At 39.6% G+C, this 144,179-nt stretch overlaps 5 protein-coding genes across 11 annotated transcripts; 1 reads left to right on the plus strand and 4 right to left on the minus strand.

Moving 5' to 3' along the window:
• Nucleotides 1-3,138: 3,138 nt before the first annotated feature.
• Nucleotides 3,139-20,765, minus strand: nsun3 (NOP2/Sun RNA methyltransferase 3). 2 transcript variants are annotated; one of them, XM_077246696.1, is made up of 7 exons: nucleotides 20,573-20,721; nucleotides 20,266-20,375; nucleotides 18,611-18,670; nucleotides 17,855-18,216; nucleotides 9,808-9,962; nucleotides 6,552-6,673; nucleotides 3,139-3,538 (listed from the first exon to the last, which is right to left on the minus strand). In XM_077246696.1, the coding sequence occupies exons 1-7, from the start codon at nucleotides 20,684-20,686 to the stop codon at nucleotides 3,277-3,279; spliced, it is 1,185 nt and encodes a 394-aa protein (XP_077102811.1). In that variant the 5' UTR covers nucleotides 20,687-20,721; the 3' UTR covers nucleotides 3,139-3,276. The 2 variants fall into 2 exon arrangements, with proteins under 2 accessions (XP_077102811.1, XP_077102812.1); XM_077246697.1 differs by lacking the exon at nucleotides 18,611-18,670 and having other exon boundaries at nucleotides 20,573-20,765.
• A 1,271-nt stretch (nucleotides 20,766-22,036) lies between these two features.
• arl13b (ADP-ribosylation factor-like 13b) lies at nucleotides 22,037-45,093 on the minus strand. 6 transcript variants are annotated; one of them, XM_077246816.1, is made up of 11 exons: nucleotides 44,288-45,088; nucleotides 40,983-41,053; nucleotides 40,650-40,899; nucleotides 38,990-39,095; nucleotides 38,610-38,812; nucleotides 25,896-26,010; nucleotides 25,646-25,808; nucleotides 25,355-25,474; nucleotides 23,777-23,845; nucleotides 23,557-23,634; nucleotides 22,037-23,201 (listed from the first exon to the last, which is right to left on the minus strand). In XM_077246816.1, exons 1-10 carry the CDS (start codon nucleotides 44,344-44,346, stop codon nucleotides 23,561-23,563), a joined length of 1,230 nt encoding a protein of 409 aa, XP_077102931.1. In that variant the 5' UTR covers nucleotides 44,347-45,088; the 3' UTR covers nucleotides 22,037-23,201; nucleotides 23,557-23,560. The 6 variants fall into 6 exon arrangements, with proteins under 6 accessions (XP_077102931.1, XP_077102928.1, XP_077102929.1 ...); XM_077246813.1 differs by lacking the exon at nucleotides 44,288-45,088 and adding an exon at nucleotides 42,249-42,626; XM_077246814.1 differs by lacking the exon at nucleotides 23,557-23,634 and having other exon boundaries at nucleotides 44,288-45,093.
• Nucleotides 45,094-45,364: 271 nt separating this feature from the next.
• znf654 (zinc finger protein 654) lies at nucleotides 45,365-62,539 on the minus strand. Its single transcript, XM_077246736.1, has 9 exons — nucleotides 62,382-62,539; nucleotides 61,398-61,543; nucleotides 57,052-57,133; nucleotides 56,778-56,913; nucleotides 56,463-56,665; nucleotides 51,009-51,145; nucleotides 50,688-50,829; nucleotides 46,630-50,548; nucleotides 45,365-46,551 (listed from the first exon to the last, which is right to left on the minus strand). Exons 1-9 carry the CDS (start codon nucleotides 62,505-62,507, stop codon nucleotides 46,541-46,543), a joined length of 4,902 nt encoding a protein of 1,633 aa, XP_077102851.1. The 5' UTR covers nucleotides 62,508-62,539; the 3' UTR covers nucleotides 45,365-46,540.
• Nucleotides 62,540-63,165: 626 nt separating this feature from the next.
• On the plus strand, nucleotides 63,166-64,615 carry cldng (claudin g). The gene is made up of 2 exons (XM_077246845.1): nucleotides 63,166-63,243; nucleotides 63,853-64,615. Exon 2 carries the CDS (start codon nucleotides 63,855-63,857, stop codon nucleotides 64,482-64,484), a length of 630 nt encoding a protein of 209 aa, XP_077102960.1. The 5' UTR covers nucleotides 63,166-63,243; nucleotides 63,853-63,854; the 3' UTR covers nucleotides 64,485-64,615.
• Nucleotides 64,616-71,745: 7,130 nt separating this feature from the next.
• htr1fb (5-hydroxytryptamine (serotonin) receptor 1Fb) lies at nucleotides 71,746-72,919 on the minus strand. Its single transcript, XM_077246966.1, has one exon. The coding sequence runs from the start codon at nucleotides 72,917-72,919 to the stop codon at nucleotides 71,798-71,800; it is 1,122 nt and encodes a 373-aa protein (XP_077103081.1). The 3' UTR covers nucleotides 71,746-71,797.
• Nucleotides 72,920-144,179: the final 71,260 nt, after the last annotated feature.

Below are 144,179 nucleotides of genomic sequence, written 5' to 3' on the forward strand. Positions count from 1 at the left end.
CTGCATTTTACAACTGAATTCACTCCACAAAGATTCAGGTAGTGACAAGAAAATCATCATTAAACCTGTGTAGTTTGCGCAGTGTTATTACTGTTACCTAAAGTAGACATTCTTCTATCTAAAAGCAAGTTTGCACCCATGTCACAACTAACTCTCATTAGAGTAATAGTAAACTGTGACTGTGTACTGCTTAACATCTGCTAAAACTTATTTTACTAACCCTAACCTAACGGTCTACTAATACTCTAATGAGAGTTAGTTGATATGTAGTTGCAAAGTTACTTAGCCTATATATTTAGGGTGTTTTCAGACATGTAGTTTGCTGTTTGCTTTTTCTCATTGCTTCTGTTCATTTTATTAAGGAAACATTTCAAAAGTTCGACAATAAAAATCCTCCGAGTGAACTTTGCCCTCATTGGTCAGAATATGCCAGGACTTAGCTCATAGCAGCATTTATGCATTTTAAGAAGGATGAACAAAACCTCACCATTCGTTTGAAAGTGAGACCAATTTGGTTGAACCTGAACTCTCATGCATTCAATTTCCTCCATAAAAATCGTAATGAACAGTGGAGAATTTCTCAACTCGTCACAGGTGTGCAAGTTTTTTTCTGTCCTTCTCAGTGGCATTATTAAAACAGCAGACATGGGGAGCTAGTGTAAATGTCAGTGGCTATTTTAAAGTCTTTTCCCAACCAGGGCCCATTTCTCAGACCGGCAATGGACTCTTTACTGAGTATGCTTTAACGTTGCCAGTCTATCGTTCCTCGCTTTCTCCTCTTTTCCTCTCTCCCTCTGAGAGGCAATAATTCATTTCCTGCGCGAATGAGCCGCTCACTGATTTGAAAGGGCAAGCGGAGCCCAATGCAGAAAATGGAAGGGCGAAGACACCTGCCGTCCCGGCTCTAAAAAAACATTTCAATTTGTTTTATTGTACATAAAATAGCAACATTGTGAGAATTCTATTCAATTGTACACTTCTCTACAGAATTCATGAACGCCATGATAATTCCCACCACATCTCAAATTATATCATGTTTAATATAATTTACCTTTATAATATTTTTGGAATAAAATGACTGAAATAAGGCACAATTTGATTACGCACAATAGAAACATTCCATTAAATGTTAGTTAACTTGATTTCTCTATTTTCTTCTCAGATTTTATGAATATTATATTTTACCTTTAAAAAAACATTTTTAAATAAATTGTTTGGTGTGCTGGGATAGAAGCTCTGATTGTGGGACAATAATAATAATAATAATAATAATGATACAATTAACAATATAAAAATGGTTATTTAACTCTGTTTAGAACAGTTTTATTAATTTTATGTTATATTTTTCATATTTAATATATATATTAAATATAAATGAAGGTAGAGAAACGTTTTAAAGACAACTTTAATGTGATTATTATATAACAAAAAAAAGCTGAAATCTTCATCAGAAGCTATGAGCAAAAGAAATGTTTCACATGACGCATAAGGAATAGAACAATTGTGAATCCACGCAGAAATTATCATCCTTAAAAATGCCAGCAGAAGAGGCCTTTCATTACTAAATGCCAAAGTTAGTCCTCCCTAGCAAAGATATGGTGTCCAAGGATACAAAAAGAGCAGAATTCATATCTTACAAGTGAGCGTGGCAAGAAAAATATGATAGGCTCAACATGTGATAGCATTTAATGGGCTCAACAGAAACATGAAATAATGGACCTCCACACTTTTAGGCAAAACCCTAGTAGTACATCACACAAAGAACACAATCCTTAGAGTGAATCATGGGGGTTGCAGCATCAAGTTTTGGGTTGGCTTCTCTGCGGCAAGGATTAGAAAACTCATAAAGTTAGAAGTAAAAATGGATGGAGGCACGTACAGTAGAATCCCTGAGGACAGCGTGCGGCAATCCACAAAAGCACTGAAATTTGGAAGATGATTCATCTTCCAACAGGCCAATGACCTAAAACATACCGCAACAGAGCTTGAGCAATATTGCTCCGAAAGAATGAGCAAAAATTTCATTATCAAGACGTCCATACCGACTTGGAGGCTATGGAGGCTGACAACCGTAATCCTGCCAGAGATGATCCAACCTGGTTCAATCTTCGGGGGAGTGAATACTTGTATATTCAAATGCAGTTATAGTTAAATAAACCATATAAGGTGCAGTTTATGTATAGCTGAAATAGTAACAAGCATTCATGACCTCTTAGGATAATGTTGTTAATGCATAACTCTGTGTACTCTGCTGAAGTTTTTTGTATAAATATAAAGCTTCAATGCTGCAGTTATTGCACTTATAGACTGTTCCTTAAATGTATACACCTTGTCTAAGAGCCGAGGTGCATGCGATCTCATTTTCATATATCATATTAATGGTAAACATTCAAGGTGTGCCCTTCCATGATTCAGGAAAATTCTTAAGTTTTATTAGACGCAATTTGTCATTGAGCTCAAAGGCTGACAACAGCGAAACCTCCTCAAGCAGTTCAGGAGAGACGTTTAAAAACACTTATGCAAAAGAGAAGAGACCTGAGCCCGCATTCATTACTCAAAACCTTGTTCAAGTGTTGCGTTCTGAGATTTCAAAACAGACTTCACTTGCGAGAGATCATCTTAAGCGGTGCTTTAGCTGGAGGGTCGCCAGCGATTAACATTTCTGCCTAACCTGTGCTGTTTTTTGCCTTTGCAATGGCATGAAAAAAATCAAAGTTCAGATGTAAGTTCCATCAGATATACAAGACCTTGCAAAAATATTTTTCTTTTGGAAATAAATTAATACTTTAATTCTGCAAGGATGCATTAAATTGATCAAACGTATCAGCAAAGACTTTTACATTGACGCAAACAATTTCTATTTCTAATAAATGCAGTTCTTTTGAACTTCCTATTCATTAAGGAATCCTGAAAGACAATGTATAATGGCTTCCAAATTAAGCAGCACAACTGTTTCCAACGTTGTAATAATGATGGAATAATGATGCTAAAAATTCAGCTTCCATCACAGAAATAAATTACTTTAAAATATAATAAAATAGAAAAATTACTTTAAATTGTAATAATATTCACATTATTTGTTTTTACTGTACTTTGAAATGTGGATAATAATAATAAAATTAAACTATTCTCCAACAGTATTATTTATTTATTTATTGTTTGTTTAGTGCAGACGGCTAGGATAGACAGTCATGACTCAAACCAATGTGAACACCCCAGCTCTGATGTGTTAAAAGTACACATGATGCGTGCTGCACCATGGCACTATGTACATTTTTAAAATATTCTCCGGAATCGAGACACATACATAGGTCCCCAAGTTTTACCCTTTTGCGGGATCACTAACTGTCCTACTGAAGGATGGCCAAAGTAGAAATGATCAGACAGAGAGTCAATTAACTGTTGCTCCAGGTCCAGAAGCTCCACCCCTTGATAAGACGCAAGGACTGCCTCCACAACTGATTGGTTCTCGGCTCGTGACATGGTGCAAGTGGAGTAGACAACAACTCCTCCAGGACGCACTGCTGCTAGTGCCGAACTGAAAAACAACAAAAACCACAACCAGACAACCATTATTAACATTTAAGTAGGGCACTTTCTAAAAATATGTTAGAAAAAGCAGTGGTGTTATTGTTAAATACAACTTAAACTATTAAAAAACATTTTCATTAATTGAAATAAAGCTGAGATAAAACATAATATAACTATTACATGAAAAACGTAAAGTTTTAAGTCCGCCTATTTTGCTTTTTTGGATATTACCTTTCATGTAGTGAGTGTAGCTGTTTTTGAATTTAAAATGCGAACAACTTCAACTCTGACCCGCACTCAAACACTGTAGTTGTAGCAGAGGCCTGGAAGATTTCGCTTCGTGTTGTCGACATTTATGCGCTGCGAAAGCAAATCCACTTTTCATGCACTTCTAAAGGATGATGACTCAGGCTTGAATTGATTCAGTAAAACCAACGCCTGTTCTAGTCACTGTGTATCGAGTGCTGAGGAAGCCTCCGGAGCTGAAATTCAGATATGGTAATGGTGGTCTCATTTCTAACACACATTGTAAGCGGTAGACCAATCACAACACACTGGGCCATCTGACCAATCGGAGCAGAGTACGCTTTTGGAAAGGATTTTTATCAAACTGTTTAATACACTGTGAGAAAAGAGGTGATTCTGCAATGTATATTATGAAAAAATTAAAGTGTTTTTCGACATTGGATCCATTTAACCTGTTGTAGGAGACCTCCAAAACAAATTAATAACCTTTGAAACAGCATAATAGGGGCACTTCAAGTTCTTTATGTATTCAAATTAAAAATGACAAAAGCACAAAATTACTAAAACTTAAAAAAAAATACTACAATTAAATTACTAATTTAAAATTAAAATGTACAAATAAAAGCTATTTCAAAATATTAATAAAACACTATAATAAACACTATAATAGTATATAAATAATACTAAAATAACACTGAGAAAAAAAGGTTTGAAGCTTTTTCAACATAGTCAGGTGCTTAACCTTCAGTTAACTCCATGAGGTTAGAATTATTATTTAAGCAGTTTTATTTCCATTATATGAGGTCGACAATATTTGCTATTACGTTTTTTTGTCATTTTTTTAGCAATAAACTAAAATATAAAAACTATAGAACTTTATATATTATTTCTCATAATAATATTTTCACAGGGAACTACACTAACCTTTTCCACTGGTGGCACTTGCACTACTAACTTTTTCAGTTACTAGCGCAAAATATGATTTGGTCGCACAAATTATTTATAGTAAGCCGCTCTGGATAATAATGAACAATAATGAAACTGTATTGCATACAGATGTGCTTTTTATTTTACTTGCCATGTTTTAAACCACATGCCGCCTTGTTTTTGTTTTCTTTAACATTGGTTGGGATAGATTTACTGCAATAGAAAATACTGTACACAATAAAGAGCAAAATGGATTTCAACATGCTATGGTTTGCACAGATGGGCAGACTCGTGAACTCGTAAGTAGTGATGCACCGATGTGAAAATTGTGGCCGATACCGATAACCGATATTAATATTGCTGTTATGGTCGATATCTCTGTATAGAAAACAAATTTACTGATAATCAAATAAAGAGATATTTTTAAAAACACTTTTCTTTTCTTTTTTTTACTTTAGAAATGACTGATATTGGGCACCTTTACCTGTGTGCAAAATATGTCACACATAGGACACGCATGCATTATATTGCATTGCATATAATGTGTGCTGGTCAACTTGTCTAAAATTAAGAAACCCCTAGAAAAGAGTAAAAAAAAAAATGCTGAAAAAAAAAGTGTTGTATTTATTATTCCAATATCCAGGGAAAACGGCTTCTATTTGTGACGTGCTGTCTTTGCGTTTGAACATTGCACATTTTAAACAGGACACGCATTAGCTGAATAAATGTTAGCCAATACAAACATATTTATAGAAAACAGTTGACAATGAATAGAAAGAAGTCCAATAATAGCATAACAAATCACTTATTATAAAAATAATATCAAGTATAAGTTAAATGAATCCGACATAGGCCTATAATGAGGGCTGTGTTAGCAGTAAAACGGCCGTCATTTAACGAATTTTAAAAACACGGATGGATAATACAAAATGCTTTCTGACATTTTGACAGAAAAAAAACAAGCAAGAACAAAATTTAAACTATAGCCAATTTTCATTTTACAATTATCTTCTCTCTCTCTGTGTGCGCGCGTCCGTGTTTCTGAGAGAGAGAGCTCGCGCAGCACTGATACAATGGTACGTTTTAATCTAAGTAACGGTCGCGGGGCTGAAGCCAACTTGATGTGTTGAATGCTCAGAGCACGTTATAAAACGTATTCTTAAAATACACATTTCTGTTTTAATAAATGCTCATAGTAAAGCATAGCATATTGCCTAAAAACATAGGTACAAAAATAATCAGTGATACATTTGCGACCCATTAAAAATTAGGGTCGCAATGGCATTTCAAAAGGTCGCATATGCGACCATTTTGGTCGCAGTGTAGTTCCCTGTTTTCAATATTAATATTAGATCATTTATTATTTGCAAAAAGTCAGAAAATGCAATGAGATGCTATAAAAACATTATTCCGGCCATACAGTGGGAAGGATGCAAATGTTATCACTATGACAAAAATTGTCAATTTTTTTTGTAAGATTCAGGAAATAGAAAATTTTGTACATTCAATTTTGAACACATCTAAATATTGTTTTTGGTCATTAAATTTAGTTTACAATTTAAAAAATAGGCTTATTTAAACTGTTCAAGTCAAAATTATGCCTTCATTGTTGTACGATTTTAAATTGTACATAGTATCGAAAAGGTCAAGAACTTTGCTCAAATGAAATAGAAACAAGAACAATAATGAAGCAGCTTTGTTTAGCATTGTCTACTTGCCCACATGAGTGTGTGTGTGTGTGTGTGTGTGTGTGTGTGTGTGTGTGTGTGTGTGTGTGTGTGTGTGTGTGTGTGTGTGTGTGTGTGTGTGTGTGTGTGTGTGTGTGTGTTCCTGTGATAAATATTTACCAGAGCAGCTCCTTCTGTAAGAGTGGTAGTTGAGTTCTCTGCTTCAGCCACATTTCCCCTTGGTGGGTATCAGGGGTATAAAGCCAACTCCGGTCATTAGAGCATGGGGCATCAACAAGCACCTGACACACATGGACGGAGCAACGCACACAGACAAACACACATCAGAGAACAGGTTTTAACTCCGCAGGGAGGAAAAAAAACAGTGTACGAGACTGAAGGGGAATATTTCATGTTCACTTGGGGGATGGCGAACATAACACAAAAAGGAAAGCAGAAGGACAGCAGGGACCAGCCGGTATCGGCCTCATTAGCTCTTTAAAAGAACCAACACACTCACACCGTCCTCTGTGAGACCGGCTGGGCAAATGCAAGAGTGGCTGAGGCAGAGAGAGAGAGAGGCAGAGAGAGAGAGAGAGGCAGAGAGAGAGAGAGAGGCAGAGAGAGAGAGAGAGGCAGAGAGAGAGAGAGGCAGAGAGGCAGAGAGAGAGAGAGAGAGAGAGAGAGAGAGAGAGAGAGAGAGAGAGAGAGGCAGAGAGGCAGAGAGAGAGAGAGAGGCAGAGAGAGAGAGAGAGGCAGAGAGAGAGAGAGAGGCAGAGAGAGAGAGAGAGGCAGAGAGAGAGAGAGGCAGAGAGGCAGAGAGAGAGAGAGAGAGAGAGAGAGAGAGAGAGGTATAGTGGTAACCACACACACCTGGGGCCAATAATCTCAAATCGCACCTGAGCTAGAATCTTCTACAGTGGTTAAACAAATAACTAACGCAAGCGGCAAGAATCTCCCTGAAAGATTCAGATGAGCAATAGACAGGAATGAATGAAAAAAATCTACAAACCTTTCTTTTAGCCCCATACCCCTCGTTCCTTGCTCTAGCTAAGCTCATCTTTCTCTGCTTCCTTTGAGACTACTCTCTCCTCATTAGAACTGGCTGAAACTGCAGTCAAGCTGACAATTGAGCCACACTGTTTTTCTCCCTGCCAGCTTTGTATTAGAGCCTCTTAATTCTCTCTCTTAGCTCTGCTGCCTGTCTGGCTAAGAGAATGCCAGGGGGCACTCTGGAGACCGACGTCACTAAAAGACATGATGGCGTAGAAAGACCCCCGCGGGTCTGACAATGTGATCTAGGAACGACTGCATTTTTAAGAGGAAGAGCCAAACCTGTTACCCTCATCTAAGTGCCAGCACTGATAAAGTGGTTTGATTATGGGTGTCAGAGACATATTCATTTGACATTTCGGGACAGGAGGTTTCATCACCACAGCTTGAACGCGTACCTGTGTCCCCTCCATCGAGGGTCTCGGGGATCTTAAGCATCTGTCCAATGTTGATGGAGGTCAGTGAGAGTAAAAACAAAACAAAAAAACAACACTGCCACCTTCTGGTTGGATCGGTGTATCACAGCCATGTACTTATACAATTCACTGCAGCTGAAATAAAAACTTGTGGCAGTAAAACCCATATAACTTTTATTCCTTTTCACACCAATTATGATTACACCAGCATATTATTGATTATTAAAGACTTACATTCCTGCGCTTCCTTGCACAATACTATGTTATGACCTCAAAATACTTTTAAAGTTTTTGACTGTGCTAAAGCATAAAAAAACATGCTGAGTTCACATACTCGTTTCTCTGAAAAACAATGCTACAGGCCGTTATTTTACTTTGAAATGTGCTGTCCGTGACAGAATGTCTGTTTTTTTGTTTTTTTGGTCAGTGCGATACCGCACGTTGCCAATTTATCCATTTCTATTTCGCCACCACAGGTTGCCAGTAGGCAGAAAATACAGCATATTGTAGCCATGGAAGCCAGCAAACAAACTGGGTCAGAGATCGCAGATTCTACCTGACCTATTACACGGCTCTGTGGAATGCTTGATTCTGATTGGTCAATCGCGTCATCCAGTGGTATGTTATTCCTCGATAAGAACCGCTGAAAACAGATAACACAGGCTCATCCGGGTTACTGAAGTCAGCAGCGCTTTACGCTTGCTAGGAACATTTTTTCTTCGTGGAAGTCTAGCTTTTGGTGAGCTAATAAAATATTAAAACTCAGTCGAATCAATATTTTGCTTACAGTTATTTAATTATGCCATCCAATCTCATGGCATTGCTCTCTCGTTTCATATAAACGCCGCTGCTGCCATATCGTGTAACACGAGACACAATAAAAGAGCTCAAAATCTTGTAGAAGCAAGCTAAAATGACATGGTAGCTTCAGCAAATACATTTATATCTCTAGTTTTCTTTTGTTAACACTATCGGTTAAGTTTAGGGTAGGGTTTAATGTCGGTGGTACGTTATTTTCAAACACAGTAGAGCATTAACCTTTTAGCACAACTCACCGAACATTTAATTTCTGAACTGCAGTGATACGTACAACATCCAACATAATAAAACAATGCCAGATTCACGTTCATCAGTATCCGATAAAGCTGAACATGTTTTTAGCGCCAGCCACTGAACATTTCACTTTGAAAGTGACATGAAACATGCAAGAAGCATTGTAATACCATTTTATAGAAATGTCGCCACAGGGATGTTTTTTCAGTGAGCCTCTGTTGAAAAAAAAGTTTACCTTCTCCTAGCATCGCAGCCACCCTGAGCCTTTTTCATTTAAAACCATCACGACACCTCCTGTCGCATTGTGTATTCGTTTACCTTTCTGCTCAGTGGCCTGACTCTTCTCTCACTGCTAGAAGAGGATAACACTCAGTCAGCAGTATCTGGGAACCTTAAAAGCTCCATATTCAACGCTTGATTGGCATGTTTGGCCTGGAGGGCTGCTAGTGACCTGCCTAGTGTCTCGCCACCCCATGATGAGTGGGAAAAAAATGCGTACATATGCAGCTTTGCCTTCAAATGACTGAGTGTGCAGAAAACCTCTATTCCACCTTGCAGCTTTTTTGGTTGCTTTGAGATGGAAAGTGAGGGCTTGCACTAAGTGTTACGCCAACTGTGATAAATGAGGGAGTTTGGAGGCAGCATCCGTACTCATGTGAGAGTGTCACTCTGACATTCACAAATAAGCAGGGTTTCTTTTTCCCAAACACTTGGATGGGTGACATTCAGGGAAGGTTAATTCAGTGCATTTAGCTTCTGCAGTTAGGTAACAAATGTTAGGTAATGTTCTCTCCTATGGAGAAGTCATTTGATGACACGTTATGGGTAAAAATCAGTACTTAAAATAGCAAAATGATGGCTTAAATGTTGTAGTCTTAATGGCTGTGGCAGATGAGCAGAGGTGAGAGTGGTACCTTGTCGTAAGCCCCTGGCCGCACGCTCCCAATGCTCCGGCCGTCCAGGTGAGTCACTGAAAGCAGATTTCGTAGTGTAGGAGGAAAATATGATTCCAGAGTCTTCAGTAGCCAATCATGTCTGTGCTTATCCAGCTCATTACAGTGCAAGAGACCTGGTAGTTAACAAAAATATAATTGTAGGGTTACAATAAAGTCATTTACATTTAAAGGGGTCATTTAATGAAAAAAATATATTTTAAATTAGAAGTTATATGTACTACATAAATGTGCTGTAAGTTTCAGTTCTGAACAACCAAGTCTAAGAAACATAAAATACACTACTGTTCAAAAGTCTAGAGTCGTATGTAAGTATGAGTATGATTTTTTAAAGTATCTTATGCTAACCATGGCTGCATTTATTTGATCACAAATACAGTAAAAAGTAATCTTCTGAAATTTTATTTCAATTTAAAATATTTTTTTTCTATTTTAATATTTTTTTTTTAAATTATAATGAATAATTTTAAAATCGTCATTTTATCACTGTGATGGCAAAGCTACATGTTTAGCATTGTTACTCCAGTCTTCAATATCACAGTCTTTCAGAAATCATTTTAATATGCTGATTTGGTGCTCAATAAACATTTCTTAGCATAGCTGAAAACAGTTGTGCTGTTCAATATTTTTGTGTAAACTTCTACTGACTATAAGTAATTTTGCAAGTACATGTCAACTTATTCCACCAACCATAACCCTAACCTAATCGTCTCTAATGAGAGTTAGTTGACTAGTAGTTGCAAAGTTACTTCTAGTTAGTAGAATGTCTTAAGTCGACTATCAAAATAAAGTGTAACCTAAAATTGTAATTGTAATAACTTGGAATCTCTTTTTCTCTGCTCAAATCCTCACTTGCCTCTCTCTATTTTCACAGAGATGCTTTAAAACTTTACCCCCACTTTCTTCACTTCTAATTCCTGTCGACATCCTTTACTTCAAGAATAATTCAAAATTAGAATAGGCAACAGACTAGCCCACTTATTTTTCTTATTTTAACATTTTGAATTATGTGTGCTTTTAAAATGTACACTACACTATTCATAAAAATGTGGGGGCCATTACGTTTTTTAAAGAAATTAATATACCTTATATTCAACAAAGATGCATACATTGATACAAAAAAAAAAACAGTAATGATAATTTACAAATATTACAAATAAAGCTGTTCTTTTGTTCTTTGTTAAAAAAAAAGCATCAAGTTCGACAAAAATATTAAGCAGCACAACTGTTTTCAACATTGATAATGATAATAAATGTTTCTCGAGCAGCAAATCAACATACAAGAATGATTTCTGAATGATCATGTGACACTGAAGACTGGAGTAACGATGAAAACTTCGCTTTGCCAACAAAGGAATAAATTACATTTATATACAGCGGATGAAATAAGTATTTTACACGTCACCCTTTTTCTCAGTAAATATATTTCCAAAGGTGCTATTGACATGAAATTTTCACCAGATGTTGGTAACAACCCAAGTAATCCATACATACAAAGAAACCAAAAATTAAGTTGTGTGTATTAATGTGAAATGACACAGGGAAAAAGTATTGTGAACTATTTTCTTCTAAAGTTTAGGAACTCAGAAGCGAAGACCAGGAGACTCGGGGTTGTATCTTTTAAGCAGGATTCTTTATTTGCTGTAGTCTGCTTCGTCCAAAATCTTACCCAAGTCTAACTAAGGGAAACGTTCCCTTGCAATTTATACACATTTAGGGGCAGGGCTTAACATTGTGATGAACAAAGCGTGTAAATGATGTATACCGGTTTAGGAACCTGCCCTATGCATGGAGTGTTACCAATTCCAATCCAATCAGCATAACTATTCAAACAGTGAGACTACCAAAGTTTCAGTAATCTGCTTAGAATAGAGAGAAACAGGAATAGCCGATTAGATAGAGAGCTGTATTCTGCCAGATACAGAAAACAGGATTTGCCAGACTCTCTTGCTGGAAAGTTTCAGTTTATATACTATTGTGTTGGAACCTCAATTAAACATTTAATAAATTTGTAACACTACATTTCCCCCTTTGAGAGTTCTAATAACTCTCACATTATATACAAATTTAAACACTTAAAAGATCATTCTTATAACTTGTGAGCGTTACAGGCACATGCTTCTGTGTTGCTGTTTCTGCAATTGCCTAACAGGTTTCCGAACCATGAAGAATTATCTTCAGTCATCTGGTGTAATTTTGCAGAAAGATCAAGAATGTCTTGTTGGATTTTGTTCAAGTTCTTTGTTGGATTCATTAAAACAGGTGCAGCACTCAGGTCCGATGATGGTGCAGGCTCCTCCTTGCGTTGCTAGAATGTAATCCAAGGCCACTCTGTTCTGTAAGATCATTATCTTGTGCGAAGCGAGAGTGTCCGTCATGTTACTGGTACGACAATCTTGATCATGCTGATGGATGACTGAAGGTTTTGTATGTGAGTCTCTGCGTTGTGTATTATTTTTTATTTTTTTTCGTGATAGTTGGTTTGGCAGTGGATCTAGACGTTTTCTTGAGGTTTTCTTGAGGCTTCATACGCAGATGAGGCGTCAGTGCGTATGGGTCTCGGGACAGCCATCATCAAGTGGTGTCTGCACAGAGTAAGAAAGAAAACAAAAGACAGGAGAGCAGTATTTGTTCAAACACTAGGGTTGTAAACTTTCCCTGAGTCTGCTATTGTTGTTCCCTTACTTCCTATTGTTGTTACCATTTCTTAATTCCTTTGACACCTAAGGAACAGTGAGGTAAGGATGGACTAGTGGATGGGGAAAACCTATGAGGGAGTCTTCACCGCAGAGTTTGACCACCGAAGCCTGTTGCGTTCGGTTCTTCTCTGGGCTCCTCACTTTGTTCCGTGTCCTATCCTATCCCTGTAGACGGAGGAACAACTTTACAGTGTGACACATTAGTCCAGGTTTTCATTCCCTGACACAATACTGCAGCTACTATAATCAACATCACTTAATGTGGCCCATGCCACATAGGCTCTAATGGCTTGTTTCTGAATTACTTTCAATTACTTGAGCTGAACCGTCAACAAATAACTCAAATTCTGAGTTCTCTATGGGAGTTTCTTTTACTTCCCTCGAAGGTGTATATGTAAGTGTAACACAATCATGAGTCATTTCTCCTTCATCCTCTACACAACTTCAGTCATTGCAGACATCATACATGAGGATGGGTTTGTGACAGGTGCACACTGTAAAACAATGTTCGGGGCTGTGGGGGTAGTTAACCAATTTCACCCTTAGGGAGGAGGTGACAGAAGTTTCTTTTTGTTCATTCATCAGTGTGGACACTGCATGAAGGCATTTTACATTTAGTCTGACCTAACACCACTACTGATGGGGCATGTGCAGTTGCATAACATTTAAGGCTGTGAGTCTACTTAACTAGTGTCCCCCAAAGGAAGGGTGAGACCGTCACTTTCCTTTTGTTCTATTAAACAAAAATAACTCTTTCATCTTTGTTGTAAATTACTGGGGAAATTAAGCACTCACAGCCCAAATGGTTAACACATCAACAAGGTGCCCAACGAGTTTAATGACGAGGGGACGGGCTGCTTCAGAGTAGCAAGCAGACTGAGTAGGAGCTGAGTAACATTGTTAACTTTTTTAAAGTTATTTTTGTTTTTCCTAAACTCTTTTCCCCAATGTCCATGTTTACCACAATAATAACAACTATCCTCTCTCTTAGGACATTTACGTTTCTGTTGATTCTCTGTGTTGACCTTAAAGGATGCTGCTGCAATTTGTACGCTTGCCTTGACATCAGAGTCTCTTTCCCATGCAGCTAACCTCTCCAAATTGTTTTGTATGGTTCTAGTGGACCATGTGAAGTCTAAGAAAGGCAATGCGCTCTCTCTCTCTCTGCCTCTCTCTCTCTCTGCCTCTCTCTCTCTCTGCCTCTCTCTCTCTCTGCCTCTCTCTCTCTCTCTCTCTCTCTCTCTCTCTCTCTCTCTCTCTCTCTCTCTCTCTCTCTCTCTCTCTCTCTCTCTCTCTCTCTCTCTCTCTCTCTCTCTCTCTCTCTCTCTCTCTCTCTCTCTCTCTCTCTCTCTCTCTCTCTCTCTCTCTCTCTCTCTCTCTCTGTGTAATTATGAGGACACTTTTATTCTTTATCTGAATGTCATTTCGTTTTTTTTTTGTTTATTGATTTACATATATGTTTCTCTATTTATTTTGTCGCTGACTTATGTCATCAGACTAATGTTTAAATAGCTAATTTGAAAGCCGTAGGGAGGAGGTTGCCATTCTTTTCTTTATTAATTGTTTTCTCTTGTTTATTGGTTAGTTAGGGAGTAAGGGAAGGTTGTTGTATTTTCTTTGGGGATATTTTTCATTTGTTAGGTAAGTTACATTTAATTCCGTTTTAGGTAGAATCTCCTTTGGTTTGTTATTTTGGCTTGAACCCCTCCTGAAGATTCACGCTTTCTGCTTTTCTATTTCTGCGTAAATAAAAAAGCTTTCTTTTTTAAAAATGGATTTCGATTTAATTAAGTTTACGCTTCACCTACGTTAAAAGAATTCAAGCGGTGTAGAAAAATCACTCTAATTCTAATAGCAGAATTTTACAATATAACGGTCCCTAAAGAGGCAAGGAAACAAGTCATTAAAGACGAGCTGTATGGTAGGTTAGTTGAGACTGGTATTTTTCCTGGACTTACTCCTGGGTCAGAGAGTGACGAAGAAACCACATATGATCAAGCAGATTCGGTAAGCGGTAAAAGGGTTGCTGGTTAAGATCCTATGGTAACTGTTAGCTTAAGAGAGTTAGATCTGGAGGTAAAGAAACAGGAGAATGAAATGCAACTACTCCGATTAAAAGAGTTTGAGTTAAAGACCGATCGGGATGTTAAGTTGCGTAGGCTAGAGTTGGAAGCTCCAGTTCCGTCACCGCGGAATATTTCAATTCAGTTGTTTTTGTCATCGGCATTCCTAACCCTAGACGGGGAGGTCGTGACAGTACTGAGGGTAGACTCTGGGATAGTCTCTCCATATCCTTAGGTCTTAGCGCTTTGGCAATAGTTTGGATTTGGACAACAGAAGAGTTGGAAGAGTTCAATTCCCTCAAATCCCTGAGATCTTCTTGCGACACATACCTTGACTGAATTTACAGGCACATCAGCTACTGATTGGATGGCTACATCTGTTTCAAAGAAAGCTTGTAAGTCAGGATAAATCTCATCTGACTGTTGGTCTTCTGAGTCATATTTGGTTGAGGCCTTGTTATGGCCCACCTTTTTCGTGGGAGGAAACTCGAGTGAACAATTGTTTGTTCTGTTCTTTTAACTTAGCAATACACCTAGCTTGTTCTTGTGCAATGGATAAGCTAAATTCTTGGTGGAAGCAGATAATCCCTTTTATGTTTCTCTTCCTGATACATGCACCCAACAGCTTCTTGCATTCTTCAATAGACCATACTTTTTCTGGGTGGATATCAAATTTCTTTCTCAAATCCAATCTGACTGACTCGGTCACTATGGAGTCCACCTGATCCCCTAACAATGACTTGAACTCACTATCTGTCCATAAAGGGGTAGCTAGCCCACCTTTCTCAGTAGTTGGGATTAGTCTAGCACTTTTCCTAAACATTTTGTGGATTTCTTTGTTACCACACAAACAAACACTAAAACGTATCTGATCAAACAGAGGGTACACTTGTTAACTCACATTAACTCTTGTAGACCTTCCAAATTACCACCTAAACATTTTGTGGATTTCTTTGTTACCACACAAACAAACACTAAAACTTATCTGATCAAACAGAGGGTACACTTGTTAACTCACATTAACTCTTGTAGACCTTCCAAATTACCACCTAAACATTTTGTGGATTTCTTTGTTACTACACAAACAAACACTAAAACTTCTCTGACCAAACAGAGGGTACACTCAAAACTGATCAACTATAGTTAACCTTCCTTCGAATTACTAGCCCTTTAAGCTAATCTTTCCTGCTTACAAGAACAGAAGATAAACAATTATTCTCTGCTGAAAACAGAGGATAAACCCATAACTTCTCGGACAAAGCAACGAATAACTAGTTATGAATACTCATCATAATGCATTCAACCTTCCCTGGCAATCAGAGGAGAACTTTCTTCCCTGCCAAAACAGAGGATAAACAATATTAACACGTGATGCTAATCTTTCCTGGTTGAACAGAGGATACTTTCATCTCTAAAAGAAAAACTTTAGAGGATAACCTAGTTAACCAAACTCTACAGCTGCCTGTTAACTCTTCTCTGGTGGCGCAGAAGAATAACAAAGTTGTACTGGTCTTCAGCGGTTCTTTGAATAGAGTGAAACTCCCCAAATCGTTGGTTGTACAGAAAGATTCCGTCTGGAACAAAAACTCTGTCAGAAAGGTTAATTCATTGTTGAGAACTATCAGTAATTAAAAAGCCAACCAGTCCTCTGTCAATGCAAATTAATATCAGCTGGTTCAGTCCCAACTGATGGCCTACAAAAAGGTCTCATTGCCAAGATGTCACACAAGACACATCTCATGATGGGTAAAAGAAAAGAGCTGTCTCAAGACCTTCGCAACATTGTTGCAAAACATAATGATGGCTTTGGTTCTAGGCGCATTTCTAAGCTTCTGGATGTTCCAGTGAGCACTGTTGGGGCAAGACAAGTGGAAAGACAATAATTTCACCATAAAATTGCCTAAACCAGGTGCTCCTCGCAAGATTTTTGACAGAGGAGTGGAAAGAATAATCAGAAGTGCTGACCAAGAGCCAAGGACCACTAGTGGAGAGCTTCAAAAAGACCTACAATTAGCAGGTACTCTAGTCTCAAAGAAAACAGTAAGTAATGCACTCCACCGCCATGGCCTGTATGCACACTCACCACACAAAACTCCGTGGCTGAAAAAAAAGCATGTTGAAGCTCGTTTAAATTTTGCTGCACAACATTTGGAAAAGCCAGTGAAATACTGGGAGAATATAGTGTGGTCAGATAAGAGCAAAATTGAACTGTTTGGATGCCATAATACACACCATGTTTGGCGGAGAAATGGCACTGCACATCACACTAAAAACACCATACCAACAGTGAAGTTTGGGAACAACATGGTGTGGGGCTGTTTTTCAGAAAATGGTACTGGCAAACTTCACATAATTGATGGAAGAATGATTGGGCAAATTTACCAAGACATTCTTGACAAAAATCTGCTGCCATCTACCAGGATGATGAAGATGAAACGAGGGTGGACATTTCAGCAAGACAATGGTCCCAAACACACAGCCAAGGAAACTCTGAATTGGTTTCAAAGAAAGAAAATCAAACTGCTAGAATGGCCCAGCCAATCACCTGACATAAATCCCATTGAAAATCTATGGAAAGAACTGAAGATCAAGATTCATAGAAGAGGCCCACGGAACCTTCAAGATTTGAAGATCGTTTGTGTGGAAGAATGGGCCAAAATCACACCAGAGCAACGCATACGACTAGTTTCTCCTTACAGGAGGCATCTTGAAGCTGCCATTACCAACAAAGGCTTTTGTACAAAGTATTAAATAAATATCAGTAAGCATGTTCAATACTTTTTCCCTGTGTCATTTCACATTATTACACATAACTTAATTTCTGAACTTATGTTTTGATTTCTTTGTATGTATGGATTACTTGGGTTGTTACCAACATAAGGTAAAAATGTCATGTAAATAGCACCTTTGGAAAAATATTTACTGAGAAAAATGGTGAAGTGTTCAATACTTATTTCACCCGCTGTGTGTGTGTGTGTATATATATATATATATATATAAAGAAAATACATTTCAATTGTAATAGTATTTATAATGTTGCTGCTTTTACTGTATATTTAATCAACAAAATCCAGCAGTGGTGACCATAAGGTACTTTTTTTTTTTTTTCCAAAACCTTCCCAATCCCAAACTTTTGAAATTACACTACATATTGTATCATTATGTTCCAGTCAGAGATCATTTCACATATATTAGTCATGGCCCTGGCTATGGCTAACCTGACTCAAGACTAGGTTGGTAACTCACCAGGAGTGGCTGTCTGTAATATGGCCAGACTTTTCCCCCCAGGAGCTGCACAGAGATCAAGCACATTTTCTCCTTCCTTCACATTCAAAGTCAGTACTGGGAGAAGAGAGGCTGCATTCAGGAGATAGTACTGCTTTAACCAGGCTGGGTGGTGGCCTTGGGTGGGAATACGTACTGGATCCCGATGAATAAAACACTGCAGGGGGATTTGTGTCGTATGGGACTGGGATTCAGGATGTGTCGTCTGTGGAAGGAGGTTTGTGTATCCAAGCGCTGTGAGACACTGCTTGAGGTTTGTGAGGTCACTGAAGCGATTAAGCAGGACACCGTATTGCCATGAGAGTGGATTCAGAAGCACATCCCTGAAGACATCAAACATTTATGTGCGCTAAATTCAGAAACTGTTTAATATATTGCACTTCTGTATATCAGGTAAAATCTTACATTTCCAGAAAGCTAATACTTGCAACAACAAAAAAAGTACAGTGTAGTACAGTATCATGGTTTGGTAACACTTTACAATACGGTCTCATTTGGGTCCTGTTTTGTATAATATATATTCCAAAAGTCGCTTTATCTTAAAAAAAAAATCCTAAATTGTGGAAAGAGGTCATAGTAGTCTGCAGGGATGACAAGTTATCCTAAGGCTCTAAATGATTTTAGAACTGTTGCTCTGACATCATTGGTGATTAAATGTTTTGAGAAATTTGTCAGGGATGAATTTGTAGTCTTTTAGTTCTGTTGGAGTTAGCTTACCAGGCCAGAAGGGGAGTTGAGAATGCCTCATCCACCCTGTTAAACATGATTATGAAACATCTGGAGGGAAGTGAAACCCATGTTAGATTGCTCTGTGTAGATTTTTCTTCAGCTTTAAATACTATTCAGCAACATGTGTTAATGAAGAAACTGATTTCAGAGTTTAAATTAGAATTTAAGATAGTGGGGTGGTTATTAGATACTTTAAGAGATAGAATGCAGAATCCTTTTCAGACACCCTTATTACGTCCACAGGTTCTCCTCAAGGATGTGTTCTCACCCTTACTCTACATTTATATACTAATGATATTGTAAGCAAACACACAGATGGCTCATTATAAAATTTGCTGAGGATACTGTTATTGTTAGTTTGCTGACTAAGGATGAGAATTGTCTCCGCTACCCCCAGCGTTCCCAGGCGGAAAACCAACCTTGCAACATGAGGATTAACGTCCCGGTAAGTTGGAAATAGGAAGTCTCGAGCGAGAAACACGAACTGCTTTACCGCAATTCGACATAAACACACACGCCACCCTCAATGTGTATGATGTATTACCCACCTCGGTAGACATAGTCCACACGATAAAGTTGGCTTGCTCCGAAAACAACAAATGCACATGAGCAGCGGCAGAAAGCGAGAGGAGGATGCCGCAAGTGAGTTTTCTTACGACATTGTTGTGAAATATACGCCTCACAGCTGTAGGGGGAGCTCGCTGAGAAAACATGCGACAACAAAAGTGAAAATCAGCGAATAAATAGCTAGAGTTGCCGAATGCCCCTTTAAAACTCATTGGATGGCATCGTCAACCAAGGTAGTAAGATTATTGGTATTTTAGCAGACAAGTTATCAAATAGTTTTGAACTGTTTGTCCTACAGAAAGCTAGTGCTATTCTTGCAGGTTGCACACATCCACTGTTCCATGAGTTTAAAATGCTTCCTTCTGGTATACGTTATAGACCGTATGCACCAGAGAAACGAGGGAGCCACCATCTTTAGAATATTGTCTTTGAACTTTCATTTTCACTTTCGCTCTGTATATTTCTATGGCATCGCTGTCCAGGAGTAATTAGCTGGTGAAGTTGATTTACTTATTGTAGAGTTAACGAAAGTTATAATGAGCATTGTAATGTTTATCATAAGCATTGTAAAGCATATGTCTTAACAAATGGACCTTGGAAATTTTTTAAACGAGCCGTTCATTCATAACTACGCAAGATCGCTGTGAAAATACAGACCGGAAATCAAAAAACAACGAGCTCAGCCCTGAAAAGGGGCGTGAACTTAAAAGCAATCGGTATAACTAAAATAAATTAACAATGAGCAATTTTTTTACAGCATGTTTTACGTTAATAAAAATGTTCATATTCATTGATGTTATGGTCATATAATATTAACAAATTCAACATTTGATTTTAATAATGTAGGCCTATTAGTCAATGTTAGGATTAACATTAACTAAGATTAATAAAATGCTTTAGAAGTTCATTAGTTAACAAATGAAACCTTATTGTGAAGTGTCACCCGTGGTTTTAAATGTAAAACCATAATACCCTTACCATAATAACCTAGAAAGTGAAAGCATGCTAAAAATGAAGAATGAAAACGTTTTTACAGTATTTTAGAAAATGATTATTATGAAAAATCCTATGCCCACCTTGCACTACGCCACTGCTCTCCAAGCTCTTCACTGTACTGTGCATCAAAATGCTTCAGTACAGTCTTACAGACTTGCCTCTGAGGTGCATATTTACACTGTGCTGCAAGCTAATGATGTGAACAATTATTTAAACATATTTAAATAATATATAATAATATAATTTAAATAAGCATGATTATAACTAGATATATTATACTTGATACACACAAAACACATTTATAAAGTGTTGCGTGTTGCCAGCGTTTTTCTGTAGTAATATAAGTTAAACTATAGACATATAATAGCTGGTTTTTAGTCCGCTCACCGTATTAGTGACTGTGCAATGAGACGAGGCGATTAGAATACACTTCAAATACTTCAGAGCGAGAAGAGGACTGCTTGAAAATCCCTTTATACAGCATAATTTCGGAGAAAACATCAATGTTGGTATACCGTATGTCCGTCTTCTGACCGTGTTCCCCCAGAAACGTGGATTATGATATTAGTTCCGTGTTTCTGTGTTCACGTGTCGGCTTTCGTTGCGCGTAAGGTCATTAGCAGCACTGCTAATACTGTTTTTTGGTGCATTGAGAACAGCCCCGACAAAAACCACCACTACGGTGTGCTGGTGAAAGTGTTGTGAAATAAAATCCGTACACTTTATTTGGTTACACTTTATTGTGTGCCTTTGTTATATGTAGTTATACGAATAGGCTACGTGCATTCTAAAAAAAAATGATATTGATATGATTTGATATGATCAATAAGTTATTTGACCACATATAGGCACACACACACACACACACACACACACACACACACACACACACACACATATATATATATTGTAAATCAAAAGCACGTTGCATACATTAGGGGTTTGGTTTAGGGTTATACATAATTTTACTGTTATTATTTATTAAGTAGGACTACATGTAAGATGCGTTTAAAAACACTATATTTAGTGTTAGCTACTTTTTATTTTAAGCTAGCCTAATTGTTAAAGTGTAATTACTCAAATAAGTAGGCTACTTTATTAATATAGGCTACTTACTTTATAGGGTTTGATTTAGGGTTAGTTGCTGCTTGTAATTATGCATGCTTGCATGGACTGGACACCATTAAGTTAAGTGTTACCAAAGTATCTTTCAGGACTTTCACACTCAAAATGAGGAAGCTTTTTTGTTGTATTTTGCTCATTTCAACTTTGCATTTAGAGTTGTTCAAAAGGAGAGATTTCAAAAATACCAGATACTGTGATATGCACGTCTAGAAAATGATGAGCATAAGCACTTTCAGTAATTTTAATAATGTAAGGGGCCAGTTGAACTGTTAGAGTGGTCAGATTTAGACCTTATTGTTGTCATATCATTTTGGGCTTCCATAAATTATGACTTAGTATATCATTATTACTTAAGTCATTATTACGAGAATGTTTCTCATAATTATGACTTATCTCATTACTATGAGAAACTTCCTCAATATAATGAGATACTAAGTCATAATTATGAGAAACTTTCTCAATATAATGAGATACTTAGTCATAATTATGAGAAACTTTCTCATTATTATGACTAAGATAATCTTTTTTTCTCAACTATGGCGGAAACGGGCTTCCATAGAAAGCATCTCCACAGTTCAGCTCTGTAAGTTTTAATGAAGAAACCTTGATGGTGTAGTTACGGCATGTGCCAGCAGAGGGCGCCGCTAACAGTTTTGCAAATGCGTGCATTATCAAACAGTTGTAATGACACGGAGTGTGTTGAGTGAGAGTGAAAAAAGAACAGAATAAACTTTCTCTGTTTTTTTAATTTGACATACATATTAAATGTAAACGGGTTACAAAAGGCGTAGGTATTGAAAGCAGAGAAAAACTGGAGGCTGGACAGAAGTTCTTATCAACTAAATATTAGTGTGTGGGGTAAAATACAAAACAAAACATCCAACAAACAATGTAAATCATAAAAATCGCAATAGCATAAAATAAATAAGAAAGCAGGTTTTTACAGTATATGCCAATACATTAAAATATATATATGGAGGCTGAGCATTGTTACACTTAAAGTAATACACTTTATCTTCTTTCAGATGACAAATGTGTTTTCCTCCCTGATAAAGCACGATGTACCATATAACTCAATAACGAGCTTGTACAAACTTTAAAATGTTTCAAATCACAAGTAAAAGTTTACTTTCTCGAGATCTCTTTATCTGTTGCTGGTGCTATCTGAGTGTATGAATGTCGTTCTCAAAATTAAGACAGCGTAGTGTATAAACGTATAGATGCTGCTGAAAAAAAAATGATATTTTCTGATATTTTAAAGGCAAACTGTGTCAAAATTAACTGCACATTTTAAATGCACAAGAGCTTTAGATATGCACATGAACCATAAGAAGATGTTTGTACAATTTCAAGTACACAAATTTAAACTTTTATATATTTGCATATTTTTCAATTCTCTTAAAAAATAAGTCTGTAACATGTTTTCCACAAAAAAAAAAGAAAAGAAAAAACAACAACTCAATTGAGTTGCAAATGTCTGTTAATACTGATTTTAAGTATTTTGATAAAACTAAACAAACGGCTCTACAGAAATAAAGAACATTATAAGAATATGTCATACAGTGAATGTCCACGTCCCTTCATCTCATAAACACTGGCCAGGAAACAGCTTCTGTTGACTATCAGTCATTGGTTGCTTGAGTTCATGTGATCCATCTGGGTATGCTGATTGGGTATCAATTCCTCGCTTATGGGCAATTACATCTGCATAGATTGCTACACTGCCCGTGCTTGAAGATAAGAACAAAACAATACTTTGATTGGTTGGGACCCTTAAGAATTGTGAACCAGCGAGGGGGGAAGCAGAGGTAGTGTTAGGAAATTATATCATGAGTATCGCTGTTCGGTCTCTGCCTAATTGCTACAGGTGGGAGAGGTTTGCCATAGAAATCTGCCAATAAAAGAGTCATGGAAGAAAAATAAATTAGGTCAGCAATGTCCATTTTAAAAAAAAAAATCAAGGATCAACTTATTTCAACTGACAACAAACTACATAATTAAATTCCTAGATTAAAATGTCACTGCCTGCTCAATAGAGGACATAGAACATTATATGCAGAATTCAAAATGTTTCCTGCAAGCATCAGGAAAATAAATCGTATACATTAGTCACATTAGGAAGCATAGAACATTATATGCAGAATTCAAAATGTTTCCTGCAAGCATCAGGAAAATAAATCGTATACATTAGTCACATTAGGAAGCAAGTTGTTAGGGAGATTATGCAAGTAGCATTTGTTAGGTACAATATTAAAGTGGATGGTTGTGGTATTTCTGTTGGCTGATGACAGATGACTGTACAGGAAGGATGTGGCTGAGGCTTGCTGTGTGGATGGAGAGAAAACAAAGCTTTAAAGACAGAATTATGGGAGACACTTACATGGTTAGGAAACAGAATGAGGGAAAAAAAAAATGTTAGTGATGCGCATGCCGGAGATGGAACTGATGCAATGAACCAACAATTACCAGAATGCCTTGTATCTCCAAGAGGCTCAAGTTTGGGGAGCCTAGAAACTTTGGGAGTAGCCCATCCAACTAAAACCAAGAAAAAATTCAAATGATTAGCTGTTAGGGTCATTAAAATGAAGCAACAAAAGGGAAAAATTGCACACGCATTTGACTATGAAAATGAATGTTTAGCAAATGATAGAAGAGATTTTCTCTGACTTTCCAGAAATCTGTTGTAATCCTAGAAAACATTCACCACTGCAATGTTTTTTTTTTTTTTAGCTCATAGTTTTTAATGAAAATGTCATAACTCGATCTTCCACGACAGATATGCTGGACGTCCAGATTCCATCCGATCAAAGAACGATTAATTGAACCCCAACTCCACATTTTTATCCTATTCAATAATCCATTTACTCTGATGTATGCCACAATACAGAAAAAAAGCTATGTTGCTGTGCTACTTCTTTTTAAACTTTTCTTCTGTTAATAGGCAAGTAAAGGGACTAGTCTGTATTTTCTAGTATGTTATTAAAGGTATTATTTCTATAAAATACAAGTCACATTTTTTTTAATTAACCTAAACATGCTGCGACTTATATAATGCAATTGCCATCAAGTTTACAAAACATGGATTTGTGCTGAATGCAAAACATATGGATTTGTGTTGAATGAGAAAGGTAGGTGAGCTTGAGTTTATTTGTATAGTGCATTTCCCACATACCAGTAGTTTCAGTATAGCTTTAAATAAATCTCTTTAGGCTTGGCATTTATAATAAATGTTGTTCATAATGACTGCCACTTTAATTTATGTTTGTTTTATTCTTATATTTTTCATTCTTGTTCTGTTCTGAATATTGTTACATTTAAAGGATTTGTTGTGGAGTGAAGGGAACTAAATACATGATTATAGCAAATATAATGTTTGTAAATATTTGGTTTTATTTATCAGTGTTTTACAATACTTCTGAACGTAATAAAAAAATGTGACCAATGCATCTTATCTGTATTTATTCTCCCAACAATGTAATTTTGACCTGGTGCGACTTATAGCCAGGTGTGAATTATTCCACTCCCTTCCTGTTACTTGTTTTCTGACCTGCATGTGCACTATATGAAGTGTCTGAAGTATTTTTTTAAAGTTCAATAATCAGATGCTGAAGTATTTTAAAAAGTTATACTGAGACATGCTTGCGGCCAGGACAAGCTGTTTTATCAAGTGGAAATACTTGAATTACAAGAATATAACACTAAAATATAAGGTATGTCTTGGTGAAAACCTCTCAACCACATTGAACAGAACAAGCACTTCATAAAAGCACTTGGCATGGCAACCTGGACACATGAAACTGTATTCTTATGGCATTCTTTGAAGTGTTTAATATAAAGTGCTCCTGTGCTTGTGTTGTACACTTTTTTCCCCGCTGCAGCTCACCCTCTGGTCTCAGTCATTTTAAAAAACACACAAAAAAACAATGGTTTTGTTTGACAAAGTTTCATAGTGCAAAAACCACGGTAAACCATTTTTATCGATTTGATCAATTATTTGTTCGCAGTTCATATCTGAGAAACGACTTGTAAAAGAGGCATTCTTACCTGGTAGTTGAGTAGGCGTGGGGCTTTTGGCTGCTGCTTCTTCCACTCTAAGAGGGTCAACTCTATGCTTGCGTTTCAATCGCAATTTCCTACTTTTCTTTTTAGTCTGGTCCACTGCTCCTGGTTGAAGGTGACAGATACATTGCAGTGATTTCAGGGGCAAATAGGTTTCTCATGCGTCATAATAGTAAAAGCTTGTATTTGAAATGAACGGACAGTACAAAAATAAACCTTTATTAATGTATTACTCTCAGCATAATGGAGACCTTTTGAGGAAATAAGAGGCCCTACCTGATTCGGTACTCTCCGGGGTCTGTCTCTCGCTCTCTTCATCCTCCTCCTCCTCGTCCTCCTCCTCCTCATCTTGAAAGACTGTCTGTTCTTGCACACTGTTCTGCTGGCCCTCTTCTCTCTGTCTTTGCATCTCTTGCGCTTGAATTAATTTGTCTTCAAACTGGGATTTTTATATAAAGTGAGTATTTTTTGCATCTTAATGATTTCATTCAACTTGTGTATTAAAATAAACAATGTGACAACTAACCTCAGAAACAACATTGTTTATTGGCTGGAATGGGTTGGGCATGTTGGCATCATCTAGCTCGTCCTCTTTTAGTGTCCTTCCTTCTTTCCCAGCCTCCTCTCGCTCCTGCCTGTCTCTGTCAGTGCAAAACATCTTAATTAAACTGCTGTTTGCATTTTGAACAGTTTAAAATCATAATAAAACAAGTCGAGACTGATAGATGTACATCTGAGCGTAACAGATTATCGGCTGTAAACATCATCAGTAGCCATTTAAAAATGAGTGTTCTCCAGGGTTCTGTCCTAGGCACTCTTCAATTCTCTCTTTACACACAAAACTCTGCGGCCTTATGCAGTTTGAACTCAACTGTGTTTTTTGCTGTAGACGTAGGGACCTGATCGCTAAGATGGACCTGATCGCTAAGAGCGATGAGACGGAAGAGAATCTGACATGGTGATGTTGGTATAATTGTCTCTTTTCAAATACCAGCAAGAATGTAGGGTGGAGACTTGGTTCTATCAATTGGCTATTGATTGGATTTTGTGTTGCACTCCAATGAATAGCTGCTTTTCCACTGACGGGCCAGTGCGAGCCAAGGCTAACAGCGTGCCGGGCAGGGCCTGTAGCCTTGGACCTCAAGGCCAAAATCAAGCTGCGTTTCCACTGTCAGGCCAGTAGCCCCGCAGTGTTACCCTAAAACCCGCCCTTAACATGCCTCCATAGAACAACGTCACACAACCCCACCGTTTCACCAGCACAGGGAAGCTAGCGGACTGAAAACTAACTAGATCGGGAGTGCATATCAAACATGTTGTTATTTCACATAAAAAGTGAACACACATACTTATTCAGTTGCGCCTGCCTCAATTTATTTGTGATAACAGCAATACACAAAACAACTCCATTAAGTTCAAAGCTGTCACAATATAACAAGGCTGAAGACCAGGATACAATTCACAGAGTTTATTTAAGGCAATTCCACAGACTAATAGAAGTTCAGGAACTTAGGAAAAGTCTTCAGACAGAAATATCACCTTAAACTATAATAGAACGCAGGAAGTCCATTCTTGAAATGTCTCTTAAGGATAACTCACAGAAGATACAAGAGGTCCTCTTTCTCGGACAGACAACAGAACATAACTCACTGAAGATAATTGATTCACAGAAGAAGAGTGAAGTCCTCTCAAACGATCCACTGAATATAACTCACAGAAGTAGAGTGAAGTCCTCTCTCAAACGATCCACTGAATATAACTCACAGAAGAAGAGTGATGTCCTCTCTCGGACGATCCTCATCATATAACTCACAGAAGAAGAGTGAAGTCCTCTCTCGGACGATCCTCATCATAGAACTCACAGAAGAAGAGTGAAGTCCTCTCTCGGACGATCCTCATCATATAACCCACAGAAGAAGAGTGAAGTCCTCTCTCGGACGATCCTCATCATATAACCCACAGAAGAAGAGTGAAGTCCTCTCTCGGACGATACTCATCATATAACTCACAGAAGAAGAGTGAAGTCCTCTCTCAAACGATCCACTGAATATAACTCACAGAAGAAGAGTGATGTCCTCTCTCGGACGATCCTCATCATATAACTCACAGAAGAAGAGTGAAGTCCTCTCTCGGACGATCCTCATCATATAACTCACAGAAGAAGAGTGAAGTCCTCTCTCAAACGATCCACTGAATATAACTCACAGAAGAAGAGTGATGTCCTCTCTCGGACGATCCACTGAATATAACTCACAGAAGAAGAGTGATGTCCTCTCTCGGACGATCCTCATCATATAACTCACAGAAGAAGAGTGAAGTCCTCTCTCGGACGATCCTCATCATATAACTCACAGAAGAAGAGTGAAGTCCTCTCTCGGACGATACTCATCATATAACTCACAGAAGAAGAGTGAAGTCCTCTCTCGGACGATCCTCATAATGTCTTATTGATAACACAAGGATCCACCTCGCTAGCAACACAACAGACACTAGCCCTGCACAAGAACTTTAAAAGACACAAGGGAACAGAATAATGTGTAACATATAATACCCAGCAGTGAGGGAGTGAGAGCAAACAGAATATAAAGGCTGGTGATGAGATGATTATGACGTGATAGAGATCAGGTGTGGTGATGAGGGAATCGAGTGCAGGTGAGGATCCAGGGGAATGCTGGGAAATGTAGTGCGGGACAGGACCAGAAAACCAGAGGAACCGTGACAGAACTCCCCCCTCCCCGGAGGCGCGTCCTCGCGCCTAAACAACAGAAGGGAGGAGAGAGTCAGGGAGAGTCAGGGAGAGGTCATAGTGAAAACTAGGGTGGAACCAGGATGGAGCCGGGGAGAAGCCAGAGAGGAGTAGATTGTGTGGTCGACCAGGGCGGACGTGACTTTCAGGTGACCGGGGTGGAGGCTTTCTCTCGGGTGGAGACCCTATTTCGGAAGGCCAGGGCGGAGAGAGTCGAGTGGTCAGCCATGGTGGAGTAGGCCGAGTGACCACCCACGGAGGAGCAGGTTCTAAATAGGGTTGGTCAGGGTCGATGATTTGCTCCGACTTGGCTGGGCAGAAGATTTGCTCCGACTTGGCTGGGCCGACGAGAGGTAATAGTTTAACTGTGCAGAGGACAGTCTTGAGTTTGATTTCGACTGGACTGACAGTTTGCACGAGTTTGCCTTGGTAGACCGTCGTCACAGACTCGTCTGGGCAACTCTTAGCATTCGGTCGGACTTGACTCGTATTCGACTGGGTAGACAAACGACTCAACTTGACTGGGCAAATTAATTGAACTGGCTCTTCTGTGCAAAAGAATTGAACTGATACGACGGGGCTAATACATTGAGCTGGTTCATCGGAGCAGACGATGACTTTAATGTGGACTAGGCTTGGACCTTGACTGACTGAGCATACGAATAGCTCTGGTTCGAAGACGGGCTCTGGCTCTTGCTCGGAGACGGGCTCTGTACTGGACTGGACCAGCGGCGAAGGCGGCTCAGGACTGGACGAGAGCAGCGGCGAAGAGGGACCTGAGGTGGGCGGAACCAACGGCGAAGAGAGCTCCGAGCTTGGCGGGACCAGCGGCGAAGAGAGTTCCGAGATGGGCGGGACCAGCGGTGAAGAGGGCTCGGCTGGGCTGGACGGAACCAGCGGTGAAGAGGGCTCGGCTGGGCTGGACGGAACCAGCGGTGAACAGGTCTTTGGCTGGACGGTCCCCGGCCGGACGGTCTCTGGCTGGACTTGGCTGACGTGAAGCTCTGGCTGGACGTGGCTGACGTGAAGCTCTGGCTGGACGTGGCTGACGTGAAGCTCTGGCTGGACGTGGCTGACGTGAAGCTCTGGCTGGACGTGGCTGACGTGAAGCTCTGGCTGGACGTGGCTGACGTGAGGCTCTGGCTGGACGTGGCTGACGTGAGGCTCTGGCTGGACGTGGCTGACGTGAAGCTCTGGCTGGACGTGGCTGACGTGAAGCTCTGGCTGGACGTGGCTGACGTGAAGCTCTGGCTGGACATGGCTGACGTGAAGCTCTGGCTGGACGTGGCTGACGTGAAGCTCTGGCTGGACGTGGCTGGCGTGAAGCTCTGGCTGGACGTGGCTGACGTGAAGCTCTGGCTGGACGTGGCTGACGTGGCTGGACGTAACCAGCAGGGCAGGCTCGGCTGGACTGGGCGGAACCAGCATGGAAGTGGGCTTTGAGCTGGGTTCATGGGCTGTATCGGATGTGTGTGCTGCCCATACACACAAAACAGCCATGGACCCCACAATGAGCACAGTATCTTCCAGAGAAGCATGGACGGTCTCTGGCTCTGGACTGGCAAGAAGTGCAGGCCTGAGAGCTCCACGGACGGACATCAAAGCGGGGTCAGATAACTTGGACATCATGTTGGCACTATTTGAAACGAGATTACGTGCTCAGGGCCATGCACTGAGTCCAGGACGAATTAGGGGTTCTTGCTCAAAGGGCTGTGCTTTAAGCGACTGAGCAAACTCGGCATGGAAACTTTTGGTAAAGTAACTCAAATTTTGGAAAATAGAAGCATCTGAAACCAACAGATTTTGTGCCCACCTCTGGGCGTGGCCAGTAAGAAGGGAGAGAATGAAGGCAATCTTACTTGTGTCAGAAGTGAAATGAGTTGAGTTTACCACAAAGTAAAGTTCACAATAGAAGAGGAAGTCCCTGCTATCATCTTCCCCCGAATATGTAGCCGGTAATGCCATGGGACTGATGTAAGCAGAAGGAAGAACACTAGTGACGATGTCTTGCATCAACTGAGGTGCCACGGTGGAAGCAGCAGTATCCATAATTGACTGAAAAGCGTTGGTAGCGCAAGTAGAGGAAGTGGGTGGAGCTTGCCTTGAGGTGGCTGGGTATTCTGTCACAATATAACCAGGCTGAAGACCAGGATACAATTCACAGAGTTTATTTAAGGCAATTCCACAGACTAACAGAAGTTCAGGAACTTAGGAAAAGTCTTCAGACAGAAATATCACCTTAAACTATAATAGAACGCAGGAAGTCCATTCTTGAAATGTCTCTTAAGGATAACTCACAGAAGATACAAGAGGTCCTCTTTCTCGGACAGACAACAGAACATAACTCAATGAAGATAATTGATTCACAGAAGAAGAGTGAAGTCCTCTCAAACGATCCACTTAATATAACTCACAGAAGTAGAGTGAAGTCCTCTCTCAAACGATCCACTGAATATAACTCACAGAAGAAGAGTGATGTCCTCTCTCGGACGATCCTCATCATATAACTCACAGAAGAAGAGTGAAGTCCTCTCTCGGACGATCCTCATCATATAACTCACAGAAGAAGAGTGAAGTCCTCTCTCGGACGATCCTCATCATATAACCCACAGAAGAAGAGTGAAGTCCTCTCTCGGACGATCCTCATCATATAACCCACAGAAGAAGAGTGAAGTCCTCTCTCGGACGATACTCATCATATAACTCACAGAAGAAGAGTGAAGTCCTCTCTCAAACGATCCACTGAATATAACTCACAGAAGAAGAGTGATGTCCTCTCTCGGACGATCCTCATCATATAACTCACAGAAGAAGAGTGAAGTCCTCTCTCGGACGATCCTCATCATATAACTCACAGAAGAAGAGTGAAGTCCTCTCTCGGACGATCCTCATCATATAACTCACAGAAGAAGAGTGAAGTCCTCTCTCAAACGATCCACTGAATATAACTCACAGAAGAAGAGTGATGTCCTCTCTCGGACGATCCACTGAATATAACTCACAGAAGAAGAGTGATGTCCTCTCTCGGACGATCCTCATCATATAACTCACAGAAGAAGAGTGAAGTCCTCTCTCGGACGATCCTCATCATATAACTCACAGAAGAAGAGTGAAGTCCTCTCTCGGACGATACTCATCATATAACTCACAGAAGAAGAGTGAAGTCCTCTCTCGGACGATCCTCATAATGTCTTATTGATAACAAAAGGATCCACCTCGCTAGCAACACAACAGACACTAGCCCTGCACAAGAACTTTAAGGGGGCTTTCACACTGGCAGTTTAGTTCGGAACGGGGCACGGTTCGCATGAAAAATCGCTAATGTGAACCCTGTCATGGGACCCGGGTGCGCACTGGGGTACCGAACCAGAGACTACCTGGAGGAGGTGGTCTGAGTTCGGTTGCTCCCGAACCGTGCTGCGATTCGCGTGTATGTGAAAACTACACGGACTCGGGTGCGCACTTGTTCAGGAAGTAAAGTATCCTGCGCATGCGTTTTAGTCGATTATGATGTATTTAGTTAAATAAAACACACGTAAGGGATGAAGATTTACCCTGGATACGAGCAAGAGTGAGTCTGGCCCAATGACGTGACGTGCAATTTTGATGTCCAAACCCCTTTATGAAGTCAAAATAAGGAAATGTTTAATAAAAAGCACATTTATTGAATCTATTAATCTCTGTTTATCAAATGATATGAACATATAGTGAGGGTATTACAAAGTGTAAGAATTATTAGACATTATAGTCTTATAATGTCATACCGGATAACTGTCCGGACCTTAGAGTGACATTCAAAAAAGCCAAACAAACTGTAAAAAAATTAATAAACCCTAACATCTCTGCCACAGGCATTATTGTATGAGTCTTGACAACAATATATTTAAATATTACAACGAATATGACATCCAGTAGATTGTTATGCTTTGGTGCATTCTGTCCCAAAACTGGCTGCCAGCCAATGTCATACGGGATAACAAGCAAATTGGAGCAATTTTATTGTAAATTTTATTTTGACACGATGTGAGACAGCATGTTACACAATCAGGAAGACCCTGAAGGACCCCCAAACAATGGTGAAAGTCTTTTATGTCTTTCATAAAATGTGTTTAACTTACCCTTTTTCCTCACTAGCACACTATGTAGTAAAATCCTGTGTCATATGGGATAACGCTAAAATAACATATATAATGTGGATTTTATGTCAATATGTTTATTTAGCATGAATTTATATATTTGGAAGTTGAAGGTAAAGGTTGCAGATTTCTATAGGTAGCCAAAAATACTGCCTGATTAAGATTTAATCTGAGTTTTGTCATACCGGATAACAATTTTGTCATACCGGATAACAATTTTGTCATACCGGATAACAATTTTGTCATATAGGATAACAGTTGTTAGCCCATAATGTCATCCGTTATCTTGGATGACGTGTTTGACAATATATTCTTATACAGTTTTCAGCTTTAATTTGCTTAATTTCCATTCAAATGGTGATATTAACATATCATTAACATTGTTTAGTTGAATATTAGCAAATTATATAATTCATAATAATATTCAATTACAGTTACATTACATTTACTATAGACATTGTCTAAAATAACATTGTGTTCATTTAATGTAATTTAGTGATTCAGTGTTTAACCCATTAATAAGCTTTTTCTTTATAAATATGTTGTTCAATTAGATGCTTTTGTAAATTTGTTCAGTGAAATGAGTGAAGGTCGCCTACTTTAACCCTTTACATTATTTATGAATATTGATGTAGATTGACTATGATCAGTAAAATGGTTCAAGGTACTTTTCAGTAATAAATTAAACCTAATGTTGAAAAGTTGTGCTGTTTTGATATTCATAAACATGAAAAAAAATGGTTTAAATGTATTTACTTGCCAAATCTGGGAAGAAACCACACTGAGTTTGTGTGTAACAGTTTACACACTGAAAACCACATCTCTATTTCTTTAAAGTGGAGCCTAATTAATTTCCTTGGAAAAACATTGCATAACATTAATTATTTATGAACATTATTATGTGTAAGTGTTGTAAAAATGACAATTCATGTGTTAACTCATATGGTGTCATACCGGGTAACAATTTAAGTCAGGCGGGATAACGCTGTTTTTTCCCATTGAAATGCATAATTTCACTTCATGGAGTTGAGGAAACAATAATAACATGATATCAAGTCCTGTAAAACTTTTTCAGACATTTTGCATTTTAAATCACATTGCAGTGTTAAAATGTGTGTAAAGAACTTGAATAAGTAGGGTCACGTTTAAAGAAATCACAATATAATGAGAAAAAAATAGTTGTGCAGATTTTTTTTTCTGAGCTTTAAATATTGTTTTACTGCATCACTTTACATATTCATTAAGTATTTTTGATTTGAAAAGTTTTAATATTATAATATTTAGAAAATGCATTAACGTTATCCCGTATGACATTTTGACTGGTGTCGTCACATATTTCTCACTTAAACCGCTTAAAATACATTGTTTAACCCTTGTGCATCAATTAAAAAAAGTTACACATAGGTACATAGAGGACAAAAATGTCCGTATCCAAAAACTGTCATAAAAATATTATAGATTTATATTTTTTTCCACTTTCACTGACATCATTTTTTTAACCAGCATCAGCTTTAATCATAATGACCAAACATTCATTAATTTTCAGAATTTTAACCCTTAAAATGTGGGTTTGTTTACATAATGCCACTGTTGTTTTTTTTATGAAAAAAAGAAAAATAGTAATTATTTTCAATTTACTAAATGCTAAGCAGAAATTTTTTTCTTTGATTATTACAGCCTTGGATATGTCAATCATTAAAAACAACATTAATTTTGATGCATTAATATTTTTTATGCAGTATCAGATTTAAAAAAAAGCTACCACTCAGGCCCATAAAGGACAAAAATGTCCATGTCAAAAAAGTGTCATAAAAATATTATAGATTAATATTTTTTTACACTTTCACTGACTTCGATTTTTTACTAGCATCAGTTCTAATCATAATTACCAAACAGTCATTAATTTTCAGAATTTTAACCCTTTTAACGTCGGTTTCTTTACATAATGCCACTGTTGATGTTTATAAAAATTAGAATAATAATAATAATTTTCTATATACTAAATTCTAAGCAGGATTTTTTTTCTTTAAATATTACAGCCTTGGATATGTCAATAATTAACAACAATATTAATTTTGATGCAATCATATTTTTTATGCAGTATCAGATAAAAAACAAAACTACCACTCAGGCCCATAAAGGACAAAAATGTCCATGTCAAAAAAGTGTCATAAAAATATTATAGATTAATATTTTTTTACACTTTCACTGACTTAGATTTTTTACTAGCATCAGTTCTAATCATAATTACCAAACAGTCATTAATTTTCAGAATTTTAACCCTTTAAACGTCGGCTTCTTTACATAATGCCACTGTTGATGTTTATAAAAATTAGAATAATAATAATAATTTTCTATATACTAAATTCTAAGCAGGATTTTTTTTCTTTAAATATTACAGCCTTGGATATGTCAATAATTAACAACAATATTAATTTTGATGCAATCATATTTTTTATGCAGTATCAGATAAAAAACAAAACTACCACTCAGGCCCATAAAGGACAAAAATGTCCATGTCAAAAAAGTGTCATAAAAATATTATAGATTAATATTTTTTTACACTTTCAGTGGCTTAGATTTTTTACTAGCATCAGTTCTAATCATAATTACCAAACAGTCATTAATTTTCAGAATTTTAACCCCTTAAACGTCGGCTTCTTTACATAATGCCACTGTTGATGTTTATAAAAATTAGAATAATAATAATAATTTTCTATATACTAAATTCTAAGCAGGATTTTTTTTCTTTAAATATTACAGCCTTGGATATGTCAATAATTAACAACAATATTAATTTTGATGCAATCATATTTTTTATGCAGTATCAGATAAAAAACAAAACTACCACTCAGGCCCATAAAGGACAAAAATGTCCATGTCAAAAAAGTGTCATAAAAATATTATAGATTAATATTTTTTTACACTTTCAGTGGCTTAGATTTTTTACTAGCATCAGTTCTAATCATAATTACCAAACAGTCATTAATTTTCAGAATTTTAACCCTTTAAACGTCGGCTTCTTTACATAATGCCACTGTTGATGTTTATAAAAATTAGAATAATAATAATAATTTTCTATATACTAAATTCTAAGCAGGATTTTTTTTCTTTAAATATTACAGCCTTGGATATGTCAATAATTAACAACAATATTAATTTTGATGCAATCATATTTTTTATGCAGTATCAGATAAAAAACAAAACTACCACTCAGGCCCATAAAGGACACAAATGTCCATGTCAAAAAAGTGTCATAAAAATATTATAGATAAATATTTTTTTCCACTTTCACTGACTTAGATTTTTTACTAGCATCAGTTCTAATCATAATGACCAAACAGTCATTAATTTTCAGAATTTTAACCCTTTAAACGCTGGCTTCTTTACATAATGCCACTTGTTTTTTTTATAAAAATTATAATAATAATAAAAATATTCGATATACTAAATGCTAAGCAGATTTTTTTTTCTTTAAATATTACAACCTTGGATATGTTATAGGTTTGGCTGTGAGAGCACTTGTGTCAACGAAAATCTTCCAGACAAAACAATCACCATTTTCTCGAGGTGAAAACAAAAACAATGTGTTGTGGAGCTTCTAAACTTCTACATCAAAGTCAAGCTCACCTTTTATCTTTGTAAAAAAACAATAACAAATGAAAAGGTGCAAGCAAGTAATAAGAAATGTGTTTGAATGAAAAAAATCCTCAAAGCTCAGTAACTTTTTGACCTTTTCAGTTTTCACATGGCAGGATCTGTGACTCTGCCAAGGGTATGACTCATTTACATGTGGTGGGATTTGTGATTTCCAGTACAATATAATTTCTTTCTTTCAAACTGAAAGAAAGAAACCCACACACACACCTAAAACTTTCAGTACACACATACAAACCACACTCTGACATCCATACCAACACACCCACACAATTATAGCTTCATAATTTATCTAATTGGCTCTATAATATGCATAAGCCGAAAACAGCAGAAAACAACAATAAAGTGATCATTTGCTTTATATGCCAAACCTGAAAAAATGGCACAATCTGATAAAAAAATAGTAAAAATGTAAAATTTGAAGCCTTGCCAACAGAATGAAAGCCTGTTAAGAAAGATTGCATCATTTTATAGTTGAATGGCACTGGGATTAAAAATCGCAGTTTTAATGGGTTTCAATGGGGACATTTTTGTCCAAAAGGCGCTGAGTGGGAGTATTTTTTGTACCTAGTGCAAAATAGATTTTTTAAAGGAAATGAAGGTGAAATATTAAAATTCCAATAAAAATACACACCTGTAGCAAATTTCATGCAGTTAGCATTAACACAGACAAAGTTATCAAAAAAACAAAACTGAAAAGGACTAAAATGTCCATAAGGATGCACAAGGGAATTGAGATTTTAGTAATAAGTAAAAAACATCCCCATAAAGATAATAACTACTTTGATGTGCAGTTTTAACCTATTTGAATTTTTAATCAGTTGAAAACCTTATTTGTCACTGGCCCGTCTGCAGCGTATTCGCGCATAGTGCGTGCAATCAGGGCAACAAATTAATGGAAATCCACTGTCTCCTCAAAAGAGTCCATTTGCAAGCAGCGGAAAAACAGCTTATGCGAAACACACACACAGTTAACCTGGGTTGTTTACTCAGCTATGAATAATGGCACCAAATTAATAAAAAACACAATATATTGACCCGCGTCGTGTTTTCTATCATGCGCCGTGCACGTTTGCAATGACGTAAGATGCACGCAAACGCACCAGAGTTCGATAGAATCAAGTTGAGTGTGAAACCAGACCAACGCTGCGGGGGGCGCCGGGAACAAACGCGCTCGGGCTCGGACCGCAGCAAACGAGCCCAGTGGAAAAGCCCCCTTAAAGACACAAGGGAACAGAATAATGTGTAACATATAATACCCAGCAGTGAGGGAGTGAGAGCAAACAGAATATAAAGGCTGGTGATGAGATGATTATGACGTGATAGAGATCAGGTGTGGTGATGAGGGAATCGAGTGCAGGTGAGGATCCAGGGGAATGCTGGGAAATGTAGTGCGGGACAGGACCAGAAAACCAGAGGAACCGTGACAAAAGCCTTACACATTTAGAAAAAAAACTATTACAATATCATATTTTACGTCACAATTTTTTATAAAGAATTTCTATTAATTGTCCACGAAATTATGCCATCTCAAGGATGTTTGAGCGATCTCTCCCATCTCACTATACTGTTATCCCTTCAATCAGACCAACAGATGGAGCTCACATAGAGAAAATAGGAATTATGAGTTGTATGAGTTAACCCTAGTAAATGTAATTTATGACATATGTGGATGCAGAAGTCCGGTATCAACAAAGGGACAGGGAAGAGACTGATAAATACACCATTATAACCATGCATGCTTTGTTTAAGTTCTTCAAGCAGTGTCAGGTAATTTCTTTAATCATATCTGTATTTATATTATGACAATAATTAAAATAAGTAGCTTTTAGCATCACATATAAATATATTTCTGCTTCATACTGTGATCAGAATGCCCATCGGATCACAATCGGATGTTATTTCACACACTCGCTGGTGTCTGAAAGTGAGTTTTGAGCTGATTTTTTTTTAAATGTCTTTAATGTTGAGGTTAGCCTGATATGAAAACATGGGAAATGAGCAGCGGTGTTGACTCTCAAACTCCGCCTCTGTTCATAATCACTGCTCAAGTGCCTATTGGCCCGCTTTAGACCAAGGAATTTGGTGGGCCAAAACACTAAGGCCGTTGGCCATGATGAAGCCCTGACGAGGCACGATCAAGCCCCGAGAGTGACAGTGGAAATGCGACTGACCCTGGTACGCACTATAGCACGCTCACTCGCTTTTGGCCCGTCAGTGGAAACACGGCTGATGAGAGCTTGCAGACAACTGTTCAAGGGGCAGGGTTTAAGAGGACTAAAAGTTTGGAAAAGTTTGGCATGTCACCAGAGAGAAAAGTCTGTCATTTGCATGGAAGATTTAGTTTAGAGTAAATTAGTAAATATTACAAGAACAACAACAAAAAAGAAACATATACATGGATGAATCATCCGCAATGAAATCCATACGATGCATTTACTAAACAGGGTACATTTTAATTTTATGCTGACTTTCAAGTAGTAACTCTGCAGTAAAACAAAGAAAAACAGTTTTTTTAGACTAACTATGAGTATATATTTGAATATAAAAGCAAATAAAACCAGCTTAGTTGATATGAACTAATTTCAGAACTAAACTACATTGTTTTAAACTATTCTTAATGACTATGCGGCTCCTAACATATCTGGAAAAGAGGGATTAGCATGACAACACATGTAAAAATTCTTGTTAGCTCACTGACCTCTCCTCTCTGATCCGCCGAACTCTTTCTGCTCTTTCCTTCTTGTCTTGTTCTTCCTGAGCCTTCTGCTCTGCTGTATCTCTTTGCACACGCTCTGAAATTGCCTCATAGTCCTTGGCAATGTTATTCAGGAGCCAGTTAAGACCATTCTTGATGGATTTGTCAACCTTCTTACCATAACCCAGCACAGCAGAACAGGGCTCCTGAGATCAGATGAAACAACATTTAGTTCAGTTTTATATGATTGTTTTGCAACAGTTCTTTCAAGTAATTTGCTGAATTATAAATATAAATATAAAAATAATAGCAAATTTCCCCACTCATTATTTCCACATTATTTACAACTCCAATTAATATAAAATTTATAAATATTAACTCACAATCTGACAGAGGCATTTATTCTCATTGACAATCTTCTCTAATGACAGGGTCTCGATGATATCTGCTTCAGCCAATGCCCCATCTTGGTCCTGTTTATTAGCCAGTCTGAAAGCCAATCAAAAGAATACAAGCTGGTCACTAGGTGTGCAGGTTACTAGGTAAGCTGTCACAAACAAATGGCCTGAGGTCTGCACTTGAGGTGGACTGAATAATTAGCCTTGAGTTATTGAGCACTCTTGACTTATTAGCACACTTAACAAGCTATATTTAGTCAAGGACTTCATCTACTGCTCACTCCCTCAGTTAATTTGACTCACTGCAGCTTGTCCAACGCTCGAACAGATATACAGATGATGCATTGCACATGTGCTGCACACCGCCGCCCCATTCCACTTGGACTAGAGGCAAGAATTATGTGAGAATGCTCTTCACTGATTACGGCTCGACATTCATCAAACCCCCCAGGCTCATCAGCAAACTCAAGGTCTTGGCTCTAAACACCTTCCTCTTTCTGACAGGCAGGCAAGTCTGGCGAGGAAAGGCTGCAAACATTTAAAAATGGGTGTTCACCAGAGTTCTATTCTGAGCCCTCTTCTATTTTCCCGTTTACCCACACAGCTCTGAGTACACAGCCTAAACTCATCACATTATTGTTGACGCAGTTTTGGCGGGTCTGATCAATAAGAGCTAGTAAGGACAGTAAAGAATTGACATGATGGTGTTGGTATAATTGCCAAATACCAGCAATAACAAGAAGACAATCGAAGGATTCACATGAACCACACATGCTGACAGCTTGTTTAGGAAGGTGCAGAGATCTTTTTAAAGGTGTACCAATGAAATAATTCGGTCTTAGAGGAGCTGGACCATGCAAAATTGTAGAGGCACGCACAGGTTGGTGTAGAAAGCTGTATTTATCAATGAGGATGTGGTTCCCAAAATGCTAATCTTCATAAGGCAGAATAGCACTAAAGCCAACAAAAAAAAAGATCAAAGACCCCAGCCACCTGAACAAAAGCCTTTTACATTAATTTCCCCATTATATCCAAACACTTAATGCGGTATGTGAAGGTGGGGTATTTTACTTTTCTCCTTTCTAAACATGAATCTGCATATCTCATCAGTATGCACATATGCTTTAGGCAAAGTGGGATTTTGCACAATATCAGCATAAATCCCTATTATTTACTGGAGTAAATGCATTAAAGTAACTAGCATTTATCACTGAAGACCAGCAATAATTACTGTTTTTGAATACATAACGGCGATACATAAATGTCACATTCAGACACACCCATTTAGCAGCTGTGATGCCTGATTAATGGATTAAACTGGCCCAGGTTTATATATTTTTTAAGATTATTTGGTCACCACACCTTTATAGCTGTACTGAGTGATTGCCAATTAATGTTATTATACAACAACCAATTAGAACACATTTTATAGATGGTTTAAACATATATATTTGAAGGGCACTGCATTTTTTCTTAAATTTTCTGTATATTGTGCTGATATAAATGCGTTATATATTCATTTTGTCTAATGCCTTGTTTTTATTCTATCGACAGCAATCTCATCTTCCATGTTTGATGATCTGTACTTATTCCAGCCATTAAGTCACATTCAATGACAAGAACATGTCAAGTTCTGAAAACTCACACTAATACAGGTTTGCCTGCAATACGAGGGTGCCGAAGAACCTCAGCCATTGTGTCTCTGGTTTCTTGGATTCTCTGGACATCACTGGAGTCCACAACAAACACTACTCCATAAGACTCAGAGTAGTAGTTTTTCCAAATGCCACGGATACGTTTACCGCCACCCAAGTCGAAGATTGTGACCTCAAACTTCCCCTGCTTCAGGTCCACCTTTGAGAAGCCCACTGTAGGTGCTACATCTAAAGGACTTTCTATGACAGAAATATACACATTATGAGAATTCTCCTTGATCTTCAAAACACAATAGTGATATTATATTATAGTGAAGATTTACCTCCCTGGATTCCTCTGACTGTAGCAGTTTTTCCAGCATTGTCCAGTCCAACCATTACTAATGTCACTTTCCTGTAAGAACACAAATACAGCATCACTTTATCATGCATCACACAGTCCTCCCAAAGTTCAAGACGGCCCTTCTAACGAGAATTATTTTTCTGTAAAGCTTTGAGGTGCAAAAGACAAATCTAGTTTAAAACACCTGTGCCAAGTACTTAGAAAAGTTTTGAATTTTTTTATACCATTTTCAAGAACATTTTAAAGATGTTAAGGTTAAATTAAATAACTAAAAAAATGCAATGAGGTTTAACCATAAAGTAAAAGGTAATGATAATAATGTGACTTAATCATTATTTTAAAATTAAAATGTATATATATTTTTTTATCATTCTTAAATCTAAACGTTTTTGGGGAGTTGCACCACGTGCCATTTTACTTAATCTAACCTTGCCTAAAGATTAACTGTAAGGTCTACATGGGGGCTTTTCTATTATATAATTTTCTGTAATTTGCCTGTTTCTTATAGGTTTTGTTCTGCATGTTCACACCACATTCAATTTATTTGGTAGAAAAAATAAAGTTTTTCAACCGAATTACTTAATAAGTGTGTCTTTTCAAGAATTTCATCATGGTTATGAAGCTTCTTTTTCATTCTGATATAAAGAGAAATGCATCATCCTAACATTTTTCATGCCCAAAAAAATATCAAGATATATAATTTCAAGTAATCAAAATACGTTCATGAAGCGAACTTTAATCTGTTTAAAGTTGCCTTCATGAACTTAACTTTTTGACATAAAAAACAAACAAACATGACATTAACTTAAGTTATGAATTCACTCACAGCTGTGAGCTAAGGCAAGCTAAGCCTGTACGTTTATGCATCATCATGACTGGCAAAAACGCACAGGGATGATTCAGCATACCACACACAAAAATACAAGGTAAATAATTTGGCCTTTTCCGACACAAATGATGTCAAAAATATAAATTAAATGATTAGCTGTCCGGGGCTGTAGAGTCACAGTCACACTGTTTAAACTACAAGGCTTCCAGTGGAGGCTTAAGAGGCATAAAATGACATCTGTGGAGTAACACAATGGGAATTCTGCTCACCATCATCAACCTATGCTTAATTCTGAAGAAATGCCAGACAAACACATGGGCCAGGAAGCGTAAACAAACATTTCAGCCATCACTGATGCAAACAGCAAAGCTAAAGTCCTTAGCTACCAAACACATACACACATAAACAGATACTTAACTGCGGCACTTGCGCCGCAGGGACATCAAGCGCACTATCCAGGTGACAGTTCTCTGCAACCAGGAGGCCTTCATTGAGACTGGGAATAGATCAAGATGACAGCTAGCTTTCCCTTGACTTTGGTTGTTTTTGTTGATACACATACACACTCTCTCTTTTGTTTCTCATGGCCTCTGGTCAGCTCTGTATCTGAGGGATTAGCTGGGGATTTCTACTTAGCCCAACAAGATCAGTGAAAGGGTGCTAGAGGACACACTACATTCAGCCAATGAAATTAAGACAATAACTTAGACAGTTAGTCGTCAGTAAGACATAACCATAACATCCATAACATCACTGGCACTTTTTGGGGCCAGACATCTCCACTTTAAACGGACTGATTCTTAGGTACAATCAAACATTTTACACCGATTTAGTCTTATCAAGCATCTTGTTTCAGGCACAGCAGGTGATGTGAGTAATCAGATATTTATCACTTGGATTTAAGCCTATGCCTGATTGTGAGTCATGTTCCAACGAGTATAGTGAGAGGTGCATGTAGGGCCTCTAATCAACATACAGCATCTTTATGAAAGTGGACTTAAATACTGAAATTGAAAATGACAATGCATCTTCATGACAAAATATGAATCTACTGTGTGGAATACAAACAAAATACCTTGGCACAAGTGCTTTGGTGTCACCAGCAAAATGGTTTTGTTAACAGTTTTTTTTAACGATTAAAAATTGTTCTCATTAATTAAAATAAAACTTGAATAAAACCAATTATAAATATTAAATGAAAAACTAAAGAATAGACATGTTGGCAATTAACTTATATAAAATAAGTAGTATACATAGTTTTTTAAATAAGTATTTTTTTAAATGTCAAAAAGTTTAAAGTTGCCTTCATGAACCTTTTTTGATGACTTGAATGCACCTCTTCTGTTTAGCATGTTTTTTTCTGTATAAAATTCTTCTTGATATTTTTGGGGCATAAAGTAATGAGGGTGATACATTTGTCCTGATGAAATGCAAAATGAAAAAGCTTCATTAAAATAATGAAATTATTGAAAAGAAAAGCTAATTAAGTGACTTGGCTCAATCTTATATATATTTTTTTAAATCCTTTCAAACTTATGTGGTGTGACCATGCAAAATATCAAACCAATTGGTATGCAAATAAATTATGTTTGACATTTTCTTATAATTCTGTTTTTATTATTACTTTTAACCAAATGGTTTCAAGATCTTGTTTAGAGAATGCATTAAGACCATTAAAGATACTTGTCTTTCTTTAAAGTGATGTTTCACTCAAAGATGAAAACTCTCATTCTCATCATTTTCTGAAGCAACATGTTCATGACAAGTGAAAGCTAACTAGAAGCTGTTACTCTGCCTAACATCTCTCTCAAGTACCAAGCAAAAAAAAAAAAAAATAATAATAATAATAATAATAATAATAATAATAATAATATATTTGTAAGTGTTTATATAGGTTTAGATCCACTTAAGGATAGGCACATGATGACATAATTTTTGTTTTGGGTGAACTATGCTTTATAATAAAAACAACTTGATTAGATTTTTTCTTTTCTACTACATTGACCCTGTGATGCATACATTATTAAATCACAAAGTGGGAAAAAATATCACTGTTTTCAATCATTCCCAATAGTTTTCCCTAAAATTATGCATTTTGAAAGTTACACATTGCACTTCCCCCTGCCGTACAAAATAATAGTAAAAATGTCAAACGTTTGGTGTATCATCACTTTCATTAGCCATGTTGATTTTGTGTCTCTTTTTTTTTGTTGCCATAAATAAAAACACAATGGCATACAGTATAAAGAAGACAGTCGCACAGTTAAGTCAAAAAAAAAACCTACAATTTTTTTGTGTGGCTTCAGTGTGCAAATAAAAATTGGGAAACCTGTACAAATATAGGTAACATATACGAAGTTGCACATTATAAGAATTGACAGGTCTGCTCAAAAAAAAGTTAGTAAATGTATTTTACTGTCTCTCTGACTCAATGGATCAAAGTTGTAGACACTCACCTTGCAGGTTCTCTCCATCTTTTCAACCAGTTGCAGCAGTTCGCCATCAGATTAAACATTTCACCCCAAGTGTTTGAACTGGGATTTATTATTTCATGACAGCCGTTTTGCCTGATTACTAAAGTTCCTGGCTAATTTCTTTCCTTTGTTGTAATCAACCCGTTATCTGCTATCACTCTTTTATATGCCTATCTTGGACTCGTGATTTGAGTAAAGACATCTTGTTGTATCATTCTAGCAGAGAATAAGGGCAGAATAAACTAAAGATGACCAACTAAGTTGTATTGTTTAATTATCACTTAAGTGTACAAAACTGACCGTAGAGTTTAGTTTCATTTTGCTCACTACCCGAATCAATGCACCCTCACTGAAGGCTAGTCAGCTAGCTACTGCATACGATCCAATAAAACTATTGAATTACATTCTTATGTCTTTAGATAGAAAATCTAGTTCTACATCTAGTTCTACAACTATACATACTGTTTCAAAGACGTCCCGGTGAATGCTCTACTCTCAATTTTAGACCGTTTTTTTTTAGCAAAAAGATGTTACTGGATAACTGTTAGCTTTCAAGCAGTCCGCTTTGTTGACCAAGCTGAATCTGGCTGCTATGGCTGCAGCAACAATCTCGTCGAGGGCCGGGGTTGCCAAGTATTTAAAATGTATGATATAACATAAACTATGAACAAATAATGAAATGAAAACTTTCTTTGTAAGCTTTCAACATATGTTTGTACTCGGGCAGTTTAAAATCTTTACACCGAGACCCTTACGATACTGCGTCGATCGAAGTGGCTAAAAAAATCAGTCTGGAAACAGTTGACTTGGCAACATTGTACTTGCCTAAGAGTAACGTAATCTAAAAAGTGAACAGTGCCTCTCGTGGACGGAGACGTAGCAAACCGTAGGTAATTAAACATTGAATGAGAATTTTCACATTACATAAACTGGTAAATAATACATTAAAACATTTGTGGCACCATTCAGTCTGCGAGACAAAATAGAGTAATATCCCCCCCCCCCCCCCACGATATCCAAAGAATCCATGTCTGTTTACAATAAACCATCAAACTCAAATCCCCCTAAAATGTGTTTATTAATTAGGACAAAAATGCTCTCAATATATAAACCCAATCACCCAATCCAATCATATACAATTTAAACTCTTCAAACATTTACAGAAGATACAAAAAAAAGAAGAATAAATAAGACTGTTACTGCTCATAAATGGAACAGCTTTAAACATGCCTCTGTTTGAGACACAAATTAGTCCTCCCCTTAAGATTTGTTTTGTTTAAAGATAAGTCCTTTAGAATATGTCATGACAATGTTCGGTGAGGCTTTGTGGCACATGTACAATCCTCCATTAACAGGAGTATCTGCAGTTAAGACTAGGCCTTCCCAGGAGCATCAGCCTGCTGTTATAAACCAATAGTTCTTCTGATCCCAACAGAAGTCAGCCTGTCATTTAAAGACTTGGTGTCTTTAATTCTTCTCAAGTGACCACTGACTTAAACAGAAGCAACTTAATAACATTCGCAAAATAGGCAATCAGTGACAATTTACAATGGTTCACATATCAAGGTTTGAAAAGAAGAGAAAAGAAAATGTTTAGTGTGATTGCTATACTTGTGAATTGCATGAATGGCCTATACATTTCTATCCAGTACTCCTGCTCATAATGCACCATGTAACACTGGTTGACACCTGACCTACTGTTGCAAAACAGTAAAGTTAAACCTTCCATTAAACGCCAGACTGAGCACAACATTTTGTGCTTTCTAAAGCAGGTATATACCCTGAACAGAAAGACTGACCAAATCCTCTTGTAGTGGTATGGTCCTTGGTAGCCTCTCATTACCAGGAATTGAAAAAAACAAGCTAAAATGAGAGAACAGGCTAATCTCTTTGACAGAAAGTGATGACAGGTGTTGAAAAGCATTTTATAGAAAGACAAACTTCTGAGAAAGCAGTTAACGATTAAGTAAAAATAAAAATACTCCAAGTCTCAAAAGATAAAAGATAAAAAAAAAATTCAACATCAGGACTTTTAACGAGACAACAGATCTTTGCTCTGAAATAAAGCAGCTGATCGGTCATACAAGACTACAAGGAGGCATAACTCGTTTCCCATGTGGTTCTCAATATAGTTTAGTTTTGAGATGCTGACGAAGATGTTAAGCACACATGTAAGAACCTTGATTGCCTACAGCAGCATTTAGCAGTTTTCCCAGTAGAAAGGCCTGCTTCTCTTCAGGTAGCACCTATGAAGACAAAAATAAAATATTTAACAAACTGCAAAAATTAAAATAACCTTAAATCAATAACAAAAAGGTACTTACTCTCATCATCCGAATCAAAACCAAAGAGGGATGTGCATTTGTCCTTGTGTGTTTGCAGCTCCTCCTCACTGTTGAAAGACTCAAAACATCGAGAGCAACGTTGCCTGATAGGTAGTTTTACTGGCTTTGACACTGAGCCCAATAATTTTGAGCCCACCTGGGGTTCCTTCCAGCGTTTTGGCATGCTAATGTACGACTCATCTAGATAAGCTGAGGGAAGGGGTCGAATGAATTGTTTATTTGCGGGTTTTCCTGAAATGAGTGGTTCCTGCTCTTTAATGACTGGATCTGAAGTTTTTGCAGAAACGTCTTTGTTACTCTCACTATGTCCATTAAAAAGGCCATGGTTCTTGCTACTGTAGCTAACAGAACTTTTATTGAGGACCAAAGGCTTTCCATCATCATCTTGATTTGCAGATGCAGGGCCCTTCCACTTGGTTGTACCCTGAATCGGTTGACTGACTGAAGAATTGGTTACTGCCTCCATACTACCTTCCAGAATTTGAGGGGCTCCATGCCCTGTTGATTCAGAATCTTTGGGGAATGAATTTATTTCCAAATTTGTATCATGTCGATAATGTGTTTTTTCATGCTTATAAAGGAGCAAAATGGTCTCAGCTTGCATAGAGCAACCAGGAAAGCAGCACATCGCTCTCAGTGGATGATGGACTAACATGTGCTCGCTCAGTTCTGTACGTGTTTGGTACCTTTCCTTGCAGCCGTAATGGTAGCATGGGAACTTCAGCTCACCTCTGTGGCATATCACATGGTCAAAGAAATGCTGGGGATTATATATCTTTCTGCAACAGAAAAGACATTTTTCCTTTCCAAAATTGAAAAAGAACAGAAGCGCCTTCTTGTCACCATGGTGGTGTGACAGCACATGTGAAAGGACAAGGATTGACTTGGCACTAAATGTACAAATCTCCACAGGGCATCTAACATGCGTAGATGCACCAGTTCTTTTTCCCTGGAATGGCGTGGAAGGCTGTTTGGACTTTGTCTGAGTCCCATTTTTATACCCCACTGCATTTATTTCCTTAAATTCTGTATTATTATCTATGGGTTCCTGATTCTCAGAACTGTCTTCTGGACTATTTGTCATCTTCCTCCTTTTTATAGCTTCTCCATCCTCTTTTTGGTCTTCAGGAGTAATCTTCTTCTTTTTTAGCTTAGAGTTGACAATTTCATCTTTTCTTTTAATTTTTGATTTGCTCTTGTCTTTTTTTAGTCCTACATTCTTAGATTCAGTCTTGACATTGTCTTTCTGACTTTCTGCACATTCTGAATTCTCAATTTTCTCTTTGTTGTCCTGTGGTAATGAGGTCTCAATTTTCTCTTTGTTGTCCTGTGGTAATAATGTCTCAATTCTCTCTTTGTTTTCCTGTGGTAATGAGGTCTCAATTTTCTCTTTGTTATCTTGTAGTAATGATGTCTGATTTTTTTCATTTGAGGTATTTGTCTCAGACACACTCTTAACTTTCCTTTTCTTTCTGATCACTCCATTTACCTTATGAGCTGAGTTGCCATTGGTATCCAACTGTTTGTCCTCTTGTTCTTGCATAGACTTTGGTCTCTTCCTTGCTAGTTTCGTTTTGAAAAACTTTTTGTTCTCATCTGTGGGCTGAGATCTCTTTGCTAAAACCCTCCTTAGACATTTTGTCTTCATCTTGCAAACCTTCTCCTTGTGTTCATCCGATGTACTTGGGGGATCTGAATTCTTGACCAACCTTGTCCGCAATCTAACCTTAGGCTCTGTGCTTTGCCCTTCCTTGTGCAAATCTGTGATGTTCAAACTGCAGTCTAACCTCATTTTGAGGTTTCTAAACTTATTCTTCACACGTTTAAACAGTCTCTTCTGGGCACATTGTGAGGCGGTCTCGGTGGCATTCTCACAAACAGTTTCACTAAAAAGCCCATTAGACTTTTTCAGTTCCTGAATGTGCACTTTAAAATGGATTGATGGGCTGCGCCCATGAGTGTAGCGTTTGTGACAGAACATGCACTTTCTGTCAATTCGGTGATGCCACAGTGCATGCCGTAGAATGTGTGGGTTTTTAGTTTCTTTATTGCAGAGGCTGCAGTTAACTGAAAGCTGGCAACTTGCGTCACTTGCAGGGATAAGGTCAGAGACTACACCATCAACAACTGAATGCATATCCGGTGATGCCTCCTCAGGTCTTGATGGCCCCACTGGCACCTCCGTCCTCTCGGGCACAATTTTAGTGTCAAGAGTGTCAATCTCAGTTTCACTAAAAGTAGCCACTGTTTCATCAGGGAGCATTGTCTCTTTAGAAACAACTGGAGTAGCATCATTATGAAGAACCGTCATGTTTTCTGGCATACTATGAGGTACAAGAATGGTGTCAGCTCTGGTGTCAGTTGTCACTTCTGGTGAAAGATCAACATTAATATTTTCTGCAGGACTAATAGGACTGTAAGGACCGTAGTCAGGATATTTAGTGTCTGCATCTTGGGGAAATGATAACTCGCTATTTACTTTTAGATCTTCAATTAATTCTTTAACTGGCTCAAGAACGGCTTCAACTGGAGTGGATGTTTCCACATTTAAAGCTGGGATTGGTGTAGCCATGCTTTCCACTACATTTTTATCCTGTGCTGCAGCTCCCAGTCTCTCTGTAGGTTCAAACTGTTGCTCAGCAGACTGTGGTTCTTGTTTGGATTCATTATGGTCCAGATTAAATTCTTTATCTCGGTGTAAACCGTCAACTGATATTCCTTCCAATTCAGCTTGTCTTGAATATGTGTGGAATTTTCGAACCATAGAAATGCCTTGTTCCCAGAAAACAGTCTCCTCCCGCACCTTGAAGTCTTTTTTGCTACATGGAGTAGATTCTGCTGATAGTAACTCAATAAGAGAAGCATTACTGTCAGGCCATTTCAAATTCTCATGAATTTTGTTAGGACTGCTTTCAGTGATATTAGGGGTCTCTGTGGAAAACAGTGAGGCCTGAACATCAGAAGGGAGGTCAACTTCATTATCAGGATATGAAAATTTCATTGTGACTTCACTGATTGCTGTCTCAAGTGAAATCTCTGTCAAAATATTTGACTGCTTTGGTTTCCTTCCTGGTTTCTTGGCCGGTCGAGGTTCACCGTTTTCTGCTTGGGCAGCTAACTGGTCCAAAAGCCATTGTGGTTTCCTGCCCTTGCGTTTCAGAGTGTTCATCTCTGTCTGTCGGGAAAGTAGTCTCTGACGCCTGCTATTAAGTTGCCTGGTGTGATTCTTTGCCAAGTCCAATTGCCTAAATGAACGTCGAACTGGAGAGGCCTCTGAATCTTTAACAAGATGTGTCCCTGGCTTCCTCCCCCGCCTTTTGCCTGGAGGTTTGGAGGATGCTTCCCCTGAGGCAGAATTAACCCATGTTTTCAATGACTCTGCTTCTTGGTCATTTCGGTTTGTATGTTTCTCTGCTTTATTAATAGTCCTGACTGTGTTGTCTGCGTGACACTGACAATATCCTTTCATACAGTTACTTGGAATCCACTTGTCCTTTTGCATGATTTCACATAAGGCTGCTTTACCAACTTTATCACTCATTAGCTTCAGACAGTTTGTCTCGATGTTGAGAATGCTCCAGAACTCAGGGTCAAAGTACAGGTCTTTTTTCAGGATCTGGAGAACCTCAAAGCGTACACTGTTACCCACAAGACTGGTGTCTGCATGGTACTCTTGATCAGGGTGAGTATATAGGAGGAACACATTCTTGTATGACTCAACAGTTCTCTCTAGGAAGAAAACTAGCAGTGCACAAGCCCTACAGACCTCAAGGTCATTAGGAAGTAGGTATGCAATGGTTTTATAGATGAGGGACTTGGTGACTGGATCATTCTTAAGGTCAGTCTGCAAGGCTCGTGCACAAAGCTCCACACAAATCCCCTGGCCATCTTTTCCAAGCTGAAAAAAATAATATTGTATTGCCATTATAAAAAGACCATTCCATAAATATTGACATATGGTGTGTTTGCTTAGATGTTTGTCTATGTCTACAATTACAAGTGTAATACAGTAAATTAATGATAAAATAATGTCTTACCTCTGCCAAAATCACCTTCATAAATGGGAAAATCGCTTTTATGTTGGTGACTGACAATATCATTACTCTGCACTCCTCTAGGAAGTTCTGTTTAGAAAGGTTCAACCGCAAGTGGAGTCTGCTCCATATGAAGACCAAATCCCTTAAAGGAAAAAATAAATACAGAGAAAAAAGATGAGAATTTAATTTTCTGCAAACTCAACACTCTCTTCTGTTCAGGTTGTTGCAATTACTGTGTAAAAAATATAAAATGCTAAAAAGAGGGGCAATACACTGAAAACAATTCCCCTTCTAAATGTTTATAGAGCTATTGAGACCCACCAAAGGTAGTACATGTCTCCAATCTGGAGCTTCTGAGATAGGAAGCCTTTACTCAGCATCAAAACAGTCTCATCTTTCTCTTCATTCTCCATCATGCAGAGTATCTCTACAGCATCCTTCCCATCGATATCTGCCATCTTTAGAAAAGAAAACGAGTGTAATTTTTGACATTGCTCATGAAATATGGTGATCTTCCATTATGTCAGAAAAACATCACACATATGTGTACATCTTTCATGTCACTATATTTATAGCTTCAGCTTTGTTTATATACAAACACACTACCTTCCTACACCCGAACAGACCACAAAAAAACTGCAATTATTACAATTAATTTAAGAATCAATCATTTCCTGTGATATTGCATTGATTGACAGTAAAATATGTAATTAGCATGATACAACTGCATTTTTTTTGCTGTGCCAGTTTAATGGCCAACTATACACTGGCCCTCTTAGAAGCATAAAAAAAATTAATTATTAAAAAAAACTATAGATACGGGTATAGATATACACAGACAGTTCAGTCCTATTACTAATGAGTTGGAGAAAGTGCAACGTGCATATATGGCAGAATATGTTCCACATTCTAAATAAAAGAGCTGATTGGTAAAGTCACTGCGTCACTGCAGCTGCCGTTAGAAGCTCTGGTTCCTATAGACCATTTCAACAGCTATTCGTTATTTAAAGGAAGTGACGTCTTTGGCCCTTGGACATTTCAGGTTAGCTGTCGAGCGCATTCAAAACATCGGCTTGAGGCGCTTAATGAGCAGTCGAATTGAGATAATTGATTAAATCCTGCAATTAAAAATGTCAAAATTAAAATTACATCCATGCTGCTCAGTGGTTGGATGCATCCTCAGGCCTGCAACTAAGCTACTTTAGAAAAATGAAAAAACGATGTGATGCCTGGATTGCAGAAGTGAAGCGAGAAGGCTGGATGCCAACTCTAGGTTATGAAGCACACATTCTGATAGTAATTGTTTGATTGGTAAGTAAATGAGATTTTCCATTGAATTTAATTATATTTCTTTACATTAACTGTTTAAGTATGATGCAGCATAATTTGAGCTAGCATTGTGGCTCCATCATTGTTTACATATGTAGCTAGCTACCTAGCGTTTTGATACGCGTGTAGTGAAAAAAGGCCAAAATGTCATTTTAAAATGTTCTGTGGGCTATAATAAGGAAAGTAGCAGTTCAAATTAGTTGTCTAGCTATTTAGTCAGATGACACATGCAATTAGTAACACGTTACAGTAATGTATTGTGTAACAATGGCTAACAGGATTTCTTTACCCCCCCAAAAAAGTTTTTTCCCATCACTTATCAATATGCTTGGCTAATGTTAATTCCAACATGCACTGACGCATTAAACAATGACAGTAGTATTTTTAAAGATTGTGCATTAACCAGATTAAGTTAAATAATAATTGTTTTTCTACTTTTGTCTTTAGGAAAGTCATCAGATGACCTTGTAAATCCGGACTACAAAAAAGATTGTCATGCTTGTTCAATTAACCACACAATTATTGCACATGCACCTATGGAACAGTCCTTAAAGCACTAACAGTTTACAGGTGGAAGACAATTAAGGTCAGTTACAATAGCTTAGGACACTAAAGAGACCTTTCAGCTGACCGAAAAACAACAAGAGAACGATGCCCAGGGTCCCTGATCACCTGCATGAACAGTCCTGCTGCATGAGGACTGTTGCCAGAGCAATAAACTGCAATGTCCGTGACGTAAGACGCCAAAGACAATGCTAAAGTGAGACAGGATTCAGCCGATCATCCTTGCAGTACCAAACCACGCGTCACGTCAGTTTATGTCTCAGTTGTTTGCGGAGTATGTGTGTGTTATGTTGCATTTCTGTATGTGACTGTATACTTGAAAACCATATAGGAGCATAATTAGCATATTGTCATTTATCAGGTTTCAACAAATGTTCCCCTTCAAGGACCAAAAAAGTATATTCTGTAAGTTCTATTCTAAACTGCTCTTTGTCTTACTGGCTTCGATGATTCAATGATTCAAAATTCAATGTCTTCCATTGGTTTTGGATCAATCTAAAACAAAGTTGCTTTGTATATTTACTAATCTGCAAGTATCTACTTGTATCTAAAATGAGTAATACATGTTTATGCATTAGAAAAGACATGATACCTAGCATTGAATTATATGCACCTTGTTTATTAGTGACCACACGCAGGGCTCAGATGTTCCAGATGGCGCATTCAAACCCTCTCTTAAGCCGCTTTTCCACCGAAATTACCCGGAACAATTTGTCTCAGGAACTTTTCCCCCCAGACCTGTTGATGTCTGCATTTCCACCGTGATCTAAAGTACCGTGAAGATTAGGCAAATAGACAGGTGACATAGGACTGCGCGCGACTATAGAGTTCCCGCTGGATGTCATCCTCTTAATTTAAGATTAATAAAGCCTGAACCTCGTCGTCGGCCTATCTGTGGTATTTTTTAAACTCCATTGTTGATTCGAATAGCAGACAACTGTTACTGCACGGATGGAGGTTGAAATAAAATGCTGCATAGAGTCAACCAATCAAAATGCAGCATGAAATCAACCAATCAGCATGTTCAGCGCCCAAGTCCCACCCTTGAAAATTCCTGAACTTTGAAAAACTACTACCTTGCGAGCAGGGACTTTCATAGGGTGAAATATTTACCCAGAACTTCATTTAGACCCTGGTTCCTGCGGTGTAAACACACGGAGTACCAAAGTCCCTAGATCCTGGGGAAAGTTCCTGCGGTGGAAACGCGGCTTTACTCACTGTTCCACAACATTAGTTTACTAGCGTAAAGTTAGCAATGTTATTTACTATTTGCAAAGATACAGACTGACCCGGCCATACAAATGCAATGTAAACCAATAACCTCCCAGGGCACCTTAGCGACAAACCATAATGAGTACGGTTTTGGCATCGTTTAACATGATTCAGTTTCACCAAACACATTTTATAAAAGCTTATTAAATGTCCTAAATTAACTGTGGCCTAATCCTGGCCTCGTCTATGAAAACAGACCATAAATTCAAAGACGTTCCAGGAAAACCCTTTCTAAGGCATCCAGAGATCACTGCAGCTGACAAACATGCATATAGAGATGATTTGACCGATAATACCTGAAGACATTAAACACACGATTGGGACAATATATGGTTTATATGTGTTTTTCAAGCCATCTCAGGTATTTTCATAAGAATAAAGTGTATTTATAAAGCAACACTCTGTATCACAGTACAGAAAACTTTAAAATACTACATTTTCTGCCTCATTCTGTAAGAAGCCACATGGGATCACAGAATCTAATTTTAAACTCTCGACTGTCGTTATAAAGCAAGTTTGGAGCAAAAACATGGTTTTATTCTCAGAAATTGTTGTTTTGATGCTGTGTTAAGCTAACGTTCTAGCTAGCCCTTATGCACCTGTTAACAGGAGCGATTATGTTTTATGACAAAGTAAAGATCATTGGAATGTTTCTTTTTTTTCCAGAAGGGCATTTGATACAAAGCAAAAGGGTAAAGTGAGAAGTTTGATCAAAGAAATTAGGGGTTAAAACAGTGTGAATTGAAAGTCATCAGTAAATCTATAATAAAGACAAAAGAATAATAGGGTAGTTGAATGGGGCAGTTTGCAGTGCACCACAAAACAATAGAGAGAACAGACTGAATGCATTTCTAGATTGCAACAAGACCAATTTCATTTTTTTTTCATGAAGATATTTTAATACAAATAAATTTATATTAAAAACTTCACAATACATTTAAGCCCTTAATATTTTTTTCATAACAATAATTCATTTTGCCTAATTCTGACAACAAACTGTCTGCTTTCAAATGAGAACACACTTATGCTTGTAATGCAAAGGGTTCTTGTTGAAAACCCTGTAACACCTTTGATGAAAAATGACAAATTAAAAATTAGGACAGGTTTTGTTTTTATTTTTGAAACTGATTGATCTTAGGCCTCAGTGATTGATGAGTGTGTGAGTGTATGTAAGCGTGGCAGAGCGAGTGTACATCTATCTATACATGCACAGGTTCGAGGCATTTATCTTTGCAAGCACACATGTACATATGTGAACATGAACACGATGAACATGCTCCTGAACAAATGTTTCTCTTATTTTCGATCTCCCCCATTCATTTTCAATGGATGGCCTTTTTTGACCTTTTAAGCTCAGCTCGTTGAGGCCTATGATCAATCGCTTTACAAAATAAATACAAAACCTGTCCTAATTTAAAGAAAACAAATTAACAAGAAGATTGAATCCAAATTTTGATGATATAGCACAACTAGTGATTTATAAGCTATTTTTTGAAGACCAGGAACACCACAAGTGTGACTATGTTCCATTTTGTACAAAATAAATGCATTTCCTAACAAACTTCCTGGTTAAACACTAAAGCACACTAGTGTGTTAAACACTGCAATTTAAAAAAAATATAAAATTATTTATATAAAATGATTGAATATTGACAAAATTATCCACAAATTTGACATACCTTTAAGTGTTCATTTTTTCTTAATTACTGAATGAGGTTCACTGTTGATGTTACCCTACGGTACATACTATACATTAGGCTGAGCAAAATTGTATCTTTTCTGAACAGTTTTGAAACAACCACGTGATGAGACGAAATAATGCTGTCTGAGGAAGTCTCACATTTTGCATCATTGCGAGTAGTCAAATGAAGAGACCACCAAAACGAGTCAGGAAATTATTAAAAAAATGTAACCAGCGGCCGACTATTTTATGCATCCCGGTCTCATGCACTAATAGGATGCTGTACTATATTATATACCACCTGTACCAGCACAAAATAAAAGCTTGGTAACATTTTATATGAAGCCCATGCTTATAAATATGTATAAATGGAACTATAATTCATTATAAGTATTACTATTCTATAAATATATTTATAACGACTCATTAAGACTTATACTGCATTATGAGAACAGTTATAGTTACATTTATATTATTTTTATAATTAATTATATGGCATGCAGGTTGCATCTGTATAAATACATTAATGGATCCATACGACTGACTAATTCATACTTAAGTAATTATAAAAATAATCTAAATGTACCTATAACTGTTCTTATAATGCAGTATAGGTCTTAATGGGTCTTTATAAATACATTTATAAAATAGTAATACTTTTATATAAATGGAGCTGTAATTCCTTACAAGCATGGACTTCATAGAAAGTGTTACTAAAAGCTCTTATACATAACCCAACAGGGCAAATCATTTCAAGGCAGGACTTTAATGCACAACTAGGAAACAAAAAAAGTTCAGAAAAGTCAGAAGTCCTATAAACCACAATAGGGAATGGAGAATGTTTTGCTATTGTTCAGGTATGCAAACTACCAAAAAAAAAGAGGACTGTGCATACGGCCTGTTTCACAAAAGGAGAATTTCTCACTCACCTCCTTGTACAAGCGCTCACAAAGTGAAGCTCTCCGAAGGCAGATGAGGTAGGCTTGCTTGAAATAGAGATGCCTCCCTACAACAGAGTGCCGGATGCATCTCCTTGTCAGTGCCAAGGCCTCCGGAAGCCTCTCACATGCCACCAGATAACGCAAACGTAGCTCAAAGAAAATGGATACTTCTGAACTCAGATATTTGTCCACTGCGAACAAAAACAGCAATTATAATCAACTCCATTAACAGTTTAGAAAATCCAAGGTAAAGATTACTTGATCAAGATACACTGTTTTTAAACAAAAGCTTGAAAGACTCACCATCTTCTTGTGGTAGCTCTGAATCCTTGAGAATGGCCTGAAGTACAGGGTTTGCCCAAGGCCCTCCATCTTTAATAATATGCTTAACCTGCAGAAGGTAAACATTCTGGTGCCTTACCAGGCTCGCATAGCAGTCCTAGAATAGACAAGAACAAAAATTAAACCATTTAAATGGAAAAATACGAGTGACAACAAGATCACCACTGAAAGGTTAAAGAGCTGAATTCTAACATGATGCTCCCCAAGAATAATAGGTTTGATGTCATGCGATTACCTGGAATGAGTCTAGAATATCTTTTAAAGGATGCTCGATGAATTCATCTTTTCCAAAGAACAACAGCAGTTCAAAGATGCTCCTGCAAATGAAAAAAATGAGTAGACTGTAATTATTCCCTTTTACATCCTGCTGCATCAATAAACAATACGGTAAGCATTTTAACCACTTTTCTATCTTCAAACAGGATTAGCTTAATATTAGGAGGTGGAGAAATATTATCAGAGCCTCTCGATATTAAAGAATAACAGTCCACACCAGCTATAACGATAACGGCACAGAGTAAGGATATAGTTGGAATCACTATCAGAACGATTTTATTCAGCTGCTGAACAATACAAACACTAATCAGAATCAGGCGACAGACAAGGATGCCCTTAGAATAAACAGAACTATATCGTCCGCTGGTGTGGATGCTATTATTATTTTTATTATAGTCATCTTTATATTTGTCATTTTTGATGTGGACGATCGTTATCATCCGATAACAGCTTCATATAGTATTAGGGCTGTGCAATTAATCGAATTTTGATTTCAATTTCGATTTTGGCTCCCAACGATCTCCAAAATAGTACAATCGAGTAAAAACGATTATTTTGTCATGTTATTTTGTCTTGTGTTCTGAATGACTCGCTCACGCGCACATCCGCCCCTCCTGAAGCCATAAACACTCTCAGCCTATAGTCATAAACTGCAAGCACAATAAACTTCACATTAACAATTGGCTCATTTAATATAGACTGGAGTGAGACCATAGACGTCTCTCGAGCTGTCGCGATCTCTTTCTGCTCGATCACTGTAGCGCCTCAGTTCAAGCGAACAGCAGCGAGCGCATCATCTGACGTGACCTGATCATCTGTTCCGCTTTAAAGCGACATTAAAACGTGTCTGCTTGTCCAGGAGAAGGGGATTTTTAAGTTTCAAGTGAAAGAGAGTTTTACTTGCCCGACCGATCGAAACGCGAGATGATTTTGATCTTGTACAGTCAGTGTAAACAAAGATAGTTTCTGGAAGCTGCGCTGCCTTTGTGAGAGAGACATTAGTGGACAAATCAAAACAAATGAGCCTAACAGCTCACACAAAAACTTACAGAAGAAACATACTGAGGTAGAAATGTTGAGTTTTTATTTATTTATAATAGGCTATATGATATAGTTAAGTAACATAACACGACTAAGGGCTGTTCTATAATATCACGATTGCAAATGTTACACTGAATTTATAGTTTTGTAAACAGAAATTTGAATTCTGAGGAACATAAGAGATATTTAGAAAAATACCAGTCCATACAATGGAAGTCCATACGCTTATTTCACTCAGCCGTTATTTTGAAATCAAAAGCAAGGCTCCGGTGGGAAGAAAACCGGAAGTGTCGTGTTTAATCATAGGAGAGTCGCGAATGCGATGGCGTATTGTTGTGTTTAATGTAGAAATTAGTTATTCTAAAAATGTACATACATTTCTTTCATACTTTAGACCAGGGGTGTCAAACAGCCACAGCCCTGCAGAGTTTAGCTTCAACTATAAATAAACACACCTGATCCAGCTAATCAAGTCCTTCAGGCTTATTTAAAAACTACAGGTATGTGTGTTGGAGCTGGTTGGAACTAAACTCTGCAGGGCTGTGGCCCTCCAGGAACTGAGTTTGACACCCCTGCTTTAGACTATATACAGTGAAATTCATTTATATATATATATTTTTTTTTTTCTTTTTCAGAAAGTAAAAAAATAAGCAGGAACGAACTATATCTACATAATCCTATATTGGATATTAACATCCAATTGTGTAAATCGCGGCAGCAGCTTCAGGTTGGTAGTCCAAGGCATTGTTGTTTATCTGTACTTCCGGGGTTCTTCCCACCGGAGCCTCGCTTTCGATTTCAAAATAACGGCTGTGTGAAATAAGCGTATGGAAACCAAAACTGTTTGGGTACAAACATTCTTCAAAATATCTTTTGTGTTCCATAGAAGTCATATAGGTTTAGAAGAACAACATGAATGTTCAGTTTTCATCCAATCATCCAACTTTTCTGAAGAGAGACAATCACTTTATATCAGGGATGCAAACACATGTATGGTCAAAAAAGAGAGAGGTTATCGAAGCCCTCGCCCCTCGGCAAATATCCATAATTGTGATGAATTTAATCCTTTGTAGGTTATCATTTTGCAGTGTAAGATTACAGTTAACACCTTTAAATATTACATAAATGTATTATGTATTTTAATTCAACTTAATGAGTGTATAAATCAGCAGCAAAAAGTAATTCTTGAAAAAATCTGCACAGTAATTTTATAAAAACTAAACATGTTAATAAAAACAAACTACTATTAGTACTCTTATAATATTCAATCATGCAATCATACATTTCACAATTTTATATTTATATATGAATGTCAAGAATTCAGAAGTGTATATATTTATATAGCCTACACTACACAGAAATAATATACAATTAAATTATACTTATTTTAAATGTATTGTGCAGGATAGGTATAAAAAATAGATAGGCTTTTAATAATCTTTCAGTGCGCAAAACCATGAACGCTTCAAACAAAGCGCACAAAGCGCGTATGCGCATGGCGGGTACAGAATGATGTGCTCAAAGCAACATGCAGTCACAGTGTGCAGCGCTGCGTTGCACAAGTGCGCATTTAAAAGTTCACTGCACAAAGCGAAGAAATGTCGAGCGCACAAATCCTAGTGTATATCTGTCCAACAGTTTATTGATCATTTGTTTCTTCACGGTTTTAAATTCCAGTTATTGTGCGTTTGATGCCGATTCATAGTCCTTGTAATAACAGGCATGGTAGCGAGTCGTTTAAAAACAGCAACAAACATAATATACAAATACACAAAATAAAGTAATTTTATGCAAATCCACAGCCTTTTATCTACAGATCAAGCACTATAATGTGAATATATCATATTGGAGAGAGTTTTACCGTGCATCCTGCTGTAACAGGACGAGGCGCGCGTGCAGTTTGAATACTGAATGGAGAATGATTGACAGCCGCAGAGGAGGGAAAACGAGTTTCCGTATACTTTAATTTAATGATGTAAATAGACTTCTGTCCCTCACATTAAGCTATGGAATGGCTTCACATGACCTTGTGAAAATATAATAAGACCCTCTCAGTCCCGAGTCTACCAAACTGACGTGAAAAAAGCGCGAGGCGCCGAAAAGCGCGATGTTTGCATCCCTGTTATATGATGAACAGATTGAATTAAGGCTTTTATTCACATATAAGCATTCATCAAAAAAAATTCGACTAAACAGCTCAATTAATATGGATTAATTTTAAAATCTCTTTATGAACTTTTTGAAGCGTCAAAATAGTAGTTGCGTAGCTGCCAATGGAGAGTACAGAACTGGATAATATTTTATTAAAAATATCTTCATTTGTGTTCAGATGATGAACGAAAGTCTTACAGTTTTGGAACAACATGAGGGTTAGCAATTAAAGGGTTAACTCACCCAAAAATTAGAATTCTGTCATAAATTACTCACCCTCATGTCGTTACAAACCCGCAGGACCTTAGTTCATCTTTACATCACAAATTAAGATATTTTTGATGAAATCTGAGAGGTCTCTGACCCCCCATATAGACAGCAATGCCATTACCACTTTCAAGACCCAGAAAGGTAGTAAAAACATTGTTAAAATAGTCCATGTGACTACAGTGGTTCATCCTTAATGTTATGAAGTCGACGCTAATACTTTTTGTGCTAAAATAAAAAATAATAACAACTTTATTCAACATTTTCTTTTGTCAGTGTCAGTTTCTGACACCATTCACGGTGTAAATAGCGCAGCGCTTCCGGGTTCTGCATCAGAATGCCAGTTCAGTATTGATGCTCCATACATTTGTCCTGGTGCTCACGTGAACAGTGTCAGAGAGTGACACAGAAGAGAAGAAATTGTTGAATAAAGTAATTATTTTTGCACACAAAAAGTTCTCTCTTCTCTTTATAACCTGAAGGTTGAACCACTGTAGTCACATGCACTATTTTAACGATGTTTTTACTACCTTTCTGGGCCTTGAAAGTGGTGATGTCAGGCTGTCGATGGAGGGTCTCTCAGATTTCATCAAAAATATCTTAATTTGTGTTGCAAAGATGAAGGAATGTCTTACAGGTTTGGAAAAACATGAGGGTGAGTAATTAATGACATAGTTTACATTTTTCGGTGAACTACCGCTTTAATTGGATAATGTAAAGGGTCTCACTCCCTCAATTAAAGAATAAGAGGGAACATGAATCAAATTTAAAGATAAATCATTTAGAATAAATACTAATATATTGTCTATTTTCTATTTCATGGCAAAAGCAGAAGTGCAGACTCACAGGGCCAGACTACTCAGTGTGTAGCGTACATGCTCACACTCTGGAGGAAATGATGCCACACCCTGGACAAAAGAGCACAGGGCACTCTGCAACACCTGGAGCTGAGGAAGAGGCACTTGCCATCGCCCAGTTTGCTCCACCACCAACTAAAAAATAAAAAATAGAGAGAGAATTTAAGAGAGAAAGAATATAATGACTAAACAAATTACTATCACTATGTGATTCTAAAAATAGAAAACATTACTGTCAGGTGACTTATAGTGTTTGTTTATAATCATGGGAGTCACTGCCATTCAATGACAGAACATGGACTTAGTGATACAAATTACGAAACATCAAACATCAATCAAACTTTCGTAAAACGGCATAAATAGTTTATTTTTTTAAATAGAAGGCTGGATTCATTAATTTAGCAACAATTTCATTCGAAATTAAAAGCTGCTGGATAACTGTTGGGAATAAACAAGCGGTTTAAACCCAACCTTTACAGAAACTGGTAAGACATCAACCACTAACACTGACAGCATCGAGTTATTCTATCATTTAACACCCTACAGTCGTGCATAATGATTTCTCAGACTAGGTTTGCCCGTTTAGGGTTTCATAAAATCGCTGGTTAATAAAATATTACGAAGAGTACAGACGCTTAAATCTTCTGCAGACTGCTTGTTTTGGAATGCAACTTAGGAATGCTAACCGTTAGCCACTTACCAGGCTAATGGGGCTAACTGAGAGAAAGTGACAGTACGTCCTCTATAAATCGTGTTCGGAAATGATCTATCGCTCTATTGAGATCTAATCCTACGGTATTTTGAAAACACCTGTAGATAGAGAGGTAAAATACTGTGTGAATGTTGGATCACGATGGCTGTACACTGGGGGAGGGGAATCTGCTGACATGCTGCTAACACTGGTTAGCACATCTCTCTTTGCTTTTTTAAGAAAAGCTTGCAAACGCTTTCGTCCATTCTAGTGTCATCTTACCTCGCAAAACCTTTCACAGTACGTCTTGCTCTGAAGTCCGCGTTCGTCGTTTGTTCTAGTCTTTAACAAAGTCTCCAGTTCTTTCTTAAACCTGTCTAACTCCAATTCACTCTCTTCTTCCGCCATACTGCTTGTCTAAACCAGCTCGTACAACAGAGACCACGAATGTTATCGTGAGTGTAAGGACAGCCCATCGGAAGCATTTGATTGGTGGAATTCCCTGTCAGTTGCTACAGAGCATTAAATGTCTCCTTTGTGATTGGACGATGACCCCTTCGATCAAACGGTAGTCCGAGTGTATCCTCACTCTGGACATTTGATTGGTTAGGCAAGAACCTTAATATTTTTCTGTTTTGTAATAAACCCACCAAAACAAGTAAGTTGTCCAAATCACTTTAATCGTTTATCTAATTAACTAAGTTTTCCAAACACGCACACTCCCATATTCTTGCCTTAATGCCTCCAACATGTTTAACAATCATGGGCCTTTTATTTAAGGTTTATGAAATAAGATCTGTAAAATCATCGGGCGAAATCTAGGCCTAAGTAACTGAGTAATTGATAATTAATTGTAATAATGAAATAATCAGCGTTGTCAGTGCAGCGTGCTAAACTACAAACCAGTAATTAAACTGATTCATAATCAGCCAATCACTGATGGATAGTAATTAACAGCAGAAAACAGCATCTTTATGCTATTGGAGCAATATAACTTAAAGCAGCACACGGAAGTTTTTGTTGGCGTGAATTAAGGCTTTTAAAGGAATTGTTTTCTTGCATATTTAAGCATTTTGTCAAATCATTGTGATTTGATTATTGGTGTAGGTGTTGCAAGCTCATCAATAGCATTGGAAGTTCTCAGGTAAGAGATGTTTATCGTGGAGATTTTTGTAACAGACTGGTCAAATATTTCTCTGTAACATTTAAAAAAAAAAACTGCTAGAACCGCTAGAATCCTTGGCAGGTCTTGCTGCTTTAAAAGTGGGTCAAGCTTGTGTTCAGCTGTTTTACCTGGTTGGCTAACTAGTCCCTAGCAAGACCTGGAAAAGAAGTGATTGAAACTCTTCTAAAACAATCTGCTAAACAAGCTATGACCAAAAATGTGGGCAAAAATGTGATCAGCCAAAATAATGAAACCTTTTGTACGATTTAATTTTTTTATGATTGAGGGCGAACCAAAAAGGGAGGAGGGTCGGGGTCTTATGCATTGAGAAATTACAGATTGCGTGATCTCTTCTTGAAATAACTGGATTTGGCCTTTGACAATTTGCTGAAAAATGCTAAATGTGACCGCACTGTAAAGTCTGTGAAACCGAAGTTGTGATTAGTGTTCTTCCTTGTGATGTATTAAGAACTGATTGGATTGTTGTGGTTTACAAAGAATTTGCCTTTTTTCTTTTTTTAATCATTGATTGCATTACTTCCAATGCTCTTTCCTTTTTGGTTTATTGGCTTATCCCTCATTTTGCAGACATGTCTACTGGATTACAACTTCTTGGAACCACACTAGGTATTCTTGGCTGGCTGGGCATCATAATATCGTGTGCGATTCCTCTATGGCGTGTGACTGCTTTTATTGGAAACAACATTGTGACGGCGCAGATCATGTGGGAGGGACTATGGATGAACTGTGTGGTTCAGAGCACTGGTCAAATGCAGTGTAAAGTGTACGACTCCATGCTTGCTCTTCCTCAAGACCTACAAGCCTCTCGAGCTATCCTTATTATATCTTCCCTTGTTGGTCTAGTAGGCATATTTGCTAGTTTTGCAGGTGGTAAATGTACTAACTGCTTGGCAGACGGTTTCGCAAAGGCTCGGGTTGCTGCAGTAGGAGGGGCCGCATTTGTCACTGCAGGAGTCTTGGGTTTGGTGCCATCTAGTTGGACTGCCCATCGGGTCATTGGCGACTTCTACAATCCTCTAGTGGCCCAAGCTCAGAAGAGGGAGTTGGGAGCAGCCATCTTTATCTGCTGGGGGGCAGCGGTTCTGATGCTGGTTGGTGGAGGCCTTCTCTGCAGTTCTTGCCTAAAAGGAAGGCCGTCCGGTGGGGGCCGGTATGTGCCGGCTTCTCAGAATGGAAGGGAGCGCTTGGAGTATGTGTGACTGCAGGATGTTAAACTGATGTCTTTTTCCATCCTTTAAATGTCTGTTTGTGACCCCTGTAAACTACGAATTTTAACCTGTTGCTCAATTACTTTCTATTGAGCTAATAAAATGGAAGTTTTTATCCAACAGATGGCACTATTGTTTTTGTAATGGCTGGAGGTTTTTTTTTCCTTTTTTTTTTTTTTCTCATTTTCTTCCTCCAGAGTGGGCTAAATTATGGCATTGTTAAATTTGGCACTGTTTTTTATTGTATTCTGCCAATGCCTTCTGAATTCCATTTAATAACCAGTGCTTTAGGGCAGGGTTTTTCAAACTTTTTGTGTGTGTGGACCACTATTTGTAATCAAGAATTTTCACGGACCACCTCATAATACACATAATAAAATATATCTACACAGAGTCCTTCCTGAATTAATCCGCACCTCTAAATAGGCTTACTAACATTAAAACTATAACTGGTCATCACATCAGTACAACAGCTTGTTAAAAGAAAGTTTACTGCACACAACGGCTGCCACATATTTTATTTATTTACTCAAGCGCCCGAGGGCATAATCAGGTTCATTTCAGGGATGCAAACATGTATGGTCAAAAAAGAGAGAGGTAATCGAAGCCCTCGCCCCGCGGCAAATATCCAGATAGGCCTACTTACATTGCCGCCAACCCCTGCCCCACATATAGTAAAATGAAATCCAAATAAAGTTTTAACAAAAGAGGTTTTATAAAAAGATAAACCTCACATATTTCAGCCCCTTAAATCATTTTTCACAAAAAAAGGTTTTATAAAAAGAAACCTCACAAATTTCAGCCTTTAAATCATTTTTATAAAGAGAATGAGTCCAAAAAAGATAAATTACTTGACATTTACATCGATGCACATTAGCTTATCTTTATTATTAGCTAATAGTAAAATTCGGTCCGATTTTCCCGTGCCACCTGTCGTTGCTATGCGCGCTCTCCACAACTTAGTCGTGCTTAGTAGCTAATAGATTTCCACCACCGAAAAACGCTTGCTGTACCTCTGCTACAAGATTTATTTACGGAGAAGAGAAAAACACCCGTAGTGTTTGGGTGCACGTGCTTTCTTACATTCTTCATTGACTGAGCTTTCAATGTTTACGGAAAGGATGAAGCTGATTTGTTTGTTTTTGTCACATGAACTGCGGGGCGTTTGCGGCATTATGAAAAGTTGAGGTGTTTTCATCTCGCTGCGCCTAAAAAAATTAGTGCGTCACATCAATTATGAGCACACTTGCCGCGCGCCTACATGAAATAATGAACTTGAGAGCGCAAAAGACACGATATGTGAACGGCCCCTTGACGAGCTACCTCCAATCGAGCAACGTGTTGGAGACCCCAGTAAAAGATACGCAGCAAGAAGAAACACTAGCGTTTCACGCTTGCGCCTATACTGCTGTTTTGGCTTGCAGTGTTCTGATTTGCTTATTTCCTATTTACTTGTTTGGTGGAGGCAATCCAGAATTACTGTTGGTGAAATTATAATCAGACAAATATTTTATATAATGGCAAAATATTTGCCTCTGCCGCTTTCCTCTTCAGAGAACCTGTTGCTATCCACCGATCCATGTTGTGGTTCTAACGGCACTGAACTTGAACGTCACGGCCGAGCACCACTAGCCTATTTTAGTAATCACACAATAACCTGACAATTTAATTTAAATTTTATATCAATATAGGCCTACATATTCTTTTTACTTTTTATTTTTTATGGGGATTCCTGGTAAAATGAAGGTAAAAAATATTATTTTATATTTTATTTTGCCTTTCCACGGACCACCTGCAGTACCCTCACGGACCACAGTTTGGGAACCACTGCTTTAGGGAATTATTTTTTTCTTTTGCAAAATGACAAGTGAAATTGCTATGTGCCATACCACGACAAAGCTTATTCTAATTCACTTTCATCTCTGTGGCAGTTGCACTGCTGGAGCAGGACCCATCAGATAAGTGATTCAAAGTCAGGGAATTGTTTATTTTTACTAAAAGAGATGGCACCCTCCATCTGTTTTAAGAGTCATTTCTCAAGAAGGCTGTAATTCAATCATGTGGTAAAATGTTTTCCATTATTGTTTATAGCTAATGTAGTAATGGCATAACTGTGAAAGCCTGTTCTGAAAATGTGCCCAACATTTTGTTTTATTTTATAGAAGACCACAAATGTAGCACTCTAACATGAATGTTGAATATTAACAATCAATTGTGACCATCTGTTTTCAAGCATAAACCGCTTATTTAGCATTCTGATTTCCATCTTCCATTCGAATTAAATATTCTCTTGTCCTTCTCCTGGGATCTTGCTGCGTTATGCATTGAGCTAACCTTGAAGACTGCCCCAGGGAGATGGGGAGATGTCTGCCATCTTTGCACATGGGTGCTCTGTTCCACTTTTTAATTTAACTAATCACTTAAAGGTGCAGTGTAATTTAGCGGCATCTAATGGTGAGGTTGTGAATTGCAACAGAAGGTGGCCAACAGGAAAATGTCATCTGAGACAGCAGAGTTATGGAGGGATTATTGGGTCAGATTGAAAAATAAAAGTCTAAGTTGAAAATGGTATTTAGGATTGGGCATTTGGTCATTTAGCCATTTAGGATTGGGCATTTGAGTGTATGCAAATAAAGAGGCGTGGGCCAAATACTGGAGGCTGGGTTTGAAATGGCTGGTGCGCAGAGGCACCTTATGGACAGCAGAGGGAGCTCCCAGTGCTAAGGAGCACACTGGCAGTGTGTCCTCTTCAAAGTGAAAGTTGTTGTGCTCTGCCATCCACGCAGGCTGCCACATTAACAATGGCAAAGCCAGAGCTAGCATCTTTGTTGAGACAGGCGCTGGAAGTTGAAGTTATCACATTATAAAGTACAGTCCTCGCTCCAGCCCTGCTCACTCACTCTGTTTGGTTTCATTACAGTGTGTTCCTTAGCACTGGGAGCTCCCTCTGCTGTCCGTAAGGTGCATCTGCGCACCAGCCATTTCAAACCCAGCCTCCAGTATTTGGCCCACGCCTCCTTATTTGCATACACTCCTCAATCCTCAAATGCCCAATCCTAAATCCTAAATTCAAAATGCCCAATCCTAAATACCAAATTCATTTTCGACTTAGACTTTTAGTTTTCGACTTAGACTTTTAGTTTCAGATTTAGACTTTTAGTTTTCGTTTAAGACTTTTAGTTTTAGACTTTTAGTTTTCGACTTAGACTTTTACTTTCAGATTTAGACTTTTAGTTTTCGTTTTAGACTTTTAGTTAGTTCAATCTGACCCAATAATCCTTCCATAGAGAGTAGCCAGTTAAAGCAACTCCAAAGATTCTTTTGTACCTTAAAATAATTTTTCCAAAATCGTTTCACTGGTTCATCAACTCGTAACAGGGTGAACGGCATTTCTGCATCCGCTTTGCGGCCCTCTATCGCCTATAACCGCACTATGCAAGTTTGCCCGATCGGGTAGCGGATCTGTAGTTTGAATGAGACATAATAAACTACAAATGTGACTTGCTTTACGGGCCGATAGGTGGAGCGTAGGCATACTCGGCAGGTACATATGTCGCAATACATCATACTTTCATAAAATCATGCAACATACTTACCTTGTTTGTCGACACCAGAGGATTAACTTTAGCCTAATAAGAAGGAACATAAATTGTGATTAAAAATATATGCTCACTCACATCATGACGCCGCTGCGGTTTTGGAGTTCGTGCAGGAAGAGCAGCGTTTGGCAGCGCGAGCTGTGTGGAGAAGCCCATTTCCACCTCCATTGCGTTGGAGAAGCAATCCCACGTAAAATGCAGGTTGCACACTGGAGCGATAGGTGAGATTAAGTACCTAAGATACACGAAATAATCTAAATAACTATATAAATGCTATGCTAACTAGATGCTAATATATATCTATCCTGATCGTTTTCAATACTCGGAATTCCAAATCCTGACTCGCTACAGTAGTTTTGACGGAACCAGATGCTTTTATACCAGGGGCTGCCAAGGCCGTGGTGAGCTCGCACCACCGGTGTGACAGAGCGACGTCAGAGAGTATTCTACGTCAGAGAGTACCCTTACTGCAGGAGCTTTCCGTTTAACCTGAAGAGGGCAGCACTCAGACGTTTTTACACCATATATTTGAAAATTAAAACACTTTATACCCAAATGTCAAAAAATGTACTCGAATCAATGAACAGCATTTATGAAGCTCCATTCTTACAGATAATTAACTAAAAAAAGTTGTTTTAGTGTTAAGTTACCCTTTAAGCAATTAAGTGTTTCTTTACAAAGATAACTTAATATTCCCAATGGCATATCGTTTTACTGAATTATGTAAACCTAATTTCTTGTTACTTGTTCATCATTGTGTCAGTGTTTTAATCGCTGACTTTAGCTAGCTTCTTTGCGCGAAGAACAACATAGTGACAAAACGCATTTGTCTGTTTAGGGCTACTGTAAGAAACATGGTGGTGCAAATTGGCTATTTCAATGTAAGGGGACCCACGGTGTATGAAGATAGTAATGGCTCATTTTAAGGTAATAAAAACATAACGGTTCATTATGTAAGGTCTTTATACACCACAGAAAACATGGTTATGTAGGCTATATATTTGATTTCTGTCAAAAGATCCTCCTAAATATTACACAATGCACCTTTAAAGAGGACCTATGTTTTTTTAAGAAGTCTTGATGTTTTTTGGGGTGTACTAGAATATGCTTTCATGCTTGATTGTTCAAAACACATTTTTCAAATATTTTACATGACAGCACCTCTCTCCCCAGTCTGACCCGAGCGGGTCGCATGATTCCTGTTTTGATAAAGCCCCTCCTTCTGAATACAAAATTAGCTGTGATTGGTTAGCTGGCCCAGTGTGTTGTGATTGGCATCGTGTTTGGGAAATTTCATGGCCCTTAGAATTACTGCGAGTTCTACTCAGATGTAAATATTAAGAATATTCATATTAAGGAAATATTCATAAATATTAAGGACAATTTCAAGCTTGATTCAGACTTAATGTTAATAAACAAGATGATCGTCCAGAATGGATATTGTGCATTGACTTAGCAAGCATGGATTTCACAAGAGGTTTCAGAGTGGTATTTCTTTTTCTTTTTTCTTTTTTTCTTCGTATACATTTTAGATACGATGCAATACCCCATTTAATCATGATATTTGTCGGAAAACTATGGTAATACAAACAGTAATCGGTCACAAAGCCAATTTTCCTAAGGGTCGTAAGTGAGAGCTTACAGAAAACGTATCAACACTAATGTTGACTTGCAGGTGAGCGGAGGCAAAGCTCTACCTTTGGTTTACATCGTAGCAACAACATCAAACTTATAATCGGAACTGTTAATAGAAAACGCAACTTGAAATAAGACACACTTACAAGTTGTGATCCACAAACAACAGATTGTACTGACAAAGTAGGAACTGCTCCAGTAGAAGCTTTTGTGCTTAGCCTGCATTGTGGTTCTAGAATCTATTCTCCGTAAAATGTGCAGCACACAGATAAACTTTGGGATTATAAGGTTCAGGATCAATGTTTAAAATAAATTTAAACCACTCTAAGTTTGTCAGCCGAAAGTCAAACAAATGAGTTTTGGAAATGGGGTGGGAAAAAAAGGCTCAAACAGCCCAGTTTTTTTTTCTTTAAATGAGTAACATGACTTCACAAAGCCTGGAAAAAAAATATGTTGCTGTCCAAACGAGTCGTTCGTTGTAGTTCTTGGACATTGGATTCTGTTAAATAAAATATCTACCTTTGGAGTAGACTTTGAGCTTTGTAACCTTACAGATCTTTTTCATGCTCAAACAGCATAAAGTGAAAAAGCTTAATAGGACCCCTTTAAGCGTTTGATTCCATGTGAATATTGCAACCCTCAATGGCACATGGGAAATGTATACCTTGGAGTCGGGTGTTCATTATTATGATATGTCACATATTCAAGTTGTAAGCAACACTGAAGTAGACTAGACAAAATAATTACATTGTGAACGATATAAACAAATGTATAAACAAATTCTATTATATTTTTATTTCTATTAAAAGTACTTATTTAAACATAGTATAATAATGATTAAAATGATTCAATTTACACTTGTCTATTAGCTGTTCTGTATTTAAAATGATAAAAATACATCATGTAATCAAAAAAAGTGCAAAATCATAACTCACTACAGACTTGCAAGCATCTAGATCAGTATTTCCTTAATGTTACAAAAAGGCTTGGCTCTTCCAATGCCACTTGTGTATCACCTAGAATTCAATGTTTTTAGACTTTCTCTGGTCATTCATGTGCTTGGAACTCATAATTCTGATATTTCCAACACTAGAAGGATACATAATAATCAATAGTCATGGGTGATCCCACCACACAAACATGTAATCCCAAGCCCTCATTCACACATTTGAGAGCCCTCCAAAATTAAAATTAAAATTAAAAATCAGTCACTGGCAAATTTGTAGTATATATTTATTTTTTTCATTCATTCTAAATTTAACCAGGTTAAAAATTCATTTAGATTAAAATCTTTTTTACAAGAGTGACTTGGCCAAAAAAGGGCAGCTACAATTACATAAACATATACACAACAGAAAAACACAATCAAGGATCACAACAGCAATATACCAAAGGATAAAACACATAATCTGTTAACTTAAACTCGTTCAATGATGGAAGCATATTCAGCTTTAATATGTTTTGTAAATTATTCCAAGCAGAAGAAGCATTATTTAAAGCCTTTTTTCTAGCTCTGTTCGAACCCGAGGAACTTTAAGATATATCAAATAATTAGAACGAAAAACATTATTACTGTAATATCCTAAAACAATGTTATATATAATATAAAGATTTATATATATATTTTTTAAATCGTCAGTATACACAGCAACTTTTGAATGGCTGTTAATGAAAAAAAATATTTTTGGATCCAGATGGTGTAGTTACGACATACCAGCAGGGGCTAACTGGGTCATGCTAACCAGCCAAACTTTTTCAGCTTGGTGTAAACTTGACCAGAGTCGATTTACATGACATTGTACACCAGGCGCTTTTTAATTTGATATAAAATTCTCTATTTCAAAATATTGAAATCGTTGAGTTGAGCAAATTGGTTGGTTTTACATGCAGTCATGTACCAAAGTATTTACAGGCACTATATAAATATACTGATGAAATATCTCTGAATGATGTGTAATTCTAGTGTTAAGTCCGTTTATTTACTGTATGACAGGATTGTCATTGTAACTCAGATTTCAACTCCAAAGTCTGTCCGATGAAACCATGTTTTTCTTTTCCTCCCGGTTAATTTCAAATGACATTGCTGTGACAGAAGGGCAGAAGTTTTTTAAATGCTTTCTTAAAGTCCTCGTTAAAGATGGTGTATATTAGCGGATTTATGAGGGAATTGAGATACCCAAGCCAGGTGAGGAAATCTGCAAGCACAGCAGAGGTGCTGCAGGTCGGACAAATATTCACTATCACCTCCTTCAGGAAGAATGGTAACCAACACACCACAAAGGCTCCCAAGATAAGTCCTAATGTCAAAGCCGCCCGTCTTTCCCTAGCCCCCGGGTTCCTGCGGACCTTGATGAGATTACCCGACGAGGAAGTGCTGCGCACCCTTTCCCCATCTGTTGTTGATGGTTCGGAAAATGACTTCTCGATTGGGCAGAATGTGTCGGGGCTGAGGGTGATGTCTTTATCGGAGCTCATTCCTGAAAGCATGACGCTGCTCACTGTCTGTTTGACTAATCGGCTGCTCCCTCGACGGTTACGCAGTGTCTCTGCCGCTTTGTAGATCTTGAAGTAAAGAACCAAAATGAGGGCCAGTGGAATATAGAATGCTCCAAAAGTGGAGTAGACAGTGAAAGCCACATGGTCGTGCTCAATCCAGCAGTCCATGACTTCCCTCTTCCCATCCTTGTTTTCCACACTTGAGGATTTCCTCCACACTAAAGGTGGTAGAGAAACCAACACAGACAGTGTCCACAGGGAAAAAATGGTAATGATTGCTCTTTTATACGTGCGTTTCTGGGAATAAGCCACAGCATCGGTGATGGCGCGGTATCGATCAAGTGCAATGGCAGCCAGGTGTAAAATTGAACAGGTGCAGCATGTAACATCAACACCCAACCACAGGTGACACACTATCGGACCAAGAACCCACGTCTCTTCTGCGATGTACACAATGCTGATGGGCATCACTAGAACAGCTACCAAAAGATCTGTCACAGCTAGAGAGCAGATAAGATAGTTGGCGGGTTGGTGCAGTTTGCGGGTGATCAGGATAGCAGTGATGACCAGAGAGTTGATGCCGGTGGTCGCCACAGCCAGGAAGGAGAGAGTCAGGGAGAGGAGGATCTTGCTGGGACTCATCTGGCTGGCCAAAACATCAGAGAGATCCACAGATGAGCAATTGCTGGGGTCCATGGTGAACGTATTCGCCATACGGTTGTGACCTGTGAGTGTTAGATAAAGCAAAAGTATGAGCAAGAGCAAAACTCCTTCCTGTTCGAAAAATAAAAGAGATTGACTTTTCAGTTTACATTGATACCAGGGAGTGTGAAAAAAAAGTCTTAAAGGAGTAGTTCCCTTTAAAATTAAAATTTATTTATTCACCCTCAAGGTGTGTATGACCTTCTTCTTTCAGACGAATACAATCGGAGTTATAACACCCTGACGTGTCTGAGCTTTATAATGGCAGTGGATAGCCTTAAATGCATTTGTTTAATTGTTATAACTTTGTCCCAATTTTAAAATTCATCATACACAAATATGAAATAATACATTTAAAACTTCTTGTAGAAATTTTAATAGTCATTTATCCCTAACAGATATAATAAGAGAGAGAACCTATTCAATGTATAAAAATATATGTGTGTACGTGCTTGTGTGTGACGTTTCAGGAACATATGGGACAGGACCTCTGACCTTAGGGACGGTCAGTTTTGGACAGTTTATTTCAGTACCAGTTTGTGTCTTTAAGTAGAAACTGAACAGCAGTAAGGACCTTATCTTGGTGGGTGAAAGGTACAGCGGGTGAGGAGGAACCTTGAAAAGAGTATAAAGGCTGTCTCATATCTTCCTGTTGGGTGTCACTCTCTTGCACAGCGTAACTTCTGTGTACTAGACTGAACCTATTCTTGCAAGAATAAATACTTTTCTTTTTATTAATTTGACTCTGAGTGTCTCTTACGATGATGTTTAACAGGATTTTTGCCACAACAATCTGGTGTCAGAACAGTGGGATTCCTTGGAAGTGCCTTCTGGACCTGAGAGCGGACGGTGATTGATCATCCTGGACTGAGCAGTTCCAGCTCTACCTCGTAAGCTTTAGAGAGAGGGGCCGACCGCTATCAGGGCCAGGAGAAATTCCAGAATTGAATGAAAGCGAACCCGTGGCAACCCAAAACATCTCTGGTAAGAGACGGCTAAAATATTTTCTTTTGGGGTAAAATATTTTTCTTTTGGTATAAGAGTGAGCGAACTATACTGGCTGAGACTGTTTTCTATGGTGCGAGATCAAGAGTTTTAAGGCATAGACTGAGGCAAGAGGTCCTCGACCAAGAAATTGAGGCCCTTAAACAGGTCAAGAGATTTTCTAAACTGAGGCTGAGTCAAGAAGTTTTGACCGAGGATTGAGCTCTCGCAAAAGTGGGAAATTGAGACCTTTAAAAAGGTCAAGAGGTTTTTCCACACCAAAAGTTAATTAAGGCTAACTGAAATACTGATTTTGGGTGAACCATAATTAACGACCCCTGTCCAATTTTAGGTTAAAAATCGGATCTGTCGGAGACGTCTGACAGATTACTAGACGAGCGTCAAACAAAATCCACGGAGAACAGAAAACAGTCAGTATGGGGAAATCTCAAAACAAGCTTGCCAAAATTTGATATGCCGGTTTTCTGTCAGATGCTGAAAGAATTATGGGGAGAAAATGCATGCAGGGTATTGAAAAGTTTAATCAAATATCATGATTTTCCCAAGTGAGGGGACATTGAGCGCTACGAGATTAAAAGTAATGCGGGAATCAGTTGAACAGGGCAGTGAGAAACAAAAAGGTTGTTTTGGCTGCGTTCAACATGTGTGAATAGGCAGATTATAAAAAAGTAAAAAGTCGAACTGCCAGGAGAAATAAAGTTTTTACTTCTTCATCCAGTAAATGGATGCATGACATTAGATGTCTGAGAACTTAAATTTAAATGATAAGGATTGAAGTAGCAAGCAGCAATAAAGCTGTCTGTGTGAAATAGAGGGAAAAGTGAGAGACTTGATGGAAGAGGGAAGTGAAAAACAAAAAGGTTGGTGTGTGAGAAATATGTGTGGGGATTGTAAGCAAACAATCATGTACTGGTTAGATAATGAAGGAACTGGCATGTAGGGAAAGATGGAAGAAATATAGTAGAAAACTATATGTGATGAAAATAAAATGTCTGACAGAATTTATGGAAGTCAAATTAAGTGTTTAAATGGTATGAAAAATGAGTTTCAGAATAAAAATAAGGCATTGAGTATGATTAAAGGGGATTAATGTGATATAAAGATAAGGAATGTTTCATTAAGCAAAATGGGGAACAATTCTATATTTTAATGGTAAAATAATGATTGAAATGATGTTTAGTTTTAGTTTGACAACCATTGTGTTTTGAACTTAAAGGGTCCAGCTATGCTGGGAGTACAGCAACAGTGCTTGCTTATTTACCCCGGCTTTCAGATGTTAAATATGTACTTGTTTTGTAATCAGTGTTGTTGATGATAATACTAAATTAGTGAAATGTAAAGACAGCTATGTCTAAAGATTCTGGAAATCAATAATGTATAATGTCGGACATTTTGTTGATATTAAGTCATTGAAGCAAAAGATATTGTCTGTTTTATAAAATAAATTCTGTGTCGGGGATAATTTCCCTGGACAAGCGACTAAAGTTAAACAGAAACTTTGTGAAAACAGCTTAGGATATTTTGAGCATTTCGCTGCAGCTTAATGTTCTGCCAATAATAATGATAAAGATTATGATGCGGCTATTGTCATTGAATCCGCCGCTGGTGGACTGTAAAAGAATACAGAGAACTGCTTATCAGTGGCTCTGTTTGCATTCCTGAATGGGACACACTGCTTCAAGGGTGTGCAGTAAGTTGGAGCCGACAGAGGGTGGTTTAATTGTGGTCAGCAGGACCATTTAACACGTAACTGTAAATGCCCACCGAGAAGGTGTTTAATAAAGTGATATACATTTCTGGAGTTAATGTGGGTTTGAAAGTAGATCAATGTTTAATATAAGGATATTAAAGTTTTCGTCTGAGAAATAAGAGATAAAAAACCAGGTCAAAAGATTGAAGTCTTAAAGTGAATCCTTTTGAAGAAAGGATCTATAATAGTATTTTTTTTTTAAAGTGAATTGATTAATACAGTTTGATCTAAAATTAATGACTCCAACAAATGTGAGTTGCAAAATATATAAAAGTATCTAAAAGGATGATTGTATGTTAATTAAACATTTTAAAAGGGTTTAGGTTATATAGAGAGACTAATCTCACGGATTATTTATAATAACTGCAAAAGATGTATCAAAAGCAGGGAGTGACTTTTCGTCAAAGTTAGTGTGAATTCTAATTGGAGATTGATAAACTCCTAGGAAAAATGTAAGTCAGATATTAAATTATGGTAATTGAGAAATTGACAACTAAAATTGAGATGAAATGGGAAACGTTATTGAGAACTAGAATAATTATTTTTATCAAATAAGCAGAAGCAGTAGGCTACTGGATTAACAGTTGCTAAATGTAAAAATGTGTAGAAAGACATTGATTAAACAAACAGCTTGAAAAGTTTTGACCATGAAAGAACTAAAGCTGATGTTTAGCTTTTAAAAGATAAGCTTGTGATTTGGCTGAAACTGTTCGATTATCTTAATCTGGTGTGTGCTGTGGCTGAAACGGTCTGCGCGACAGAGACTCAATATGAGTGGAAATTTGTAATGTCTAAATTCCCTGATGTATGGGCAAAAGACACCTATAAAATTATGTTTATTTGAAAACGTATGTCATTTCTGGCAAAGATGCCTTAGCTGGGCTAGAGTTAAAAGTCTGATGTTAAAAAGTTCCAGTACTGAATGCCTCAGAGTCTCTCTCTTATTCAATGTCAGCTAAAAGCTGCTATCTGAGCCTGTGTCATAAGTGATAATAAGCTATTGATAGAAAAGCACAGTGTTTCAGTTGAAAATCGTAGACACAGAGATGTTAAAAGAATCATTGCCATTCAGAGGGCAATTTGTATTTGTAAATGTTTTAAAAGTAAAACTGAATGACTTTAAAGAATTCTTTAAAACAATAATGCAGATCTTAAACGATAGAAGTGACGTTTTTGATTAATTTATTTTAGGACCAGTAACTTTGTCTCATTTTAGTCTCCACCATACAGGGACGATGGCTCCGGCTACAGATGTAGATGTACACCGAATAGATGGTTATGATGACTATGAGTATAATCTAAGCAGTGCTTGGTTCCTGCTTTAAGGTGTTAAATGTATTTTAGTGATGAAATGCTGCTGTTATTAACCTGTCTCCCTGTGTTAACACTATTAGGCAGCCCAAATGGCTCAGGTGACTCTTGAATGTGCCTTTCCTAAGCTCCGGAAAAAAACTGATATGTTGGAGAAAACTGATTTGGTAATGGGAAGAGCGGCTACCAGTGTGCACGAAGGTGATTTCGCAATGACGGGTAAGATCTTCTTTGGCCAGACAGAAGGCAACCCAAGGCAGGGGGTCACCGCAGACACTGGGCATCTCCTGATGGGGGGTGGGGGGGTTATGTGAGATGGGTATGAGAGTCGAGCAGATTCTGTGAGGCCAGCAGATTCATTACACCATGAACGGGAGATGCGCTGTGAGAGGTTACGGCGGTCTTACCCAGAAATGTGAGTTCCTCTACACCACTCACCAGAAACCTCATTGATTGTATGGCTTGTTTTTCATTGTGACAAGTGTCTGCAACTATGCCAGGGGACAACACCCTGAAGAGAAGAAAATTAAAGATAAAGAGCTAATGGGAATGGGCTTTCAAGAGCCAGTTGAGACCATGAGGTGATTGTCATTATTTGTTGTGGAGACAGTAGCAAAACTTTATATGATGTTGGTTGCCTTATAGGCAAGAAAATGTATAGAAGTGTCTATAACATAGTTTTGACTCCTGAAGGTCGTTAGGCATGGTGGTGGCTAAAGATGAAGACAGCTCTTTAGAAATTTAAATCTTTTTAGAGATGATATAATGAAAAGCGAACATTGAAGATGAACAGTTAAAATATGTGTCTAATATGAGTGTGTGATGGTGACTGCACTCTATGTCTTGTATGTGTTAGTTTGGGGTACTAATACTCCATCTGAATAGTGTGTAAATTGTGTCATTAGCTACTAGAATGTGTTAAGGCAAATGACAAATTTTAAAGAAGCTGTTAATTCTGTTAGGTCGATCTGATGAAAAGACAATACAGAACATGGGACGAGCTTTAAATGGATTATTTATCCAGCTCTGTCTGCTACTGGTAATTATGAATTAATCTATGGATTAAAAGCATTTATGTAAATTGGATTTGTGAAGTTGTAGTTCGCCATCCATCATGGGTGAGATAAACTAAAATGTTATAGATTTGACGGCAACAACAAAGTGACATATTGGCTAAGTCAATATCAAATTATCCAGAGAGTCCTTCACATTTATGATTATTGTGAACAAAGGGGGAAAATGTTGTTTGACTGAAACAATTGATGACTTTGAAAATGTTTTTAGATGACTGAATTAAGGGACCAAACAACAGGCCTGAAAAGCAGGATACACTGTAGGACTGAGGGCCGTAGCTCTTCAAATACTCTAATAAGAAGATGTGTTTGTGGCTTTAAGTAATATTTTTGTTTCAAGAGGCAGAGAAAGATGTCTGGAGGAAATTTGGCTTTAGGACAACGTTTGGGTTAGTGGTGATGGCAAACTTTATCCAAACACCATTATGTTAGATTGATGCACGAGTTGATTCATGCATCAAAAGGGGGAATGGTAACAATTGGTAACAATTTTGGTAACAATTGACAAATATGGCCAAAATATGGTTTACTAAGGGACAATATATGTTGGGAGGATAATGGGCTTAATTGGGTAAAAGCCTGGCAAGAAGCCATTCTTCTCCCTAACAAAATTGCTGTCTGTAAGTGTATTTGCAGGACTATTTCAACACGAAACGCCAGGGCAGATGTGGCAGCGAAGGGCGCGGCAGCACAGCAGACAAAATAAACTATGTGTACCTTACTATCTGAAAATAACCTCGACATTTGTTTTTCTTTACAGAGCATGCAGACTTTTGATACAGGGCAGAATGTGCCCAATAAGATAATGGCTATGGATGAATTTGACTAACTATCCTGGCCTGGGTTATTATTGTGGCAGCATATTCAGCGCATAACTGAAAATTTTCCTTTTACAGGATGTCAGGATGGATTGCAGCAAACAGAACTGATTCTGTTCCAAATGTATAAATGTTGTCTTGTTTACATAACCAAGTGGGTTGACTGTTTTTCAGGGAAAAGGGGACTCAAAGTGCTATTAAGTGAGCAAGAAATTATTTAGTGAAAAGATGATTTGTTAAATGAGAAGAAACAGAGTTGCATTCGACAAGTGTTGAGAATAAACTTGAAATTCTTTATGAATATCATCAGCAAGGTGAACAAATGGTGAAAATTCCACAGGTTACACCAAAAAGGGGCGACCGGCTAGACAAGCGGTCACTAACAAAACCTTAAGGTCTTCATTCACAGGTCAAAGCAGGAAATGGTTCACTCCAGTGGGGGTGCGTCGTTATCTAAGGAGAAAATCTGGTAATGATCAGAAAATGGTTGGAGAGTGGGACACCTGGGTCCAAGCCCCTCACCTTAGACTACATCGACAGGCCTCAACCATCATATAGAGCACAAAAAAAGGGATCAAAGGCTCGTGCTAGTAACAGCCTCCCTCACCGACCAGGGAAAGACCACGGCAACGACTCGTAAAGAGTCACCCTGGTGAAGACGGAATGTCCATGGGGCAAACGAGATGACCAACACACCTGGAGGAAGATGCACCAACTAATGGTTTGAGTTTAGCAAAAGAATCTGGTTTTGTGATGATTTTGATGATTTTATTTGATTGAATCAAAATAGGGCTTCGATCAAATGATTTGATTGGTTAAGGATTCATTAGAAAATATTTCAGGTAAATTATAGGGATTGTTATTGAAGAAACTTGTTGATTAGGCTTTCCATTAAGGGTAAGAAAGGCCGATCATGGGAAAATCTGTATGGTAATAAGCTAAAAGATGGTCTGTAATGGAAATATTAGAGTTAATTTTGATGGATAAAAAATATAAAACCTTTTCTGGATAGATTTTATTAAATACGGTGTTAAATAGAGCTTACTAAGTAAAACCATTGGCTGATCGAATTAAAGTTAGGAAATTATGGTTAGGATGGAAAATGGAGGGGATATATGGAAATGGGCGTGTATTGATGGTAAATGGATAAGATTGGTTAATCTTTGGGGGGTGCTGACTGCGAACTGTACTACCAATTTCAGCGATAGGATTATCAATATTGTTATGTTTACCATGCATTATAATGTGTGTTTCCAGCTCAGTACAGAGACTGGTTAAATCTGGGAGTCTGTTCAATTGGATGAACAAAATATGATGATACAAGTAGTGGCAGCTACTGCGACATGTGTTAAAGTGTATGTTTCCTTTTCTTTTTCTTTCTTTCTATGAATCTTTTTGATATGAAGAGAAGGTTGAAAGCTGTGGTTATTTGCTATGTGATGACGTACAAGGAGAGGGGTCGAAATGAGGGATTTTATTCTACTTTTATTTCTTTGTATTTCTTAGCCTGTTGAAATGCCATGTGGGTTTCAAGATGTGTAATGATAACCAGGGTGTTAAATTGATGTGTTTCCTACTTAAACTGTACACTATTTCTTGTTTATACTGAGGTGACTGAGGGTTCGATTTAGGTCGAGAGTGCAATAACAGTGCTTATTCATTCAGCCCGGCTTCAGTAAAGTCTGTACTTGCTTGCTAATACTTAAGGGACTATCCCCACAAAAACAGCCTAAGCTTTTACCTTTTCCAAATGTTATTTCACAAATGTTTAAGAAGAGTGATCTTTTATGTAGAAATCAGAGATGAAGAGTGTAAGTGCGATGATTGACTTAAAATTTGTCTTATTGTTTATTATTATAATTGAGTAATCTGAATGATAAAAAGCGGGGAATTGTTGTAGAAATTTTAATAGTCATTTATCCCTAACAGATATCATAAGAGAGAGAACCTATTCAATGTATAAAAATATATGTGTGTACGTGCTTGTGTGTGACGTTTCAGGAACATATGGGACAGGACCTCTGACCTTAGGGACGGTCAGTTTTGGCCAGTTTATTTCAGTACCAGTTTGGGTCTTTAAGTAGAAACTGAACAGCAGTAAGGACCTTATCTTGGTGGGTGAAAGGTACAGCGGGTGAGGAGGAACCTTGAAAAGAGTATAAAGGCTGTCTCATATCTTCCTGTTGGGTGTCACTCTCTTGCACAGCGTAACTTCTGTGTACTAGACTGAACCTATTCTTGCAAGAATAAATACTTTTCTTTTTATTAATTTGACTCTGAGTGTCTCTTACGATGATGTATAACAGGATTTTTGCCACAACAAACTCTAAACCAAGACTGTAATAATCAAAGAATTTCAACATTCATTGTGTGAAAAGTATTTAATCATGACATGATATTGTTTTCCCCTACATTACAACTGTCCTTCAGTTGTGGCACTTTTGTAGCCTGCCATTAAATTATCTTTAGCAAGACAAAGGAGTTTGCCATTTTATTTCAAAATGCTGTTTCCATCACAGAATGCTATTAAACAATATAATTTAATTGAGTTCAGACAAAAGACAGAATTTTTCCTGTTGGACATTATTAATGGACAAATAACATAATCTACTAAGTATGAAAAGCTTATTTTAAGAGTGCTAACTGAATACAATTTCACAGGCTTAATTCAAGTGCCCATTGCTGAGGAAACACTATGACAAACTGTTATGTTATTTTCAAATGTAAACTCAACTCAAGCACTTATTTTGATACAGTCTGCTATGCAAATTTCAAGGTGGCAAATTTGTTTGCCCCTTGTCCAAATTACCCCCTCACATGAGCATACAATGATTTTCAGGATTACACTGCTTAAAAATATGCCGGGTGTTTAAAAGGTACATACTACTTTTAGTTTTCTGTTTTGAGGCATTTGATTTATGCTTATAGGCTACATGCCAAGATAGATGAAATAATCTTAAAATGTTTACTATTTGTGTCACTACTGGTAGAGCTGTTATCTGGCCTTGCAGTAAAATGCTGATAACACTGAGAGATGTGGCGCCACCCTCAATATAATACGCCTCACACAAGTTTGGTGAATCATTTTTCACAGTGCAGTGGAAACACACAAGTAAGCATATCGCCTGCTTAAAAAGCAGGGAATAGATGGCCAACCCTGTCTTTATCAATGCCAAGCCATGCTAGTCAGTGTGATTATCCCAGCTATTTTCTCCTGCCAACCACACTTCTCACTTCCAGCTGTTGGTTATAGAGCAGGATCACACTGTTCTATCAGGTTGTTTAAACACTAACAGCACTCTTATCTCTTATGACATTTTTTTACAATTAAACCTTTATTGGCACTATAAACACATATTTACCCGCATTAACTATAAACAATGGCACTACCAAAGGATTTTGTCCTTTTAAAGAACAACGTGACACATTTAAAATGTTTATTTTATAAAGTTAACACTCCGGACTAAACTTGTATAAGTGTCTAGATTCAAAATTGATTCCAATATAGGGCCTACTCTGACACTAGCTAGCATGTCGCTAAGTGCTGCTTTCATATTGGTTGTTTGTTTGGTTCGAACTCGAGTTCAACAGTATTCACACTGTATTTTTTGTGATTGTATGTTTGCGTCATAAATGGCAATTTAGCTTGTTTCACTTTTATTCTAGGTTTTTGTACCTTAAGAAATAGCTACATTCTCTCTAATGGTATTGTCAATCCCGGATCTCAGGAAATGCACACAAATACACAGTTCTACTGAATCATACGTCAAAGTGGTTCAATTCAGTGATTTGGATTGTGTTCATGTCAGCGGCAAACCATACCAGAGTTCACATGAACCATACCCCAGACCACCTTTTTAAACTGGACTCAGGACAGGAAAACAGCGTTCAAATCATCCAACCATCATGAACCGACAAACGAACCCGGGTGCACACCAAAAATGCTAGTATGACACCAGTTTAAGAGTATACAAAGTATAAAAAACAGTAAGTATAAAAATAAGTAAAAATAAATATCTAACACACAAATATTGAGTAAAATAGTGCACTTTTATTTCATTTTTTAGCCCAAATGTTTTGTATGTATTCATATTCATAATTGGCTTTCATCCATCAATTGGATTTTTTTTGCTAAGCTTGCTGTAGTGTCTTCTGGGATTGTCTCCTCAGCAAAAGGCACAAGCAATACTGCCTTGAAATTTTGTCAAAATTACAAAATCTACTTTTTGGAAACAACCTTTGCATAATGAGCATTATGTTCAGAATCGTATTTCGGCATACATATTCATCTTAACGGAAATGGAACATCATAAATGATGTAGACAGCAAAAAATTTGAGCGACACTATAGCACTCATGTGAAGTGTGCACAATGCTCAACTCACATTTGATTTTAATATAATTTTGTGTTATCATGTTGCAAAGCTAATCTTAGAGGAACAAGATTTAGAATTTGCCATTTTTGCTAATGGTGATTTACGGTGCTCAGTTCTGCTGCCAGGGTTTCTGCCAATCACCTGAACCTAAATGTCATGTGACTAATCGCTGATTGACTGATGGCAACTCAACAACACAAACAGTCAGACTAGCAGTTAATCTGAGCTGTGTCGAAGGCTGCAGAAATGGAGATATCAAGCCCTCCATAAAGAACCAGTCACTGGTAAAACATCTACTTTTTAGTTTAATTAAAAACTGACAATATCTAGGTCACTTGCAAAAAAATAAAAATTGGACAAAATAGAATGGAGAAAGATGCTCTTTGACCTTTGATCAGAAAAACCTAGTGCTAATCTGGGGTGCATTTCTCAAACAATGGTGTAGCTTGTGTAGAAGATTTTATTATTTAGAAAATACGTAATTTAGCAATATATTTGTACACTATTATTTCCTCTGTGTGTTACTTTGGTTTGACTTTTGGAAGCTTGAAGAAAAGCCTGGAATGTTGCTAGATTCTAGTCACATGGTACAAGACCTTTACCCAAAAATATCTATAGGGTATGTTACCATCTTTGGAAAAGGATGTATATGTGTGAGCTGAGCAAAAATCTGGAGCTATCTTCTGCAGAAGATGCTCGGCTTTGTTGTAAAATAAAAAAGTCTGATGTTTCTGGCATCAAAGATCTCTGAGAAGTGATTTAACAAAAGAGAGAAACCACAACACTCGCAGCTTAACTACCATAGTACATTGCATAGTCGGTAGCTACCCTAGTGAAAAATAATACTTAAGCATAATTTATTCATATGTACTCTAGTATAACTAAACGTTTTTGTGGCTATAAATTGGTATACTTAAAGTCTGTTAAATTGGAACAACTAATTTTGTACTAAATGCATTTTAGTTGTCCAAAAGCATTCCTTAAATTCAACAAAAGTTGTATTATGTATAATAAGTTTTATAATGACTCTCTGTGAACATTAAAGATCCCAGGTGGTCCTTCGATAAATAAAGAGTAGGGGTGTAACTCCGGCATCCTGGCAAAATTTGCCCCTTGGCCTCTATCCATCATGGCCTCCTAATAATCCCCATATATATTCTGACTGGCTTCATCACTGTCTCTCCACCAGTAAGCTGGTGTTTGGTGGGCGTTCTGGAGCAATATGGCTGCCGTCTCATCATCCAGGTGGATGCTGCACATTGGTGGTGGTTGGGGAGATTCCCCCTTCCATGTAAAGTGCTTTGAGTACCCAGGAAAGTATATATAAATATAAAAAATTATTACTATTATTATTATAAAATGTACTTGTTTGTGCTAAAGTGGAACTATTCCAGTATACTTGAAGTGTGCCTTTTTACTGACATTTTACAGACACTCCCAGTATACCAATAACTCACTTCTCCGGAGAACATCAGTGAGTCAATTGAAACAGATATATGTACATTCAATGTAGGAAACACTACGGACTGGATGCGAACCCGGGTCGCTGATATGCGTCATGCAGATATGCATCACGCAAAATGGGTTTACTTCGTGTTCTTTCTATACTGTTACAAGTATTACTATAAGCAAACAGATTTTTATATCAATTACAGCAGAAATGTGAACGTGAACCAACAATGTGAATGTCTTAGCAGTACATTATTTGTTTGTATTCGGTGCATTTCACTGTGGATTATTTGGTAAATCAGTTGCAACTTTGGCGCATGCTTTGCAAACACAACACGCGATCAACAGACTGTATGTCATCTGGTCAATGCTCATCACTGCAACCTTTCATGTGATGGGAATAGATCTAAACACTTTTCACGATTCGTTAATCTTGATAGCTGTAATAGTGAAAACGTAGTAAAAGATTTCGAGAGAGAGAGTTCCACATGTAGTACTAGCTATTTCATTTGCAAAGATGTTAGCCTTTCACAGCAGTAGGCGTTTACACTTAAGTCTCACAGCAGACAGAGCAAACCTTCAAACAGAGGATTCAAATCAGAGGCTAAAATCAGGCTAGGAAAAAATACCTTTTTCTAAATTATGACAATTTTTTATGTAAAATCATAATAACATTATAAGGGCACCCCAAGGAAAGATTATAAAATAATACAAAAATCAAGTTTATGACCCCTTTAAAGTACCATTAATGGGAAAAGAGTATTAGTACAGTATGCATTGGAGTCTATTAGAAATACTAAATTAATAAAACTTCTGATCAAGTACGTGGATTTGTTTCACCATTTTAAACTGACTATATGTTGATTTCTTTATTTGTCATAATTTACACATCTTTACTTTTGTAACTATTTTTCAAATGTATGTAATGCTGCTTTGCTACCATTCAAAATTGTGAAAAGTGCTCTATAGAAATAAATTTGAATTGAATTAAACAACACATGGTATTCAAAGTGTGGTTAGATGATTGAAAATGTCAAATTTAAAACTTACTTAATGATTATGAATTATTGTTTTTTGCAACACGAAACACTTTTACTGTAAAATATTTTCATACTCAACAAGTAGATCTCAAATACAGTTCATTGTATTGTACATTTAATCATAACAGGTCAACAGAGGATTAAACAAAAATGTAGTGCTGGACAAATCACAAACACACAAATTATTCATTATATTTAATGAATAGTCCGGCAAACCCACTCTCCCAATAAAGATCTGTGTAACTTCCCCCGAAGCTAACACCACTGGCAGAACTCGAACACTCACAGTGTCCTGTTACATAGATAAGACCCGTTTTTTACGACCCCAAAAGGAAATTCCTGAGAGCTGTGACTCTTACTTAAATCTTACTGAGAAGGAGATTTAAGCCCTGTTAATCCTATATATTCTATATATATATATATATATATATATATATATATATATACTGTATATATATATATATATATATATGTGTGTCCTTCTCAAAAAATTAGCATATTGTGATAAAGTTCCTTATTTTCCATAATGTAATGATACAAATTAAACTTTCAAATATTTTAGATTCATTGCACACCAACTGAAATATTTCAGGTCTTTTATTGTTTTAATACTGATGATTTTGACATACAGCTCATGAAAACCCCAAATTCCCATTTCAAAAAATTAGCATATCATGAAAGGGTCTCTAAACGAGCTATTAACCTTATCATCTGAATCAACTAATTAACTCTAAACACCTGCAAAAGATTCCTGAGGCTTTTAAAAAGTCCCAGCCTGTTTCATTACTCAAAACCGCAATCATGGGTAAGACTGCCGACCTGACTGCTGTCCAGAAGGCCATCATTGACACCCTCAAGCAAGAGGGTAAGACACAGAAAGAAATTTCTGAACAAATAGGCTGTTCCCAGAGTGCTGTATCAAGGCACCTCAGTGGGAAGTCTTTGGGAAGGAAAAAGTGTGGCAAAAAAACACTTCACAACGAGAAGGGGTGACCGGACCCTGAGGAAGATTGTGGAGAAGGACCGATTCCAGACCTTGGGGGACCTGCGGAAGCAGTGGACTGAGTCTGGAGTAGAAACATCCAGAGCCACCGTGCACAGGCGTGTGCAGGAAATGGGCTACAGGTGCCGCATTCCCCAGGTCAAGCCACTTTTGAACCAGAAACAGCGGCAGAAGCGCCTGACCTGCGCTACAGAGAAGCAGCACACAGCGTTTTTTGCCACACTGTTTCCTTCCCACAGACTTCCCACTGATGTGCCTTGATACAGCACTCTGGGAACAGCCTACTTGGTCAGAAATTTCTTTCTGTGTCTTACCCTCTTGCTTGAGGGTGTCAATGATGGCCTTCTGGACAGCAGTCAGGTCGGCAGTCTTACCCATGATTGCGGTTTTGAGTAATTTTGGGTTTTCATGAGCTGTATGCCAAAATCATCAGTATTAAAACAATAAAAGACCGGAAATATTTCAGTTGGTGTGCAATGAATCTAAAATATATGAAAGTTTAATTTTTATCATTACATTATGGAAAATAATGAACTTCATCACAATATGCTAATTTTTTGAGAAGGACCTGTATATAACCACTTGAGAAATGTATAAACGTATCTAATTTTCACATCTCATGATTTTCCTTCTGATGTTGTTTTGGCCTATATTTTCTTGTAAACTCTAATGGGTTAATGTTTCAGACTTTGCATACTATGGTTAGCCAACATCATATGTGTGGCATATTTGGTCTTTATAACTTGGTACTTTAAAGATCGAAATGACTGTGTACATGATATGTCGATAACAACAACATATTATTATTAAAAAGAATCTTTCATAGTTTCTTCATCGCCTACCACCCCTCCAGCGTGCACATGCAAATGAGCACCCTTGAAACAAAGAGCCATAAACCAAATTCTCCCGCCTAGAACTTCCACCTTTCTTATTGGCCGAGCCAACCCTATGAGGTGGGACCTTTCTCAGGATTTATATTGCATCTCTTGACTCTCTTGACGTTTTTGCTCTTCGCGCTCTGAGCTTCTCTTAGCTCTCTCTTTCTCTTGGTCCTTCCTGAGAAGTCCTGATGTGAAGATGATGTTAAACTAGAAGTGTTCTAAGGACCCCTCCAAGCTTGTGCCAGGCTGCAGCCTTTTCTTTCCATTCACCAAAGACCCTATGACTTCAACTGTTTCTCTCTCATCAAAACAACATCAGCAAAGATGAACTGGAGCCTCAACAAATTGCATCAGGACAGTTTAATTCAAATGGGCGAGACATGCAAGTATCAAACTTAGTCTCATTACTTGATACATTACATATCCTTACGCCTTTTAAAGGACATGTTAGAACTAAACTGATGGTTTGCTCAAGGCTGTTGATCTGTTGAATTTCAAACAATGTTATAAATTCTTGCTTTCCTGTATTCTCCTTCAGCTCTCTTTCCCTTAGTAAACTGTATCCATGTATGTATGTGTATGTTAGAGTAGTTACCATGTTTAGTCTAGTTAATAAAGTCTTGTTCATATCATACATAAAGTTGTCCGTGTCAAGCTCGGAGTCACTAATCATATAAGATCTTGACTATTTGCTCTTAATAGTACTTAGTAAGAAAGACATTTCCCATGCCCCGGAAATGTACATTTCTATTAATTAATTAATAACAAATATTGAGGGTTCACAGGATGAACCGAGTAATTGGTTGTAATGTTAATGTAGCTACATTAAGTTAACCCGATTAACTGACACAAATATTAATAAACAATTATAACAAGTTATGATTGGTAATCAATGTTTCATAGAGTTAATTCGCTGCAAAAATAAATGACTGAAGTAGTTCTTAAATATTTAACTAATCAAATATTTCCCTATCGGTCAGTCACTGCAACGTAGGTCATGACTGACCAATAGGAATCTCGCTAGAGAGGCCAATCTACTTCGAGTGAAACTAAAACAAGCCAATACAAATTGGCGTGCAATCATTTGCATCAGCTGTGCGTCCTCGCAGCGCGGGTATATAACGAGCAGCTGCTGCAATTGCACTTCAGTTTTTTGCCTCGGAGCCAACACTTCGATGCTGTTTTCAAGAGTGAATCTGAGAAGACAAGCCTCTTACAATGGTAACAACCTCTTCACTTTGCTGCGGGTGTGACTGCGCAGCAGCGTGAAGGTTTTCTCTCTCTCTCTCTCTCTCTCTCTCTCTCTCTCTCTCTCTCTCTCTCTCTCTCTCTCTCTCTCCTTTTTTTTGTTTTCCTTATTTGAGCAAAGCAAAACAAGCTGTTATAACAGCTGGTAAGGTACACCTGTCAGAGTGATCAAAAGCTGTTTTTACAGCTGGAATGCATCCGTCCCCGAGATTGGTTTTGCTGCGATCGACCTGAAGGACGCGTTCTTTCATGTCTCGATTCTTCCTTGACTCAGGCTATTTCTGTGCTTTGCGTTCGAGGGTCGAGCATATCAGTACAAAGTCCTACCCTTTGGGCTGTCCCTGTCCCCCGTGCCTTTGTGAAAGTCACAGAGGAGGCCCTTGTTCCCATGAGAGAACAGGGCGTTTGCATCCTCAACTATCTCGACGACTGGCTTATAATAGCACACTCTCGAGATCAGCAATGCGAACACAGGGACCTCGTGCTCAGGCACCTCAGCCAGTTGGGACTTCAGGTCAACTGCGAAAAGAGCATACTCTCCCCCGTGCAGAGGATCTTTTTTCTCGGTATGGAGTTGGATTCAACCTCACAGTCAGCGCACCTCACAGAGCAGCGTGCTTGGCCTGCTTCATATGAGACCGCTTCAGCACTGGCTTCAGGGGCGAGTCCCGAGAAGGGCGTGGGACTATGGCACTCACCAGGTGGCAAACACACCGGCGTGCCGACAGACCTTCAGCCCGTGGTCAGATCCCTCGTTCCTGCGGGCAGGAGTCCCCTTGAAACAGGTTTCCAGGCATGCTGTGGTATTCGCAGATGCCTCTGCCACCAGCTGGGGTGCCACGTACAACAGGCATGCAGTGTCAGAGGTGTGGACGGACCCCCAACTGCATTCGCACATCAATTGCCTCGAGTTGCTAGCAGTACATCTCGATCTGAGCCGCTTGAAAAGGCAGCTACAGGACAGGGACGTGGTGGTCCGTACGGACAACACTGCGACCGTTGCATACATCAACCGACAAGGTGGTCTACGCTCCCGTCGCAACTCGATTCAGAAGCATCCGAGGTCGCTTCGAGCCATGTATGTCCCCGGCCAGCTCAACCGTGTGGCCGACGAGCTATCACGAGCTGTGCTTCCAGGAGAATGGCGACTCCACCCCCAGGCGGTTCAGCTGATCTGGAGAGAGATCGGGGAGGCTCAGGTAGACCTGTTTGCCTCCTCAGAGACCTCCCACTGCCATCTGTTTGACTCCCTGACCGAGGGAACACTCGGCACGGACGCATTGGCACACAGCTGGCCCCGGGGCCTCCGCAAATATGCATTTCCCCCAGTGAGCCTGCTTGCACAGACACTGTGCAAGGTCAGGGAGGACGAGGAGCAGGTCCTTCTAGTGGCTCCCTATTGGCCCACTCGGACTTGGTTCCCAGAACTCATGCTCCTTGTGAAAGTCCCTCCCTGGCCCATTCCTCTGAGGAAGGATCTTCTGACTCAGAGACAGGGCACCCTATGGCACCCGCGTCCAGACTTCTGGAAACTCCATGGCTGATCCCTCAACGGGACGCGGAGGCTCTAGGTGACTTACCCCGAAAGGTACTTAACACCATCACTTCAGCACGGGCACCGTCCATGAGACATTTTTACGCCCTGAAGTGGAACCTGTTCATCGAATGGTGTTCTTCTTGCCGAGAAGACCCCCGAAGATGTTCGATAGGGTCAGTGCTTTCCATCTACAGCAAGGGTTGGAGTGAAGGCTGTCTCCCTCCACCCTCAAAGTACATGCTGCAGCTTTTTCAGCATATCACGACCACATATATGGCAAAACAGTTGGAAAGCACGACCTGGTCGTCAGGTTTCTTAGGGGGGCAAGATGATTAAATCCTCCTCGACCCCCCTCCATACCCTCTTGGGACCTTTCCCTGGTGCTTCGAGCACTTCAGGATGTTCCCTTTGAGCCTTTGCAATCAGTAGACGTAAAGCTTCTTTCCATGAATACTTTGCTACTGGTTGCACTGGCCTCTGTCTAGAGGGTAGGAGACCTGCACGTATTTTCAGTCGATGAATCATTCCTAGAGTTCGGGCCGGGTGACAACCATGTAGTGTTAAGACCCCGGCCTGGCTATGTGCCCAAGGTTCCTACCACTCTCTTCAGGGACCAGATAGTGAACCTGCAAGCGCTGCCCTTGGAGGCAGACCCAGCCCTGACTTTGCTCTGTCCCGTTCGCGCCCTGTGTTTGTACGTGGACAGAACTCAAAGTGTCAGGACCTCAGCAGAAGGGAATGGCTGTCTCCAAGCAGAGGTTGGCCCACTGGATAGTGGATGCCCCACTGGATAGTGGATGCCATCGCCTTGGCTTACCAAGCACAAGGCATGCCCTGCCCACTCATGTTGCATGCACACTCCACGAGAGGCGTTGTATCCTCCTGGGCGCTGGCACGTGGCTCCTCGCTAACAGATATCTGTAGACCTGCGGGCTGGGCGACACCTAACACGCTAGATATTATAGCCTACGTGTAGAGCCGGTCTCCCCCTGTGTTCTCACCCTAAACGGGTAGAAGCACCAGGAGACCCGGCTTTGTCGGCTTGCTGCACCCACCTTATTTCTCCAGAGTGAAAAACCTGTCGAGTCCTCCAACACCCTCGGCCTGGACATGGTGGAGCGTCTGGTGCCAGGCCTTTATCTGCTTTATAACTCTTTGAAGAAGTGGCTTCGGCAGCGTTCTCCTTCCTAAACAGAAAGGGCACGCTTTCCCAGTGTTATCCAATATCTCACTGTATGGGTTATTTCGGAACAACAGTGACAGATACACTCTGTGTAAGCCTCCTTCTATCGTCCATCCAGGCAAGAAGGTTTAGAGGCTTGCACGGGGCACTGGATGGGGTTCAGCAGCTGTGGCGCTTTGGCAGGGATTCCTATTGGTCAAGTCAAGTCAAGTCATCCTCATTTATATAGCGCTTTTAACAATGTAGATTGTTTCAAAGCAGCTTTACAGAGATAAACATATAATTTAAGGTAACAGAGATTGGTTTAGTTTTATAGTGGTTCTTGAAAAATGTTTTTCCAGCTAAAGTTAGTTTTGATTGATTCACTTCCGCCTAAATGACAGTTTGTTATTAAATTAGGGGCCGCTAAGACGACACCGTTCTCTCTAAACAGACTTTAAACACGAACCTGTGATAGACGCTGATGGCGTTCACATGCGCATTAAGAATTGATTCTATAGTTATGTGCGTTTGAATATATGTGCGCAGGTTTGTAATTCCTTACAAACCATGCCTAAACAAACTACTTGTCTTGTCTATAAATTTTGATGCAGAATTTTATTTTATCTTATCACTTCGGGTAGGTACGCGAACCAAAAAAATCCACAACGCTTTATCTGTAGAGTGGTATAGGGATCATCCATAGGGAGAGGCTAGTTGGCACTTCAGCAACTAGCTGAAGTGGCATTGGCTAGTTGGCATTGGTCAGTCATGACCTACGTTGTAGTGACTGACCGATAGGGAACGTCTCGGTTACATATGGTAACCCTCGTTACCTGAGGGAGGGAATGGAGATGTAGGTCTTGTCGCCACATCTTCTGCCACCCGCCGGGGCGGCCAGCTTATCAGGTTGGCTCCTTAGCAAAAACTGAAGTGCAATTGCAGCAGATGCTCGTTATATACCCGCGCTAACGAGGCCGCTCAGCTGAGGCAAATTATTGCACACCAATGTGTATTGGCTTGTTTTAGTTTCACTCGAAGTAGATTGGCCTCTCTAGCGAGATTCCTATTGGTCAGTCATGACCTACGTCTCCGTTCCCTCCCTCAGGGAATGAGGGTTGTCATATGTAATCGAGACGTTTTATTTGCGCTGTAGGCAAAAGTTGTGTTCTGCCCTTAGAGCACCTGTAAGCAGAAACAAGATGTTTCAGTTCATACCTCACATCTTCTTTGGTTTGATCTGCGATGCTGTTTTGGGAAACGCACCATAAGCATTCTTGGATTGCATAAGAAGCTGCCTTAGAATCTTGCTAAAATAAGGTATCTAAGGAAGAGGTATAATTATGCTGCCTACATTCAATAATCTTCATGCACTTATAATGCTTGAAGTGCTGCCAACGGAGACAGCTCAATAGGTTTTTAAACAAAGCGTAGGTTAAGCTGAATATCAGATGAGCAGCAATATGTACAGCAGTATTTGAAAGGATTTAATCATATAAAAATTCATTTTAATTTTTATCTTTACCCAACTTTCATCACTTTCATGCATTTAAAGACCTTTCACTCACAGCACGTAATGTTAAACATGGATTCCTGGAGTATGCAAAACAAGTCATCAGATCTTATTTCAGAAAATTATTTTTTCTCTACAATTAATATGCTAGATAAAAAGCCATATTCTACCAAATAAAACAAATGACAGGATCCATTCTATGTGTGCAGGCAATAGGGACTTAGTATCTCACACCAATAATTTCTTGATTTACACTCTATTAAAGTATTTGCATATGCGATATGTCTTGAAGACTTTTAAATCCCTGCCTGGGTTGACTGCAGATGGCAATTACCCTCCTCAGGGAAGACCAAAGGTAATTGAGAGAAGTTTCAGTAAATACATAAGGTCTCACAGTCCTCTCCCAAACAACCTACTCTATTCATTCACGGAGCACTAATATGGTACGGCAGATTCGTCAGTTTTTGTTAGTCCTGTGGCATCTTCAGCTCTGAAATATGTTCCCAGAGTAAATTAGTGAATCAAAAACAAGTAAACAAATAGGGTGATTCAGAAAACACTAAACGATGTGTGAAGTGATGGTTGGATAGAGAACATATAGGCTTTTTATGTATTCCAAATGTGGATGCTCTAAATAAAACATTTAACATGAAACCATGTGACTAATTTCTTAGTGAAATAGTATTTTCAATGCGAAAAATGTGGGGAAAGATTTCATTCTATACATTTTTGATTGGATTGGATCATGAGAAATGGTTGTTACAAACCAGAATGAAGCCAGGTGGTCGAAAGGGAGGGGTTGAAAAGTAAGAGGGATTAATAAAGACAGACGAAAAGGAAAGTCATTTCAGAGCAGGAGCAAGCTATTTCATTTTGATAAAAGATTACAAAGCAATTTTTTTTCTTACAGTAAGGTGCAGTGATGTATGTATCATGCAAAATAACACCAGCAATGTGTATTCAAAAAGTAAATAGGGTCAATTATAATTATGCTGGCACCCCACTTCTTATTCCTTTTTGCAGTCAGAATAATGCACATGGATGACACCTGACTGCCTATGTATTGGGGACGGGAGATATCCTGTAACTAAAATTTAGGTAGATACTATTAGGCCTACAATTAATTAGTGCAAAGATTTTTTTTAAAATTTTTGCTATGTACATAGAGGCCATTTGAACTAAGTGTAAGTAGTGTTAGATGCTTAGTGTATTGTAATATAAAACATTATACAACCATAACAACATATTCAATGTATATTTATTAAAATCATAAATGGATTATTATTGGGTACTTCCTTGTTCCTATCCCTAAAGCCCACCCCTACACCAACCCCTACCCTTAACCTGCTGATCAGTATCCTCAAAGGTCCAGGAAGGGAGCTGCACGTCGCAGTCGATATATCAGCCCACCCAACCAAGGCACGGACACCACATCCAATTTCAATTCACCCATAATACTTAAGATACTGAAGTCATTTAATACTTAAGTTATTTAAAATAAATACAACTTAGCTGATATATGATGGAAAAGGGGAGAAGAATGGAATCATGCGAATTCCATCAAGAACTAGATCCACTATCCTTAAAGGTGCAGTAAGCGATTACTGAAAAAACGCTTGTGGCAAGCAGGACGAGGCCGTGGGCCGTGAGAGAGCGGCACGAGGCCGGGGGCGTGCCACCTGCATGACGCAACGCTGTTGAAAGTGGTTCAGACTGAGCACCACAAAAAAAATGTGTAGCAAATCAGCAGGGGGCGTACACACTCATGATTGGGAGGAGAGAGAGTGAGCAAGAGGGAGATTTGAAGAAATACCATTGAAAAAGAGATAGCTGAGTGACTCAAAAGTGAAAAGGTCAGAGGAATATCACTGGAAAAAGAAGAGTTATGATCAGGCAAGAGCTTTAAAACCTGTAGAGGTTTCCAGCACTGTAGAGACCTAAGCCGGAAGGCCTGAAAACGGACACAGAGGTTGCATTGTTTCTGCTCCATACGTGACTACCATTGGTGCATTGGGAGCAATGAAGGGAGTGGTGTGTTTGTTTGGGGTGATTTCAAACATCTACAGTGTTCAACAATGATTCTCAGAAATCGCAAAGTGGACTCTTAAGGTGCGTTCACACAGGATGTATTTTGAGCAGGGGTGGCTGAGTGTGGGGAGGGGGGATGCTCATTGCCTCTGTTATCAGTTGCGGAAGGCAACAGTGTTCTCTTCGCGCTCGTGCATGCACAATGTTTTCACACAGACGAGCACTTCAATCTATCCTGTCAATTTAACGCTGTTGCAGAAACTATTCACTCCAGTAAAATCACAAAACAAAATGCACACAAATGTGTCCCTGCTCTTGATATACAATCACTGATGATCAGTTTAAATGAGAGAAAAAAAGCTATACAAGGTGAAAGATTGTGTGTATTTTCAATCATCTTTAATCAGATGCATTTACAATGTGACTGTGCCTCAGATCCAATAAACTCTATCTGTGTCTGTAAAGGTGTGAACCAAATGGCCCATTCAGACGTATGGCCCAAATTGATGGGTGTGAATGACAAAGAATAGATTGCGGTATAGATCAATCTCCTGTGTGAGGTCCTAACAGTTTTCTATTGTATATAGCCCTTTTGTCTTCAAGTTCTGTCACACAGACAGAACTTTTGGTTAAGATTCTTTGAAAGCCGACACGCTAACATCACTGCTGAAGAACTGTGCTACACTACTACCTTCAATAAATTATTCTCCCCACAAGAACTCTGGTGAAGCCTACTTATTTTATGTATTAGAGAAATCAAATACATTGGCGAGCCACCCTAACGACCGATTAGCCAAATACAGCAAAATTTAACACAGGGCGGACTAGAGCCCTGAACCTCTTGCATGTTTAAAGGGATAGTTCACCCAAAAATAAAAATTCTGTCATTAATTACTCACCCTCGTGTCGTTCATGTCATTTTTGGAACACAAATTAAGATATTTTTGATGTTGATAGCTATTTAATTAACCCTTTAAAGGCCCGGAAAAGAATGAAAGTGTCAGGAATTAGGTGGCTGTTGTTCCTTTTTTGGCCATGTGAGGTCCTCAGTGTTTTTCTTTTGTTGTTTTATGCCTGCCACATGTTCTCATTATTGATTTATTAGTTTCACCTGAACCTTGTTAAGCTGCCTATTTAAAACCCTGGTGTCTTGAGTTCTTTGCTCAGTCTTGAGTTGACAATGCTGCAGTCTTGTTTGACTAAACCTGTCCGTGAGTTATTATTCAGAGTATTTTTTCCCCTGTGATTGCTGTTTGTTACCGACCTGTACATGTCTTTTTTGGATTACAAGTTTGCCTCCTGCTTTTGGATTATTCACTGATTCTGACTGAGATAGTGGACTCTGACCTTTGCCTGGACTTTTGTTTTTGCCTGTTCCTTGTTGGATACTTTTGCCCTGCTTTTAAAGTAAAGCCCTTGAACTGAGTTATTGTCTCTGCCTCTGCATTCTGAGTCAAATACACCACAAGTGGCACCGAGGTAGTGCTTTCCCCTGCTACGCAGGAAACCCGGGTTCGATTCCCAGTCAAACATAACAGCAAGACTGAGCCACATCACTGCCACCTCACAGACTCTACGATTGTGCGATTGAACTCCTTCCGGGTGCTTTTCCCCCACGTGGTAGAAACTTTTCCCTCGCATCCGCGGAGACCAAAGCCATGGAGGAGTATATCACACCCTCCCTAGAAGCTGGAATTATTCGTCCATCGTCTTCTCCCGCGGGAGCTGGATTCTTTTTTGTTGGTAAAAAAGATGGCGGTCTCCGGCCCTGCATCGATTACCGCGGGCTGAACAAAGTGACTGTGAGGAACCGTTATCCTTTACCCTGGATCGCGTCCTTTTGTCTGTTCTCCAGAGGCTGAGCGGGCTTTTCAAGCACTTAAGGTGAAGTTTACTTAAGCACCAATCCTTACCTTACCTGACCCTTGTCTCCCTTTTGTTGTTGAAGTAGATGCTTCAGATATGGCAGTGGGTGCGGTCCTCTCCCAGCATCTGGCTGATGGCAAGCTCCTCCCTTGCGCCTTCCTCTCCTCTCGTCTCTCTCCTGCTGAGAAGAATTATGAGTTGGGTGATAGGGAGCTTCTAGCAATCAAGATGGCTTTGGAGGCGTGGCGGCATTGGCTTGAGGGGGCCCAGAACCCTTTCCTGGTGTGGACGGACCATAAACATTTGGAATATGTGCAGAAAGCGGAGGTTCTGGTGGCCTAGGATCAATACTGACGTCAAGTCCTTTGTTGCTGCTTGTCCTGTATGTGCCCAAAACAAGAGCCCCCACACCCGCCCCTATGGCCTGCTTCACCCCCTGCCCATACCCAAACGGCCCTGGTCCCACATCTCTATGGACTTCATTGTGGGACTTCCCCCCTCCCAGGGACACATGGTTATTATGGTTATTGTGGACCGTTTTACTAAAGCCTGCCGTTTTATTCACTTACCCAAGATCCCCTCGACTCAAGAGACTGCCGAGCTTATGTGCCAGCAGGTTTTCAGAACATTCGGTCTCGCTCTAGACATTATCTTGGATCGTGAGCCCCAATTCACTTCTCGCTTCTGGAGGGCCTTTTGTAAACTGATTGGGGCCACTGTCAGTCTCTCCTCTGGCTTTCACCCAGAGTCTAATGGTCAAACGGAGAGGTTCAACCAAGATATCGAGACCACTTTCCAATGCCTGGCCTCCACCAACCCTTCATCCTGGAGCAGGTATGTCATCTGGGCAGAATAAGCTCATAACACCCTGTGTTGCTCTTCTACAGGTCTCTCGGACTTTGAGTGGCAGTTTGGGTTTCATCCCCCACTGTTTCCAGACCAAGAGACAGAGCTTGGGGTCCCTTCAGCCCAGGTCCTTGTCCGACGGTGCAGACATGTCTGGAATTGGTCATGTCAGGAATTGGTTCAACTTAAATTTTATGAAGCGACGGGCATACTTTTTGTGCGCCAAAAAATCAAAATAACGACTTTATTCAACAATTTCTTCTCTTCTGTATCAGTCTCCGACTCGCGTTCACGAGAGCACCACCGTCATTTTGCATTCTGATATAAATAAAATCAATTTGGTTCAGTCGGACAATGGACGTTACAGTTATAACATGACAAGAGTGAGGGGTGATGACTGACAGGATGATGGCGGAGGCAAAAGCGCAAGTTGTGTTGTGTTTTCATTAAAAAATAATAATGAAAAACAAACTAAGCATTTGTTTTAAACTAAAGTAAGGGGATTTTTTTTTGTGGGCTCCATGCCAGGGGATGCTGCAGCACCATTAGCACCCCTATTTCCCATGGTACTGCATTCACTGCATGACATGTCATAATTACTGTAACTATTCTAACTTGTAAAAAGCATTCATGTGATCATAGAACACGTAATTATAACTTTAGACTTGTATTTTTCTGAGAGCTACAACTTGTACCACATGAATGCTATATTACGTGAGCACTGCAGATTTATTTTGGAGATATGCTGCGTTCACACCATCGTAATTACCGTAATAAGCTCTATGCATTTGAATCGCTCTCGTGGTACTTTGATGTCATATACTGATCAGTCTGCACAGTGCCGCTTGAAGTCGAACACAGCTTGTGTCATGACGTTTAAGCACAACAGGAAGCAATAGCAGTTTTACTCAGGTTTATTATTCAGGCGAACACAGAACAGATGATAGACACGGGCGTGGACAGACAACGCAGGGACTTTGATGGCCAGCGTGAGAAGTCCGTGAAGTGCGAGTCCGTGAAGTGCGAGTCCGTGAAGTGCGAGTCCGTGAAGTGATAATCCGTGAAGTGGAGTCCGTGAAGTGAAGACACGAAACGACGATCCACAACAAGACAACGAAACCACGGGAACACGATGACAGGAGAGGCAGGAAGACTTGACAGGAAAACCACACGAGACATCAACCAAAACGATCTGACAAAGAGGGTGAGAAGGTGGTGAGTATATATAGTGAGATGAGATCTGCTGCAGCTGGTGATGAGATGATGAACAGCTTGAGCGGATCAAGGAATGTCACACCCACTACAAACGTGCTTTCATACAACAACGTAAACACGAGACGAGAAGGAACCAATGGATTTGTATACCGTGACAGTACCCCCTCTCCTAGGAACGCCTCCTGGCGTTCCCAGACACCCTTACCTGTCGATTGCAATCATCGATCAGAGAGTGATCCAGGATGTCTCTAGCAGGTACCCAACTTCTCTCCTCCGGACCGTAACCCTCCCAGTCCACAAAGTACTGAAATCCACGCCCCCTCCGCCTAGAATCCAGAATAGGATTTACCGAATAGGTGGTATCCCCATCTACGAGACGCGGAGGGGGGGGGGGGGGGGGGGGGTCCATCGGGAGGCCATGTAAGCGAAACACGTGGTCAACGACTGTCAACGCTGTCTCCTTAGCTGAGGGTAATTTGGGCAAGGGAATAAAGTGAGCCGCCTTCGAGAACCGGTCCACCACGGTCAAAACGACTGTGTTACCCTGAGAGGGTGGGAGGGCGGTGACAAAATCTAGAGCGATATGGGACCAGGGTCTCGAAGGGACAGGCAGCGGTTGAAGGAGCCCATCTGGAGGTCGTTTGGAAATCTTACCAGAGGCACAAACCGAGCAAGCCAAAACAAAATTGTGAATGTCACGAGCCATTAGTGGCCACCAAAATCGTTGCTTTACCAAAAACTTAGTACGATTAACTCCTGGATGACAAGCCACGTTGGAGCCATGACCCCATTGGATAACGTCAGACCGTAATCCCTGCGGCACAAATAAACGATTCGGTGGGCAACCGGGCGGAGGCATTACCCCTTCTAAGGCCGTCTTGACCTTCGATTCGACCTCCCATACGAGTGTGGAAACAAATAGGGCCTCCGGTAAAATGCACTCGGGAGTAGACGGGCGTTCGGAACGATCAAAAATGCGAGATAAAGAGTCTGGTTTGATGTTCTTGGAACCCGGGCGGTACGAGAGAGAAAAATCAAAACGACCGAAAAAAAGTGCCCACCGAGCCTGCCTGGAGTTCAGTATTTTAGCGGTTCTGATGTACTCCAGATTCCTATGATCGGTCCAGACGATAAAAGGTACCCCCGAACCCTCCAACCAATGACGCCATTCCTCCAACGCTAACTTGACTGCCAACAACTCTCTATTACCAATGTCATAATTGCGTTCAGCTGGGGACAAACGATGAGAAAAAAACGCACAGGGATGCATCTTGTCGTCTGCGGAAGAGCGTTGGCACAGAACTGCTCCTACCCCCACCTCTGACGCATCGACCTCCACCACGAACTGACGTGAAGAATCAGGGGCAACGAGGATGGGAGATGAAACAAAGCGGCTCTTGAGTTTGGCAAACACAGCCTCGGCTGTATCTGACCACCTGAACGGAGTTCTGGGGGAGGTCAAGGCAGTCAGAGGCGCAGCTAGTTGGCTGAAATTGCGAATAAAACGCCGATAGAAATTGGCGAACCCCAGAAACCTCTGTAGGGCCTTACGGGAATCTGGACTTGGCCACTCTACCACAGCCTTAACCTTCTCAGGGTCCACGCGCATTCCCTCAGACGAAATGATGTACCCTAGGAAAGGAACAGACTGTGCTTGAAAATCGCATTTCTCCGCTTTGACAAAAAGCCCATTCTCTAACAACCTCTGAAGCACTCGTCGGATGTGTTGCACATGTTCCTGGAGAGACGAAGAAAATATCAATATGTCATCCAGGTAGACATATATGAACTGATCAATCATGTCTCGCAACACGTCATTGATCAGTGCCTGGAAGACTGCTGGGGAGTTGGACAGCCCGAAAGGCATGACCAAGTATTCAAAGTGCCCCCTGGGGGTATTAAAAGCAGTCTTCCATTCATCCCCCTCCCTAATGCGAACCAAATGATAAGCGTTACGTAAGTCCAATTTCGTGAAGACGGACGCTCCCTGCAACCTCTCGAAGGCTGAAGACATCAACGGCAAAGGATAAGTATTCTTTACCGTGATGTTATTCAGCCCCCGGTAATCAATACAAGGTCGCAAAGACCCATCCTTCCTCCCCACAAAAAAGAACCCCGCCCCCGCTGGAGAAGAGGAAGGACGGATGAACTTGGTTGCTAGAGAATCAGAAATATATTTCTCCATGGCCTCCCTCTCTGGGACAGAAAGCGAGTATAACTTGCCCTTAGGCGGAGACTTACCTGGCAGTAAATCTATAGCACAGTCATAGGGACGATGCGGAGGAAGAGAAGCAGCCCGAGACTTCCTGAACACTTCCTTCAGATCGTGGTACTCCTCGGGGCACGTTAGACAAATCCCCTGCCTCCTCCTGTAACAAAAAGGCACAGGCACATACGGACAAGCAGACATCAGACAAGACTTATGACATTCCTTGCTCCACTCCAACACAGCTTTCTGATGCCAGTCCACTCGGGGGTTATGACGGATGAGCCAGGGATGTCCGAGAACGATGGGTGCCAGGGGTGAATCCAATATGTAAAAAAAATAGTCTCTGAGTGATTGCCTGAAGTAATGAGAGTGACTTCAGTGATGAATGAAATGGTGGGAAGTTCCTGACCGCTTAGAGCGTGTACTGCAATCCTCTGTGTGAGTGGTTTGAGGGGAATCTGAAATCTGTGTGCAAAAGTGCTGTCCATAAAATTACCTTCCGCCCCAGAGTCCAGAAGTGCTTGACATTCGTGTTGGTGAACTGACCATCTCAGTCTTACCGGGAGGAGGGTAGATGTGGATGAGGTCTTCTCGGCGGAGATCCCACCCGATAGTAGCCTCATACTTACTATCGGGCTTGGCCTTTTACCGGGCAGTTGTAAGCATAGTGTCCCGCACCTTCGCAGTATAGGCAAAGGCCCTGGGACCTCCGCCTCTCCCTCTCCCCCCGGTCAGCCGAGCTCGACCCACCTGCATGGGTTTGTGATCGAAGATTGGGCTGACCGCGTTCCTGCCGCTGGACCGTTGAGATTCTACTCCTCCCGTGTGTCGAATAGACGGGACTCTGCCTCCTGCTCTGATAAGTCGAGCGTCCACCCTCAGAGCTAACTCGATCAACCCATTCAACGACGTGGGGAGGTCCAGGGCGTAGATCTCTCTCTGGACGCGGTCAGCCAACCCATGCAGGAACATGTCCCACTGCGCCTCCTCGTTCCAATGACATTCGGCCGCCAGGGTGCGGAACTCAATGGAATAATCCGAGACCGACCTCTCACCCTGACGGAGGTCGGCCAACACCCTAGCGGCCTCTCTCCCCGCAACGGCCCGATCGAAGACTCGTCTCATCTCCGCGGAGAGTGCCTGGAACGAGGCACAGCATGGGTCTTGATTCTCCCACACCGCCGTTCCCCATAATGCCGCTTTCCCGGTCAACAGGGTAATAACGAATGCCACCTTGGCCTGTTCATTATTGAACATTCTGGGCTGCAACGCAAAATGCATAGAACATCTGGTTAGGAATGCTCGGCAGAATGCAGACTCACCTGCGTAGGGTTCCGGGACCGGTAGGCGTGGCTCAGTTGTAGCGTGATTCTCTGGTGGTGTTGGAGGAACGGCTGGTGTGGGGGGTGCAGCGGGAGTCTGAAGACGTTGGAATTGTTGGGAGAGCTCGGACACCTGCGTTGCTAAGGTTTGTATCGCACGACCCGTGTCACCTAGAATTCTCTCCTGTGAATCCATTCTCCTTACACTGTGGTGAACGAACTCCTCTAAGGTGGTGGGTGATCCTCCTGCTGCTTCCATGGTATGGTCAGATCGTTCTGTCATGACGTTTAAGCACAACAGGAAGCAATAGCAGGTTTACTCAGGTTTATTATTCAGGCGAACACAGAACAGATGATAGACACGGGCGTGGACAGACAACGCAGGGACTTTGATGGCCAGCGTGAGAAGTCCGTGAAGTGCGAGTCCGTGAAGTGCGAGTCCGTGAAGTGATAATCCGTGAAGTGGAGTCCGTGAAGTGAAGACACGAAACGACGATCCACAACAAGACAACGAAACCACGGGAACACGATGACAGGAGAGGCAGGAAGACTTGACAGGAACACCACACGAGACATCAACCAAAACGATCTGACAAAGAGGATGAGAAGGCGGTCAGTATATATAGTGAGATCGGATCTGCTGCAGCTGGTGATGAGATGATGAACAGCTGGACCGGATCAAGGAATGTCACACCCACTACACACGTGCTTTCATACAACAACATAAACACGAGACGAGAAGGAACCAATGGATTTGTATACCGTGACAGCTTGGCCTCATCTAAAAACTTTAGCCAGCTGACTTGTTGCCTCACTGCCTTATCAAGCAATGACTTTGCAGGCAATGACTTTGATAAAATGAAACTGATTTCAGACAAACTTTTGAGACAGAATAATAGTTATAGATATACTGTATCTAATTATACAGTAAAGTAGAGCAAACTTTGATGATAACTAAGCAAATATTTTATTATTACAATGGTATTTCTCACATTAAATGACATCAAAGGCGATAAACATTCGTCAGAAACATACATTTACACACCAACGGCAACTTTCAGATGCCATTTTAATTTTTTTAGCTGGCACAGATAAAGCACAGGATTGTGGGATATCAAAGGCAGTGAGGTACACATCTATGCTGCCTTCAAAAATCGATCAGATGAAGGTATCTCAGGAGACAGGAAGTAAAGCTAACATTCTGGGTTAAAGCAAACACTGGGTTACAAACAACCCAATTTGGGTTGTTTTCAACCCAAGGGCTGGGTAAATATTAGGACAGAACACATGTTTGGTTAATTCAGCATAATGGGTTGATTTAACCCAGCATAGTTATACATTTTTATTACTTTTTATTTACTTTACATGCATTAATTGTCTACGAATTAACTTAAATCCTCTAAACTTTTTAAAAATATTCACTACAAACACTGTCTTGCATGATAATTCCTTTATTTTCAATCATATTTTACAGTAAAGTATATAATTTTGAATACATATTGCCAACATTTAAGCTCGTTTAACAAATATTAGAAGAAAAAATTCAACATTTACAAGTAATTAAAGTGTAATCGACCAGAATTGTTCCATTTCCACCGTAACGGTGCTGGATCTCTTGCCGGAGCTCGGACAATGTTCATCTGGGGAACTTCTTCACAACGACGTCCTGCATTTCACTCGTAGCCGAAATATGCGGCGACAGGCTCCATAACCTGTCCATAAACAACCAGTGCACAGTTCGGAGAACATATTTTAACATTATGTGTATATTCTGTGTCTTTTTGAATAAAATCCTAAAATTTTATGTAAGGCATCAGGCGTTCCATCACGCAAAAATATCGACGTGGCCCATATGTTGCTTTGCATAAAATTAAAAATATACAGCACATTAACGAATTTATAGATAAAATAAAATGTACACAAACCAAATTTTGGTCAAATGTATTTTACCAAAGACATGCACCATTTTCACAGAGCTGCACTGCTCTCTCCTGAAGAGGTTGCAAAAAGCCTGCGATAAATAACTCAACACCTAGGTTGTTATATTTGACCCAGAATCCGGGTAACACAAAAACTACCCAAACACTGGGTTGTTATGTCTGACCCAGGATCTGGATCACACAAAAAAATAGCCAAATACTGAACAAGTAACCCAAAAGAATTACCCAAAAGGCTCAACCCAGGATTTGGAAAGAAAAAATAACCCAATTTTTTTAGAGTGTTGATGCCTTCCTACATTTGAATGCATCCTCCAGGCAACATTTTAAAGCTTTCGGAAACACCCCTTAAATCTGCAGTGATCAGGTGGCATAGTGGCCACGAGGTATAAGTTGTAGCACTCAGAAAACTATGAATTTGCACGTTGTAATTACAAGTTCTACAAGCACATGAATGCTTTTTACTGTTCAGAATCGTTACCGTTATTATGACATGACATGAACGCATCTTTAATAGCGCAAGAGCAATGTATACCTCTGAATCCGAGGATGTTAACCGCTCCAAGTATAGTGTCACGTGTTGTCATGTCTTAATGAAAATTATTTAACAAAGTTCGGAAGGAGCACATTCAGGTAATCCAACCAATCAGTGCAAGAGGAAGCCAGTATATATAGCTGTCCTCCACCTCTGTCCCACGACAGTTTCACTGCATTTGGCCCTGCCCATTTGTTGTCAAGTGAAATCGAGCTCTTCCTTCGTCTCCGCTGAACCTCCTCCACAATTTGCCGATCCAAGGAATCTCCACCCATCAACACCATCGAGCCCCTGTCTTCAACTCGAGGGTGTCGGCTTACACGATCCACTCCACGTACGCCAAGATGCAGAGGACTCCCTCCGCCCCCGTCGGCTAGACACCCACCATCTTCCTCCGCATTTACCTCCACTCCGGTCCATCCAACAATTCCTGCAATAGGAAAATGGACTGTCAAAGGGCTGATAAAAGCCCTGTTGAACTCAGATTTCACTTTCTCTTGTAGATTAATTAAAGCAGAATTATACACCCTGTATGTCTCTCTCCAATCTACTTTCCCTTCTCCTACAGCTTCCATCTCATCTGCTAGAGCGAGGAGAGCCCGCTGGGCCCCGACCTCACGTTCTGCAGCTTCTCCACCCTTCTCCCGCATAGTGCCGGGTCCTTCTCCTGCGTCGTGCCGTCCGAACTCCAGATGGGCTTCACTCTCTTCCTGCTCATCACTTCTCTGCAGCTCCTCCCACCATCGCACTGCACGCTTCAAGTCCAGCCACCTGCTATCCATCGACTTCTCAAACCTAACCTAACCTTTCCTCCTACCTCTTACCCTTTTCCCTATCAGTGGTTTCCAGCCCAAAGTACACACACCCTAGCGGGACGATGCCTTCCCTAGTGGCACAAGTCCTGAAATTCAGAATGCTGCCGCTGGAAGCGGATTCAATTCCAACCCCAGTCCCTCATTATTGACAACTGATCTTCCCATAAATCATCCATTAAAATCCCTTCACGACAACAATAATAATTCCATCCTCCAAGCAGTTTCATCTAGAACCCTGCAGACAGGGCCTACCCCTCCGATGGCGCAAGCAATTTCCCCCAAAGCTCCCGTTGGACGCTGTGAATGGCTAAACTCAATTCCAAATCAAGCTCTTCTAATCTCGTGCCATACAATAAAGCTAGCCATGGTCAACTGCTGGTGGGGCTTACTCGTCCGATGCCGCAAGCATTACAAGCTCCCGTTGGAGGGTGAACGTGATTTCACCAAGTACCACATGTTCCTGGATCAACATCTTTGTTGATCCTGGAACAACTTTCATATCAACCTATCAGATTTGAGGGACAAGTTTACAGTTTATGTCAAGTTTAGGCTTAGTACCAGGGTAAGGTGCTTCAAAATCAGTGTTATTCACCTATCATTTCCCTCTGATTTTAGGGAAACGTTATGGGTAGGGTTAGGTTACATCACACCAAATATAAGCATAATCTATATATCTGATTTCATGTACAGTTCAGAATTTAAAAAAAGATATGATCTCACAGGAATACTCTGATTTATCTTTTAAGACAATTAAAAATACAATTATGCTCTATAAATCATGCACATTTAAATTTGACAGAGTAAGTCTTACTACAGTAGAAAACATATTAAAGTTAATGAGATATAAACCTCCTGGTGTTGATGAACTGGATGTCAAGCTATTAAAGATGGTTGCTGATGTGATTACTAAGCCTATATGTTATATTATTAATTTAAGTTAGGAAAATGTGTTTTTCCTGCTGATTGGAAAAAAGCTAAAATTGTGCCTCTTCCAAAAAATAGAAGGGAACATTTTTCTGGGAAAAATAGCAGACCTATAAGTATTCTACCAATTTTGAGTAAGATTACGGAGAAAATAGTTTATGATCAAATTAATTTATATTTCTCTAAAAATGGATTGAATTCACTTTATCAACATGCTTATAAGAAAGGGCACTCTACAACAACAGCCTTGGTTCAGATGACGGATGATTGGTTGCAAGAAATTGACGATAGAAAATTAGTTGGTACTGTAATGTTAGATCTTAGTGCAGCATTTGATTTAATTGATTATGATCTATTATTGGAAAAATTAAGTTGTTATGGATTTGAAAAGTGTGCAATCCAATGGATCCATAGTTATCTCACTAATAGGACGTTTAATGTACTGTTTAATGGTAGTTATTCTGATACAGAGGTTTTGCGTTGTGGAGTGCCTCAAGGGAGTTGCCTTGGACCACTGTTATTTTCTATTTTTATTAATGATCTGTCTTTTATTTTGAGGTGTGCCACTATTGCCCTATATGCAGATGACTTGACTATTTTTGTGTCTGATTATGACTCTACCAGACTTAATACTGTATTAAATAATGAATTACAATTAATTGAAAATTGGAACAGAGTAAATAAGTTAAAGATTAATGTTGGGAAGAGTAAATGTATGATGTTGGGATCTAATCATCTTTTAAAAGATTCCCCCGCTTTGAATTTGTCAGTTGGTGGTTTGAGAATTGAACAAGTGGTGGAGGCCAAATTGCTCCGTGTGATTGTAGACAGCAGGTTGACCTGGAACGCTCAGATAAAATTAATATTGAATAAAATGGGCAGGAGTATGGCTGTAGTTCGTCATTGCAGAAATTGCATACCGTTTCGTATACGGAAAACTCTGGTGAAATCAATAGTTTTATGTCATCTGGACTATTGTTCCATCATTTGGGCCTCAACAACAGAGAATAATTTAAATAGATTACAGATTGCACAAAATAAAGCATCTCGGCTTGTTCTAAACTGTTCTTTTAGAACAAGTATCAGGGATATGCACAATCAGTTAGCATGGCTTCATGTAAGAAGCAGAATTAATTATTCTCTTATCAAATTCTTAAAAAATATAATTATTACAAAAGCACCTGAAATTATTTATAGAAGATTGACTTTCTTCAGTGACGTTCATACCTATTCCACTCGTCAATCAAGTGAAGGGCGTTTCTTGTTACCTGTCTGTCGAACAAATCAGCTTCAAAGAACATCGTGTTACAGAGCAATGGTGGCATGGATCTCGCTCCCGTTATTTTTGGTCTCAGAGAGTCACAATGTTAGTTTTTCCAAAAGATTGAGATTGTATTTATTTACTTTGGAGTAACTTTAATTATGTAATTAATAATGACTGTATAATGAGCTATGGTTATTGAACTGTGTTTTTCATATTTTGTGTTTTGCCCGGACAGCTGTAATATTTAGTATATAGAAGAGCTTATATTGTAATATTATGTTATGTTTAGTGTATATGTGTTGTGTTGTGTTGTGTGTGGGTGAATTAGATGTCTTAGGTGATGTTGTGTGCATTTCTGTATTTGTCTTCATTGTTGTACAGCCTTGATGTTAATATTTTGTTAAAAATTGTTAAGACCCCAGGAAGAATAGCTGCTGCTAAATGGAGTAGCTAATGGGGATCTAAATAATAATAATAAACATGTGAACTAGCGAATTTACAGTCATTTCTTTTGTTTACCTTTTTTTTCTTTTCTTCTTTTCTTTTTTTGACTTAACCAGACAATGGTGGGCAGAGTTCATGTAAATATACATTGCAACGATATACATTTGCACTTAGTTTAAATAGGCACTTATATTTTTTCAATCTTTTATTAAATGAGCACAGAAGGCACAATATTTGAATTAATATAAATCATTATAACCGTATTTAGCAATAAACAACAATATTTACCTATAGAGTTTGGGATTAGGGATAAGGGTTTTAGGTCAGATACAACTGCAACTTCTTACCGGCATGTGATACACCAGTTTCATGTGCTGGTCGCAGCTAGCAGTAAACAGTTAGTTAAAGGGCAGAGGTTGAAATTCTTTTGTCTACTCATATTGAGGTCAATAGAAAAGGAAGGTCATTTCACAGGAAAAGCAAGTTATTACATTTGATTAAAGATTACAAAGACATTTTTTTTCCTTTTGAATATTGTGCACCAATTAATTATTTACATTAAGACAGGACTGTGGATTAAAAAAAATTAAATAGCATAAATTTTAAGTAGCCTATACAGAATTCCATTTCTCCAAGGAGAAAATTTTACGCATTAAGTTTCATTCTTCTCAAGGCATGATGTAACCATCTGGATGTTGTAATTTCACTCAGGAAGTGTGAGATTTTAAACAAACTTAAGAATTGTGCCTTGGAGTAAGCTACATAAATCTTATGCAACACGTCTTAAGAGGTTATGCAATTTTTCACAATTTCTGCTTCAGAGAGCAAACAACAACAGACTGTCACAGAGAGATATCAGAACACATTGCCAGATGCAGAGTGACTGAAGATCCGTCCTACTCAAACTTTCAGCAGTTGCTGTGCCAAAAAGTATTCTGGGTGTTGGACCGGTGACGGCACTTCAGCCTGGAGCCAGCCTGCTTGTGACATTCTCTTTAATACTGTTCAAAGCTCTACTACTCCAAAGTCATGTCTTGGACAAAAAGAACAGATAATACTGGACCAGTCTCAGCCCAGTCCAGCGGGACTGTCTCTAAATGAAGTCATGGTGTGGATGTTTGTACACATAGGGCCACCTGGGCCGCCTACAGGTGTCGTCTGAACTTGATTCAGATGGAAGTCAACAGATGGAATGCTTTGAGCACTAATATCTTTATGGGCACAATCACAAGATCATTACGGGTTGTTTGACCGCATGGCCTCAATCAATAACGCTGCACTCTTCTGAAATGAGTTGGAAGTGCATCAAACACACTCTTGTTCTTCACCTTCAGAAACAAAGCAGATGTAATTGGTTCAATTTGCGTAGCTGACAGTTCTCAGCAACGTCCAATTAGCTGGAGTGTGTGAGGTGCTAAAAAGATCTGTTGAAGTTTTGGTTACATTAACTCTGGTCAATTGATGTTTCCCGGATTTAAAAAATCTGAGCTAACTATTCATTAGGTATTCAGTTGTTTATTATACAGCAGTTTTTTAGCCTAAATGTCCAAGCTTATTTACATATTATGGGTTCAAAGCACACTCAAAACAGCCCAAGCCAACGATTTTTAACAGATGAAAATAAATTTTATTTTATTATTCGATTTATTATGAATAAAATAGATGCACCAAAACAATTAAATATTTTTAATTGTAAGTCTCCAAATATTTAATGCAAAATTAGAAGATATCCTCTCATAATAAATAAAAAAAATAAAAAGAAACAAATCCCCATTATTCAAACTCATTTATTTGCACACCAAAAGCACCTCATAGGAGATTTGGGTAATTATTTTGCTTCTTAGAAGGCATTTCATTTTGTTTTAATTTCACTGTTTACTTTGCTCATGGGATATTTCATACTCCACTACATGCATACTGTAACACTATCAAAACCCTATTCTTCATCCAGTAATTGAATCTCCATAGGGTGCGCATTCAGAGAACTAATGAGAAATAAATGTCAATCATGTCATACCAATACAGTGTCTGGTGGCGATGGATATCTGGAGGAAGCAAGTGAGAGGAGTTGGTGTTCTACCAGTCTGAAATATGAAATCAATCTGTGACTCCTGGTCAGAATGATTTCTACCGTCATGCCCCTTATCAACCCTGTGAATATCTGTATATTTTAAGACATGTCAGTGCAAATTGCTTTCAGTTAAGACAGCTCAAACATGCAGTTTAGTCTGGGAGGCTTAAGCCTTGTTTGTGAAACCGGCCATGAATTATTATATTTTAAATGTTTTTTAAAACTATTTTGAACAGTAAGACAAATTGTCATCAGTATCTGTATATTATTATTAGTATTAGTGTTATTATCATCCACCTCATCTTTTGAAAATCTTTATTTTGAAAAGTTAGTCAAATTGCAATCAGTATCTTTTACCGTTGGCCCTGTATGCTCATAATAATGGTTATAAGGAACAGAATGTACCTGACTGGCCCTAAATTAAAGGGGAATTCGGCAACTATTTCAACTTAATAAAACCATTTAGAAATCATTTGGATGGTTTAATAACCTGTTCTGGTGAGAATGGTGACTTTCCCTGCTCCCCCCAACGTTCCCAGGCGGAAAACCAATCTTGCAACATGGGGACTAACGTCCCGGTAAGTTCGAAATAGGAAGTCTTGTAAGAAGCGAGAACGAGCGAGAAACACAAATTACTTTACGGAAATTCGACATAAACACAAACGCCGCCCTCAATGTGTATGATGTATTACCCACCTCGGTAGACATAGCTGCACATGTTAAAGTTGGCCGGCTCCGATAATAACAAATGCACATGAGCAGTGGTAAAAAGGGGGGGTGCCGCAAGTGAGTTTTCTTACGACATTGTTGTGAAAAATACGACCCCACAGCTGTAGGGGGAGCAAAAGTGAAAATCAGCGAAATAGCTAGAGTTGCTGAGTTCCCCTTTAAATATGAGACAAAATAGGGCCTCTGGCTATAGGCCAAAGGCAAATATACAGGACTGGCAGAGATAAGGATGGCACTCAGTCTATCAATATGCACAGCATACTGTATATCGGGTTTTTATTTTAATCTTCAAAACCGGAAAATAATATATCTGAGACTAATCATAATGTGTATTCTTAAGGAGAAGATATAGGCTTTTGCAGTTTTTTTTAAGAAGCTCTGAATTGTAATTTATCATGTATTCTGCCCCAGAGGTGTTTTTATTTTTAGCGTCACAGAGTCACAGCGCAGCTCTGGAATAACTTCACGGGATGGGCAAAACAGTGTCAGCCCTGTTGTTTTTATTTTTTAAAAACATGTTGATGAATACAGTCTGTTTCTATACTAGGGGAGACCGGGGACAGTTGTAACATGGGATGGTTGTAACGTGTCATTTTTCTCCAACCAGAAACAAGCTAGAGTACACTGCACATGCTCAATTGGATGCGCCCCCTTGCAGAGAAAAATCAAGGAGATTCCTGAGCTTCTCCAGGATTTACTGAAGAAAAACTGTTTTTAGAATATGAAAGTATTTTTTTTCTTGAGCTTTGTTTTTGTTAAACTGTTGTCACTGTTTTTGTGATTCAGCTCAAACGTATATGGTTTAAATGAGTGATATGTTACCTTTAAAGGTCCCATATTATGCAAAATTCACTTCTGCATGTTGTTTGGACATAAATGTGTGTTGGCAGTGTGTGTACACAACCACCCAATAGTGATAAAAATCCACTCACTCCTTTTCTATTAATCCCAATAAATCATCAGCAGTGTCTCCCAACGACCTGTTTTCAAAATGCTGTTTTAGTGACGTCACTAAGTACAGGCCCCGCCCACGAGTGTTGACAGACACTGCCGTTCTAACATAGACCCGCCCTGACCCAGCGTTGTAGGTGTTGTGTGGCTTTTAATCCACATAGCTCTCTCTATTTACTCCCAAAATCTGAGGCAGCCGCTGAAGACGAGGTGGAATTATTTTGTTTTTAAAGAAAATGCTCCCTCATCTCTACCAAAATTTGTTTAATGTACTTGCGCACTTCTTATATCTTACTGTTTACTCAGCTGTTACGGTGAGTTTCTGAAGTAAAACTGACTCTTCATCTTTTGTGTTATGTACAATAAACTTTATTAAACTCATCAGTACAAGTTTGATCATCATTCAGACCTGGTCCGAAACAGCAGACTTCTAGGCTATTAACGTTAATAGTGGATACATGCAGATGACAAATACGTTATAACCGTAATTAAACTACTAAACTATACCTGGTCCATCTCTATACAGCTATCTGACACTGTAGGCATTATGTCCGACTCTGGGTCGAAGTGAACACCGTTACTGAGAGTTTCTGATATTATTATCATCATTCTGTGAGATGAAATTGTCCTGAGACTCGAGCTCTTGAAGCTCCGCCCCCTGTGCTGTGCTCATTTGCATTTAAAGGGCACACACTAAAACAGCGCGTTTTTCTGAGCACCAAAAAATGACAATTAAAACATGCTGTAAAAAATGATCTGTTGGGTATTTTGAGCTAAAACTTCACATACACACTCTGGGGAGACTTATTTTACATTTTGTGAAACGGGGCATAATAGGGGACCTTTAAGCTAGTATAATTAGCATGTATCAAGGTCAATTGTTTAGCTAGCACATGTGGTTTTATCATGGCTGACAGGAACGGGGACAGTTGCAACGTCCCCTTACAATGCATAAATATAAAAACAGACCACATAGCAGTATTTTTAACATTTTTTTCATAGATTTTTACTTAAATATAATATAGTTCATCAAGTTGGAGCAAAGACAGGAGGCATATGTTTATGTGTGTGTGCACGTGCGCCCACGCATGCAGATGTCTGTGACCATGCATAACATAATAGTTAAAATGAAAAATGATAATATAAAATATAGTTAAAAAAATGTTTTACATGACAATAGGCTAAATAAAAGTTGATTGCCTCACAAATTGTTCCATTCTTCCATTCACTAGAAGTTTAGTGTATTTTATATCAATTTGAATATTTGACATCTGCACATAAGGACTACTCATTTCGACAAATCTATAATTGTCATTAATCAAATCTGATGAATAAATAACACTGTAATATTATTATAACTTACATTTTTGATAATAATAATTTTGCTAAAACTGACATATATTGTAATATATTGTATTTGTCACATGTTGCAACAATCCCCAAACAATGTTGCAACTGTCCCCGGGTCCGGGGTCAGTTGCAACATCTAACTCCTTACATTCAAATGCAAATTGTGAAAAATGTAGATTCTGTAATTATCTATAAATGGTTTAGACTATTAACATACAGATGCAAGTTTATTGTATGGGCAATTGGTTTGTCTAATCCAAACCATCTCTGAGTAACAGAGTCAAATGCAAAAAGTGTTGCAAATGTCCCCGGTCTCCCCTACATTTATTGTTGGCTGATCTGCAAGCATTCCCCTGGTGTTCTGAACATATACAAATAGATATTTTTACCCATTTTGGTAACACTTTATAATAACTTTCATTGCATCATTAACAAACATTATTTAATGGTTAATGGGTCATTAGTTAATGTATATATATATTCAGATACCAAGAAATATGAGATAGTGTGCTTGTTGTTTACTAACGAACTTATTAAGCAATATACAATGATTACCAGATCATTCATCTAAGATGTCATTAACAAATTAGCTTTTATGACATCTGTAAAAATCGTTTGTAAATTTTTAAGAAGTGCATCATCATATGAACTGAAAGTTTAATGACAATGCTACATCATTAAACTTCAATTCATTACCAAATGCCCTTTTTTACATTTACAAATGTACAAATGCAAAAATGTGTTGACCTAGACGGAAAATTGAACAATATAAGAATGGCTGGTTCACTTTATATTAGGTGACTTTAATTATGTATTTGCTTCAAAAAAAGTATTGTGTTCCTGTTCTATTCCAAAACACTTACTGCTATGAGGTGTGATACGGGTAAGGTCAGGGACAGGTTTGGTGGTATGTGTAGGTTTAAGGATTGGTTAAGGGGTCAACAGTGTACAGGGTTCAAACTATTATATTTTGTTTTGATAAATGAACAGTGAAGTGAACATTATTGTGAAACATATTATTTAGTTCCTCCTGTTGATGTATGATTCAAGGAATATCCTCTATTTAAGCCTATACAAAGTGTTGTGGTGTTAAAAAATATGTTTTGCACCCAAATTACAATTATTTTTTGTTGTTTAGCAAGCATTTAGCTAAATTTAACTAACCACCCTTTACAGACAAGTTTGAAGAAATGTGTTAGCATTCGGATACATTAACAAATAAGATTTGAATTATTGTATAACATCTGTTTAAATCATTTGTAGATTTTTAAGAAATGCACATATGAATTTTAAATGTAATGACATTTGTAAGCATATCAATTTATATTAAATAATGATCTGTTAATCAATATGTTTAATAATAATGTTCAGTAGTAAACATTTACAAACAGATTATCACATGTTACTAGCTATGTGAATATACACTCACCTAAAGGATTATTAGGAACACCATACTAATACTGTGTTTGACCCCCTTTCGCCTTCAGAACTGCCTTAATTCTACGTGGCATTGATTCAACAAGGTGCTGAAAGCATTCTTTAGAAATGTTGGCCCATATTGATAGGATAGCATCTTGCAGTTGATTGAGATTTGTGGGATGCACATCCAGGGCAAGAATCTCCTGTTCCACCACATCCCAATGCTCTATTGGTTTGAGATCTGGTGACTGTGGGGGCCATTTTAGTACAGTGAACTCATTGTCATGTTCAAGACACCAATTTGAAATGATTCGAGCTTTGTGACATGGTGCATTATCCTGCTGGAATTAGCCATCAGAGGATGGGTACATGGTGGCCATAAAGGGATGGACATGGTCAGAAACAATGCTCAGGTAGGCCCTGGCATTTAAACGATGCCCAATTGGCACTAAGGGGCCTAAAGTGCCCCGGTACTTCCGCCGGCGACATCGAGCCTGACCTTTCAACATGATGTCCTAGTTCCCGGCGCGTTGCAGATCAGCCCAATCTGAACAATTGTAGTCAAAAAGTATGTATATCAGCGTGGGAATTATACCGCGGCCATGGCCGCCGTTGCCCTACACTTTGGCCTTCATGCCCCGTGCACAAGTGCATTTCCTGATGCAAATGTGTTTTTGTAAATTGCACAATTTGATTTCTCTGAATCCATTGCAGTAAGGCCAGTCAGGCTCACCATGATAAACAGGGAATTATGTTTGGCCTTTGTGCCCTGTCATATGGCCTTGGTGCCGTCCCCCCCCCCCCCCCCCCCAAAAAAAAAAGAAAAGGTGGAGGCCAAATGACCTTGCCCCTAAAATTACATAATTCCCAACCTGATGTATATATGTATATTTTTTTTTAATAACCTATCGTTTCGCTAGATAAGCCCCTCCTCCTCAGCTGCGATTGTGCTCAGCTGTTTCAAGCACTTCAAAGACCTTTGAAACTGCATTGATTTGGACTTCAAAACGCTGGTTGTCATTGAAGTCCGTTATTCAAAGAAAGTAACAGAAATGTTTTCCTCAAAAAACTTAATTTCTCTTCCACTGAGGAAAGAAAGACATAGATATCTTGGATGGCATTGGGGTGAGTAAATTATTAGGAAATTTTCATTTTGAGGTGAACTAATCCTTTAACTATCCCTTTAAAAGCTGTTTATACCTGTAAACTGCTGGTGTACTGGACATGCAATGTTCTTAAATGGTTTTAATAGTGTAATTTATGAATACATTTTTTTTTGACAAGATTGTCTTTTGATTTGCAGTTATTCTGAAGTTGCATTATACTATTATTACCTATAGATTTATATACTGTAATAACTACATATTATTTATAGTATCATTATTAGTAATTTGAAAATTATAATATTTTGCAATCATGTATCAAAATAGATATTACCGTACAATACCGTATAATTAATCACAGCAGCAGTAGACAAAAAATACTAAATACAGTAAAAATACAGTACAGTACTGTTTTGTAGTTTACAGTACTGTTTATTTGTACTGTAAATTGAATTACAGTACAATTACTGTAGATCAAAATACAGTAACTTGCTGGCAACCTTGCTGCCAGTACTGTACTGTAAAAATACAAGAAAATTGTTAACAGTGTAGAAATGGTTGTGCGTGAAAATCCCAGTAACTGAGCAGATTGTGAAATACTCAGACCGGCCCGTCTGGCACCAACAACCATGCCACGCTCAAAATTGCTTAAATCACCTTTCTTTCCCATTCTGACATTCAGTTTGGAGTTCAGGAGATTGTCTTGACCAGGACCACACCCCTAAATGCATTGAAGCAACTGCCATGTGATTGGTTGATTAGATAATTGCATTAATGAGAAATTGAACAGGTGTTACTAATAATCCTTTAGGTGAGTGTATATTAATAATGAGCTGTTAAGTATTATATAAAGTTTGTTATTGATTTATTAATGAAAGTTATCATAAAGTGTTACCTGGTTTGTTGGTTCCCTTTAATACTGATTTGTATATTATTAAATACCTATAAAATGATATATTATTACAAAAAATATATATATTATACAATACATAAATATTTTATAAATATATTTAAGATTATTTTTGGGTAAGCATACCATACACACATTTTAGCACATTATTCAAGTAAATAATAAAAGTCTATAAATAGACCATTTGGCCATACATTTCATGACAGACAAAATAGTAAAATATATAGCCTACATAAATGGATACAAATGAGAGCAGAACATTTGTAAAGAGAGACCATTGGTAATTTGTAATATGTTATACCAACAATTTAAATGGGACTAGAATTTAATTGGCAAGAAGATGTACAACAAGAACTCAACTTAATATAGAAGCTACATAAAGAAGCCAAAGAAGAAGACAGAAGCTAAATAATTCCTTGTCATAATTTTCAGGGTTCTCTTGGACAAAAACCATTATGGAACCCTGTGCTCATACTGTGCTTTCATTGTCTGCTTTGGTTGGAGCAATAATATCTCATGAATTCATTTAGGCATAAGATTTTCTATGTACGTTTAAATAAATAAATAAATAAATAAATACATACATAAATAAATAGTAATTCCAGATGACTTAATATATTTGTCAATATGGTTGTGCTCAGTATAAAGCCTGAAAAGCGTGTATTCTAAATAATAATAATATATATATATATATATATATATATATATATATATATATATATATATATATATATATATATATATATATATATATATATATAGGCTATATACATTACCATGAGCCTACACATCATAAGACACAATCACACTTCGAAAAACAGGTGGTCAACCTCATCGGTATTTTCCTTACCTTTAGTGATTCCTAAGGGGAGGTCTTCGATTCTGCACGATTTCCCTGGATAAAAATTCCCTACACGGAATTCCCTGACGGAACTGTGAGAGTGCCGGAATGTCGGTTCGGAGCTGCGTGTGACTGCTGTAGTTTAATGCTTCTGATGAGTTGAGAGCGCGCGCGATTCATCTATAGTGCGTGGGAGCCGCGCGCCGTGGTGCGCTAGACACGTGCTTAATGAGAGGGACGAGAGGCACTGTTTTAGAAAAGAATTACTCAGCAATTACATCCATTGAGTCCAGTTTAACATGAGCACGACTCACGTCAAGATTTCCCTACTACTACTTTCTTTTCAACTAAATAAATAAATAATTATGAATCAGGGGAAATTACTTTCCAAATACTTTCTCAAGCACATTTTACAGTGTATTTGAACACAGCGTGGTAAGATGTGTTTAAGTGATTATTGAGTCCTATGAAGGATGCTATCCAAGGTCATTCAGGGTGGTTCAATAGACTATGTGATTCATTTTCAGCCAGGAAACCTTCTGCAATCTGGCTGTTATGTAAGCAAGGAAGCTCAGATAGTCAGACCTCAACAAGCAGAACAGATCCCACCAAATATCAGCACACTCAATAAATGACAGCTTCATGACAGCCAGCGGTGCATATTATAAAAATAAAATCTGGAAGGTCTAGAGCACATGGAGGTTATGCATTCTCCAGATATTTGACTTATCTGCTTGATCCAAGATGGCGCCAGTATGTTTGGCTTGCCGTCTGTCTCTGTCAGTGCTGTGTGTGTTCGTGTTGTTCTTGTCAAGTGTTGTTCAAAGCGTTGATTTAATATTGATGTATGATCGCCAAACACTACTGGATATTAGTTTCTCGGCCAAAGATCTAGTGAAGTTTGATCATGGTGGATATAAAACTTTGCCCCCGTTCAGATCGGGAATACCGGCTTGCTTTTGCTGCCCTGAGACTCTACATCTCCGCCGTAGGCATAAACGCTACCGCCGCCGAGGAAAACACAGCGGTCAACTGGTGAGGCTGAAAGCCTGCTCAGCGCGGTTTTCTGCTTCCTGGGCTGAGTACTGAGCGGTGCCACGACTCCTCATTTCTTGGCGATTGCTGGACCCTGTCAACGCTTGGTTGGTACCTATTGTCGGCCAGGATGAGGTGTTCCAGAGGTCTCCTCGCCCTCGCTGGCGCGGGGTAAACCGGCTGAACCTGAGGCCACTGTGTCGGGTTCCTCAAAAAATCAGCGCTGCAGACCCGGGGACTGATTTTCTCTGTGTGACTGAGACATGGCTGAGTGTTGGTGAGTCCAGTGTCTTTTCTGAACTTTTACTGCATGACTGTTGCTGTTTGAACTCCCCGCGAACGTCAGGTAGAGGAGGAGGAATTGCTACCGTTTATAAGAATGTCTATAAATGTAAGCAGATGTTGCCATTATCCAAGTTCTCCAGCTTTGAATTGAGTTTATTTGAGCTCGGTCGCTCTCACACAGTGTTGTGTGCAGTAGTCTATCGGCCTCCAAAATACAATAAGCACTTTGTAATTGACTTTTCTGTGTTTTTGGATGAAATTATGCCTCATATGATCGTGTCCTTATTGTTGGGGATTTTAATGTTCATGTGTGTTGTCCTGAAAACCCACTGGCAAAAGACTTTTTACACCTTATTGACTCTTTTAATCTTGTGCAGTCTGTGTCTAGCCCCACGTATGAGCGCGGACACACACTTGATATTGTCCAATACTATGGATTGGCTATTAATAATTTAGAGACATGTGACACTGTGTTTTCCGACCACATGCCAGTATTATTAAAGATTGTTCTTGCCTGTAAAACAGATAAACTGAGCACTACTGCACAGCGTTGCCGTATTATTAACCCCTCCACTGCTGTTCAGTTCTCCTCCATTTTCAGTCAGCACTGTGACATAACTGAGGCTTTATATAATGATTCAGAGGAGATTAGCGCATGGTTTAACTCCATTTGCCATTAACTCCATTTGTTTAACTCCAAACTGCTATAGACTCTGTGGCTCCATTGAAAACTAGGCAATCCAAAACTAAAGCTGAACCCTGGTTGAATGACACTATCCGTGTTGTCAGACGTGAGTGCCGTAGGGCTGAGCGAAAATGGAAAAAGGATAAACTACATGTATCTTTACAAATGTTAAGGGACTGCTGGCGGCATTATCAAACAAGTTTGAAAGAAGCTAAAAGGAAATATTTTGCTGAAATTATTCAGTCAAATTGGAACAAGCCTCGTGTTTTGTTTAAGACCATTGACTCAGTTCTTAGTGTACCGATAACTGTCTGTTTTGATGCCGCCTATGGTGTGTGTGAAAATTGTTTGCACTTTTTTATTGATAAGGTCACTACCATTAGGGCTCAAATCTCACCTTCGGCTTATGACCCCTCAACAACACTGTCCACTGCTCGGGTGTCTTTGACAAGTTTGAACTTGTGACGTTGTCTGTTTTACAGAAGATTGTTAGCCATTTGAAGCCCTCAGGTTCTCCAAATGATACTATCCCTCCTCGACTTTTTAAGGAGGTTGTTCCTACTATAGGGCCATCTATCCTTGCAGTTTTAAATAGCAGTCTTTCCTCAGGGGTGGTCCCTAAACTTTTTAAACATACAGTAGTGCAACCCTTAATAAAAAAACCTGGTCTGGATCCTGCAGATCTCGCAAATTTTAGACCGATATCTAAACTATCCTTTCTGTCAAAAATCCTTGAAAAGATAGTTTGCAGTCAATTAATGGCTTTTTTGGATGAGCACAATATTCCTGAAGTTTTCCAATCTGGTTTCAAAACCCTACATAGCACAGAATCGGCTCTTCTAAAAGTTTTTAATGATATTCTTTTAGCTACTGACTCTGGGGATTGTGTTATTCTTGTGCTTCTTGATCTGACAGCCGCTTTCGACACAGTGGACCATGAAATCCTGATCTCTCGTTTGGAGCGGTGGGTGGGCATCAAGGGCATTGCACTGAAATGGTTCAGGTCCTACTTGGAAGGTAGAACTTTCTGTGTCAGCTGTGGAGATTATGTGTCCTCCTCTGCACCTCTGTCTTGTGGGGTTCCACAGGGCTCAATTTTAGGCCCTCTTCTCTTCTCTCTTTATTTGCTCCCGCTTGGTTCCATACTTAGGAAGCATGGTATGTCTTTCCACTGTTATGCAGACGATAGTCAGATCTATGTGCCCCTAAAAAGAATGAAACTGTTGGTCCATTACTTAAATGTCTTGATGATATAAAGGCCTGGATGGCTCTTAACTTTTTAAGTTTTAACGAAAGTAAGACAGAAGTGATGTTTTTTGGCACCTCTGGAACCCCCTGTGTCGATCTGGGTTCCTTGAGTTAATATATTAAGCCAACAGTCACTAACCTAGGGGTTAAAATTTACCCTGACCTTAAGCTGGACAGACAGATACGGTCAGTGGTTAAAACAAGTTTTTTTTCAATTGAGGAAGTTTGGCCAAAATAAAGCCATTTCTTTCAAAGCGGCATTTTGAGACGGTAATCCACGCCTTTGTTACCACTCGGTTGGATTACTGTAATGCACTCTATGTGGGGGTCAATGGGTCCTCTATTGCTCGTCTCCAGATGGTGCAAAACGCTGCTGCACGTATTTTAACTGGAACACGTAAATACGAGCACATTTCCCCTATTTTATCCTCACTCCATTGGCTGCCTATATATCAAAGGATCCATTTTAAGATTCTTTTATTTGTGTTTAAGGGTCTAAATGGTCTTGCCCCACCTTACATCTCTGAGCTGCTACACCCATATAGGCCCACCCGTTTTCTCAGGTCAGCTGACCAACTGCTCCTAAGTGTGCCTAAAACAAAGCGCAAGCTAAAAGGTGACCGTGCTTTTGTTGTAGCAGGTCCGAAATTGTGGAACGATCTACCTTTGAACATTAGACAGGCATCATCATTGTCTGTTTTTAAGTCTCTTCTAAAACCTATCTTTATTCTTTGGCCTTTGGTAATTGAAATTGATAATCCAGGTTTGGTTATATTGATTTTATTGGTTCATTGTATGGCTGTGTATTTGTTTTATTTGTTTTATGGCTTTTTATGTATTCATGTATTGTTTTTACTGTACAGCACTTTGTGTCCATTTTGGATTTTAAAGTGCTTTATAAATAAATTTTCATTTGATTTGATTTGATTCTAAAATATGTGCATATTTTCCCAAGAGTGAGATGGAGGGAAGATTGCGTCTTAATAGAGGCAAATTAAACGATTGGTGAGGATGTTTTGCTCACATCAAAAGTTTTGCAGCATTTTGAAAGAGGAAATGTATATAGAATGGGAGGTCAGAAAGGCAGGGAATTGGATTTCTAATATGGCAGGTACAGAGATTGGGATCTGAACAGGAAGAGTGTCTGTAACAAGGCCAGGGCTTGCTTTAAAGAGGAAAAAATGAGAGACACAAAAAAGAGAGAGTGAAGGATATAAACCAGCACGAACAGGTTGGCTACAGAGGGAGGAGGGATGGGAAGCCTTTGTGATGATGCTCTCACACGGCTTGTCACTTTCCTCTCATTCTGTCAGTCTTTCCCCGGAGCAGAGATTAGTCATTATAGCTTATCTTGGATATAAAACCCATTCATCTGATCCCCATATAAAAGCCAAAACTAAAATTCCTCCTGCGGAACACCAGTTTCTCTAGGCTTTGTTTACAGGAGATGTCAAGTCATTTCATTTAACCAGTGGAGAATTAACTGTTTACGTCAGGATATTTTGTAAGTTCAGCTTTGCCTCCAGGTTGAATGCAAACATTCCCACATGGATAAATTATTTTTGTTTGCTAGAAAGGACACCTTTTCAAAGTTAAAACTACATGTTCTTAAAGTAATTGTTGACCTGAAAAAGAAAATTGTCTCATTATTTACCGGCCCCGGCAGGCTGTGACCACATCCTGCTATGCCTTCACTCTCCTAACAGAGTCAGACTGTATTTTCTTCATTTCAACTCAGAAGAAAACTACCACTTTACCATCACTGAATGGGCAACCAACTACGCCGACTTACTCACTCCTTGGTTGCCTGCATGGCCTCTCCGACTCAGGGCCGGCAGGTCACACAATCTGCATGTGTCCTGGAGAGAGAGAAAACCTGCAACCAGAATAGAGTCGAACTACCCTTGCAAGTTCATCATCTTCTTCATCCAACGGAGAAGAACACGGTTGCAACTTCAACATTTGACTCACGGAACAGTCAACGACTTCAATTTCCAACAACTTAAAGAATTGTGTCCTCTGCAAAGCCATGCAAGTATCAATTTAAGAAGGTGCTTTGAAAATGATAATATTGATGGTTCTTTTCATAGTTCCCTTTCCGGTTTCCAGTTCCATGCTATCACTCACCCTTTTACCTATACATGTATTTATGTGTGTATGTTTGTTTAGTTTTGTTATGGTTGTGATTTAGTTAATAAAACTTGTGTAACATAATGTATTTGGCTCTGATTCACTGCTAGCAGACAACGTCTCTTTTACAATTTTGATCTTGTTACATGCTCAAAGTGCTGTACATGCTAAGAAACAATTCTTTTCCGTAGCCATGGAAGACACCCCTTTTCTTAGAATAAATGAATAATCAAAAGAGTTTGTTGGACGAACTGATTAATTGATTGTAATATTAAGTTAGCTACATCAAGTTAATACCATTAACTGACCAAATATTCATAATTAATCATAACCAGTTATTATTGATTATTATTATTTTCCCTCTGAGCTGATTCGTTACACTGGATAACAACTGTTACACAATATGCCCACCATTGTGTGGCTGAACCTGTCCGATGTGCAGGATGTCGGGCAGACCCGTCAGATCCCTCAGTCTGCCCACCACCGAAGATTGCCCTCCCGCGGGCTCCCACCCCACCCATTCACCCAGGCTGGCTCTGGAAGCCGCAGGGGGACGCCACAGCCCTCTCGAGCCCCACCCCCCACCTTACGCCTGGCTAAGCGGCGGTCTTGAGATGGGCTGCTCAGAGATGGGACTCAGTTCTTTCCAGGAGCTGGTAGCAGGGCCACTCCTTGGAGTGGAGGGCCGGGGGAGAATCCTTATTCTCAGAAAGAACTGACTCTCCCGTCTCTAATTACACAGAGTTCTCGGACGACATGGTGTGCTGCCCCCGAGCCGTGCACCCCTCGTCCCCCTCTTTCTCAGAGACGGATTACAGTGCATGCCGTCCCCGGACCGTACCCCTCTCATCCCCCTCTGTCGCCAGACCCCTGCCAGAGCAGGCCCCCGCGGAACACCTTCACCCCGTGGTCGAACCTCAGTTTTTTACGGCTAGTGCCCCTGGAACGAGCTTCCAGGCATGTTGTCTCTCAACACATGCCTCCACCATGGGCTGGGGTGCCATGCGCAATGGACACGCTGCCGCCAGATCCTGGACAGGACCTAGCGCCCTTAGCATATCTATTGCCTCGAGTTGCTGGCAGTATGCCTTGTTCTGCACCGCTCTTGCATTGCTCAAGGTCAACGCGTACTAGTCCACTCTGATATTACTGCGTCAGTAACGTACATCTACCATCAAGGTGGTCTACGCTCCCTCCATATGCCGCTACTCGCCCGATACCTCCTCTTATGGAGTCAGAAGCATCTGAGGTCACTTCGAGCCATTATTCCTGGAGCCCTGAACTGTGCAGCCTACGAGCTCCAACGGCTTCAGCCCCTCCCTGGAGAATGGTGACTCCATCCCCAGTCGGTTCAGCTGGTTTGGGACCAGTTTGGGGGCGCACAGGTAGATCTGTTTGCCTCCCACGACTCGACCCCTTGCGCTCTGTTTTACTCCCTGTCCGAGGGCACACTTGGCACGGACACACTGGCACACAGCTGTCCGCGGGGCCACGCAAGTATGCGTTTTCCGCCCAGTGAGCTGTCTTGCACAGACCTGTGCGAGATCAGGGAGGACGAGGAGCAGGTCGTATTGGTCGCCCCTCACTGGCCCACCCGGACCTGGTTCTCCGAACTTCTACTCCTCGTGACAGCACCTCCCTGGCCTATTCCTCTGAGGAAGCACCTCCTTTCTCAGGGACGGGGCACCCTATGGCACCCTAGTCCCAATCTCTGGAAACTCCACGTGTGGCTCCTGGACGGGACGAGGCAGGTTTGAGTACCCTACCACCAATGGTGGTGGCTACCATCACTTCCACTAGAGCATCGTCTAAAAGGCAATGCCTAGGTGTTGAAGTGGAACCTCTTCATCAACTGGTGCTCTTCTCACAGAGAAGATCTCCGGAGATGTTCGATCAGTGTCGTGCTTTCCTTCCTGCAAGAAGGGTTGGAGTGAAGGCTGTCTCCCTCCACCCTGAAAGTGTACGTTGCCGCTATCGCCACACATCACGATGCAGTCGAAGGTAAGTCCGAGGGAAGGCACGACCTGATCGTCAGGTTTCTTTGAGAAGCGAGGAGACTTAATCCTCCTCGCCCTCCTCTCGTTCCCTCTAGGGACCTCTCAGTGGTTCTTACTGCCCTGCAGAGTGCTTCCCTTGAGCCTCTGCAATCAGTTGAGCTTACTTCCTGTCAATTAAAGACAGCGCTCCTGGTTGCATTGGCCTCCTTCAAGAGGGTAGGGGACCTGCACGCATTTCCGTTGACGAAGCATGCCAGGAGTTGGGGCCGGCTTACTCTCACGTGATCCTCAGACCCTAGCCTGGATACGTGCCCAAGGTTCCCACCCAGGTGGTGAACCTGCGAGCGCTGCCCTTGGAGGAGGCAGACCCAGCCTTGGCAGTGCTCTGTTTAGTACGCACTTCTGCCTACGTACAGAACGCAGTGTTTTTGGACCTCAGACCAGCTCTTTGTCTGTTATGGTGGGAAGCTGAAGGGAAAGGCTCTCTCCAAGCAAAGGGTGTCTCACTGGATAGTGGACGCCATTGCTTTGGCATACCAGCAGCAAGGTCGGCTGTGCCCCCTTGGTGTGACTGCCCACTCCACCCTGGGCTCTAGCGCATGTTGCCTCGTAACAGACATCTACACAGCTGCAGGCTGGGCGACATCTATCACATTCGCTAGATTCTATAATCTAGCGGAGCCTGTGTCCTCTCATGTACTCGCTTCAATCAGCTAGTATCGGACCCGCTCAGGTGTCTTCGCTTGCTCGCCATTCCACTCCACGGACTAGTGGACAGGTGAGCTTCCCCGAAAGCCCTGAGTTCCTCCAGCACTGCTCAAGTCGGCGCCAGTGTCTATTGCCTGCGCTTCAGCTAGGTGCCTCCTCTGAGCGACCCCCACATGTGTATTTCCACTCTAAGCCTCTCTGAGCATGTGTCTTTCCCTTGGCAAGCCACCTTGCCGACCCTGGGGTTGAAATATTCCACCTGTGGCTGGACGCCCCAGTGTTCTCCATATGCATCCCTCCGGGTCATATGTGTATTCTCTAAGTCTCTAATTCATTGCGTCTTTCCTGCCACTTCCGCTGTACCGCGGGGATCGCCTGAGTTCAGTCTCGGCTCCTCAGCGAAGAAACATATTTGCATGTTGCCGGCTTCCTCCTTTTATACCCACGAGGCGGGGCGGAGTTGCGCCATGCAAATTACGCAGACCCATGGCATTTCTTTGCCATTGGCTTGTTTTGTAATACTCGAAGTCCATTGGCTTTCTAAGCGAAACCCCATTCGTCGTCATCCGACGTAACGTTCCCTACTCAGGGAACGAGGGTTACATACGTAACCGAGATGTTTCCTTTATTTAAATACTGTATGCCATTGTGGTTTTATTATTGCTGCCACTTTGTAATTGTGTATATAAATATTTACCCGAAAAAAAGAGCCAATCTCGTATGGCTTTCTTTCTTCTGTGGAACAGATTTTTTCAGAAAAGGGATACAAAAAATGTTTAATGATTGTTAAAGCTTCACAAAGGACATAAAGTTAGTGTGAAATGAATCGATACTACTTGGATATTCTGAAATTACAAGACAAACAGATCAAAATATCTAAAATAAAATCAAAATATGAATCAATGCACACATAAACAGACTACATATAATATGGTGACACAAACCCTAAACATAAAATAAGACAAGCCATTCTTTCACGTCCCATGACTAAAATATGAAATGTCATTTATTGTATGGACAAAAACAGTTCAGCTTCAGAATGTTTTCCACTGAAAAAAAAAACTTAAGTCAAAAGTTTAGAATGACATTCCTTTGAGTTTAGTTTCACAGACACTTTGGCATTAAATCTGATTAACTTCTCATTTAAACGGGAATGTGCCACATGAGTGACTAACCGTAGTTCACTTTTTGACATTATATTTAAGGAAATGTAGCCTGATGCCTTTTTCAAGAGGCTTATTTCACAGGTCACTTGTGATAAATCTGTGATATCTGTGACAGGCCCAGGAGGGCACTTCATACAACATTTATCATCTTGTCAGTATTGAAAGGAAATGACAAATAACCTAGACATACTGTATCTAAACCATAAGGCAGCATGGTCGGATGGCACAGCAATGAGTCACACTTTTGTTACACCATATGGAACTGAAAATAAATGCTGTAACAGAAGTAAAGTCCCAATAGATATATGTTTGTGTGTCCGTGTCCGGATGCCTTCCTTTTATGTGACACCATTTGATGTGTGATAAAAGTTGGATCTGACACCCATCTTTGAATAGGAACTTTTTTTCTTCTTTTTTTTAAGCTGCAGCCCGTAGTTTTTCCTCTTTGTCGCCATCTCTGTTCGAAATCTGCAATTGTAGTTATTCGCAGAATTATCAACTTTAAGTGGGTTGTGCCTCGGCACGGCACAACGCGGATTAATCCAAAGTTTTGAGGAAAATGTGCGGCTGTCAGTCACCGCGCTGGTGTGGATACTGTCATTCAGAATCACAGATTCTACTTTTTGGAAGTATGACCAACATGAGAATTTTCACCGGAAAATGTCCTCTGAACAAGTAAGTAACATACACTTTTGTTCTGACCAACTAAGGGGAAAAAAACATTGCAGTAAATCGCCCTGATTAAATCTAACAATCACTTATCATATCACGTCAAACCGTGCAATTTATACTTTGTTCTCAAATTGTTAATGTTTTCAACATCAGCATTGCGTGACTACAGGTGCCCTTCAGATATTTATCCTTGTTTTCGCATGGGCCCGGTTGCAGTCTCTTTTTTTCTGTAGCCACTCCGAAGTCGTAAGTCTTTTGCATTTTACAATGGGTGAATCTCCAGTTGTCACTGGTAATTGTCGTTTGAACCTTTCTGGATACGCCATCTAATTAATAAGTTTAATTATATCAAATGCTGTGAGAAAAGGCTATAAATCTCCACCTCCAACATCCTCACATGAAATATAGCCTACTTGCCGAGACATCTTCTTTGTGTGTACAGATGTGGTGTAATGACGCAAAGACATGCTCGAATTTCCCACGGAAATCCACCAGTACCACAGCAATTAAAAACATTATTACAACCTTACCGTTTTGAATCGAGCTACGGCAAGCAGATAGTTTTGAACACTGGCTGGCTGGTTATGTTACTCAAATTTATTTTGGATAATTTTTAACTCAAAAAAGTTACGGACTGGAGCTTTACGTTTAGTTTAGTTTATTATCCATATAATCTACCTAGGAGAAATTCATCTTGGGCAATTAAGAGAGCAGGTCAACATACAACAGTTCACCACAATTACACTTCATCCACAACACAAAAACATGACTATGACATACATCAATCATTACACAATACGAATATTACACTACACCTACACTTAAGACATGACACAATACCCAATACATTACCCATTTACCCGCACCTACGCATAGATCATCCCGTATTATTCAATAATTTAATTGACAGTGGATTTAGAGAGAATTTATACCTATTCAACTAACAGATGTATACCCTATCTCCTGTCTGATGGCATCATCATACTTATATGAAGAATATGGCTTGGACCAATAATTTTAAGGCTCTGCTTCTTTACAAACCTCTTAAAAATCTCCTGAAGAGAACTTAGGGGCAACATACCAAATTTTTTTTATTTTTTTGGCTTTGTGACCTAAATTTAACAGATTACCAAACCCTATTGTAAAACGATAACATAGATTACCACTTCATTTACATATTGTTGTAATGAATAAAATTGATTATTCAGATTCGCTCTTTGCTCCAAACTTACTCTGCTTGTGACATCAGTCTCTTTTCATTTTATTGTCTTTCTCTCATTCTCAAGTAAACTAAATGTGAACAGTTACAACCTTGAATATTGTGAAATCATGTTTGAAGTTTAAAGGCCTTGAAACTGTGATCCACACTTTGATGACATCAAGACTTGACTATTGTAATGCGTTATATCCGGGGATTAGTCAGTCATCTATTACTCGTTTGCAAAAACTTTAAAACTCAGCTGCTAGACTTTTAATGGGGATAAAAATGTAAAAAAAAAAAAAAAAGTGAAAATATGACTACCCTGGTCTCTCTGCACTGGTTTCCGGTCTACTATAGGATTGATTGTGTGTACAAATCCTTGCATGGATGCGCACCAGCCTATCTCTCAGATCTCTTAACTGTATATCAGACTGGACAGGATCAGCGACTCAGAAGCTACTCAAAATTCCCAGGACACACCTGAGTCAAAAAGGAGATTGCTCTTTTGCTGTTTGCAGCGCCGAAACTTTGGAACAGTTTGCCTAAACATATTAGAGGAGAGCTGCTACTGTACAGGATTATAAAGGACAACTCAAATAACATCTGTTTTCAATAGCTTTTAATCAGTGACAATTTTATTATATGTGTTGCCTATCTGGTGCTTTTTTTTCTTCTTTTTTCTGTGTGACATTGCAAAAGCACATTGGTCAACTTGTGTTGTTTTAATTGTGCTATATAAATAAAGTTGCTCTTATAGATATTTTTTTGTCCAAGTTCACATGCCATGCAGACAGAGATCCAGACACCTCCATCTCTTCTCTGAACTTCCTTTCTCTGTCTCTCCAACGCACACCAACACATACAAATGACTTCCTTGGGAAACGTTCCCTCTGAGCTTCAATGATGCTGTGCTTTGATGTTACTTCTGCGCAGACAGAAAAAAAAACTGCAAGAAAAAACAAAACTGCAAGGAAAATAGACTCAAATATGTGTGGGAAAAAATCAAAACATCTTGAGCTAAATGAATGGGCATCGTACACATACACTAAATTTGTATAATACATTAATAAAATAGATACAATTTCTGTGTAATATCTGCCTAGTAAAAATAGGTTTTGCTCAGCAAAAACACAAATTAGAGGGAACATTGAAGCATGAATGTGTTAAATTAATTTAAATGCAATAAATAGCCAGCATCTGCTACTCTCTTTACAGGCAGAAGAACATGGATGCCCTTGTGCTCTGATCACAGCTGTATATTACAATTATGACCATTATGTGTCTCACAACAACACACGGAAATACCCATACTTGACATTAGATCTACCTACAACATCACACATAAGTGCTTGTTGAGTTTATGTTTGGATACCATCGTAAGGAAGCCATAATCCATGAATCCATAATAAGATGGAATTGTGCAGACCTTGTGAAAGATAATGACATTTTAGGCATTGTTGCCATCAGGCAATTTTGATGTTAATGGAAACAGGCATGACAGACAGATATTTCATTATTGAATTGCTTGGTCCCTCCCTATCGCCCATTTCCTGTACTGCCACTCAGCAACATTGCCTTTGAGATTGCGATGTATTATTACAAAATAGCTGTAATGACAAATTAGCTCAAGTCCCTTCAAAGCTGGTTTAAAGCAAAAGTGATCGAACATGGAGAATGAGAGCCACGTTAAAAAGTGATGCCTTTAATATGTTCCCCACCTAAATGTTTAAGATCATTTCTTGGGGTATCCAGGCCAGAACCATACAGCAAAACTGGCTCAAGTAACAGGGTGAATTTGAGAAAAAATGAGGCTGTCGGGTTTGACAATGTTATAAAATATAGCCCAGACTCAAAACATTGGCTGTGGTGTCTGAATTTTATTCAGAATTTTAGTTATTTATGAGATCAAACAAGGATTTCAAGCACAAGTTGTTGCCAAAAAGGTATTAGCAGTATATGTTGCTCATTTCAACGTCTAGCGGTTCATTGTTTTATGAAATGTTCCTACTTACTCAACAGGAATAACGTGCCATTTATTGATGTTTTCTTGTTTCAAAAGGGAAATGGCTATTAGCCTACACAAATTATTTTAATTACCACAATCTGTCTCGGGGAAGAAGAAGAAAAAAAGAAGTTAATTAGAAGTTAATTAGAAATTCCCAGAATTTGCATGCAAAGCAGCATAAATTACTTCCTTTCAGAATGCAAATAAATTCAGATTTACAAAAACACGGTTGCTGTTCTGCAGCAGTGTAATTTAACCATTATCCCTTCCATTGAATAAGTAGAGATGACTGGAGTAAGTGAATTATTAGGAGTGTTTTGTTCAACATGAATTCGTTTTTTTGCCACTAGGCTTTTTTCCCCATTACTTAGTGGCATCACATGTGCACGTCCGCTTGCAACCCTCATTGAAATGCTTGTGATGACATGACCTTTTTTAACAAACTGTTTAACACTGAAGATGTCTGATTCATGTGACCCATGACATATAATTTACTGTCTGTCATTTGGCGGAAGTTTCAGCTGCTGTAAACAAAATATATTAATGTTTGATATATAATACATATATATTATATATAAGACACTTTAAATAAAATGTTTGCATGTGTTTTTTAATTTTAAAAATATTTTATGTTATTACTGATCTTGTATTCTGTGAACAATTACTGCAAATTTAAGACTCTTAAGATACAAATAAATGTAATGACTTGCTGTAGACTACAGGGTAAGCCATTTGGGGGAAAAAACTGAATTAGCATAGAGTTTTGTTATTGAAGCTAGCAGGCAATCAATTTCATAAATTCATGACTCATACTACTACTTCAGAATTTTCTGCACATATTTTTTTTGGAAATCTGACTTTTGTCAGGGTATAGGTGCCATATTGAATTTCACACACCTGAAAATTAGGCTGTGAGAGATAGACTTACATTCTTTTCAATGGCATGCACTGTATTTGTCACAGTCTTCAGTTTAGTTTTGCTTGAGGCGCTTCTCAAACGGAAGGCTGCATCCTACAAAGCCTGCATATCTCGGCTGCCACGTTGTCAAGCGTCGCTGAAGGCCATCTCAATTTGAAGGATCCTTGTAAGGCAGCCTTCCTTTCGAGTCCTTCTTTCGGCCTGTTTTGAAGAACGTTTTCCCACTCTTTTGTTCTCTTACGAGAGGTTCTCTCGTATTGCGTAAGTTTAGCTTACGCTACGGGAAAGATTCATCTTCTCGAGATACTGAAGCCAAAAAATTATCCTTAATTTTGTATTCCTTGTCAACGCAGTGCAGCAGCTAGCAGACCTAGAGCAGGCCATCTCGCGTGCTCATTGGCTGCCCTGCAGGCAACTGCTGCAGCCTACCAGTGAGCCCGGCGTGACGTCACGCCCAATGAAGGGCGCCCGCGCCTTCATAGCGTCACAGGCCGCCAGAATGGGCGTGGCTTAGCGTATAACACTAGGGGCTGTAGGCTGACTTCCCTGATTTTCGTCTCTTCAGCGAGCTCTTCGCATCGCTGGATCTGAGAGAAGCCACCGCCGCCGTTGAACAGCGAACAGCCAGCTTAGGACAGCGCTGAGGAAGCCGGCCGTCTTCGCCACCTTCAGCCATCCGTGCGAGCTACGCTATCCGGCGACGTATCCTTTACCTTGCTAAAACCTATTCTAAAACCTATTCTAAAAGAGCAGCGAGTGTCTTTTTTAAGACGCCTCGCACTTCCGGCTGTGAAGCGCTTCCGCTGTCGACCCTGCGGGCTCGACTCGAAGCCTTCAACACCCCCCGCCTCTCCTCACCGACGCGCAGCTGCCGCTCACGAGCCTCACTGCCGTCGCATCTGAGAATGAGGCCGAGGGACACGTACGAGCACGCGGCTAACTCTCTTTACGTTACAAGAGAGCTACCCCGCCCTCGTGTCCCCGTTCGCGCGTCATGCAGAGCCCTCTCGAGCTCTCTGCATGACCCGGACGGGCATCATCTGTGTTACATGTAGGTCCCGTGCCCACTACTCGTGCGCGCGCCCTCGTACAAACACTGTTCCAGACAGTTCTGCTCGACCACCGAGCACGCGGCTAGCTCTCTTTACGTTACAAGAGAGCTACCCCGCCCTCGCGTCCCGTTCGCGCATCATGCAGAGCCCTCTCGAGCTCTCTGCATGACCCAGAAGGGCTTGTGCGCCGCCGTAGAAATGTCTCGCCCTGTCAGTCCCCTTAGATAAGGCTACTGCAGTGGTGTATTTGGCAGCCAACGAGACGGTAATGCAACCCGCTCGCCTGCACACATCCGCCGTTCTCGCTGCGACCCAGAGAAATCTCAAGTGAGTATAATGTCAGATTAAGAATGTAAGTTACGTGCCCGCTCACGAGCGCTCACGCTTACTAACAGACACATCGCCTCCGAAAAGACGTGCGTGTTTAAGTTTATTCCCTGTCATTCCCCTTCACACAGGCTACTGCAGTGGTTCAATTAGCAGCCAACGAGCCGGTTTGTTGACCCTCTCGCCTGCACACAAACGCCGTTTTCACGGCGACCCAGAAAAATCTCAAAAAGAGTATTTAATGTCTGGTCCGGCTCATGCCGGCGGTGTTGTAAGTGTAATGAAAGTGCCCACGCACTTTCAGGTTATGAATGTAAGTCTCGTGCCCGCCAGAGTGCGTTCACGCTTGCTAACACAAACCTCCCCCCGGGCTCCGCCCGCGCGTTTAAGTGTTATCACAAAACGCAAGGCATTAATAAAACGTTCCCATCCATTATGATCGGGGCGTCAAATACACTTGTAAGTCTAGTGCCCGCGCTCACGCTTACAGGAAGCTTTTCCGCCCGGAGCGCTGCTCGCGCGTCAAAGAGTGAAAAAAGAATGTTCCCCATCCCTTATGATTGGGACATCTCACATAAATCAGCCGGTCTCGGCTTTCAGCGAGCAGCCATTGCCCAGAACCGAGAGCGCGCGCGCCGCGCTTTCGGCTCCGGGTCAGTTTCACAAAAGAATGCAGGTTATGGATGTAAGTCTCGTGCCCGCCAGAGTGCGTTAACGCTTGCTAACACAAACCTCCCCCCAGGCTCCGCCCGCGCGTTTTAAGTGTTATCACAAAACGCAGGGCATTAATAAAACGCTCCCCATCCATTATGATCGGGGCGTCAAATACACTTGTAAGTCTCGTGCCCGCGCACACGCGCTCACGCTTACAGGAAGCTTTTCAGCCCGGAGAGCTGCTCGCGCGTCTAAAAGTAAAAAAAAAAAAAAAAAAAAAAAGAAGAATGTTCCCCATCCCTTATGATTGGGACATCTCACATAAATCAGCCGGTCTCGGCTTTCAGCGAGCAGCCATTGCCCAGAACTGAGAGCGCGCGCGCCGCGCTTTCGGCTCCGGGTCAGTTTCACAAAAGAAAGCAGGTTATGAATGTAAGTCTCGTGCCCGCCAGAGTGCGTTCACGCTTGCTAACACTAACCTCCCCCCGGGCTCCGCCCGCGCGTTTAAGTGTTATCACAAAACGCAGGGCATTAATAAAACGCTCCCCATCCATTATGATCGGGGCATCAAATACACTTGTAAGTCTCGTGCCCGCGCACACGCGCTCACGCTTACAGGAAGCTTTTCCGCCCGGAGCGCTGCTCGCGCGTCAAAAAATGACAATTGACTGTTCCCCATCCCTTATGATTGGGACATCTCACATAAATCAGCCGGTTTCGGCTTTTCAGCGAGCAGCAATTGCCCAGAACCGAGAGCGCGCGCACCGCACTTTCGGCTCCGGTTCAGTTTCACAAGCCCGCAAATGGCGGCGGTCTGAACCCGGAGGCCATTCGCCACCTAGCGGCTCACATAGCTGCGTGGGAAACTATCCCAGGGATTTCAGAATGGGTGTTGAGCACAATAAAGCAGGGCTATACACTTCAATTCATTCGTCGTCCCCCGCGCTTTCAAGCCCGGACCGCGACGATAGTGAATGCGGAAGTAGCACACCTACTTCACGCAGAAATAGCAAAGCTGCTGTGCAAAGGGGCTATAGAAAAGGCACCGCCTTCTCTGAGCGAGTCAGGCTTTTACAGCCGATATTTTCTCGTACCCAAGAAGGACGGAGCCTTCAGACCTATCCTAGATCTGAGACATTTGAACTAAGTGCTTGCGAAAAGACTGTTCGCCCGAGGGACTGGTTTATTTCTCTAGATCTGAAGGATGCCTATTTTCAGATTCAGATAGTTCCCCCGTCACAGGCAATTTTTGAGATTCGCCTTCGACGGTCAGGTATATCATTACACCGTCCTGCCGTTCGGCCTGTCCCTGGCACCCCGTACATTTACAAAGTGCATGGACGCGGCGCTCGCCCCCCTGAGAAGTCAGGGGCTGTGAATAATGAACTATCTGGACGATTGGCTGATATTGGCACAGTCAGAGACAGAACTGCTATCTCACAGAACAGTGCTTCTCAGTCATCTGGAAAGCTTGGGTCTCACGGTCAACTGGACCAAGAGCTCATTACTGCCCAGCCAGTCAATTTCCTTTTTAGGAATAGCACTGGACTCGGTGACCATGACGGCTCGTTTATCGACACAGCGCGCGCGCCGTGTTCGCCACCTAGCCGCATTATCCAGAAGGGCAGCTTTCTCCCTTTGAAAACATTTCAAAGGATGTTGGGCTGTATGGCATCAGCTGCATCGGTGCTCCAGCTGGGCCTACTGCGCATGCGCCCGCTCCAACGCTGGTTGAATGCTCGCGTGTCCCGCCAGGTGTCTGGCGGCCAGAAAATCAGAGTGACTCAGGCCTGCATAGCAGCTCTGCAGCCCTGGTTAGTGGCCGACTGGTACCAGCAGGGAGTAATGATGGGAACCATCTCTTATCGTAAAGTCATCTCGACAGACGCGTCCAACTCGGGTTGGGGCGCACTGTTCGAGGGCAGACCGGCCTTTGGCCAGTGGTCAGACCAGGAGAAGGGTTTTCACATAAACTGTCTGGAAATGATAGCGGTCGAGAACGCGCTGAAGTGCTTCCTCCCGTTCATACAGGACCAGCATGTTCTTGTCCGCTCGGACAACATGTCTGTGGTATCCTATGTAAACCGTCAGGGCGGTGTCAGATCCAGAAATCTCTGCAATCTGACGGAACGCCTCCTTATTTGGTCTCAGATGCACCTGCGCTCGCTGAGGGCGGCTCATGTGCCTGGCCATTTGAACGACGGCCCAGACAAACTGTCCAGGGACAATGTTCCCCCAGGGGAATGGTCCCTGCACCCCAAACGGTCCAGAAACTGTGGCGCCTATTCGGCAGAGCGGAAGTCGACCTATTTGCGTCAAAAGACAACGCCTCAATGCCCGACGGTCTGTTCGAAGGACGAGGACGCACTGGCCCAGGTTTGGCCCAGCCTCCCGCTATATGCTTTCCCTCCGGTCTCTCTGTTGCCACAGGTGATCAAGAGAATCAGGGAAACGCGCCACTCGGTGCTCCTCATAGCCCCGCGTTGGGAGAATCAGATTAGGTTCCCGGAACTAGCAGGGCTGTCACATACAGCTCCGTGGCCGAATCCGGTGAGGGCAGATCTCCTCTCTCAGGCTTGCGGCACGATCTGGCATCCCAATCCAGAGCGCTGGTCTCTGCATTTATGGTTGATCAACGGGTACTCGTTGCCCTGCCAGAAGGAGTGATGCACACGATCACGCATTCTAGAGCCCCTTCCACGAGAAGGCTCAACGCGTCTAAATGGTCGGTGTTCTCTGGATGGTGCACCAACAGAGGTCTGGACCCGCGGACATGCGGGGTGGCGCATCTGCTCACCTTCCTACAAGAGCTGTTGGATAAGAGAAGGTCCCCATCCACGCTCAATGTATACGTGGCGGCCGTGGCAGCGTTCACAGAATCGACGCACGGCCAGTCATTGGGAAGACACGAGTTGGCCATCCGCTTCCTTAGAGGAGCTAGAAGGATGAATCCGCCGCGCCCCCCGTCGGTTCCCATGTGGGATCTTTCATTGGTCCTCGAGGCCCTGAAAGCTTTTCCATTTGAACCACTAGACACCGTGGGGTTGAAATATCTATCACTGAAAACCATCTTTCTGACTGCACTGTCGTCAGTAAAACGTGTAGGGGACCTGCATGTGCTGTCTGTCAGCGCGTCGTGTCTTGAGTTCGTACCGAATGACTCTAAAGTCATCCTCAGACCTAGACATGGCTATGTCCCTAAAGTGATGGGCACTCCATTCAGAGCGCAAGTTATTTCGTTGTCAGCTCTCCCAGCATCTGACAGCGAAGGTGATGTGAATCTCCTCTGCCCTGTCAGAGCGCTGAGGTTTTACATTACGCGCTCCGCCTCCTTCAGGCGTTCGGAACAGCTTTTTGTTTCGTTTGGTGGGCGCACCAAGGGTCTCGCCTCCTCGAAACAGAGCCTGTCTAGATGGATAGTGGACGCTATAGCGGCTGCTTACGCGTCAAACTGTCTGCAATGACCTCTGGGCATCAGGGTTCATTCCACAAGAGACGTGGCCTCGTCGTGGGCATGGTCCAGTGGAATTTCTATCCATGACATATGTGTAGCGGCGGGCTGGAGCTCCCCGTCTACCTTTGTCAGGTTTTATAACCTAGAAGTTCCTGCCTTGCAGGCTAAACTGTTGTCAGTCTGAAGGAGAGGTGTATTATGCCCAGATCTCCTGCTCAGACCACTCTCACATGACTCAGCTCTCCTGGTTGAGCTGCACTAAGTAGGGTATGTGCCATGTGCCTATACAGACCGGCGCGCTGCTCTGTATTCCCTATATGTGCTTATGTACAAGTGATGGCCCGCGTGGCTGGCCAACTTATTTTTTCCACTTATGGGGTTCCCCTGAAAGCTCGGGGTCTCATGTGGATGCTTGGCGCGCACGGCGTTGACAAAGTGTTCCCGTAGCGTAAGCTAAACTTACGCATACGAGAGAACCTCTCGTAAGAGAACGATACTCGGTTACTAACGTAACCTCGGTTCTCTCTAGAGAGGGAACGAGTATTGCGTAACCGGCCGTGCTCGCGCCACGAGCAACTTCGCTTCAGTCGACGAAAACCAGGGAAGTCAGCCTACAGCCCCTAGTGTTATACGCTAAGCCACGCCCATTCTGGCGGGCTTTGACGCTATGAAGGCGCGGGCGCCCTTCATTGGGCGTGACGTCACGCCGGGCTCACTGGTAGGCTGCAGCAGTTGCCCGCAGGGCAGCCAATGAGCACGCGAGATGGCCTGCTCTAGGTCTGCTAGCTGCTGCACTGCGTTGACAAGGAATACAAAATTAAGGATAATTTTTTGGCTTCAGTATCTCGAGAAGATGAATCTTTCCCGTAGCGTAAGCTAAACTTACGCAATACTCGTTCCCTCTCTAAAGAGAACCGAGGTTACGTTAGTAACCGAGTATCGTTTTGCAGTAAATTAATCACTAAACTGACAATAATGTAAGCCAGTGGGAGACTGTAGACGGTCATTCACTGTGTTGCATTAATTGAAAGGCAGCTAATATGAAGATTAGTAATACAAAGTTTTAATAGTAAAATAGTTTTAATAGTATTTTCGTGAAGTGATCGCGGGGGCGGAAATGTGTGACGTATCCATGCGCACTTACTACGTCTCATTGTGGGTTTTAATGCTGAGGAATCTAGCCTTCAAGCCTCAAAAGGACTGAACTAGGAAAGACACAGCCTCAATACAGCCTTCCGTTTGAGAAGCAGCCATTACAAAATGCCAAAAAGTTATTAAAATGAAACAGAAAAAGGGTCAAATCATTTTAATTAACATTCAACTTGTAATACATTTTTTGTTTGTCTTGATGTAAGTAATCAACTCAGTGATTTTCATGATGATATCTAAAGGTTAAAATTTTTACCCTTTTCACGTGAGAAAAAGAATGAATAGGCGTATGAATGGGATATATTTGGGTCTTTTTCGAAACTTTCCCCTAATGGGATTCTTCTGGGCTTTTTTTTTCCTTACTCAGGACATATTGAGGATACAAAATCAGTTGAGTTTGTTTCTGTTGCAATTTGTTCAACCTTTTTTCATAAAATGACTGGACTAAAACAAGGGCTTTGAGTTTCTCTTCAGCCTCAGATTCTGTATTGCCATTTTCATGATGACTTAAGATGGAGTCTCTTCATATTGACATACTACAGAAAAATGTTCTCCCCATCATATCCTTCAAACAATTGATTGTGATTTGGGATGAAGAACCAACCGCCTTTGGTGTCTGACTGAATGATATAGATATAAAAAATGTCAACTTATGAAGAAAAGTCAATATCAATTGCTTCTACCACATGCATGCCTGCAAAATCATTCAGCTTGACCACAGCTGACCAGAAGCTGTAGTTAAACCATTTGTGCCAAAAATTTTCTGAATGGTTTCATGCATATAGTTGTGTTAATAGTGTCCTCTGTGAACATGTTCTGCATTTATTTTCCATTATTTATACATTTTTAATACATTTCTTTATTACTTTTTTTGTATACAATTATTACAGTTATACAATGTATATTCATTCTAAGGTAATAAAAAAAACATGCTTTCAACAGATCAATCTTTATTCATAAGCACATATATTATGTATAACAGTACATTCTATGCCAACCCAAAAAAAGCTGCATCTAGCTTATAATCTCTTGTGTATGATCAACAAAACAAATACATTTGTTGGTGGAATATAGTGCAGAACAAAGTGCAGCCATTAAGTTGCCCCAACAGGGCATTGTGTAACTTTTTACAGCTAATTTTTCCCTTCGTGACAACTGTGAGGGGGGTGCATTTTTTTTAGAACTCATCTGTTTAAACTATATTAAGCCTTAAATTCTACATAATCAAGGGTGTGGCTACTTGAGTGACAGGTGGATTGCCGCTGCTGTTACTAGCCGTTTGTCTGCTCTCTGTTAGCCATCAGTCACCTCAGCTGATTCCAGCTGCTGAACTTGCCATCTCTGCCGTGTTTGTACTTTTTTCGGGATTATTTCATACAATTTAATACACGCCTTATACCTTTACCCACACCGTGATTCCGTCGTTGTCGAGATTCGAAAGACCAGCGCTGGTTTTCAGTTGTTTTCCTCTGTGAACATGCACTCATGGATGTCTGACAATTTCGTTGCTTTTTAGAGTTCAGATTTAAAAATGTCTAAGATATAGAGGCCACACTCGTTCTGCGGTACCGTTGATCTTAAGGAACAGATAGACTATAATATCCTTATTTAACTTTTTAGTGTTAAATAAAAAGTACCATCAGATTAAATCCTGCAGGTGTCAGTGCTTTCTCTCCATCCCTTAAATGAGCGTGGATTTCTAGTGCATTTACTTGAACTTTACCCAGCCAGCACAGCCATGTGGGGCCCAAATGGGTTTGACCTGGGCTATCTAACTGGGACCCAGACAGTTTTGTCCTCAGTTTCCATGTAGGCCTCACATGGGTTTGCCCAGATGAAACAAACACTGCTCAGTTTGCACACTACAGGCTGTTAAATGAAATACTGAATCAGTGTTGGAGTTAATGAGATAATTAAGTGATTGAATAATGATGTTTGTTATGGCGAGAACAGCAAGAGAAAATCCAATCAGATGCTGTAAGCTGATTGCATATAATCATCATGTAGTGGCTTAACTCACTGATGATATGTGTGAGTTTTATACGGGTGATATATGCAGGCACAGGATATAGACTACAACGTCGGTCAGACGTTGGATTTTGGTTGAAAATGAAAGTCGGGTTGATGTCTAAATCCAATGTTTGTTTGACATCAAACTCCAACGTCAGGCAGTCGTTGAATTTTGGTGGGAATAAACCAAACAAAAAGGGGAAATGCATAGCTGTACACTTATTACCATCTCCACTTAAAACTAACCAGATTTACTTTATTCAATTTCCCATTTAATGAAATCATTAGTTGTATTTTAAAGTCACCATGATGGTGGTTAGCGTTTGCTGTAGTTGTGGTGTTGACCCTTGACTCTTTAATATAAAATTTTATCTAGCTGCTATAATTGTGTGTTTATAAAGCACAGTTGTTGTAGCTAAAAAAAGCATAAGAAAATGAGATCATGTGGTGTTAGCTGTTTATTAATGATGATGATGTCATCATGTAATTACCTGAATCCCTGATTTTATTCCGTGTCTAATGCTTTGATGTAAAGGATATATGATTATATAGGATTTATGGTTTTAATAATGTATTTTTTCATAATAGAAGTCATGATTCTACAGCATATCTAATAGTGTTGTTTATCAAATAATATACTTGGTTTCTAAAAACTATTTAGTGCACAAAAACCTTTCATCTATTGCTTTAATTAGACGCACACAGACATTAAGAAACATCATATGAATCTCAACAATGGTGACAATCATACAAAATATCCAGTTAATCTGATCACCCCTGAGCATAAAACAAGCTACAAAAAATCCAGCTGCATAATTTATTAATGCAGCAATGCATGCTGGGAGATATGGGTGAGTTTTGATTGGTGGTACCCAGCATGCACTGCAGCATGAAGCATTTCATTGATTGTCACCATTGTTGAGAGACATACACTGATTCTTGATGACTAAGTAATAATGTAGAGGAACAACAATTTTTTTAAACAAAATCCTTTATATTATTTGATAAAGAACATTGCTCTCATGCTGTAAAATTAAATGGCTTCTATTATAAAACAACACTAAAAACACAAATTATCAAAAACCAGTCAACATCACCTAATCTAATTTTCTCTAGGCTTTTTTGCCACAACAAATGTGCTTTATAAACACACAATTAAAGCAGCCAGAGAAACTTTTATACTTAATAGTCAAGGGTCAAGAGTCCAACTAAAGCAAACAATAACCACCATCATGGTAACTTTAAAATACAACTATGGATTTAATTAAAACAGAAATCAAATAAAGTCAGTCTGGTTAGTAATAAGTGAAGCTGGTAATGATGTTTGTGGAGTTGTTAAAACAGATCTTGAGAGACTTAATGTATTTTATCTTCAGTTGATTTCATCTAAGGCTGTGGCTGGAATAATTCTTGTGTTTTTCTTTCCTTCAATAATTCTGCTTGTTAACAGCGGGTGTTCATCAATAATACTCAATCATTATTCAATCACTTAATTATCTCATTAACTCAAACACTGATTCAGTGTTACATTTAACAGCCTGTAGTGTGCACACTGAACAGTGTTTATTTCATCTGGGCAAACCCATGTGAGGCGTACATGGAAACTGAGGACAAAACTGTCTGGGTCCCAGTTAGATAGCCCAGGTCAAACCCATCTGGGCCCCACATGGCTGCGCTGGCTGGGTAGGTAATATCTATCAGAATTTAAAATGGACTGCTCTCTACGAACTTGACGTGCGGTGCCTGCCATGTATGCGCATGAATCACTGTCACACACACGCTCAGAGCAAATATTGTAATTTACTGCATGAGAATAATAATGCATCACAATACACATAGTCTCACGGTTAGTTATGTCTTTTAACTATTATAGTATTTCAAAGGGCAAAAACATGAACTTTAACTATTGGCTTTAGGCCTAACGTTACTTCTTCAAGTCAGCTGTCACTTTAGCACGAGGCCAGTAGCACATTAGCTCCTTTTAGCCTGCTGAGCAAACTCGATCACGTCGAGCTAGGCAGGCGTAGTTTCAGCATCCTGGCACCTCAACTCCACCCACGCCCCGCCTAGTTAGTTAGTTCCAACCTGCTTCAGCACACCTGCCTTTGTATATTCAAGCGATCCTGAAGAGCTTGATGAGCTGATTCAGGTGTGTTTGATTAGGGTTGGAACTAAACTCTGCACGACAGTGGCCCTCCAGGAGCAGGATTGAAGACCTCTGGCTATGGTATTACACGATATGTGAAAAACTGCAAGGTTAAGAGCATATACTTTGCATTGTTGTAGTATCAACAGGTATTAGGACATTTATCATTTACATTACTGTTAATCAGTAATCACTTGATTACACATTGTATTAGCTTGTTATGATATATAGTGACCCATAGGCTACAATGTGCCAAACATAATGTGCCACATGAAGAGACAGTGCAGCATATGCAGTAGCAACAGCTGAGAAGATTTGGGTCTGTGGTGACCAGGTCCGCCCTCACACACACTTCCTTCTCCCATTCTCTCTCTTTACTACTACAACACACACTCATCCTACTCTGCATCATTTCTCATCAAGATATGCACAAGTCACAAAAATAAAATCAATCTATCCTTGTGGAATGGTTGCTTGGTAGCTAAATCTAGCAAGTCTTGCATTTCTGTAATTCACACAGATCAAATACACATATGCTGACTGAATATATTGCTAGTTTATTTTGAGTAGCCAGCTAGCAGTTCTCTTGGCAGTTTGCTGATAATCCGGCGTATCTTAAGTAAAATGCTCAAAACATCTCCTGAGAAAAATCAGTTGGACAACCATCGTGGTTATTTAATTTTGATTTAGTCTTATTTTCCTTACCTTGTCATTCAAGGCCAGGGCATTTTTTGTACATTTCGGGAACTTTTGCGAGCTTCCACATCCCGCGCAACTACGGATCTCCCAGGAATATTCATTATATATTGCATATAAAGCATCACTTTCAACAAATTTTATGTGACATAATTTCCAGTAGGCAACTGACTGCAAACGAGCAGGCTTATGTGCCGGGGCTGAGCCCCGGCCCAATTTAACCACTGCTTACAAGGCATTTGCTTGACGTATACAAAAAATTATAGATTTCTTGTAAGATTTGTTTTGTTTGGATGATTCTAGAGACCTTCATGATTATGTATGTATATATATATATATATGTGTGTGTGTGTCAACCAAAAATACTTATTAGTAAAATGAAAATTACCTTTCTTTGGGAGGGTTTGCCTTCGCCATGTTTCTTGGAAGAGGTAAGAAGTTGACAGCCTCATGTGACAGGAAGGAAATAAATACCTTTTTTTATCCTTTATTTGGTTGTTTGCTTGCTTGTCATTGAGAAATAAACATGGATAACATCTAAAAAAAATCTTAAAAAAGGAAAATGACAACTATACACTGGGCTTAAATGGGTTTTAATCTTCACACCGCCTTGTGTCGACGTCTCTGTTATTCTGTTTAATCATATTGCAAAAAAAAAAAAAAAAAAAAAAAAAAGTTTAGATTTACCTTTGGACTTTGAGTCAGATTCTTCTTCATGGCTAGTCTGGCATGACCTGACTTAGATTGAATATTCAAGTATTTGCGAGTGGG

The sequence above is a fragment of the Siphateles boraxobius genome, unplaced genomic scaffold (genome assembly GCF_051911475.1).
Source record: "Siphateles boraxobius isolate OS27281-9 unplaced genomic scaffold, OSU_SipBor_1 29, whole genome shotgun sequence".
NCBI classification, from domain to species: domain Eukaryota; kingdom Metazoa; phylum Chordata; class Actinopteri; order Cypriniformes; family Leuciscidae; genus Siphateles; species Siphateles boraxobius.

What these genes read in the sequence shown, in the direction of transcription:
- nsun3 (XM_077246696.1), bottom strand. Translation starts at nt 20,686, where the DNA reads ATGTTTTCTCCGAAATTATGCTGTATAAAGGGATTTTCAAGCAGTCCT. An exon ending in GAGCAGTGGCGTAGTGCAAG is followed by an intron (nt 18,671 to 20,265) that starts GTGGGCATAGGA and finishes ACTTCCCTCCAG; the next exon opens with ATGTTTCATAATCATGTTTA. An exon ending in TTACAGAAGGAGCTGCTCTG is followed by an intron (nt 3,539 to 6,551) that starts GTAAATATTTAT and finishes GTTGTTTTTCAG; the next exon opens with TTCGGCACTAGCAGCAGTGC.
- arl13b (XM_077246812.1), bottom strand. Translation starts at nt 42,391, where the DNA reads ATGTGTATCAACAAAAACAACCAAAGTCAAGGGAAAGCTAGCTGTCAT. An exon ending in ATAAATGCCTCTGTCAGATT is followed by an intron (nt 38,813 to 38,989) that starts GTGAGTTAATAT and finishes ATCTGATCTCAG; the next exon opens with GAGCCCTGTTCTGCTGTGCT. An exon ending in TGGAGATACAAGGCATTCTG is followed by an intron (nt 23,202 to 23,776) that starts GTAATTGTTGGT and finishes TTTTATTGGCAG; the next exon opens with ATTTCTATGGCAAACCTCTC.
- znf654 (XM_077246736.1), bottom strand. Translation starts at nt 62,507, where the DNA reads ATGGCGGAAGAAGAGAGTGAATTGGAGTTAGACAGGTTTAAGAAAGAA. An exon ending in ACACTGAGTAGTCTGGCCCT is followed by an intron (nt 57,134 to 61,397) that starts GTGAGTCTGCAC and finishes TTTCATTTGCAG; the next exon opens with GAGCATCTTTGAACTGCTGT. An exon ending in GGAGACATGTACTACCTTTG is followed by an intron (nt 50,830 to 51,008) that starts GTGGGTCTCAAT and finishes TTTTCCTTTAAG; the next exon opens with GGATTTGGTCTTCATATGGA.
- cldng (XM_077246845.1), top strand. Translation starts at nt 63,855, where the DNA reads ATGTCTACTGGATTACAACTTCTTGGAACCACACTAGGTATTCTTGGC.
- htr1fb (XM_077246966.1), bottom strand. Translation starts at nt 72,919, where the DNA reads ATGGACCCCAGCAATTGCTCATCTGTGGATCTCTCTGATGTTTTGGCC.